General features: G+C 37.3%; 4 protein-coding genes and 1 non-coding gene across 15 annotated transcripts in view; 2 read left to right on the plus strand and 3 right to left on the minus strand.

The window, feature by feature from the left end:
• Nucleotides 1–7,026, plus strand: part of Usf3 (upstream transcription factor family member 3) — a 46,342-nt gene extending 39,316 nt beyond the window's left edge. Inside the window, exon 7 of the mRNA XM_015478505.2 lies at nucleotides 1–7,026. This exon is cut by the window's left edge and continues 4,864 nt beyond it. Coding sequence (XP_015333991.1) covers nucleotides 1–1,588 — 1,588 coding nt within the window. The 3' untranslated portion in view covers nucleotides 1,589–7,026.
• A 10,700-nt stretch (nucleotides 7,027–17,726) lies between these two features.
• LOC107136309 (60S ribosomal protein L29-like) lies at nucleotides 17,727–18,393 on the minus strand. Its single transcript, XM_048803293.1, is given in 2 exon segments — nucleotides 17,727–17,962; nucleotides 17,964–18,393. Coding segments are annotated over 2 exon segments (489 nt in total). The 5' UTR covers nucleotides 18,330–18,393; the 3' UTR covers nucleotides 17,727–17,839.
• Nucleotides 18,394–24,426: 6,033 nt separating this feature from the next.
• Sidt1 (SID1 transmembrane family member 1) lies at nucleotides 24,427–105,174 on the minus strand. Of its 3 annotated transcripts, XM_015478267.2 has the most exons (26): nucleotides 105,045–105,174; nucleotides 86,965–87,086; nucleotides 85,452–85,622; nucleotides 73,942–73,987; nucleotides 70,501–70,602; nucleotides 69,752–69,835; nucleotides 68,151–68,238; nucleotides 66,929–67,000; nucleotides 66,430–66,523; nucleotides 58,384–58,427; nucleotides 48,817–48,891; nucleotides 46,930–47,075; nucleotides 46,154–46,227; nucleotides 44,817–44,883; nucleotides 43,080–43,153; nucleotides 42,048–42,171; nucleotides 41,747–41,864; nucleotides 39,361–39,497; nucleotides 38,606–38,714; nucleotides 35,640–35,654; nucleotides 34,444–34,520; nucleotides 31,810–31,856; nucleotides 28,874–28,979; nucleotides 28,677–28,787; nucleotides 27,498–27,611; nucleotides 24,427–26,143 (listed from the first exon to the last, which is right to left on the minus strand). In XM_015478267.2, exons 3-26 carry the CDS (start codon nucleotides 85,511–85,513, stop codon nucleotides 26,081–26,083), a joined length of 2,049 nt encoding a protein of 682 aa, XP_015333753.2. In that variant the 5' UTR covers nucleotides 85,514–85,622; nucleotides 86,965–87,086; nucleotides 105,045–105,174; the 3' UTR covers nucleotides 24,427–26,080. The 3 variants fall into 3 exon arrangements, with proteins under 3 accessions (XP_015333753.2, XP_048659248.1, XP_048659249.1); XM_048803291.1 differs by lacking the exon at nucleotides 35,640–35,654; XM_048803292.1 differs by lacking the exons at nucleotides 69,752–69,835; nucleotides 85,452–85,622; nucleotides 86,965–87,086; nucleotides 105,045–105,174 and having other exon boundaries at nucleotides 68,151–68,305; nucleotides 73,942–73,982.
• On the minus strand, nucleotides 102,300–102,372 carry Trnaa-ugc. The gene has a single exon. It is a non-coding gene; the product is annotated as a tRNA-Ala (tRNA).
• A 12,245-nt stretch (nucleotides 105,175–117,419) lies between the features above and the next one.
• Spice1 (spindle and centriole associated protein 1) overlaps nucleotides 117,420–144,179 on the plus strand; it is a 58,955-nt gene continuing 32,195 nt past the window's right edge. For 2 of the 9 annotated variants that reach the window (XM_015478506.2, XM_048803296.1), the window contains exons 1-7: nucleotides 117,420–117,548; nucleotides 124,128–124,226; nucleotides 126,318–126,365; nucleotides 130,264–130,407; nucleotides 134,823–134,922; nucleotides 136,670–136,776; nucleotides 140,084–140,199. In XM_015478506.2, coding sequence (XP_015333992.1) covers nucleotides 124,128–124,226; nucleotides 126,318–126,365; nucleotides 130,264–130,407; nucleotides 134,823–134,922; nucleotides 136,670–136,776; nucleotides 140,084–140,199 — 614 coding nt within the window. In that variant the 5' untranslated portion in view covers nucleotides 117,420–117,548. Of the gene's footprint in view, nucleotides 117,662–117,732; nucleotides 117,860–124,127; nucleotides 124,237–126,317; nucleotides 126,366–130,263; nucleotides 130,408–134,822; nucleotides 134,923–136,669; nucleotides 136,777–140,083; nucleotides 140,200–144,179 lie in introns of those variants that run through there. The other 7 variants (XM_048803295.1, XM_015478510.2, XM_015478507.2 and 4 more) reach the window with 7 other exon arrangements.

Here is a 144,179-nt window from a genome sequence, read left to right on the forward strand (position 1 = left end):
GCAGGGTCGTGTAGACCATACTGTTGCCTCAGATATTCGCCTTTCTGATTGTCAGACATTTAAACCAAGTGGAGCCAGTCAACAGCCCCAGAATAATTTTGAAGTACAGTCTTCAAGAAATAATGAAATAGTTAACCCTGTATCTTCATTGAGGAGTATGCAGTCTCAGGCTTTTCGGATTAGTCAAAACACTGGCCCACCACCGATCGACCGGCAAAAGCGATTACCGTATCCACCAGTTCAGAGCATCCCAACAGGAAATGCTATCCCACCAAGGGACAGTGAAAATACATGTCACCAAAGTTTTATGCAGAGTTTGCTTGCCCCTCATCTTGGTGATCAGGTCATTGGGAGCCAGAGATCACTCCCAGAACATCAGAGGAATACACAGTGTGGTCCATCCTCTGCAATTGAATATAATTGTCCTCCAGCTCATGAAAGTGTCCATATTAGAAGAGAGAGTGAGAATCAGAATAGGGAAAGTTGTGACATGTCTTTAGGTGCAATTAACACAAGGAACAACGCCTTGAATATTCCTTTTTCAAGTTCCTCTTCCTCAGGAGATATTCAAGGTAGAAACACAAGTCCCAATGTTTCTGTACAGAAGTCCAACCCCATGAGGATTACTGACAGTCATGGGACCAAGGGCCACATGAACCCTCCTGTCACAACCAACATGCATGGGGTTGCAAGGCCAGCTTTGCCACACCCATCTGTGTCTCATGGAAATGCTGACCAAGGCCCTCCTGTACGTCAAGCTAATTCTTCAGTTCCCCAGAGATCAAGACATCCCTTGCAAGATAGCAGTGGTTCCAAAATTCGTCAACCTGAGAGGAATCGTTCTGGAAACCAAAGGCATAGTAATGTCTTTGATCCAAGTCTTCCCCATCTTCCTCTCTCTACTAGTGGCAGTATGATTCTTGGACGTCAACAGCCCACTACGGAGAAGAGAGGAAGTATTGTTCGTTTCATGCCTGATAGTCCACAAGTCCCTAATGATAATTCAGGTCCTGACCAGCATACGCTATCACAGAATTTTGGTTTTCCTTTTATTCCTGAGGGTGGTATGAATCCACCAATAAATGCTAATACTTCTTTCATTCCACAGGTTACGCAGCCCAGTGCCACTCGAACTCCAGCCCTCATTCCAGTAGATCCTCAAAATACTCTACCTTCATTCTATCCCCCATATTCTCCTGCTCATCCTACACTGTCCAATGATATTTCAATCCCTTATTTTTCTAATCAAATGTTCTCAAATCCTAGCACAGAGAAGGTTAACAGTGGAAGTTTGAATAACCGATTTGGATCAATTTTATCTCCTCCCAGACCTGTTGGCTTTGCTCAACCAAGTTTTCCTTTACTCCCTGATATGCCACCAATGCACATGACCAACTCTCACTTATCCAATTTTAATATGACATCTTTGTTTCCAGAAATAGCAACAGCTCTTCCTGATGGCTCAGCAATGTCTCCTTTGCTTACAATAGCAAACTCCTCTGCCTCTGACTCTTCCAAGCAGTCCTCGAACAGACCTGCCCACAACATAAGCCATATTTTAGGTCATGATTGCAGTTCAGCTGTTTAAATATAGATAAACTAAATGTGAAGATATTAAAGGTCTTGAGTGAGATTATAAAAGTGTGTGCATGCACACGTACATGTACGTGTACATGAAGAGAGGAATTTTGTGTGTGTTTGTATAATCAATTTTCAATTATCTTCTGAATGTAGGGATCCATGTCCATGTCTGAGATCATGCAAAATTTGTCAAAAACAAATTATGTTTTTTTTTAAGTGCATGGAGTGTTTTTTATGTTTCAAGCTTTCAAGCATATTGACATTTCCAAGTTTGATTTGTAATTTTATATTCCCTGAATATAAGTCAACTGAAAATTGGGGGACCTCACCTTGGAATGTGCTGAGTGGTAGGAAGGGACTGAGATTTTAAGCATCGTCACTGGTAATTTTTAAAATAGTTGAGTTGTTATTCAAAACATAAGCAACTTGATAAAGCCAATGGCTCATAACCAGATGATGGATGGTCAACATCTAAAAAAATTTCTCAGCTGAAACGGTGTTGAATTGATGTTAAATTAAATGTCCATACAGTCAAGCAGATAGCAGATAAATTAATTATCTAATAAGCCTTCATCCCAAAGTTTGGCTTAGGGAGAGTCTTCTTTCTTGATTCTAATTATTCATAAGTTATCTGTTCTTCAAAATAGGGAGCCACATTGTACTTTAATGTGCCAGGATCTTTAAAGCAAAAGTCTTCCCAGACAATTAGCCTTAAAAATAGAAAGGTAAAAAGTAAAGGACACAATTGTTCTCCATCACGTACTTGTATTTTGCATCAGGCCATAAGGATAAAAGCAGTTATATAGTGGAGTTTTTCATGGAGTCATTAACAATTGGTGTTTTGTCAATTGAGTTTTGATTTAGTGTTCTCTCTTCATTCATTTATTTGACTTTGAAATAAATTCTTTTCCATTAATTTAAATATTAGGACTGATCAGCAAGTCATGCATTTAGAATATTTACATTTATTTGTAAAGATACATTTGAGTCTTACTTTTAAAAAATATTTCTGAACAGAGTTTTAAGCTCTCTCAGCATTTTCATTTAGTAATATTTATATTTTAAATAAGGCATTGTATATTGCATTATTATCCTTTATACAGAATTATCATAATGAGAAGGTGTATTGGTTCAATATTTTCTCTTGATGGTAAATGTGAAATGGTGCTTCAAAAAAATACAGTCTTTATATATGTCCATGTGTGTATGTGAGAGTATATATGAAAACAGACAGATTTTAAAGTATAAACTGGTCCCTACTATTCCACAATGTATACATACTTAAAAATACCATGTTGTGCACAATAAATTCATACAATTTTATTTATCAAGTAAATAAATTTGAGAAAACAATAGGTTTGCCATCTGAAAATAGGAAATTAAGACCTGCTAAAGTATAGAAAAACTTGATGCAGGTGAGGTTTTTTAATAAAAACACCCAGGAATTTAATAATAAATTTTAAAACATGCGTTGAATTTTGAGAACTAAAACAAATGAGCAAAACCCTAAGAAAACAGTTGTAAATGATATGCTGATTTTTTTAACCCTGTTAAACTATGACTTTTTGTTGTTATATTCTGCCCAAAATGGAATGAGGTGGGGAAAATGCATATAAATTGTTCTGTCTGCTCTGTTAAAAAAAAGTAAAACCTGGGACCAGCATTTATTTCCATCCTAACAAAGCCTCCTGTGGCCTGGTCAGAGCAATTACCTCCTGCATCCCTCTTCTGCAGACTGAAATGGTCACTTATGCCTCTTCACTGTTCTCACCAAACCTTACCATCTGTTTCTGCTGCCTGCTAAAGCAGTCTCCAGGAGTAAAGAAACAGCATAAACCATAGAAACCTGTACTGCCTCCCTTCAAAATGGTCTTGGGGAGAAAATAGGAGAACTTCATGAATAAGTTACTTAAATAAAAATGTATAAACACAGCAATTACACTTTTTGGAGAAAAAACACAGCAAGATCTACAACTTGTTTTTTATTTCTCTGAATTTTAAGCTTTAATATTCAATTTTTTTTTAGTACTTGGAAGGTTCAATCTGCCAATTTTGGAGGGGGGAGTACTGGGGATTTAATGGTGTGCTTGACCACTGAGCCACATCCCCAGTCCTTTTCATTTTTTATTTTGAGACAGGGTCTCACTAAATTGCTTAGAGCCTCACTGAGTTGCTAAGGCTGGCTTTGAATTTGTGATCATCCTTACTTAGTCTCCCAAGTACCTGGGATTACAAGATTGTGCCACTTGCCTGGCTAATCTGCCAATTCAAGAAGGGCAGTTTTCTATATATTTATCTCTTCCTCCCCTCCTCCTTCTTCTCTGCCTGTCCCTCTCACACATGCCCCCACATAAAAGTGGCCATTGAGTTCTGTAGAACTAGAGGCTTCTGTATATAACTGGAGCAAAGGTAACAGGCCATGGTGAAGCTCAGTTCCCTTCCACCTCTAGATTGGGTCTTGTTACCCAGGCTAGTTCCAAATTACTGGGCTCAAGAGATCTTCCTGCCCCACCTTTGCAAGTAGCTTCTCTAGGGGCTCTCCACCACACCCAGATGAAGAGTTCAGTTTAAACGTTGCAGTTCAAAGGGCTCAAAAATCTGTTACTTTCAGTTATTTCTATTGCATTGATTGTATTTTATTGTTCATCTATATTCAGAAATAGCATTTTCATTCCTCAGAACTTTTATTCCAAGAATATAACACTGATATTGAATGAGTCTAAGAAAGGCTTGTTGTTTGACTATCTGCAAATATTTGGGCTCCAGCTTATATGTAACTTTAATTATCTTATGGACAAAAGCATATATATCTTAGAGATCATTTTATATATGGGATCAATTCTGAGTGTTCACACCAAAGTACTCTTATTTGATTTTAAAGCATGAGTACTTACCAGCAGTATTAAGTATTTGAATTGAGGTACATGGTTTTGAGCAGGAAATTTGTTATATAGGACTTAGTGATATCAGTATATAATCTTTTGGTACAGGAATGGCAGAAAATGCAGTCAATTTTGGCTATTGTAAATTGAAATGTTATTCTTGGCTTGCTCACATGATATACAAAGTTAAACTATTTCCACAAATAATTTTTCAACTTCTGAAAATACGCAGATGTCTGAATCATAAGTGAGAGTCATTGAATCATTTCTCTTTTAGCATTATTGATTACATAGAATCAGTTAAAGAAAATAGTTGATTCTTCTCAACATTTAATAAGTTCTATGAAGTGAAAAATTTTAGATTTTTCCTCATGTATAAACCTTGTCATTGCATTTGTTAAATATATAAATCATAGATGAAATAAATTAATTTTGGAAGTATTTATTTTTTGGAAAATACAGGTTGCTTTGGGATGTGTCATGTTTTATGCCACGTCAGGAAATTTAATTTTGTTTATTGTCAGATATTTTGGGACACAAGAATTTGCACTTTTTTTTAAGTAAGGATGAGAATTCCATAGTAATCATGATTTATAAAATTTAACATATCTAAACTGTGGGAAGGAAGGCCATATTGTTTCACAGCAACTTCTAGTCATAAGTCAAGGTTATGTTGAACTTTAAAAACTCAATGTTATTAAAGTACAAAATCATTTAAAAATTTTAAAGATAGTTCATTTATCTTGTTCTTGCCTTCTAACATCAGTCATTTCATTGAGAGGCTAAAACTTATACTACAAAAACTGTGGACATGCATTTTAATGGAAGTGATATTAAAATTTTGAGAAAGACTTATTAATGTGCATCATCTCAGCTTTCTCCTTTCTTTTCTACATAGGTACCTATGTTCTTATTATTTTATATCTGTTCCATATCAAATAGGGGACAAGGAGCCTGGTCATTTCCTTAGCAGGATAACTAACTATTCATTTGCCTTGAAACATTTATTGGTTCTATTAGATTAGTTTGTGGGAGTGAGTCATACTTCCAAATTAGTGATTCCCAATTTTTGGCTTTGGGAACCATATTCTTTCTTCCTATTCTCTTAAGTAGCAACAACAGTATTAGTTCAGAATTTGATCTAAAATATTTCAATATGTCATATGGCTCTTCCCTAGGTTTGGTGGACTTGTTTGTTTTTTTTTTTCCCACGGTGGAATGAAGAAAGGGCAAAGGTGATAACAAAATGAAATAGCTTTGGGTTGATTTCCTGAGGAGCCTAGAAGTCATTGCAATTCTGTTATCTAGATAAGTGCTGCCTTTGCCTTAGGTAATGCATCTATGGTTGTGTACATCTAAAGGGCAATAGTAATAACCAATGACCAGATAAACTGGTGTGGAGTTGATCTCAGTGGTGATTTTATGATACCAATATGCAAATTAAAGGCAGAAATTAGTTTCTTCCCGATATGCCTTTTTGGCTGAATGTTACAATTTTTCCTTCCCCAGAGTTCTACATAAAAGGGTCCTTTTTGGACTTAACTATACTCTCTGCATTTCACTCTTCCTGGGTTGTTTTATCTAAAAGAGTGAAACCTAGAGAGTGTTTCTATGAGTCTGTAGGCATCACCAAACTTAGATTGAGGCAATTCAGATATACTTGGCATAAATATTGAGGACCTTGTTGGATGCAGAGTTTCTATCTCTTTCCCAATGCCTCTCTGCTAATACTGCATTTTACCTAAAACTGTGCCTCTGGTCCTTAGACCAGATATTGGAATATATCATCACCCTCTCCATGATAGAAGGGACCAGCCAGGATGGTGCAAGGTGCGTAATCAAACACCTCCTAGAAGCAAGTACAATAGATTCTCACTGTTGCCTTATCATTCTCTGAGCCATCTTCAAAGTTGATCTTGTTAAAACAAAACAAAACAAAAACTAGTTAGTAGCAAAACTCCTTTGAAACACAGAGATTATATATGGTGGTCATTTAGCATCCTTATTTCTGGATTTGCACAAACTATCAACTGTAACCTTTTTCTGGCATATGGTGGTCAATTGCTTCATAAACATGAGTTAAGTTGAAGATGTTGGGCATCATATCCACAATGGTGTTACTTTGAATGACCACATAATCTCTCACTAGAGATGTCATGAGACATAGAAAGTAATTTGATTTGTAATGTAACATGTTTTTTAAAAAGATGATCTTTATTTTTTTTTTTTGCTTAGTTGTATGTACAGCTATACACCATACTATGCCATAGGAATTTAAAGTTTGATCTATTTAAATCCCTTCTTCACTTTTCTGAGAGCTCTCTGCCCTCCCACCCCTGAAGTCTTAAGATCACTTTCATCTGTGAGGTACCGAGGCACTGGGCTTGACTAGAGTGGTAACCTTGATGGGAAGTTAAACTGTTGATCTTCCAAGAAGAAAGGGACCAGACAGTGTTGCTTAAGATGCTGCAGTTGTGTTACTGTGAAGAAAAGATTTGCTTCCACTTTCAGCAGGTTATATAAATATCTATACATATATATATATATATATATTTTCATTTTGGAAAAAAAAAGTTTGAAAAATCTGAGAACATAATTCCTTCACAAATTATTTATAGATACACTGGGTGAGAAGCTTACTGTACGGCAGTCATCAGATAAAAGCTAAGTTTAGTGCTTCAATAGTGTAATATTTGTATCTATTATTATGCCAGCAGTGTCTGCTGTGCATTGTGTCCTATTTCTGTAAATCACCTGGTTTGTAATTCTAATAGAAATCAATTTGTTTTTTTAATGGAATCCAGAGCAGATATGTATAATAAGATCAGGATTGTCCTACAGTTGTAAATAAGAATGGGTCCTGTTTATTTTGACATCTTTTTACAAATGCATTGTATTAGGGTGTGAATATTCTGAACCATGCTCTTGTTTAAAGTTTTGAAATTTTTATTGTTAAATGTAACATTTTAATGGTTGTAATAATTATTTGTATAGATATGAATATAGTATTTTATTTAAGAAAATAAACTTTGCATTTTTTGCATTGTGAATTCAGTTGTTTCTGATCATTGCATGTGCCACTTCAAACCTATTGTCTTCCATACTGAAATATTCAAACAATCTTTAAAAATTTTCCATATGTCTGAAAATAATTCTGTGATACATTTCTATAGGGGTTGTGTTCCTAATCAATTGACCTCAAATAAATAATGAATAATAATTATGATAGAACCATGTTGTTAGAACAAACTATATATCCCTATACTTATAAAAAATTAAAATTAGAATTTCAGTTCTGGAAGAGTATTTAGAAACAATCCAGTTTTAACTCTCTTCTGTGGAGAAAACTGAAACACAGAACTTGGAGATAAAAGATCTATTGCTAAAGTTACCCACAAAAACTTAGTTAATACAACATGATTTTTGAGGGGAAAAATTGAGAGAAATTTGTATTAGATAAAATTATACAAAGTTAAAATGCCTATAAATCAACTTATTGCCTAGAAATAGCTGACAGGTATAGTAAAAATGATAAATTAAGGAAATGGTAAATGCAAAATTCAGGATAATGAATACATTTTAGGAAAGGCTAGGAGTCTGGTATGAAGGAATGCTTCAAAAGTGTTAGTATTCCATTGCCTGGGTAGGAGATACTCAGATGTTGGTCTCACTTATGCGTGGTCTTATGAATGGATAAAATATATCCTAACATATTAAAAAATGTAAAATAATAACATCAAAGTCATTTATTCCCACATGTACTCCAGGAAATTAAAATTCATGACATTTTCCTTGACTTCAGATTAAAACTAATCTTTCTGCTGCCAAATATTAAATGTTCATTCTACCATTGTACATTACCTCCCAGAGAGATAGCATAGAATAAAGTCTAATATGTCATAAAGGGTATCTAAACTGCAAAGATGTCACTACTTTGTTGAATTCTATCTCCCTAAAATTAATGTGTAAGTTATGGTAGTTGTATATTTTACAGTTTTGTTAATTTTCCAGGTTAGTTAGATGTTTGAGGAAAAAAAAATATTTAAATAACATATCTCTTTAAAAACATACCCAAGAGATTTTTACTTTTGGGTAGGAGATAGTAGTTGTGGCAGGTCATCAGTCTCACTATAACAAATGGAACAAAAGGATAAATTAAAACAATCTTATTTTAAAAGGCATTGAACACCATTAAGTATAAGAAGACTATCTAAACAAAATTTCAGAGAGGGAAAGGCCCTTTGTGGATAAGCTGAGATCTGTGGCATTTCTTTTTAACCCTGGGGACATTTGATGAGTATGGTTTGAAAAGGCAAGTGAAAACTCCCACAGTTTCCTGACAGTTAGGGGATAATTCCTGCAAGAAGGAGCAGTTCTTACCCTTGAGACATTGGAAACCAGATGTGAACTGAATTTAAGTAAAATTGCACCCCAGCTTTCACCCAGCTCAACATTCTGTCTGCCAAACAAAGGTGTGAACTTGCTCTGGTAGAAAATAACATTAAATTCAATCTTTACAGTTTCTTTATGTATGATGTCTATTAAACCATGACACAAAGAAAAGACCAAAGATTCCAATTTTAAATCAAATTAAAGCAAGCTTGTAATTCCAACCAGCCAGAACTGTCCCTCCCAAAATCCGTGGAGCGCAGTTTTATAGCACAAAAAGTTACAAAGGGGGGTGTCTTGAGAACATATAGATATAACAGGATTTTGACAAGCATAATTCAAAGTCAGGTAGTAGGTTAATGGTCTAAATGGTTCAGCACTTCGGGAGTAAATTTAGATCCCAACATCAGAATTTATGAGGTGCCATTAGGGTTTCAGAGAGGGTTGTTATCTGGTCAGGGAAAACCAGACAGGGGTGAGTTCAAGGCATGGGCAGGCATTTCAAGCAAGTTTAAAACATCAAAATAAGGCCAGGCCAAATAAAAATCCTAATATTTTACAGAAAACAGAAATGAATCTTTTATAATTTTTGACAAGATGGCTCCTGATCTTAAGAGGGAATTAGGCTGGGTTTACCAATGTCCAAAAAACATAGTATGTTCAGGAAAATGTGAGCAAGAAGCAGAAGAAAAAGCAGATAGTAGAAGTAGGTCCATCAATGATCCAGATGCACAGATGGGCTTTGAAAAAAGCTGATAAATATGTTAAAGAAAATAGAAGAAAAGCTGGAGAAGTTGAAAAAAATAAGATAAAAATGATTTTTTTTTTACAGAGGATTGCAATTTTTAAACCCTTGAACAAGTTTATAGCAAAGCACACATCAACCAACAGAAAATATCAAAACACAAAGAGACGAAACCACTAGAAAAGAGATATTATCAGAATACAAGAGATAATGTGTGTTTTAGTTAGCTTTTTCACTGCTGGGACCAAAAGACCCGACAAGAACGATTAGAGGAGGGAAAGTTTATTTCAGGGCACATGGTTTCAGAGGTCTCAGTCCATAGACAGCTGGCTCCATTCCTTGTAGCCTCAGGTGAGGTAGAACATCATGGTGGAAGTGTGTAGCAGAGGAAAGCAGCTGGGAACATGGCACCCAGTAAGCAGAGAGGTATGGTGGTGAGAGAGAGAGAGAGCGCTCTGATCAACCAGGAATATATATATCTCCCAAAGGTCTGCCCCCCATACCCACCTCCTCCTGCCACACTCTGCCTACTTTCAGTTACCACTCAGCAGGAGATTAGTTCACTGACTGAATTAAGGCTTTCATAAGCCAATTATTTCACCTCTAAACCTTCTTGCATTGTCCCAAATGTGAGTTTTTAGGGGACACCTCACATCTAAACCATAATAATTTGGAACCAGTCAAAATATCCAACATACATATCACTAAATCCCCAAGAGGAGAAAGAATGGGAAAGAAGAAATATTTAGAGAAATAATGACTGAAGATTTTTCAAAACTCATAAATGATATCAAGTATAGATTTCAGATATTCAGCAACCCCAAAGTAAGATGAATACAAAGAAAGCTACACCTACACTTCATATCATACTTCTGAATCCTAAAAATAAAGGGAAAATTGGAATGCAGTCAGACAATGGACACATTACCATCAAAGGAATAGTAAAACTTCTGACTTTACCACAAAAAAATGGTGAAGGCCAGAAGATAATGGAATGACTTTCTTTTTTGTTTTCTTTCTATCTTCTTCTTCCTCCTCCTCCTCCTTCTCTTCCTTCTTCTTCCTTCTTTTCCTCTTTCTCCTTCTTCTTCTCTTCCTTCTCCTTCTTCTACTGAGGACTGATGCCAGGGTGCTCTACCACTGAGATATATGCTCAGCCTTTGTCTTTTTAAATTTTGAGACAGGATCTCCTGAAGTTGCCCAAACTGGGCTTGAACTTGTGATCCTCCTACTTCAGCCTTTTGAGTCACTGGGATTACATGTGCATACCACCACATCCGGATGGAATGACATTTAAGTATTTATTAAAAAAAAAAAACTCTGCTGACCTATAATTTTATAAATTAAATGCCCTCAAAACTAAAATATATATTTAAATATATATATATANTATATATATATATATATATATATATATATAAAAATCTGAGCAATCTTGTCTTTTATCCATAGACCGATACTAGAAGAAATTTAAAGGGCATTATTCAGTTCAAGGGAAAATGATCCCTGATGAAAATGAAGAACAGTAATGGAGAGAAGCTGAAAGGATAAATTGAAGTTAAGTGTAAAAGAGTACGAGGGCTTAATAGGCTTATAAGGCTTACGGATATGTAGAAGTAAAATATGTGATAATAGCACAAAATAAGAGTAAAGAGTGGAGTGAAATTTGGTATTGGGATATTTCACTGCTGAAAAGCAAAAATGATAATTGAAGGTAAATGTTCTAATAAGTCAAGTCTGTTTATCATAATTTCTAGTGTTACTACTACTACTACTACTACTACTACTACTACTAATAATAATAATAATAATAATAATACAGGGAGGTAATACAAAAGGCTAATAGAAGATTAAAGGGAAAAACAAAAGTACTCGTTAATAAATGCATTGAATCTGACATGTATTTGAGTAACACACTTAAATAAATCAGGAAAAGATATATTAAGAACAAAACAGGGAAAATAGAAAACCAGGGCTGGGGTTGTGGCTCAGTGTCAGGGTGCTTGCCTCACACAGGTGAGGCACTGGGTTGCATCCTCAGCACCACATAAAAACAAATAAACAAAATAAAGATATTGTGTCTATGTATAACTAAAAAGAATATTTTTAAAAAAGAAAAAGAAAACCAATAGCAAGTTGGTCATGGTGGGATATGCCTGTAATCCCAGCAGCTCAGGAGGCTGAGGCAGAAGATTGAAAGTTCAAAGCCAGACTCAGCAACTGAGCAAGGCCCTAAGCAACTCAATTAAGACCCAGTCTTTAGATAAAATACGTTTTTTTTAAGAGCGAGAGAGAATTTTAATATTTATTTTTTAGTTTTCGGGGGACACAACATCTTTGTTTGTATGTGGTGCTGAGGATCGAACCCGGGCTGCACGTATGCCAGGTGAGCGCGCAACCGCTTGAGCCACATCCCCAGCCCCAAGATAAAATATTTTTAAAATGGCTGAGGATGTGGCTCAGTGGTAAACGGTCCCTAGGTTCAATACCTGGTACAAAAAAAAAAAAAAAAAAAAAAAAAAAGAAAAGAAAACCAATGGCAAAATGTTAGACTTAAAACTAGTATTTATGTTATTATAGATCAACAAATTTATTTAAAATTTAAAAAAAAATTAGTCTAAATTGAAAAAGTCACAATTAGCTTTGTGTTTGTTGTTTATAAGAGATAAAAAAAAAGAACACATTTTAATTATAAGAAAACAAAGATGAAGTAAAAGGATGGGGAAAAGGTACATAAGATATGTAAACACTAACGGAAATAAACACAGCTATATTAAAACCAAGGTGTTATGATCTAACTTTGCTGCTGGATCTGCTACTCCCTCCCATTCCTCCCCTTTAAAGCCATTGGATGTCACAGCACAGGAGAGCCATTGACCACAAGCAGTTCAAAGGCTTACTACTTATTCAGGAATATGCAACTTAAAAAGTGGGAGGAGCCCCTGGGGGTCCATCACATGAAAGAGGGCTCTCTAATGTCTTCGTAGAGGGAGGGAGGGGAAGGACAGAGAGACTTGGAGTATAAATATAATGAGGTTGATATGAAAACAATAAGGATAAGAATACCGCAGAAACTTGCTGATAAGATTTTTGAATCACGCCAGAAGACTGATTCTGGGTGGCTCCTCCTGGTAAAGGATGTAATGGTGGAAGATCAGAGGGGTGGAGCCTGTGAGGTAATCAGCATAGCAGAACTGAGTAGGGCTTAGGTGTCTGATTGGGTTCACCCGGGCATGTGTTAATGGTTTATTCAAATGTCATCTTGCTGTCAGTGATTTCTTGAATCAATACTACTTTTCCACATAGAAGAAAGACTTTAAGGCAAGAAGTATATTAGAAAAGAGACATTTTCTAATAAAATGCTCAATGCTATTAGAAGACTTTTAAAACCCTTAAGTTTGGGAGCTGTTCAAGATGGGAGGTGTTCGAGATGGCAGAATAGAGAGGGTTGCTTTCCTGGCTGCTCCATGGTGTGAAAACAAGAAAGCAGATAGGTAGCTTCTCACCAAGGTGAGTGAAAAAAAAAAAAAAAGGTTGGGTGGGGGGCTTTACTGGAATTTAATACTGGACATTCAGAGCAGATTGGGGACTCAGGAGGTTGGATATAAAAAAATAAGAAAGAAATCCCCAGCACCACCACCACTGCCATAGCCTTAGGCACCAGCCAGAGTGGTTTTTCTGTGAGCCAAGTGGAGGGATAAGGGAATTTTTTTTTTTTTAATTCCGTATTTTTGGAGGCATGAGGTGTGTCTGGTGTGGAGAGTTTAGAGATCAAAGACATTGCCTGAATAAACTGAAAGGCATTCTGCACAATATCCTTGTCCAGGGAAAAAAGCCTCATCTTTCTCAGCTGTGTGCACAGGACAGAGGAAGGAGCCATTTCTCAGCTGCAGCACAGGGGCTAACACCTGGAGGAGCTGATTCCTGGCAAACCCAAGTTTGGCCAGAAATAAAGGCCTGGCAAACCCACACTGCATGACATAGAGTGTGTCTGAGTGTCCAGAAGAAAATCAAATGTGTAGAGGGATTTACACAGGGAAATACTGGTCGTGGAAGCTTGCGGCTCTCCTGTCCCCCTTTAATCTGGCTGTTAGCAGTACCCTCTGCGAGAGATGTGCCTGACTGGGAATTTGAAAGGGCAGGGGAGGGAGATCTTGACTTTGGAGACTGAACCCAAGACCAGGAAATGCAAGGTCCGCAGGTGATGGAGTAGAATAAGAATTGGCTTTTTCCTCCACTGCAGAAGAGGAATCCAGGGGAGGTTCTTGGGGTGCAGTGTTCCAGCGTGGACTGGCAATTGCTGGGCTCTGGAGGTGTGCTGATTTAAAATCTCCAATTGGCACTCACCAAACAGACTGGAGCCTACCTAAGCCTAAACCCCACCTCCAGGAATTCCGCCTATGGATTACCACTCTCATTCCAGCAACCCCACCCTGAGGGTGAAGCAAGCATCACACTCTAGATGATCCCACCTGACATGGCTGAGAAGGGAAGCAGAGAATCTTTGAACTCCAAGGGAAACAACTCTTTAATTTTTCATGGAGATCTTTTTTTTTTCTCTCTGTATTTAATTGTAACCTTAATGGTTCATGAACATTTATACATATGCATACTTATTTTTTCCCCATTTACAGCATTTTTGAAGTCAGTTAATTTTCATGGATCAGTATTTTGAGGACTAGGATGTTACTGTTTTTACTGTAGGCAATAACTGATCATATAATTTCTATTTATTGTGACAATTAACATTGTAGGTGTCAGAGCAGGAACAATTTGGTTTAATGCTGTATATTGTTTGCATTTTTTGTTGTTATTATTTGTTTCTCCCTAAATGGTGAGGTACTGGAAACGTTCAGGGACACTATAAGTCCACGGGGTAGAAACTCTATTCATATCCTTACTGTTAAATGGGTAGACACACAAACAACAAGAAAAAGTAAGGGAACAAATCTCCCCAAAACTCTAAGTTTAAATGCATTTTTGACATTGCTTTTAAATATATAAAGGAAAATAGAACCAAAAGGATTATTAGACAAATTTAATTTGTTATTGTAAATTTTAACACATTTCTTTTAATAATTATGTAGCAAGCAGATGAATATGTGGATTATAGAGACATAAAATGTCTTAGTGTTTACCTAGAGTTAGAAGTTTTGGAGAAAAATGTGGACTAACTGCTAATGAGCATAAGGTTTCTTTTTGGGATCATGAAAATGTTCTAAAATTCATTGTTGTGATGGTTACACAACTCTGAATAAATGAAAAACTACTGAACTGTCTACTTTAAATAGATGAATCTCATAGTGTGTGAATTATATTCCAATAATGTTTCGTGTGTGTGTGTGTGTGTGTGTGTGTATGATTTGCTGGGAATTAAGCCCAAGGCTTCATGCATGCTAAGATTGTGCTTTACCATTGAGTAACACTGTTTGTTTATTTGTTTTAATCTTTCCACAAAGAAAACTTCAAGCCCAAGTGGTTTCAGTGGTATATTCGTCTAAACATCAACCCAAATTCATGAAAACATTAAGAATCCTGCTGAACTTGGTTTAAGAAGTTAATATAATTTTGATAGCCTTAACATCAAATTCTGGCATGATATGATAGTAAAAGAAGATTATAGACTGATGCCTCTAATAAACGTAAATAAGAAAATTCTAAACAAAATGTCAGCAAATTTAATCTAGTAACATTGGAAAAGTATAGTGTATCGTGACCAAATGATGATTATTTCAGGGACACAAAGTTATTTTTAATATTTTTCAAATTGATTTACACAGCTCATTATATTAACAGAATAAAGAGAAAAAGCTTTACGGTAACTCAAACAGTTGATAAAATTCAGCATTCATTCCTGGGGAAAGCTCTGAACAAAATAGGAAAAGAATATTCTCAATCTGATAAAGTGTATCTATAAAAACATAACCTACAGTTAATATCATACTTAATGACATTGCCCTGGGAATTGAGAACAAAACATGAATGCTCATCATTAGTCTATTTAACATTTGTTGTCATTTCCCTGCCAGTGCCTCACCAAGAAATAAAGTTTGCCACCAAAATCTATAAAATGTTGCTGAGAAAAATCAAAGGAGACTCAAAAGATGTCAAGGTGATATAATGTCATTAAGATGTTAATTCTGCTCAAATTTATCTACATATTCATGCAATTACAATTAAATCACGGCAGAAAAAATTATTTTTTTGGCTAGAAACTGTTATGGCTTAGATGTGAAGCCCCCCAAAATACTACATTAATGCAGGAATATTCAGAGGTAAAATGATTAGATTGTGAGAGTTATAATCAATCCATCTTAGTTTGAAGGGACTAACTGGGTGATAACTGTAGGCAGGTGGGTGTTGCTGGAGGAGGTGGGTCAGTAGGGGAGAGGCCTGGAAGGGTTCATCTTCTCTGAAGCCCCTTTTCCTTTCCCTGTCTGCTTCCTGGCTGCCATGAGGGGAGCAGTGCTCCTCTGCCATGATGTTCTGTCTCATCTTGGGCTCAGAGAATGGAGTCAGCCTACCGTGGACTAAACTACTACAACCATGAGCCAAAATAAACTTTTTTCTCCTCCTCTAAGTTGTTCTTGTCAGGTATTTTGATCACAGCAAAGAAATTAACACAGAAATTGGTAAATTGGTCCTAAAATTTATATAATATGTAATATAATAACCATATAACTGTAAATGTATAATCTAGACCATCTTAAAAAATAAAATTAGAAGAAGACTTAATCAGACAATAACAAAGTGGAAAGACTTAAATTACAGAACATTATTGTAAAGTTTTATTAACTAAAATAATGTGATATTGGTGATGGATACAGTAGGCAAAGGAAGGCAACAGAAATTTCAAAAATAGATGACTCACATACTCACTGGATTAATGACAAAGGTATCATTGTATTTCAGTGAGTAAAGAATAGTTTTTTTTTTAATAAATGGGGCTGGAATAACTAGATATCTGCATAGAGGGGGAAAAAGTCTAGACCCCAACTCCCTACCATATGCAAAAAATTAATTTGAGGTGGGTCATAAACCTAATAGTGATGGTAAAACATTAAAATTTCTAGAACAGTGGTTCTTAAATATGGTCTTCAGAATTTCTGGGGTTTTTAAAAAACCCTTTTAGGGTTCTTATGGAGCCAAAAATATTTTCATGATGGTACTATGATGTGATATGCCTATACGTTGTGTTGACAATCATTTGCACTAATGGTGCAAAAGCCACGATGGTTAAAACTTCTGGTACTTTGGCACAAATCAAGACCACTGTGAGGGACTGGGATTGTGGCTCAGTGGTAGAGCACTCACGTAGCACGTGAGAGGCCCTGGGTTCGATCCTCAGCACCACATAAAAATAAATAAATAAAATAAAGATATTGCGTCCAGTTACAACCAAAATATAAATATTAAAAAAGACCACTGTGAGATTGACAGGTTCCCACTAAGGCTTCTCAGATGAGGTCAATGGTGATATTAATACATAATACATATATTATGATTAACAACATATTATACACACATATTATGTATTAACAATCAAATAATAAAATGTGTAAATGTTTGGAGGGTTTGCAGTATTCAGTAAGCCAATATTTTCCAGAAGGCCTAGGTATACTATTACACAATCACACAGTAGTAAAAAGATGAGTTCAAGTGCAACATAGATCAATGGGTTTCAATGTAACAAAACATGAAAAGTTCACTGATATGGTTTCAAATTCCATATTGTTTTGGTGTAGTGCCAAAGAAGAATATCAATAGTTATCTGAAAAGTCCACTAAAATGCTCTTTTCTTTCCAATTATACATTTCTGTGAGATCAGACTTTATATACATAAGCAAAACACATATTGCAGCAGAACAAATGCAGAAACCCATGAGAATTCGGCTATCACTAAGCCAGATATTAAATAATTATAAAAATGTAGAACAATGCCACTATTCTCACAATTTTTTTTAGAAAATATAGTTATTCTTAGAAAAAATATATTTGTGTTATATGGTTGTTTATTAATTTAAACTAAGTTAATAGATATTTATAATTTTTCCATGTTTATTTCTTTTTTAATTTTTTTTAGTTATTGATGGCCCTTTATTTTATCTATCTATCTATCTATTTATTTATTTTTCCTGCCTCTGGATTTATGTGTACAAATAGCACAGGAGGATACCAGTTCCCATAGACAGGGGCTCAGGGGTCACACCAGTCCTTCTGTCCTCACACCCAGAGGCTTTTATTATGGAGCCTTTGCAGGGACCTGAGCACCCTTGGGGGCCTGGGCACCTTTGGGAACAGGAGCTGGAGCCGGAGCTGGAGCTGGAGCTGGAGTTGCAGCCTGGGTCTTGGTTTGGGGCTTTGGCCTTTGGCCGGCTAAGCCTGTGATCCCTGGCCATGTAGGCACGAGCACGCTTCCCGTGCTTGAGATGGGCTAGCAAGGCAAGGCGATCAAGCTTGCGGCTGTCACCCTTTGGCATCTTGGGCTTAAGTTCCTTTGGCTTTGCAAGGGCCTTGATAGCCTTGGCATGAGCACTCATGGCCTTGGCGTTGTTTGCCTGAATTCTTTTCAGGCCCTTCTTATTGTGCTTCTTGGCAAAATGCATATTTCTCAGAAACTTGAGGTCTACCCCCTTAAGAGATTCATATCTTTGTGATCCGGGTTTCTTGATACCATTTCCGTGCCATTTTCGGGACTGGTTGTGTGTGGTGTGGTTCTTGGACTTGGCCATGTCTGCACCTTGGGCCGCAGCTCCTGGAGAGGTTGAGACCGGAAGAGATATTTTTATTTACATATATGTGGTGCTGAGAATAGAACCCAGGGCCTCACACATGCTAGGCAAGTGCTCAACTACTGAGCTACAACCCCAGCCCTCTATGTTTATTTCTAATATGGTAAATGTTACTAGGTAAATTCACAAAAACTCTTTTGAGGTTCTTGATAATTTTTAAGGGTGTAAATTGGTCCTAAGATGAAACATTTTGAGAACTAAAATTTGAAAAAAAAACTAGAGAAAATATCTGACTATACCATAATAGAAAAAATTATTATCTTAGACTTCATTAAAATTAAGAATTTCTCTTCATCAAGACACAGACTGTGTTTTCTCTGATATAGAGAGGCTGACTTATAGTGGGGTAGGGAGGGGAAGCATGGGAGGAGTAGATGAACTCTAGATAGGGAAGGAGGTGGGAGGGAAAGGGAAGGGGCAGGGGAGTAGCAAGGATGGTGGAATGTGATAGACATCATCATCCAAAGTACATGTATGAAGATGCGAATTGGTGTCAACATACTTTAAATACAACCAAAGCTATGAAAAATTGTGCTGTGTATGTGTAATAAGAATTGTAATGCATTCCACTGTCATTTATTCTTTAAAAAATCAATTAAAAAACAAAAAAATAGAAAAAGTATATTGTTACAATCTAAAAAAAGAGAGAGACACAGATTATACATATCTAAAAGATTCCCAAACTGATTTTTTAAATTGGCAAAGAACTTGAATGAATCCCTCACACAGATACCCAAGAAGTCTATGAAAAGATGCTCAACATCATTAGTCATCAGATAAAGGCAAAGTAAAATATGATGAGGTACCACTTTGTTGTCACTTTGAGAGGCTGAATGACAAATGCTAGGAATTGGCAAAAATGTGGAAAAACTGGAGCTCTCACACAGTGCTGATGGGAATGCAAATGTGGTCAAACTACTTCGGAAGACTGTTGGTAGTATTCTTTACTAATAAAGACATCTGCCCTCTAACCCAGCAGTTCCATAGTGACCTGAGAATATATCCGTGGCAGAAGTTCACCAAAGTACATGTAAGAATGGTCAGAGCAACTTTCTTTACAATATCCCCCAAACTGGAAACTCCAATGCCCATCAGTAGGAGAATATATAATAAAATGTCACATGATCACAAAATGACACTACCGCTTCACGCAGACAGATCTTGCAGATGTCCTATTGAGTGAAGAAGCCAGACAAAGAGGAGTTTATCCTGCATGATCCCATTGATTTGAACTTCAAAAGAAGATTTTTAAAAAATCAATGTGATAAAGTCAGAATATTGATTATCTGTGGGACAGAGATGAACTTAGAACAGGTCTGAGGATGCCGAAAATGTCTTGCATCTGGGTAGCGGTTACATACGTAGGTATGTGTACATTTGTGTACATGGATATTTACATGTGTATGTAAAACCCATTGATCTATATCCACTTAAGATGAGTGTACATTTTGTACATTACTGAATATATCTTATACTCAATCCATTACTAAATATATTTTATACTTAAAAAAGTTAAGGGGGGCTCAGAATGTGGCTCAAGTGGTAGCGCACTCGCCTGGCATGCGTGAGGCACTGGGTTTGATCCTTAGCACAAAATAAAAATAAAATAAAGATATTGTGTCCAATAAATATTTTTTTTTAAAGTTAAGGAAAAACTATGGAAGTTTGAACTAACATTGGTGGTTTATCTTGATAAATTTCCTTTGATTCAGTAAAATCTAAAGTTATTTTTCTATCTTTTCTTTTTTCACTGCTGGGGTTCAAACCCAGGGACCTGCACATACTAGACAAGTGCTTTACCTCTGAACTACATCCCCAGCTTTACTGTCATTCTTTAGAAAAGACAAGATCTTGGCACTTTTTATATGAATCTCCCTTGTTACCTGGCTGAGACTTTAGGCAAGTGGCACAACTTCTTCATGTCTAGATTATTAGTGTCCTTAACTGTTTATTGTTGTTATTACCAGTCCTGCCTTTCTCACAGGGTGTTATAAAGGACAAATTAAGTGTTACATTTGAAAGTGTTTCTAAATCATTGCAAAGTAATACTTAATGCATCATGGAAATTACTTTCCACGGCTTTCCTCAGGCTACCCTCCCCACATGGGAGACTGAAATGAGGTATCTCCATTAGGATATATTTAGCTGGTCAGTGTCAACAGATGCTTAGACTATTTCTTCTTCCTGTGAGAAATTAAGGAGATGTTAGTCTGCTTGATAGATAGATTCAAAAGTCAGGTAGGGTGGCTAATTAGTGTCAGTGTGACACTTAATTTTTCACACATTCAGATAAGCTACAGAATTAAGGGAAGTTATGGAAATGCCGCTTTTAGCTAAGTTTGTGCAGTGTGGGTTTAGCTGTTTGTAGTGTTTTCTTATATTGCTTTATCACATTCAGCAATGGCTCACATGGCTGAGTGGATCACATTTCCAGGCTGTAGTCTGGAAAGAGGCTGCAGTCAAGATTATCATCATGGAGAATTTCTTGCTTCAGGGTGTTTTCTGAGAATTCAGGATTCAATTAGTTTAGGTCCCCCCCCTTTTTTTTTTTGTGGTGTTGGGAATTGAACCCAGGGCTTTGTGCATGTGAGGGAGCATTCTACCAACTGAGCTGTATCCTCAGCCCTTAGGTCCCATTCTTTTGAATGATGCTGTGGGGTAAATTTGAAAATTCATATTCAAAATAAAAAGTTCAACAGACATCTATCTCTGCACAGAAGAAAATTGGTTAGCGTGTTCTTGTTTCTAACCAACTTGTGTCACTTTCTTATTTTTGTTTTGTTTTTGAACAAACTTAGAAACATTTCTCACTATTCTCACTGTACTCCAAATGAAGAAATATGATTCCCTAGTTCAATGCAACTACTTTGTCTGCCTAAATGTGACTGTGATGAATCTACTCCTTCTAAGAGGAAAGTTCTGGGCCCAGGACCAAGAGCAAAGATTGTTGAACCACTGAAGCGAGTTGATGATTTGGCCCTCAGCTCAGGCCAGTAGAGGCCAATTTCAGAGGTAGATTTGGAGGACTTCTGGACTCTTGAAGATTTTTTGAGTCTCTGAATGTTTTTTAGAAACTGAAAAAGCCTACTACATTCCTTTGCCTTCTCTTTATTTAAATTTTTGATTTTGAACCAATGGGCTCCTAGTGGTAACCTGACACTTTACTGGGATGTGTATTTTAATTTAAAATGAATCTTTGGGTCTACTTTGCCAAGTGCAGGACTTTGGTTCTTAACAAGCCCAGAAAATGATGCAATAGCCCTCACAGGAATCCAGCTGTTCCAGTTTAGAGAGACTAACAGATCCAAAGCCGTGCTGTAGCTGTATTAGATGGCTTTCCAAAAGCACTGTAAATTTCATTGTTACGTGGAATTATATGATAATCACAGATCTTCTGAATTTTGGAAAAACATTCTCTTTTTGTTAATGTGTTGAATAGTTATATAATTCTAGGCTGTGTTTTGCCCCTATGTATCTGCACAGATAAACTGTTGAATGCTCACTACAGCACTGTCTATCTTCCTTTTCTCTGGTTGGAACCTGAACTACTCACTTTGATTACTTACCAGAGTTCTGCACCATTCACTTTACCTAGCAAACAGTGACTTCTCTAAATTTCAGTTTCTCCATTTAGGAAATGGGGATAATGTTAGAGTCCTAACTTCTTAGGGGGCTTTCATGATGAGATTTGCAATGTAGGTAAAAACCCTTGGCAGAGTGCATAATGATGAGTATTTGCTGTTTTAATAATCAATTCTGCTGACTTTCATATTCTAGGGGTTGGAGATGGGAACTGAGGGTAGTAGTGGCCAATGGTAAAATCACACTAAAAGTACAAATTGAGAACTTCAGTTCCATGATTGTCCTCCCATCAGGGAGGGGTTTTCTGAGAGTTTGGGAGACGAAGCTGTTTTATTTCTTCAAGGATGGATTAAAATGATCCCCACCCCAACCATCTTATCTTTCTCTTCAGATTTCTATTCTTTGCTGTGGTTAAAACTGGGACTTGTATTTTTCTTATGAAATGTTTGAGGTTTCCAGTTCCAAACATCTCTTATGTTTTTGCTTCTCTGCCTTTATCCAGACCGACAGCTTTTCTTCTCCCCATATAAGTCCAGAGGGGTGTCAGCTTGCCTGTTAGTCCAAGTATGATGTTTTAAAATACTTATTGTAGAGCTGGGGCTGTAGCTCAGTGGTAAAGTGCCTGCCTCACTGTGTGAGGCACTGGGTTCGATCCTCAGCACCACATAAAAATAAATAAATAAAGATATCATGTCCATCTATAACTGAAAGAATTTTTTTTTTCAAATAAAATACCTCTTGTAGTAGCTGCAGTTGTCTTTGTAGTCTCAGCTCAAGTGGACCCAAAGGTCTTTTTCTTTTTGCTATCAGTCTATCTGAAAACAAACAAAAATAAACCCCCCACATCAGAAGTTCGGCCCTCCCTCTTTGGTCCTGTCTTCCTTCCTTAACTCTTTTTCCAGAGTTCTCACTAAAATGATGCTCTGTAGGCTTCCATTCATCATGTGTCACCAACACTACCGCGCATGGATTTCCATGAAGTTAATCAATTTTCTTTCCCTTCTAGCTTACCTCTATTTTCATCACTCAAAAGCTATCTTTCCCTCTTTGTCACAAACCAGTCTGTTATGGTTAGATATGAGGTATCCCCCCAAAAACTCATGTGAGACAATGCAAGAAAGTTCAGAGGCAAAAGGATGGGGTTACAGAGCCTTAACTGAATCAGCACATTAATCCACTTCAATGGATTAGTTGGGTGGTAACTGGAGGCAGTTAAGGTGTGGCTGAAGTTATGAAGGTCACTGCGGGCATGCCATTGGGGTATATATTTTGTCTCTGGTGACAGGAATGCTCTCTCTGCTTTCTTGTTACCGTGTTCTGAGATGTTCTGAGGTGAGTGGCCCGGCTCTGTGAGCACGCAGGCTGTCTGCATGCTCACTCCCCTCTGCTTCTGTATGTGGAGCAGCCATGACTAGGTTTACACTTCCATTACACAACCAGAACACAGACAGAACCTATGTAGCTTGCACTGCCAAAACAGTGCAGTTCAGATAGATCAGCATCCAGAATGAGAAACGTGAGTGTTGATTTGCTGAGACTTGTATTTTGGGACCCTACAAGAACTTTCTGGTTGATGCTTGGAGGTTCAAAGTAAGCAGCTGCCACTGTTTGCCCCAAGTAGCTGGCTCAGGGATAACCTTCAGTCATGGAAAGTCCCTTCCCCAGTTAGTCTCTGGTTTTCCACTGGCTTGTCTTGCTGCTAAAATAAAACTAGGGTAATCCCTCAGCCATCCAGCATAACAGGTGGGGCTGTCTCTCCAGCCCCATTTGTCAGAGGTGTGAAGAGGTCATTTTTTACCCTCTGGCTGCCACAACTCTGACCTGCTCCAGCTAAACTGCTCTTATTCTTTCTGGGGTTGCTTTGCCAAGATCATCTTCACAGTTACTGCTTTCTCAGTTAACCTCCCGCTGAACTTGGCCTCCAGAATTAACCTTGCTTTTGGTTTTGAAAAGCTAAGTCTATGAGCATAGGCAGACGTTAGCATAGGCACTGTGCTACCTACCAAAGATATATCATGAAACTACTAAGTTCTGGCTGCTCCCTTCTACCCAGCACTCATATGAATCCCACAGATGCAGCTCCATGACTTTCTTATGTCCTCCAACCACAAGATTGGTGCTATAGAAAGAATTAGCAATACATACACTTAGAATTTATATTTATAAAAGCAGACTTAGTCTGGGTTTTTAGTCCTGCTGCAGAGAACAAAACTGACCACAGTGTGTGACTTGATTGCACAAGACAGACATTACCAGAACACAGCAAGGAACAGTCCACCCCTTTCTGCAGGGGCCCTCCCCATTTTCACTGATGTTTTTCCCAAACAAGCTTCTGGAGACATTTATTTACTTGGGTGGACTTTGTTGTTCATATCTTTAGTGTCTCCTTTGAGTGCCTTAAAAGAATTACGCCAAGTCAGTCATAGTGAAATAGGTTCAAAAATTTTTTTACATGTTAAATTGACCCAACCATTTAATTGGTGGCCTCTGTGTGACCTATGGAAGCCAATAATTTTTAAGGAATAAAGAATAACAGAAGATCAATTACAAATTTAGGAGATTTTTAGAAAAAGCACATAAAATATTTCACAGAAAGCACATTTGTGTTTTTAAAATTTAGGAAAAGCTTACTGTTCAAACTTGCAAAGTATCTTTTTTGAACAGTATGCAAATATTTGAGAGGAAAAACATTTTAAAGGAGAATGTCCAATCTACTTCTCTAATGAATGACTAGGAAAGTAGAGATGAGAAGTGATTTCAATTTCACAAGCAAACGCGTATGTGTGCATACATTTGTATGTCTATTTTCTGATTACATCATACTCCTGGCAACCAGATGTTCTGTCAAAATGGGACTTCTCAGAGGCACAGCTGCCAGACAGTGTGAGAAGGGAACCAGAATGCTAAGCTTTTCAACACCATGCTGGGGAGGGTCAGGTACAAAAAGACACAATGTTCCATTAGCTATACTCTTTGCAACCAGAGAGGCAGAGGAAAATGTGTTCATCCTGAGAACTTCAGGGAGAAAATCTGGAATTCTGATCATACAAGCTGAGGGGCTCAGTTGTGGAGGCCCATAGAGTGATGCCCCTGGTTAGAACAGTTATTTCTCTGCCAAAGGTCATGTGGGCACATCACTAATCTGTGTGAACTGGAGGCTGAGCAAATACTGTTGTTTCACTGGATTTTCTCCAGTAGCCCCAGTTCACAAGGCAAAGCCTGTCTGCTTGATATTTCCAGTCTCTTAGTTCTGTGAGTGATTTTTCCTGCTCCTCCTACTGCCAGAAGAAATTTTCCCATTTCTCTTCCCATTTTAAGATAAGTGGGTTTAAGGAGTAACAAGGTCTTTCCAAGAAGGTGGAGCCAGAGTAAAGGATCAACACAGCAGTGAGATTAAGACACTGAGAATAGATAAGCACCCAGGCATTGGTCCCAGTGATAGTTTCCTGTTCAGAAGAGTGTGTGACAGTGTTCAATCCTGAGTCCTCATGGTGTCAGGAGCCTGGGGGAACATTCAGTGTTCCTTCTGAGGAGATGACTAGCTGGGCTACCAGCTGGGTGGGGGCTTGGTCCACCTCTGCACCCTCTCCACAGTACAGTGAGAAATCACGATTTCACAGGACCTTGCAGAAATGAGATGCTGCTTTGGACCTCTAGAGCAGTGGGCATCACAGAGGTGCGAAGGCCACACCAAGGTTTCTGGGCAGGAAATCCAAGCTGCTGGTCTTTCTGGGCATTCCCGTGGCCCAGGGAAGTATGCAGCCATGTTCTGATAAATGTCAGGTGAGAGTGGGAGGATCCCAGACAATGAGTTGATTGTCATGCAGCTTTTGTCCACGTCTAACTTTCTGAGTTGACAATGCAGACACAGGTTGGGTGCTTCTGAGCTTCTCAGGGTTTGCCTCTGTCTGCAGCTGTGGCTTCTTTTCTGCCTCCCTTCTTACAGGGTATAGCTCTCCCCCAGCTCCTCTCCTTCCTGTGTGAATGAGAGTTGACTCCACAGAGACGAGTGGAGTGTTTGGCAGTGGGTTCGTTGCTGCAGTCATTGTGTTCTTCAAGAATCAGCACCAAGATGGATCATTTGTTGTACACTTCTTTATGCTGGAGGCTCAGAATACAGGGATCTGGTCTCTCCGAACCACATCCAGGTCATCATCCAGAGTTAACAAAACCTGAGATGAGAGCGACAGAGAAATGAAAAGAATGCTTAGTCACAGCCACACCACATCCCTATTTTGTGATTCCCACAGAGTAAAAACACTGTTTCCTGAATTGTCTTCCTTATCCTCTGTGGCTCCTGCAATGTCTTGCTCATAACAAGCACTTATTATAACTATATAGTTCATTTGTTAATTAATTCAAATAGTCATGAGAATTTATTAGGTGTTATTCTAGATGCTGAAGATATAGTTGGAGTAAAAGAGAAATATCCCACCCTCATGGAGTTTCCATCCAAGAGATGGCTTTCGACATGAAACAAATGCATGGGTAAAACACAGTATTTTAGAAAGCTATATGAGCTAAGAATGAAAATTAAACTAGGGAATATAGGACATGTGGGATTGGGTGTGGCAAATTTTTACAGGGTGGCCTGGGAAGTCACTTAGAAGGTAACATTTAGGTCAAGACTTAAAGAAAATGCAGTCTTTTGCACAGATTAATGCTATATAAAAAATGGAGCCTTATCCTCCAATTCTAGTTCCCTTGGCCACCACTTTCCCCATATAGAATCCTTAGCTCCATTTTTCGTTGTCGATCTCTCTCAAGAACAGGACTATCAAAAAGAAAAGTCCTACAGAGTATTCATACAGATTGGATGAACTTCCCAAAGGTGACACTAGGGGGTAGCCCTGCTCCACTCCTGAGGTAGTACGGCCAGCCTGAGACTGCTTCAAGTGGATGGCTTTGGGAGTCCAGTGGTGGTGTCAAGGGAACCTGTGTGCAGGCATGACAGACTTTTAATTCTGAAATGTGAAAAACAAGATTAGAGGATGCTGGGAGATATCATCCCAGGTTGACATAAATATGCATGGCTTCTGGGAAAGAATTTTGGGCAGAAAATAGAGGAATTACAGCAGAGATTTGGCACAGACGGTTAGAAGGCAACACAGGCCTGGCGGCTGCCCTGAACCACTCTAGGAATCTGTGAATCATTCATAAAATATTAAGTGAGAGCGGAGGAGTGGGAAGAGAAGGAATAACCCAATGTTATAGGAAATTTAGTGAATGCCAAAAGTGGTTCCTGGAGGGACTTCTAGGCATATGAGTCTAATAACCAAGTCAGTCCTGATGTGCTGTGTTAGTTAGGAAGATAATTTTGTCACTCTGTGTCTAAAATTATTGAAAAGTAAAAGCAAAATGAAAATTGAGATACAATATTTTTAAAAAAGAAAATAATATGCATGTTGAATTATAATGAGGAACTGGAAAGGGAAATTATAGAGGAATATAAAAGAGGATGTAAGGAAGAGTGGAAGAGACCAGAATGTAAAGAGAAAAAGCAATAAAAAGACATGATAAACTCACCAAGAATGAGAAAAACAGGGCAGTAGCAGAGAGAAAGTGCCAAATGTCGTGGTCATCAAAGAAATTCAGCAGGATACACTCACGATTCTTCTCTCGAGATTCTGCGGGGGTTCCCTGGAGGAAGGCGAGGCAAGATAGGAGCAAGATTCCCACAATTCAACTGTTTCAGGGTTTCATATCCAGGAAGCCATAAAGATGCTACTAGATAGCTCAAAAAATTAGCTTCCAAGAAAACAGACCTGCACACAAAACTTGTACACAAATTTTCACAAAATCATTCATAAGTCAAAAAGTAGAAACAGCTCAAATGTCCATCAGTGGGTGAATGCATAGATAATGTGGCGTATCCACACAGTGGAATATTATTAAGCAATAAAAGGATACAAAGTACTGGTACAGCTGTAGCTGGGTGAACCTAAAACATTATCCTGAGAGAAGAATCCTGACTGAAAGGCCATATGTTATTTGTTTCCATTTACATAAAATGTTCAGAGGTGGATTTATGTTGCTGATCAGGGAGAAATGGGAGTGACTGCTTATAGTTACAGAGTTTCTTTCTGGAATGAAAAAATGTTCCAAAATCAATTGTAGTGGTTGCCATGATGGAGAGCTGAGACTTCGTCCCTGCCATGTGCCTCAGATACAGTGCTGATTTCCAAGGCCTTAGTTTTCCTATCTTGGAGGGGATGTAGTAACAACCCCAACCCCTCCCAATCCCTTGGTTTTTGTTGATAGATGGAGGGTGATGGTGATGAGAAAGATGGAGAAGATACACTCATCAAACATTTACATACAGTAAAACTTTACTGGGAACAGAATCATCATACAACATATAATGAAGATTGAATTTGCAGTGTCTATAGGTTTACAAATTCATAAAGTATTACCCTGAAAATGATGAGCCCGTGTTATGGTTGAACGTTTATGTGTGGACAATAAAACCCATCCCTTGGGTTGGGGGTGAAGCTCAGTGGTAGAGTGCTTGCCTAGCATGCGTGAGGCCCTGAGTTCAGTCTCTAACACCACAAAAAAATAAAATAAATAAATAAAATAAAATAAAACCTATCCCTTCTGGAGGAAGCTTTCAATTTAGAAAATGTAAAAAATATTAAAAGCAGCAAGCACGATAAAGAGGGTGGTAGGAAAGTACAAAGGAAAGATGGAAAGAGAACTGCTCACCTCCCAGCTGCTGAGATTCTGGAAGAAAAAATACAGGGCAGCAGCCCATACCACAGCGGTGGCCAAAATGCAGAAGAGTGGCACTGGCAGGACCTTCTCAGAGCTGCGAAGCTGTTGGGGAAACACAGTGGCAATGAAGCTGAGGCCATAACCTCTGCCAGGCAGGGGCCCTCCCAGCTCCCCATACCTGCACTTACCTTCATGATGATGTAGAAGGCCAGGTACAGCAGCAGGTTGCAGATGAAGATGCCCAGCATGTAGGATGCAAAGTCTCTGGGCCGGTAGATCAATCCAAAGAGGGCACTGAGGACATGGGAAGAAATATTTGCAGTGGAGAAGGCAGCTTCTTACATCATTGCCTTTTCCCTGCCCTACTCTGTTTTGGAGTGGGAGGAGTTCATTAAAAAACCCACTTTAACACACTGTCACGCATCACTTAATGATGGGGACGTTTTGAGAGATGAATCTTTAGGCAATTTGGCCCCTGTCAAATTGGCAAGCATCCTGGAGTATACTCACACAACATAAGGACGGCTGCTACATCACTAGGCAATATCATCTTATGGGACCAGGGCTTATATGTGGTCTTCCACTGACTAAAATGTCACTGTGCAACACATGACTATATGCTGAACTTTTAAATAACTACATCTTCAAAACATTCATTTCTAATGACTATGTAAAGTTCACATAAGTGAATGTGCTGTACACAGTCATCTTCCCTCTCTGGTTGGTTTCTTCAGTATCCTTCAGTTTTTCATGATCATAAACATTTCTGCAATGAATAAAGGAATACCTTCACAATATTGTTCAACCTAATCTGCAATATCCCATGTAGTAGCATCATGTGGTTATTTAAATTTAAAGTTATTAATTAAAATTAAATAAGATTTTGAAAATCCAGTTCCTTAGTCACAGTAGACACGTTTCAAGTTCTCAGTAGTACTAATAGATCCTGCATTGGTCAATGAAGTGCAGAACACTTCTATCATTCCAGAAAGTTCTACTGGATAATGCAGAGGTGGTCACTATACTCTCTGTCCCTCCTTACTTCTGTTTATCTTACTTTTCAGGCTTTGAAATTTTCATCTAACTGGACAAATACATTTTAGAATAAAATCCCACTAATTTAATTCTAGCTCTAAATCCAAATTTATACATTAAATTGAAAACAGATGTCTTTACAATAGTTAACCTTCCCACCCAGATCCTGATACTTCTCTTCATTTAGTTACGTTTTCTTTTGTATCTCCTAATAAGGCAATCGAATTTTCTGAAAAGAGGTTCTACACATCTCTCAAAATTTATTCCTAAGCATGTCAACTGTAAAACTGTTATTAACAGACTCTCATTTGATTCCCTTTGAATCCCAACTGACTTATAATACAGAAAACTTCTGTCTTCCAGATTTTGAAATCTTCAATAAACTAAAAATTTCTTGCATAGACTTTAATCAGATCCACCAAATATTAGCATTTTGCATACTTGCTTTTTGATTCTTACTCTCTCTCTTTAATCAAACATATACACATATATATGTATGCATTTAATAGCCACAATTCTGTGTGCACATATATGTATATACACATCTGTACAAATGCATACACATACAAATGTATACTATATACCTCTCTATACACACACACACACACCATTATTATTCTTCATATCATAGGAAAGTGATTCTCTTTAAAACACCATTCATACCAACTCACAACGTATCTTTGCAGAGCTACTGAGAGGGAGAAGCTCTCTAGCAGGTAATCAGGGTGTTAGTGTGTTATAGCACCTTGTACGTGTGTAGGCCCTAGTATCTCACAGAGGTGTCTAAGAAGAGAGAGGCCATTTATCTTATCTTGTGAGCAGACTGTGGGTTTGGTTTTGATTGTGTGTGAGGCAGAGATGAGCCAGGTGATTCTGAATTCCTGGGGTCACAGTCATAGGTTGTTCATTATTAAGAGGTTGGTACAGGTGGAGCATGGCAGCACATGCCCACCATCCCAGCTAATTCTTTTGGGTTGATTCTGAAGGTCTGTCTCTTTCTTCATGCCTTCATATGTCTTAATGTGTGCCAGGAGCAGGCAGCCATTTTTCTATCAAAGGTCACTGACCCAGAGAAACATATCAGCTAAGAGCCATAAACAAAAGCAGCTAAAATTACTTGTTTATTTTCAAGTTATCAATAAAATATATCACATGGTCAAAGTGAGACTAGATTGCATAAAATATTTCAGCTATTTTGAATCTCTTTGAAGAAAAGGGCCAAGGGGATGACAAGAGACAAAAAGAGGAAGAAGAATGATAAAGGTGGAGGAGGAATAAGGAGACCCAGAGGGAAAGAAAGAAATAGGAAAAAGACTTGCTCTTGCTCTTATGCTCCGCCACTCCCCCATCTCTCTTTGACAGACAGTTGCATGCACATAACAAAAAATAGAAATTCTACCAAAAAGAATGCCTATGGGGGGGATGTGCTCAGCAGTAGCACACTTGCCTGCATGTGTGAGGCACTGGGTTCGATTCTCAGTACTCCATATAAATAAATAAACTAAAGGCCTATTAACAGCTTTAAAAAAAAAAAGAATGCCTATGGGGTAGCCTTTATAGAAAAGTTCTATGAAATAATTTAAAATTGTATTGCATCTTTGCACCTATGAGCAAGCATAATCTATCCATCCATCCCATCCATTCATCCATCCATATGATCTGATCTGTCCTCATAGATGTTTCTCTTCTTGAGCAAATGAACTCAATCACTGTATCAATGCTTTAGAAGAAGCCACTATTGTCACTTTAGTGTTTTCTTTTCAGGGAAAAGAAAACAAAACAAAAAAAATCTTTTAATCTTTTAATCAAGTCTCTAGGGCAAGCATATGCTTACCCTTTTCTTAATTTCAGATTTCTTTGTAAAAATGACAGTCAAGAGGGGCTGGGACTGTGGCTCAGTGGTAGAGCACTCGCCTATCATGTGTGAGGCACTGGGTTCGGGCCTCCACACCACATAAAGATAAATAAAGGTATTGTCCATCTATAACTAAACAATAAAGATATTAAAAAAATGACAGTCAAGAAAAGTTAAACCACAGTATTACAGACATTAATAAAGACAAAAACCTATTTTTCCAAGACTACTTACAAGGACCAGTTAACCAGATTGCCCACAATGAGCAACACCATTCTATCCTGGAAAAGAGGAAAGAAAACATTAAAAGAGAGGTCATACAGGCCGATTTTTTTTTTTAACCCTACTGTGGTGTAAGTATCAACCAAGGGAAAATGATTGCCTTGTTGACTACTGTGTTCTGTGGTTCTAAGAAAGCCTTACCTATCATCTGAAACTAAGCCTCTACAAGAACTAGAGGGCAAGCCCCCCCACTGAAAACAGACATGACCTTGTCCCCAGAAAAGAAAAGGAAATGCAGTCAGCAAAGTAGGATGCTGGCTGTTTCCCCCAAGGCTCAGTGGAGCTGGGCAGCTGGACCCACTTCTTAGTGTGAGGCTGGTGGTGAGTGCTGATTATCTAGTAGTTAGATTTCTGTCCCTGGTTCTATGTGATTGAGGACCCATTCTCTGATTTGTGTTTCTTGGTAACCTCCATTGCAACTGTCAGGACCACTGAGGGAGTTAGTTTTGTACTAATTACTCTGGCTCCAAGGAGGCCCTGCAACTCCCAGGCTTCTGGTCTCTACGACACACAGTCTGGACAATATAGCTACTGATTAGAGGATAAAATACAGAGGAACAGTCCATCTTAAAGGGTAATTGCTTTGATAGAGGTTTATTCATAATCTGTTCCTGCTTCTTTGCATACTACTTCAAATTTTAGATACTAAATAATTATATTTTAATTTCCATGGTCACTTATCTTCTATTTAAAACTAGCAGTTCTCTGTCTTTAAAGGGGATCCACCCAATTTGGAGGAAATGTCTTTATTTAAAAAACAAAACAAAACAAAAAAAACATTAATTCACTGATTAGAATGGCCCAATTCCCAAACTCTGACAACACCAAATGCTGAAAGGGTATGGAATGATAAAAACTTTCATTCATTGTTGATGGAAATGTAAAATGATACAGCCATTTTGGAAGACAGTTTGGCAGTTTCTTATAAAACTAAATACATGCTTACCATATGATTCAGCAATTGCTTTCCTTGGTATTTTCCCAAATGAGTTGAAAACTTATGTCCACAACAAAAGCCTGAACACATTTGTTATAGCAGCTTTATTCATAATTACCAAAACTTGGAAGCAACCAAGATGTCTTTCAGTAGGTGAATGAATAAATAAACCTTTAGATAATGGAATATTATTCAGCACTAAAAAGAAACTAGTTATCAAGCCATAGAAAGATATGGAGGAACCTTAAAAATGCATGATACTAAGTGAAAGAAGCCAATTGAAAAGGCCACACATTATGTGATTCTAATAACATGACATTTTGGAAAATGCAAAACTATGGGGACAATAAAAAGATTGGTGGTTAGCAGAGGTTAAGATGGAGGGATTGATGAACAGGCAGAGTACAGAGGACTTTTAGGGCAGTGCCACTGCTGTGTTTGGCATTACAGTTGTTAGTACATGCTATTATTATTTGTTAAAACTCATAGAAAGCACAACATAAGTGAACTCTGTGCGAACTATGGGTAGGGTGAAGATGTGTCAATGTTGGTTCATCGATTGTAACCCATGGACTGTTCTGTTGGGGATGATGACAGAGGGGGAGTATGTGCATATTCAGGAGCAGAGAGGATACAGAAAATCTCTGTACCTTTGCTTAATTTTGCTATGAACCTAAAACTGCTATAAGCACCACTTAATGTAAAACAACAACAAACAAAAAAAATATGAATTGCCCTTCCTGGTTCGCAGCTAAAACATACGTAACTCTCAAAATACACATAGGTCCTAATGGGCTTTTTAATTCACCACCTGAATAAACCCTCTACCCTCAATTTCCTCAATTTTTTAGTGCCTGTAGTTCCTACCCAAGCTATAGAGGGCTATAAGATTCCCATGTTCTTTTACGTAAAAATCAGTCTGATTATAAACTATTCGCAGGTATTTGTTGAACTCCTATGTGCCAGGCCCAAATGTATCACTAGATCTGACCAAAGGCTCAGGCAGTAAGCTCAGAGCAGGCAAGTAGCCTTCCCAAGATCATTAGCCAGTGTGCCAAGACAGCTGGCCAGGGCCCTGGTCTCTAGGATGAATATAGAAATGGACAATATGCTAAAAACTATAAGAGAGGACTTCTAAAGTTTATTTCAACCACAATTTTTGCTTATTGTAAAAACCAAACAATGCAGAAATATTTAATGTAAAATGTATTAAACTCCTAATGAATGTGACTGAGTGACTACATGTCCCAGTATGCTTGAGACAACTCTGGTTTTTACCTGCTGTCCTGGTTAACAGATTAATAGCCTACCTTGTTATTTCACCAGGGTACCTCTTTAGGTGATTATTTATAGGGATATTCTGTCTTGATCCTCTTCCACAACAATTAACACTACTTAAAAGTTTGAATTTATTAATTTTCTTTCCCATAGATTAGCAAACATTTCATTTACAAAAATGGGACCATCCTAGCTTGTCTTTTAGGAGTAAACAACATGCTTCCTCCACTAACTGGATCCCAGCCACTCTGAGCCATCTGGCCCTTTGGATTTTTGAAGCTTTGAGTGACTGCCCCAAGCCTGTCCCTCCTGCTGTTCCCCCCCACACACTTTTGGGGAGAAGTCCAAGGAACAAGGGAGCATGCACGTACCATGTACAGTGGCCGGCTACACTGATGGATACAGTCTGTGTATATCACCATGGCTGCCCGCCGGAAAATTCCCAAATCTGCTGATGACATAATCACACCATGATAGTCAGAGAAAACACAAACACTGGGAAACAGTTGAAGCTTTAGGGGCTGGAATGGTATAGTCTTCATTTATGAAAATGTACTAGAATGCTTTGCACCTAATAGGTGAGCAATCAATGTTTGCTTTAAAAGTTGGTGTTGTCATGGGGGGAATGCCATATCCATGCATCATAACCCAGAACAGCAAGCAAGATGGACATGAATAACAGGCACCTGCAAACGACATGAGTGGCTTGGTGTCCCTTATTCTATTTCCCTGAGCTGGATTCCATTTATTTACAGTTTGCTCTGCAGGTATTTCTTTCACTGCAGAGATGTCATGGGTCCCCTCAAATCAACCTTAAAATATTCCACTTTCCTTAGATAATGGGAAATCTTAGCTTGTGAAGGTTCCATCTCTATTTCTCAGTGTATGAGTTAGTAAGAACTGAACCAAGGGATCCTGGGCTGTACTGTGTTCAGAAAGCCTATCTGTATTGAAGCAATAGTCAAAAGACCCAAAAGAATGTAAGTTAAGTTGAGAAGAAAAAGACAGGGAAGTTTTTAAAAAAATGCAATCTATCAAAGGAAGATATGAAATGTAGTAAGTGTGTGTGTGTTATAATTGCTATTGAATAGGGTCAAGGTCAAAGGTGGGGCTATCTTTATGTAAGTCTGCCCACATTATAGACATCAAATGCAACACTGGATCTGTCTAGAATAATCATTTCAGTTCCCAGTTCTGTTGAGAATACTATTTTATGCCTATAATCCCAGCTATTTGGGATTGGGAGGCAGGGGGATTGCAAGTTCAAGACCAGCCTGGACAACATAGTGAGACCCCATTAGAAAACAAAGCAAAAAATATCTAGAGGAGAATGAGAATGCTACCCTTGTTAAGGATACCCCATACACTGAGTTTAACCAGGAGTGAGGGGTCTACCTATGTGACAACCCAGAAGAGGTTGGGTTGGAATTCAGCCTCGGCTCTGAGCCTCCCTCCACTCCACCACAACAATCTTGCCCGACCTGTCCACAGAGCAGAGCTGACAGCCTGATGGGCTTCTTTAATAAGGAAACAATCGAGAACATTGGGAAGGATGGCAGGACATTACCTGTGTCAGACACATCTGAATCAGTGGGAGGCAGAGAAGAAAAGAGAGAAAGAAATTATTTGTAAGAAGGAAACCAAACAGGTAGACTACTGGTCATTTTATTATTTTCTCAAAATGATGACTATAACTTTATTTTCTAATTATAAAGTAACATTTGCTCATCAGAAAGAACACAGAATCTTTCTGCCTATCTCAAACAATCAGAAAATTACTCTTCAAGAATGAATCAAGACTTTTCTCTCTTCCTATTTCCTTTTGTGCATGAATTACAATTTATACTCCATCCTCTCTCATGAACAATTCCTGAAGTCCTTTTCTAGAGCTCTGGGACTAAGGGACATGGTTGTGATCAGGTAGCTCTATGACTTTCTGTTCTATTTTTGAAATGTTCTGTTTCATCTCTGCTGTCTTTCCTATGTCTACGCTTATTTTCTTGAGTGACCTCAGGGACACTCCTATTTAAAAAGCAATGGTAGCGTGGGAAATGGATAGAGAGGTCAGAGTGGGTTCAACCACTGTCCACTAATCACCTCTGACTTTTGAACTAACTGTAAACATATTCATTGTCACCAGGAAATAGCAAGCTTTCCTTCTGACTCTGGTAAATCTATAACTGCCTGGGAAAGACTCCCTGGGCATAGAACTTGAAAATACTTAGTTCAACTCTATGCCAGCCATTGTCCTGTTGCCATTTGTCTCTTTGTCCTGTGCCTCCCTGGGGAGGCTGTATGACTACAGTGGGTTCACTCTCTGTCTTTGGATGAAGAAAATGGGGAGCACTGGCAAGACACAAGGGACAGAGGAAGGAGAAAGAGCTCAGAGAGGTTATTTCCCTGCAGTCCTCGAGAGAGGGGAGACCATGTCTGTCACTAGAGGTCACTGTTCCTTTCAGAGTGACTTCCTCTCTATGACACATTTTGGTAACCATTTCCTACCTTCCTTTGGGGTTTATGGATGGTAAAGGCCCAATGCCAGTGAGCCTTTCCATTCTCCTCTACTCCACCCATGTCTTGTGACTAGTCCCTTTGTGAATAAATTGTCATCAATTTTTGTGTGTGACATCATTTTCCTGTCAGGACTCTCATAAATTATTGCATGGTCATAGCATAACATTGTTTAAAAGGTAAATGAATTTAATATTGTGTTACCATTGGTCCTATTGGGACCATTAGGATAGCATGACCATGGTGGTAGTCATTACCATTACCTATGTCTGTTTTCAAGTTGTCGTTTTGTTTCCTTAACTCTAGAAGAAACCAGAATGACAACATTCTAATTTATTTTCCTTATCAAAGTCTGGTTTACGTGACTTCATTCACCTTTGTGCTGGAAGATGGGGCATGACCAGAGCAACTTATCAAATGTTCTATACCACTGGCTAGTGCCACTGGGGTATTTGAAGGTACACTGGCTATGTTAATGCTAAGGGTAGGTCAACTTACCATGCCCAAAGAAAATTAAACTGTGAGCATGAGAATGTATCTTATTTGATCTTCTGGACTTCAGGCCATTTGTTTATATTGAATTGCTCTTAGACCTGGGCCAAAGGGGTCCTTTATTTTAGAGGACATTCATTCCCCCATGAGTGAGAAGTCTGCAGGGTAAGGGGACTAACCCTTCCTTTTCTGGATCTCATTCTCAATTCCTGGAACTAAAAATTTCCTTCTTGGATAACCATGGCCTGCTCTCAGGATCTGCAGAGCCCCCTCCTTTGGTTTATATTCCCTGAGGGCAGATGACACCATTAGTGTACAACTCTGTCCAAGGAAAGCAAGCAGGGCCATTTGTGGGGAATGTGGATGGACACTGGATATTGGACAAGGATGTCTTTATGCAGATCTGAGAAACCCCTAAAAACAGAGAATAGAGAACAGAGCCAGAGGTAGGAAGAATAGCTATGTTCTATAGTTGTTCTTTTGAGGGTCCCAAAATTCTAAATCTGAACCTGGACCTTCTAGGTTGTAATGAAGATAAATTTACCAGTTTGTTATTTTCTTTCTTTCTTTTAAAAATTATTATTATTATTATTATTATTATTATTATTATTATTATTATTATTTTGGTGCTGGGGATCAAACCCAGGGCCTTTTATATGCTAAACACATGCTCTACCACTGAGCTATATTCCCAGTCCTTCTTTCTCTCCCTCCCTTCCTCCCTTCCTTCCTTCCTTCCTTCCTTCCTTCTTTTTCATACTTAATAACTTTGAGCCTGTTTTATAAATTTGACATTTTCACATATATGTAAGTTTGCATTCTTCCCCTGGGCTCTGTGAATATCAGGGGCAGGCCTAAGCTTATATGTAATGATCTGTCTTTAAATATACAAAATAATATTTAAATTTGACTTCATGCACCTTAAAATGATTTTTTTTTAATGTAAATGCTCTAAAACAACTTAAACTTCCTCCAGTGTATGACAACTGAACAGCAGATCACAAGCATGCAGAACCCTCAGTGCTCCCTGATCAGTTCACACTGTCCTTGGAAGTTAAGCATGTACCTACAATTGACAAACTTGTCTCAAAAAGTTCTTGCTCTAGAGCCTGGAAATGCTATCTAATCTATTCTTGACAACCATTTCGCATAGTTAGAGGAATGCTCCTTTTTGAAAACTGCAAATGGAAAAACGTTCCTCTAGGTGGGACTAGTGGTATGACGAACATACCATTCTTCAAATGTACTTTCAAAGTTGAGCGAATTATATGGTGTTTGCAACTAGGAGCTGGAGGTATGTCTAGGCTCTGAGGTGCAGTAAGTTTAGTTTCTTAGCTGAAAACAAAACTAGTGATAACAGCTAATTCAATCCTATAAGGGAGAGGAATCTCTTGGAGAGAAACACAGCACAGACTTCAGAGCATGCAGTCATGGTGACCTGTTGTATCAGTTAGGGTGACTGAGGGCAATATCCTGCTTTTTTAGGGGAAGTCAATTCAGGTGTTCACTATAGAATAATAGGTGACTCACCTATCTTGAAACGACCCATGTAGTAGATCTGGGTACTGAGGGCCAGAGAAGCCAGAATATGGATTGCAGACAAGATGACCCAGAACCACACATCATTTTTTCCAAACACCTAGGAATAAAAATGGAGGTTACCTTGATCTACAGCCTTCTGAGGACTCATTAAATAAAACCATTCTCTTAGGCATACTTAAGGAGTCAAAAACTGAGCTGTGTGTATGTTTTGTTTTCTCCCCCTTCTTGGAACTCACAGGGATCTTTCTGCACAATGGACAGGAAAAAGAGTCTATCTGGCCAAATGGAAATGGAAAAGAAAAAGAAAGGGGGGAAGGCAGCCGAATGGCCACAATAATGGGGCCATAGGTCTAATGTAGGGGCTAACGCTCTTCAAATAAATGAAGACCATCAACACTGTGGTCCAGGCACATTCAGAAAGTAGGTTCTGTTTTTTTCAGGTTGGTATCTCCAAAATCAGCTGGGATGTTTCTATTCCAATCTCAGATGAGTCAGGTCTCAGCTTAATATTAAAACTATCCAGTGGTAATTTTACAGGAGCATGTCACATTGTTAGAAATAACCAGCTGCATAAGTAAGAGTGCCTTGAGTGGACCCAGGATGAGAGTGAACCAAAGATTACTGTAAATCCAAACCTGTGCACTTGAGGTCCAACAAACAAACAAACAAACAATACAAAAAGCCCCTCAAGAGAGCACTTTTTGAGAGCCAGACAGAAGGCACATATATAGAAAGGAACGTACCACTCCAAGGACAGTGATCATGATGACCACGGCAAAGGAGGCATAGGCAGAGTAGGCGCTGGCATTGATGTCCGGGTGGCGGGTCTGATAGAGCTTCAGCATGCAGAGGCCAGCGATCATGTACATGAAGGAGGTGTCTGATGACCCAGAGGAGGATAGGAGACAAGAGGTTTAGTGGGTGACAGACAGATGACACACTCCTGTGTTTCCTACACACTCTGAGTACCCCCTCACTCAGTGCATGTAGTATTTGCTGCCTTCAGATGTGTGTAGACCTGCAGCAGTCAGCCTCTCTTGCTGCACTCTCTAGGCAGACCCAATGTACTCCATTCCTAACCCCTCTCCAAGGCCATGCTTGGCTCTTAAAAGAAAAACACATAATAGGATAACAATCAACTATCCCCACTTGCACAGTGTTTGCTTTTTAAAAGGCTGATGTTCAAGAGTGATAGCAAAAGAATCCCTAATGGTCACAGTTTAGGCAGTGTGATGGTAAGATGAATGTCAGGTGGGTGTAGGAGGTTGCTCTCAGCACCCTGAAATATGACCTCATTGATTACTGCGTGTGTGTGTGTGTGTGTGTGTGTATGTGTGTGGTTTTATAGCCTAGTGATGGAAAATAGCTAGTCATTAAATGTAGCTTAGCTGAATTAGAACTGGGAAATGGGAAAATGCAAAGCAGAATGACAATGCAGGGCCCTATATTACTCAAAACTTTGCAAATAAATTAAATGTCTGATAATAACAAAAGTTAATGGTGGTGTGGGGGAAATGGAAACTCACACAGCTAGTGGAAATACACATTAATACTCTGGAGAGAAATTTGTTAATTTTTGGCAAAATAAAAGATGCATATACAGGTGACTCACAAAATTCTAGGTCTCCCAGGAAACCTCTCTTACATCTGCACAAGGAGACATTTATAAGGATGTTCATTGTATGTAATAGCAAAATATCGGCATCTAAATGTTGTTCAATGGAGGAGTTAATGTGATATCTTTTATAATAGAATATGGTAATCCTTAAAAATGAATGAATTCCATGTTCTTGATTTGGTTTTGAAAAATCCTGAAAACACTGTTGAATGATTAAAGAAGGTAGAAAAATGATGTGATAAATTAACATTAATTTACTACATACGAACGTAATAAAATATAAAAATAAACTGGAAGGATAAATATCAAATTAATCTTAGTTGTTCCTCCAGGGAAAATATTGAAAAATGAATTTAGTTCAATTTTATCATGACACTTTGTTTCTTAAAATGTAAGTCTAAGGTAAATACTTGAAAGTGTTGACTTTTTTCATTCAGAGTGGTGAATGATATTGTTCTCTGTAGTTATTTCTACTAAAAAGGCTTTCTAATTTAAAATATTTAAATATAACAGAATTATGGTGGTGTTCTAACAGCAGGAGGCCAGAGAAGAAATATAAAAATGACTATTTTAAATATCCTTACCCTGGAATGTGGAGGACATTGCTAATTGGTTACCAGCTCAACTCCTCCCTTCCTCCTCTTGTAACAGCCTCAATACTGACTCAGTTTTTAGCCCTTTCAATTTAGAAATAAACATGCTTCCAGCCCCTTGGCTTCAGGAAAGCTAATCCTGCCCTTGGTTCCAGGGATGGGACTGATTAGTCTAAGGAAATCCCAACTCCTTTGCTGACTGGTGTAGCAACCCAGGCCTGAGCTAACCAGGATTTAGGGAATAATTCAGGAATGGGCTCTTGAGGTGTAAGAGAACATTCTCTGGGGGTTTCTTGAAGTTTCCTTGTTCTTCAATGATGGCCCCTAGAAGTCAGCTTGAAAGCCCCTCTGGACTTGGGGAATGGTGATGTGAAACCAGCACCTGCTCTAACTACTTTTGCCACCATGAGTGAAGTTAATCACGGTATAAAACCAACATATTGGCTGGGTACAACCAAAGGGATTCCATAGAAAAATGGAAACATAGTCAACAGATTCGTCAACCATAAACCCTTTCTATCTCTGTACTTTGAATGCGCTATTAGATGTCCTTATTACTCAACCCAATCTGAACTGGGTTTTCTATTATTTTTACTCCAGAGCAGTTTAACTGCTAAATTACACCAAGTTATTCCAGAAGTCTGTTGATGGATTCTCCATGACTTGCTGCCTAATGCTTAGCCCATTGTCTTCCTTTAGATCTCTCCATGGGATTATCATTCAGCATCAAGTGTTTTCTAGTCTAAAACATGGTGTAAAGGAAAAGTGGTAAAATGTGGAAATAACACTTTGTGTTAGGTGCTCTCAGATCACTTCACCTCACACAAAATGACTTTTAATTCCTGCAAGTTGAGTTGAGCATTTTTGGAAATGTCCCCTAGAACTCAAATCTTTGTAGTTGTTATAAATTCTAATTACCAAACTGGAAATTGGAGTAATTAGGACAGACATGGTAACAAGCACTAAGCACTCCTTCCATCATCAGTGCAATGCCCATAGCATAGAAGAGACCAAAGTGTTTGGGAATCCCGTACTCCTGAAAAAAGAAAAAGGTAGGTCAAAAGGAGGACACTGGTTAGTGATGTGCCCCAGAATGTGAAAGCCTAGGCTTTTGGCCTCAAGCAGCTCATCAAGCCAGATGTCCCTCCCCTTTGCAGATCCTGTCTGGAATCATGGTTATTCCCAGCTCCTACCTCTGATTTGCCCACCCTGTCCTCACCATAGCAAAGATGTCCTTGGCTTCCAGGGCTCTTCGATGGAGAATGTCCCGGCGCAAGACTATCAGCAGGAAGAGGAAGCCCAGAAGCACATGGCCCAGGTTACTCAGAATATTGTTGAAGGCACTAAGGGATGAGCGAGAAACCATGAGGGTGAAGGTTATCAAGAGAATTCAGAAAATGAATGAATGCACAAATGAGTGAGTGAGCTCGGCATTTTTACCACCAACCTGTCCTTAAGATTTCAGGATTGGAAAGTCATAGAAAATCCTCTTTAACCTAGCTCCTTCATTTTAAGATGCTTATTTAGCTTATGATAATATGTCTGTTCCCTTTCAGGAATGCCCGCTCAGCATCCCTAACACTGGCCCCATCTCTTCTTGTCTCCATGGCACAGCAAAGTATAAGTCCTAGGAAAGAAAGCTGACCCAAGTTTGTAGCAATATTCAAGTTATATAGCATATTCACTAACTGTGAACTTAAGGATAAATGTTGGCCAATCACAGCCAACAGCTTTATATCAGGAAACGAAAGCTGATTTAGCCAACCTCCAGAAAAGTGTTCTTTCCTTGTCATCAAGTTCTAGCTAGAGATCAGCCATGATGGCTGCAGGCCTGGGGTGAGGTCCTCACACACTAACAGCTGAGGGAGCTTCAGCAAGTTCCTACCTGGCTATGCCTAAGCATCTTCATCTAAAAAATGCTGGCAATGAGCATCTATCTCGTGAGTTTTTGGATAGACTGAATGAGACCACAGGCTGCCAGCTCACGTCCATGAGCTCATGCCATGACAACTAGGGACCTGACCTTTTCAAAAACACTGATGCCTGCTTCTCAGCAGGTGATTTTAGGAATGTGGCCAGAGGGCTCTCAGGAATGAGAAGCATACCTGCTGTTAACCACTGGGTTTAGTTCCTCTTTATCCTAATTGGAGTAGTTTTCCACAGTTGCTTTTAATGTTTTTGAAAACTAAAACCACATTAGACAGAAAGGAACCTCTACATGCCTCACGAGCAACCAGAGGACTGGGTTTACCTCAGGACGCCCAAGGGGTGAGCACAGAGGAAGTTGTAGTAGCAGATGTCCTGGTTGCCAGTGACATTTACCACCTGTAAAATCAAGTATGAGAAGAGGAAATGTGGTTTTTCTCCATCCTCCGAGCCCCACCTGAAGTCACAAAGAGCAGACGGGGCTCCCAGCCATGTCCTGTCAGTGGCTTACTGTGTATAAGGTGAGCTTTCCTTGTTAGGGTTGGATCATTCTTTACCACTGTTGCATATCACAGGCATGTTTCCCATAAATGTTAGCATTGTGCTTTTTTTTTTTTTTTGAATTGGGGGATGAATTCAAACATGCTTTACCACTGAGCCACATCCCAGTTCTTTTTAATTTTTGAGTCAGTGTCTCACTAAGTTGCCTAGGGCCTTGCTAATTTTCTGAGGCTATCCTCGAATTTGTAATCCTCCTTCCTCAGCCTCCTGAGTAACTGGGATTATAGGTGTGCCCTTCCAGGTCCAGTACCATTGTGCTTTGAATGCAGACATTCTATGTGCCTCACTAAGTGGCCTCAAGATGGAATTCAGCCAAGTGTAGGTCCTTTGTTATCATAATAAAAGGACTAAGAAAGAATACTATAATTGGCACCTGCTTTCTAGGTCTGCCTTGCTAGGCCCTATTTTCTTTATAAATGCTGGGGAATATGGAGTAGCCCCATTCTCTGGGTGGAAGTGATAACCGCCATTAGCAGGTAGACTTGTGTGCATTCTGCTGTCCATATTTATCGCCATCTATCAAGAACCTACCCAAGCCACAGCACGGCCACAGCTGTGTTTTCTCACAGGGGCCCCAAAGTATGCAGAGAATATTTACATTATAAACAGTGTTTTTTCAAACCTCATAAAGTCCTTGCCCTCATTATGTAACAAGTATGGAATGAACTAAATATTTTTAGACCATTAGCTCTCAAACATGGCTGTACTTTGGAATCAGTAGGGGTTTAAACAACATTGATACCTAGTACCACTGATACCCTGATCTTCCTGGGGCCTAGCCTAGACACTGGGATTTTTAAAAGTATCCCAAGCAATTTTAATGCACAGCAAAGTTTAAGAGCCACTGCAACAGAAATATCTTCAGCCCTGTGCTGTTCTACAGTGGCTTTCTCATGTGCCTCAAATTCTGGAGAATTCACACTTAAAGTTACCTGGACTCCAAATTAAATTCTCACATGTAAGTGATTTAGACCCTCGGGTTCTGTGAAGAAGCAGTGGGAATTCTCAAGCTGTTTTGACATTGTCTTTATTTGATGTTTAACTTTTTTTTGTTTACATTTTACATTTTCTTTTTGTTTTAATATTTTTCTAGCTTCATGAAGCTGTTTTTCATTGTACAAAACCTATTTAACCTCCATGAGAAGGCATGGGTTAAAATAGATATCAGATTTCTTTGTTATGGTTTGAAACTTTACTCCTTATTCCATGATGATCAGAGAGCTCAGACTGGAAAATAACAGAAGCAATTGGTAAATATTATAAGTGAATGAGTGCAAGGTAATAATTTCAAGTTGGTAGACAAAACAATATAAAAAGTCCAAGGTTCCTTTGTGATCAAACAGTTGGGAAAGAGATTGAAACCTGGTAAAAATCAGGCAATGGAGAAGTCCAACTGGAACCCAAATGGAAAAGTAATTCTTGAACTGATTCCAAGTTACACCTTTCTGGTAGGTCACAGTGAAGACTTTCCTGAGATTCTGGGGCTAGAGGCAGCACTTACTGTCTGGTAGGTGATGACCAACTGGATCACAGGCAGTGCATAAAACACAGCGATGGTGATGATGTTCCTAAGCAGGCAGAAAGAACCGCAGACAGACATTTCCAAGTTAAGAACAGAATCTTTGTTCAGTTAAAAAAAAAAAAAAAAAAAACTCTATAACTTGCAAAAACACCTAGAAGCTGATATGTGGCTCCTGTTTCTCTAGTTTTTCTCTTCTCTTCTTTTCCATTTGGTACACAATATCTTGACTAAAGGGGAGGTCTGTTTATCATTAGCTTGTGAAAATATTAACTTAAATGATATATTTAAAGGCTAATGATTGGCATCTAACAAATATTAGTCTTTTCCCTTTCCTCTTTATACAACCATTTGCAAAATAGTATAAAATTTGCTTCTGGTTCAACTGCATAAGAAAGCCTAAATTTTTAGGATGCTGTTATGGTTTAGATATGAGGTGTCCCCCAAAAGCTCATGTGCAAGACAATGCAAGAAAATTTAGAGGTGAAATGATTGGGTTATGAAAGCTTTAAGATAATCAGTGCATTAATTCTCTGATAGGGATTAACTGGATGGTGACTTTAGGCATGTAGGGTATGGCTGAAGAAGGGGGCTCCTGGGGGAATGCCTTTGGAGTATATATTTTGTGAGCTGAGCTTAGTTTCTCTCTCTGCTTCCTGGTGGCCGTGTCCTGAACTATTCTCCTCCACCAAACTCTTCTGCCATGATGTTCTGCCTCACCTCAGGCACAGAGTAATGGAGTTGGCTATCTTTGAACAGAGACTTCTAAAATTATAAGCCCCAAGTAAACTTTTTCTCCTCTAAAATTGTTCTTGTCAGGTCTTTTTGTCACAGCAGTGAAATGGCTGAAAATGGATGCCATTAGATTAAAAGTGATCAGAGTGCAAGTAATGGACTAGTGACTGCACGCCAAGGGTTTAGCTCTCTTAGATAACTCTTAGTTCCATAATGATGGTCCCTCTAGGAAATTCTATGTGGCCCCATTGTCCCTGTTTTCTCAGTAATGTCTGTGTTCAAGGACATAGGGCATTCTTCAGTAGAAAAGAATGGGAAGGGTTGCTTCACAAGAGGGCCTGGGCCTTTCTCAGGAGAGGAGGAGCCCTGGCCTGGTTGCTCAGCCTTTTGGCTGGGTGGGAGGCTGCATCCATGGGTATGACCACCACAGGTCTATTTATCATTAGCTGGTGGCATCATTGCCTATCCCTGTGCCTCATTAAACATTAACTTGTGACATAAGGGTTGCGGTTTTTACAAAGAACTTAAATTTAAGGAGTTTGATTTTATTTAGGGAACCATGGTCCTACGGGTCATCCACTTACCAAAAATAAATCTTATATTTTTTGCTGACAATTCTCCGGTCCTTCCTGGACAGATCTGACAGATAAAGGAACATCTGAGATACCAAAGAAAAAGAGAACACAAATCTGTACCTGGATTTCCTTGCATAAAACAGGGAGACAGACAAATTTCAATTAAATCCTTCCCTAAGAATTTAAATTATTCAACAAGACTTTTCTTTTAATTTTGATTTCCAAGGATACTTCAATAAAAATCCTTATATTTTCTTGAAATATTAAGAACTGGCTGATGGGAACCATGATTAGGTGTCTGGAGGCTTCTTATATGTTGAGTATTGATTTCCCAGCTTTTAGAGCTATACACCACATGGTTGTTGAATTATAAAAGGTTGAAACTGCATGATTATGTTCATATCTTTTACTGGTACAATATGATAAATATATGGCAGAAAGTAATAAACTTTACTCCTGAAAGACGCTATGTGTAGAAACTGGGAACTGTTGCAGGTCTGCCCCTCTAATGGATCTTTCCCTCTGGTTGAATCCCTTCATCCCTTCTTGTCCACAGTTAGCCACCTCAGATCCTGAGAGTGTTTAATGCTCTATCTTTAATTGCTCACATTTTCCCCTCAAAAAAGTGTTAATGAACAACGTATTGCCTTGATTATGTACTTATGTTTTAACTAAACTTTCTAGGAAATTTCATTTTCTTGAAGGAAACCGAGGTACTGGTGAAGTTTATTCTATAGTTGAACTTTCTTGCCCTCTTAAAAAACATGGCCAGACAGAAGAAGTACCTTTGTCCGGATGACGTTTTTGTCACTCTCAATATCTGGCATGGTGTCAAAGTCACTCTCTTCCACGGAGCTGTCTGTGTCTGAATGGCATGGCTGCCCACCATCAGAGGGGGACATCTGCCTTCCAGGGCTGGAGCTCGACTCATCTGAAACAGAAAACTCACTAGCCTTTAAGAGCCAAGGACCCCTATGAAGTCCATTTCTCTGCATAAAGCACAGTGCTGACTCATTCTAGAAAGTACCATATTGGTCAAAAATCACTCCTTGCCCATGAGGCATGCTCTTTCCCTCATACCTTCCCAATGGACATTTAGCTTTCTCTTCTATTTTTATATTTAGCTTGTCTATCTTCAGGGCTGAATATGTTTTAGAATATAAAGACATCCGCTCTATTAACAATTTGGATACAAAAATAACACTGTGCTTTTATTGCATGTCTCATATTTTAAAATGTGATAACAAATATATAAACATATATATGCTTATAGTTATGTGTAGCATCTACCATTAAGATGTGTAAACACACACGTACCCAGCAGCTATGTATTTCTCATGGATAAAGTATTTATACACAGAAATCCCCGACATGCCATATCTATGATTATATAAAGAGAACAACATTCTCAGGCAGAAGGATTCTTCTGTTCCCATGAATGTTTCCCAGAACAGATGGGATTTGTGCAGCTTGAGCACATGAGCAGAGCCTACCTTCCGTTTTATTTCTTCTGTCAGATGGCTTAAAAAAAAATCCTGTTCTTACAGAACTAAAAATAAACAGCCTACACTGAGCCCACATGCTCAAAGTTACAGAATAACAGGGTAGGAACACAGGACTCCCAGTTCCTGGACATGGACATTTTAAGGAGCATCTTTGACAGGCCCATGGGTATCCTAGAAGGGGCAGGGTGCTCAGTGGGCTCCAGCTCACAAGGCAGGAACTGTTGAGAGCCACAGCGGAAGGGGCCCCAGCAAACTTCCAGCTGCCAGCAAACTTCCAGCCGCCGGCTGATGATTGGCTCACAGCGGCCCCAGCAACATCTAGCTGATTGGCTCCTCTGCGGTGATGCTCATTGGGCTGTTTCCCTGCCCTTTCAGACCACGGAGCTGCTCATTGGGGGACTTTTTTGGCTCCGCCCACGTGACCCAGCCAATCGGCCTCAAGAGCAGGAGGATTGTGGGAGGTGGAGAGAAGCTTGTGTGGGAGGCTTGTGGAAAGCCGGTGGTGGCAGTTGGGCTCTGAGGGTTTTTCCTGAGAGGCTGTTTTGTTTGGTGTGTGTGGTTTTAAAAATAAAGTTAGTTTCTTTTGACAAGTGGCTTCTGATTGTGCCCAGCCAGACTGCGGCAAGGAACAGTGATTCTGTTCTTTTGAGGCAGCTTAATTAGTGCTGGGTTTGCCACAGGAATGACTGGGTGGCACTGAGCAGGCTCAGTTGTGAAGGTAGCCAAAATGGAGGGCTGTCAGGCTACCGCCATGGTTCACCTGCCAAGCTGCCTCAGTCTTCCCACTGCCCTTACTCCACTGAAACCTGAGAATGCAATGACTGATCAATTGATGTCAGGCTCACTGTGACACATCTTTCATGCCCTAAACTGGGGCTGAGTATGTAAAAGTCCCTAGTAGGCCTTGGGAGTTGATGGAAAACATTATAGGGAACAGATTCAGGTGTGTCTAGCAGAACCAAGAAATGGAACAAGAGAACTTCAGAAACTTAGAGCTGGAAGGAAGCTTCCAGATTATCTAACCGACTCCTGTTATAAATAAAAGACTATTTCATAGGAGACTGACTTGCCCATGATCATGGTTCTTAGTGGCTGGAATGCCATTTGTATGTTAATCTATGCAGGATCAGGAAACAGTTCCACCAATAGGCTCATCATAGGAAATACCTATTGTCCCATAATTGCTCCTCCCTTCAGGTGTGCTAGCAGCAATGGGATGTGACACCGCCATGTTTCCAGATCCTGTGAAAAAAAATCAAACAGGCAAACATTTTATGTCTAGCTGCTAACACAAAACAATGCAACTCTAAGTAGCTCTAATCCAGATCACAGTATTTTAGATATAATTTGCTTTTTACTCTGAAAGTCACCAAATTGTAGTCCTTAGGCCAAATCTAGCCTACTAGCTGCTTTTATATGGCTCTTAAACCAAGAATGGTTTTTACGTTTTTAAATGTTTGGGGGAAAGATCAAAATAAGAATAATATTTAATGGCAGATGAAAATTATATGAAATTCGAATTTCAGTATTCAATTCTAAAGTTCTAGTGAAACACAGCTACCCTTGTTTGAATATAAATATGGTTGCTCTTGTGCTACAATGGCTGGTTGAATAGTTGCAACTTAGAGTATATGACCTAGAAAGCTTGACATATTTATTATTTGACTCATTACAAAAAAAAAAAAAATTGATGACTCCTGCCTTACAGTATTGCAGAAGCATAGTATCCTGGGTCTGGAATCACTGGGAGGAAGGCTACCACCGAACAGAAATACCAGAGATAATCTAGTACTGTTAAGTCATAGTAGTTTGGAGGTTCATTGTTATACCATTTAGCAGTTCCCTAACTATAGTCAGGAAATCCAGGTAAGATGGAAGTTACTGCACTCACTGCAGCAGTAAGTGCTGACAACATGAACTCAGGACATGGAGACTGTGGCAGTGTGTCTATACTTCTACTGGCTGCTGTTTACTGGAAACTTACTGTACTAGAAACTTTTTTAAGTTCTCCCCAAGAATTTAGTCCTTTGACTTTTCTAGTTCTTTGAGGAATAGACTGGAGGCAAAATAGGTGTGTTTGTAGTCAACTGGTTTTGATAGTAAGAGAAAAATAGACTCAGATAATGCTCCTCAAAAATTTCCAGTGAAATAAAGACTCCTAGAGTCAGGGAGAGTGAACTCATTGCTCTGAGAATCTAGGGATTTTTCTGGAGCCACCCCATCATAAGCACCAGAGAAAAATATTTCCCAGACTTCTTCTTAATGGCTATTAGGCAAGATGCTATCCCTTTAAGTTTATGCCTTTCTGAGAATTAAACCAAACTGAACCGAGAGGATGAGATCTATGAACTAGCAGGCATCTAGGCAGGATCTCGGAATCTGACTTAGTGCCACAATGTTTGCAAGAGCCGCATCACCTATGGAATTTCATGAAAACGTATCTTCACTGCCTTCTGAACTCTGCCAGGGATCTGGATAATGTCAGGCTGATGGGGATGTCAACAAATTCCTTTCTGAGAGGTGAAATTGCTGGTGTCACATGACAGATAAAGAGAGTCTGTGAATCAATTAACCAGTTTGTCTATGTCTCTGACTCTCTTTTTCTCTCTCTCCAGTGCTGGAGATTAAACCCAGGGTCTTGCACATGCTATGCAAATGCTCTACTAGTGAGTAGAACCCCCAGCCCACTGGGCAGCGTCTTACATTTCTTCCAGGATATATGTTTTAAGTGAAGAAACTTAGTAGAGAATATTCTAAAATATCCTTACTATAAATACATTTCTGTGTCTTCAATGAAAATTTAATTTATTATAACTTCCAAGAAAGGTACAATGCACAACACATGTAAAAGAACCTAAAGCCTCAAATATTTCCTAGTTGTCAGTCAACTTTCTTCATCCAACTTTCAAATTTCATTTCCTTTGGTGGGTCGTAAAAATATTCAATACCCACTTTGTAGGTTTGATTTTTTTTAACTCTTTGTGTACCCGTTTGTTTCCTCCAGGAAGAAAAATAATTCAATGTTAAGGTTCCAAACTTTTAGCTAGGTGATGAGAAACAAATCTAATGTAGTTGGAGACCCGTTTTCCTTTGGTGTCTTAGCTAAGAGCTGGCTGAATTGCAAGGCTTTTTGCTAATGCAAGTGTTCTTGGCAGGCAAGGTTGTTCCCAGAGCTCGCAGAATGTAGACTTTGACCCTTAGAGTGCATGTTCCCTGGCGTTCTTAGTAAGCTTGATATGTTTATTATTTAGAGAAAGAAAGTTCTTGACCTTCCTTGGGCTAACCCATACATATGCAACACAGCATCAATACCACCAATGCTTTTCACCCAAGTTTGAGGCAAACAAACAAAAGTAGTTTACCTTCAGTCTCTTAAGTATGAGGGAGCAAATCTTTTGAGCACAATAAATGTTAAGTGAAGATGCTCTGTGCAATTTGTCTTCCTTTTTTTGATGGAGGGCAGATTTGGCCATAGTTATAGCACAGAGCTTTGTTGTGCTTCTGCTACTGCTACTATTGACAAGTACCACCACAATTACCACCCCCTAGTACTGCTGTAGCTCCTAATGCTTTTATTGCTATTATTGCTGCTACTACTTCTACTGGATGCTGTTTATTGGAAACTTAATGTACTAGACACTCTTTTAAGTTCTCCCCAAGAATTTAGTCCTTTGACTTTTCAACAACCTATAGATGTAGGTACTCTTATTATCATCATTTTAAATATGATAAAATGGAGGTACAGAAGGAACAGTTTGCCCGGTCACTTAGACAGAGGATGGTGAGTGCTAAAGTGTTAAAATTTACCTTCCTTTTAATTTAAATTTTTTTAATTGTTGATAGACCTTTATTTATTTATATGTGGTACTAAGTTTCGAACTCAGTGCCACACACGTGCCAGGCAAGTGCGCTACCACTGAGTCACAACCCCAGGCTTTATCTTCTTTTTTTTTGAGGTTCATTTTTATTGTATATATTTAAGATGTTTAACTTATTTTGATAGAAATATGCATAGTGAAATGGTTACTATAGGAAAGCAAATTAACATATCCATCACCTTTCATAGTTATTTCTTTTTTATTGTAAGAGCACCTAAAAACCACCCTCTTAGAAAAAAGTTTTAATATAGGATACAATACTATTAACTAGAGTCCTCCTGTACATTAGACTCATTCGTCCTACATAAATACAAGTCTGCAAGTCTACTCACTGTTTCTATGTCTTATTCAATGTGTTGTCTGTTCTAGATTTCACATATAAGTAAAATCATACAGTGTTTTCTTTGTGTCTAGATTATATAATTTAGCAGAAGATCCTCTTGGTTCATCCACAGAATCATGTAAAAAATGGTAGTATCTCCTTTTAAAAGGTGAATAATATCTCATCGTATATATATATCCCAAAACTTAGGCTCTTAATTGAAAAAGTACAGATATTTTCCTTCAAACTATGAATAACTGGCAACAAACATGTTACTTTCACATAGTGTCTGAGAATATTTTTTAAGGAGGCTGTGGTTCCTTTGTATCTCCACTTTAATAAACTCCTATTTTTTAAAAAGTAAGAACAACTTTTGCTGTTTAGATTGGCTGGTGTGTCTTGTCAATGATTCCCTGTAGGGTAAGGCCACAGTGCTCCTTTTTTTTCTGTCTAGTTTATTGCCAGAGTCTAAAGATAAACCCCTGCTGTGGTCTCATGCTTAGATGATGTTGTAGTCTTTTACATTTCCCTCAGTATTTTTATATTAGCCTTTAAAGTTTAAGCTTCCTGTTTTTAACCATTAACCTATATATTTTGTTTAAAAGATAATTTTGAAAAGTTATTACTTGTGCAAATAGTACATAAAGAATGACATGGGAAACCGTTAGACTTTCAGTGTTAGTGGGATATGGAACAAGTGGAAGTGTGCACAGAAAAATGCCTAAGTTCTTCTGTGGTAGGAGGTTGAAATGTTCCTGGGAAGGTTTCAACCTGTTCTGGGATGTGTAATCAAAAAAGAAACAGGGCTGGGTTATATTTGCCTCACATGTGTGAGGCACTGGGCTTGATCCTCAGCACTACATAAAAATAAATAAAGATATTGTGTGTCCATCTACAACTAAAAAATATTTTTAAAAAAGAAAGAAAAGCCAAAAACTAAAATCAAAGCAAGGGAACAAATAAGGATCACCAGTTTTGTCAGGTAACAACTACATTAAAATGAAAAAGTCAGCTGTATAGGTCTTTACAGACTTGGATGAACCACTGATGTCTGTGCTCTGCACTGGCTCCTAATTGAGCACGCTGATTTTGGTTTAGTTGCTGGCCCTGTTCACTTGGAGGCAACTGCAATATCATGGCTTCTGTCATGGATAGGAACACCAAGGTTGTTGTGTACAGTACAACTGCCAGATATAAAAATGAGTGACTCTATGGGTTTATCCATGCACAATTTTAAATATGAGATCAACCAAGGTGAATAACAAAATTCTGCTAATTTTCCTTATGTCTAAGGCCTTTTAAGAATGCAAAAAGTCAAAGCATATCCTTCTAAACTTCAAAGTGTAATCATGGTCATATTTATATTTTAAACTGTACAGCATTTAAAAAGCAGAATTAAACACAAGATAACAGTTTACAGGACAGATCAAAATGTTCTGGATGGGAATAGCAGACATAAGATTGTGAATGAACACATCTTAATGAAGACACTTGTTTGGGTATATTTTTTCTCTGAGCATGAGCCTCTTGCCATCTGTCTCCTTTTTATCCTAAATGCCCTATGTGAAAAGAAGAAATTCATTTCCAGTTGGGCATGTTTGGGTCTTTCAGGGACTTCATATTTATAGTTGTCCTGCCCCTTTCTTCTGTGAAGAGTCACGAGATTGGAAACTGAAGAGAGTCAGAAATGATGTGAACTAGCCATCAGGAAATGTTATCTTTATACCAATAGGCTACTACTCCAACTAGTCTCATGTTTTGTTTCAAAAGTTGAAGAAGACTTGAAGAGAACCATTAATCTTTACAGAGAGATATAAAATTAAAACTTCCATAGAGGAAAAAATGGGGGGGGGAGTCAAAGAAATTTTGAAAAAGAGTAGAGATCAGGACTAGAATTTGAAACCCATTTCCAGGCAGGCTGATGATGGTTTTGTTCCTTGAGTTCCCCAAACTCAAAATGCTCTTTGTCTTATCCCCATCGGACCCTGCTCTTTGATAAGTAGCTTATGAAATAATGACTCTATCCAAGACACAGTTTGGTCAGTGCCATGGTTTTGAATATGGCTTCAGTGTATCCTTCAAGGTTTATGTATTAGAAGTCTGGTCCCCAGTGTGGCAATGTTGAGAGATGGGCCCTTGTGCAAGGTAATTGGATCAGGGGATTAATAAAGTTCTTACAGGACCCTAGTTAGTTCCCAAGAGAGCAAATAAAAGAACAAGCCTGGGCTTCGAATCTCTTCAGGTTCCTGTGTTGTCATGTGACTCCTTTTGCACATGGTCTATCTACTTCCTCTGTCAAGCTGTGGTGCAGCCAAGGGGGCCCTCACCAGGGGCTGAACATATGGGGCTGCTTGATCTTATACTTTCAGCCTCTAAAACCATGAGTTAAATAACCTCTTTTGTTTACAAATTTTTAGCCTCAGATATTCTGTAATAGTGACCCTGTGGAGAGCAGGCTTTGCTCTGCTCTGAGTTGCTCCATGATTACAGAACAACAATTTTCAGGCTGTGCTTAAACTTGAGTTACTCCATGTTGAGTTTAAGTGCTAAGGTGGAATGATTCCATACCTTGTTTGTACAAGTAAACAACCACTATCTGCCTGGCACAACCATGAGACACAAACTGATAAATAAATTAATCACGGCAATAAAAAAATGACCACCTTTGAACTTATGAAAATAATCAGAAGCATATATGGATGCATGGGCATATCAAACTCATATTTGGAGACCCATATGTGAAGAGCCCCCTCAAGAGTGTATATGGCAGCATCCTGATCCCATCACCTGGTCGGTCACTCATCATAAGCCTTGCCCAGGAAAATCGCCACAGTGACAGACCTCTGAATCTCTGTCTTTGGGATTTAACAAATGGCCATTTCTATTGCCCGGGATGATCATGCATGGCCCACTGCAAGCTGACATCTCAAGCTGATATTGTGAAACTGCTGCCCATCTGGACCTTGGCCTAGAATAAGTTCCTGTGTTTTGACAGCTCTGCACCCTGAACAAATTCTTTGGTTCTTAAACTTATCTAACTACCTCTAGTGACTCTTTGACTCTGCATTCATCTCTCTCTCTGCTTGTGTTCTTGGCTCAGCATCCTGTAACCCTGTGGCTGCCTGAATCCTTTCTTAACTCTTTCTGTGACCTTTTACATATCATTGTGTGAAGTATGATGTGTGACGTGAGTGTTGTGGATATTAGAAATTAAGATTGGAATAGTAGAATTTGTATTTTCCTGGCTTATGACTATCAGGTGACTGTGAGTATTTGGAGAACCGCCACAAGGGGCATAATTTATTGTTATTCATTGTGGAAAGAGACAAACGTGTTTGGTCTACGTTAGTGACACAGCTTGTTCATACAGACATAAAATGGACTAACAGTTGACCACTGCTTCTTAAATCTACTATCTTGTTGGGCTTGTCATCTCTCTCACTTGAGAAAGTAACCTCCACTTAACATTGCCCCTGTGGTTCGTGGCTCAACCATAAGGAGTCCTGCAAGGAAGGCTTCATTCTCTCTCTTCTCCGTTGGCAACTGAGTTTCTGTAGAGGCTCTTTAATAAGTATTTGAAATTTGAGGTTTCTCCACTGATAGAGCCAGTGGAGGAAATGCTCCAAAGCACAGAGCCTTACCCAGTGTCCCTCAGATCAAAAACACAAAGCCCTTTCCTTTATGAAGTGAGGACTCAAGAATCCACTGTCCAGCTATTCCGACCATGACAAAAAAGTCTCTTCCCGGTCGGCTCTTTACCAGCTGTTTCCACCCCACCCAGGTTCCAGAGTCTCATCTTCTTCATTCCATGAAGTATGAAAGAAATCCATTTGCTTGTTTAGTAGAGTTGGAGCCAACATTTTGTGTTTTTCAAATAAAACTTAGTTAAACTACAAATTCAGAGTAGCCAGCAGATTTTCGGATGCAGCCCTTCTATCATTACCTAACAAGACAGAGCCACTGCCATTTGGCAGCTTATATAGCACCTGGCTGCATTTCCTTCACCTCAATCAAACCTAGGGCGGAAGCATTATACTAAAGTTCTCTTGATGTTTAGCTCCACGGAGGTGTGGGATGCCTGTGAGTCTTGAATCTCTGTGTGATACCATCCCAGTTCCCCTTTCAGAAGCTCTCCTAGCATTTTCTCTGGCCTCCATCCCTCAGAACATTTCCTGTAGCTCTGAGCTGCAGAGAACTTCTGTGCCCTATGTCACACTGATCCTGACCTCAGGAGAGAAAGACATTTCTGTTTCCTTGTGCTTCTCCAAAGGTCCCTCCCACGGCTGACTCACATTAACTTTCTGATCTTCCTGACTTGCCTTTAACTCTCTCTCCTGGCTGACTTCTCAAGCTCTGTCCCAGTCACTCACTGGCTCTTCCCTCCAGAAGAGCTTGTCTAAACAAATTGGTCTTGGCTTGCAAGTGGTCATGGGACACTGGAGGTGGTGCCAATTTTCCAAAAGCTTCCCTATATTACAAAGGCTCCTATTCTCTATGCCTCAAGCTGGCATTTCATCCAAGCATTCTCACCTGTGCCTGGCAGCGGATGTGTTAGGTTAGGGATTCTCAAGCAGGAGAAGGGGGTCACTATTGTCTCAAGAGAATATTTGGTAGGATCTGGAGACATTTTCAGTTGTAAAAAGGAGGAAATGTACTCTGGAATCTAACAGGAAGGCTGAAGGATGCTGTTAAACATCCTACCATGTATAGAAGAACCCCAATGACAAAGGCTTATCTGGCTCATCATGTCAATAATGTTGATTTTGAAAAACCCTAGTCTTAGAGGATCTCCTTCTAATTCCAAAAGTGAGTCTGCGTGATGTGTACGTAGACCTTTTCCTTGCAGTGACTAGTTTAACAGTATGTTTCCCTGAAGACCAGTGAAACATGAGAAAGTTGCTGGGGAGGGACTTCGGGAAAAATGCCCTCCCTCCTCAGTTGGCAGGTAGGGGTGTGAGCCTAGACGCTTCTTCCCCACCAGTCCTTGGAGCCAAACAGAGTTGAGGGAATGACAGGGAAGTGGACCAAAGCCACTGGACTCCTTCAATCCTGAACCCCATGGCTCTGCTCACCTTCCAGGTAAAGGAACCTCAAATTGTTTTAGTGTGTTTGAGGCATTATTTTGTTGTGGTTACAGTTTTTGTTCTTTGCAGTCAGGTAGATCTTAATGATGTAGCTTCATTATTTTTGGTCACTCATTTGTTTCTGCTTGTCCCTGAAGGTTGTCTGTACCTCTTAGCTAATTTTTAGAGCCTTCTTGATCTTGGACAATGATCTGGTTCAAATATCAATACTGCCTATTTATGCTTTATTGTTCAAGAAACTGGAACATGAATTCCTTTAATTATTATCACAATGAAAAAACAAAAAAAAAAAGGCACTTGTACAATAAAAAATGCCATCCATTCCCAATGAAATCCATCCAACTGGACTTAGTCCCAAGTTTGATTAGACCTAAACTAATAGCAAAACCTATCATTATAAGAAAAAGATAAGATTCAGAGGAAGATAAATTTACTGAAACATTTTGTAAATAAAAGAGAAAACAGCACTTGGCATTTAGAGCTATGAGAGTAGGTCTTCTTCTGCACAGTCTTTTATATTGGCAGTTGTTCATTAAAACAAAGTGCCTGCAAGGCTGGAAAAATAGACATGCTGACTTTAAGGAAGACGAAGATTAAAAAGAAAAGCAAGCCTTCCAGCAGAGGGAGAAATGGTCCTGCTGGGTGGTTGCAGGGCGAATTTGTATCTTTCTAAGATTCCTGTGGACTCATTAAGTGGGGCAGATACAGAACAAAACATCTATTATCTGTGACTTAAAAGTTCGCTTCCCACTTCATCATCTCTTCTTTCAGATTCTTACTCAGTACCAAATACTTTATCAGCACTGAGTAACTTATCCTGATTTAGGCTTTTCAAAAATGAATACTTTTAAACTTTTTAAACTTTTGATAAGATGATCAGGCAACTGAATTCCTTTGTTCAAATTCTTAGATTGGAGGAAAGTGCAGATAATGATGGTTCCATATTTAATCACTCTGGATTACCCCCAATTATCATATTCTTTATTATACTTGACTAATCTCAAACATTTTGGTTTTCTAGAAACCTAGTAAACAAACAAAAAAGCTTCTACCTCAATCTAGGAAATGTAAACTCTTTATTAGAGTTGACACAATAAATTCTTACTGTTGTTCCCAAATCAGTTTTGGGACAAGATAGATATGAACAATTATTTCTAGGAAAAGAAGAAATGCTTTTAAAAGATGAGGGCTGACAGAAGGTCTGTGAATACAAGTGACCCTCCAAGTTAAGGTTTTTAGTGTGAGCTCCATGTCTCAATAATTATCAGCTACAAAATCAATTCTCACTGGCTCTGCTTCTGCAGAAAGACTAAAGATTAGACTATGTGGGATAGGAATCAAGGGAGGGTTTGTAAATTGCAAAAGGCAGAGAGTCTAACATAGCACAAAAAGGATGTTATCACACTATTCAACATCATTCCGAATTAAAACTAGGGATTTTTTTTCTTACCATCATTGGAACCAAAGCTTCCATCAATGGATTTTCTCTGAAACCTGCAAACAAGCACATATATGCTTCTAAGACAGTGAAAACTTCAGCATTTTACATTTGTTTGCCACGCAATCTATTGCAGATTTGTCTGATAGGATCTCTTTAAAATAGGTCTTTGGGGGCTGGGGTTATAGTTCAGTAGTAGAGTGCTTGCCTAGCATGTGTGAAGCACTGGGTTTGATTCTCAGTACCATGTATAAATAAAATAAAAGTACATTAACAACTAAAAAACATTTTTTAAAAAACGGACCTTTGGATATAGGGAAATTGGAACCCTGATACATCACCAATAGGAATGTAAAATGGTACTGTAACTTTGGAAAACAATTTCACATCTCTCGAGAAGTTAGAGTTACCATATGAACCAGCGATTCCATTCCCAGGTACATGTACCATTCATTTAATAGCTCAATAATTTATTATTTTTCAAATATAATTCACATATTGTAAAATTCACCCTATAAAGCACACCTATTCAATGAGTTTTAATATGCTCACAAAGTTGTACAACTATCACCATTATCTGATTGCAGAACATTTTCATCACCCCCAAAGAAAGCCTGTTCCCATCAGCAGTAACTCCTCCTTCCCTCCTTTCCAGTCCATGGCAATCACTAATATACTTTCTGTTTCTATAAATTTGCCTATTATGGACCTTTTGTATAAATGAAATCATACTGCATATGAACTATTTTGACTACTTCTTTCACTTAGCATAATGTTTGCCAAGGCTTATCCATGTTATAGCATCCATCAGTCAGTATTCATTCAGTCTTTTATGGCTGAATAATATTCATTGTGTGTATATACTACTCTGAAGAGCAGTGGTTTAGACCATGGTCTTTGACTGCCTTAGAGCTGTGGCTACGCTTTGTTCTGTGAACTTTCTGTGCAAAGGTGTAGGACAAGATTGCCCAGGAGCTATGATGATGCCCTGAGGAAGTCCTGTGTAAAGACATGGAATTATAGTCTTGACCCTGAGTTCAGATACCAGCTGCCCAGAACAGAGTTCTGAGCATAACAAGATAACCACAATATCTTGCAAGTGCTGTGGTTTGCAAGCCTGTCTGCTTTGCAGAAACTTTCCCACAAATAACCTTTTAATGGTAAAACCTATATAAAAAATGTGCTGTGCTAGCTCTGGGACACTGTTCCTCCATCAGAGGTCAGTGTTCCACCTGGTCCCAGCTTTCTCTTTGTACATGTTTGTGTGTGTGTGTGTGTGTGTGTGTGTGTGTTTTCAATGCTGGGGATTGAGCCCATGGCCTTGTGCATGTGAGGCAAACACTCTACCAACTGAGCTATATCCCCAGTCCTCTTGTGTCTTTCTTAGTCTCCTATCACCTCTTGCCGATCTTTAGGGTTTAGCTGTGTAAGTGGCAGCATACTACATTTCATTTATTTATTTTCACTAGATGGATGTTTTTGTTGTTTCCACTTGCTAGCTAATGTGAATAACACTGCTACAAACATTGCTGTACACCATTTTTCTGTGGATATGTTTTCAGTTTGTTTGGGTGTATACCTAGGAGTGAATAGCTGTGTATGAGGTAACTCTGTATTTAACTCTTTTCCCAAACTGTTTGCCATAAAGGCTATGTAGTAAGAACTCTTTTGCATGGATGAGGGTTCTAATTTCTCTACATCCTTGCCAACTTTTCTTTTCCATTAAAAATTTTTATTATAGCCAGTCTTTTGGGTATGACATCTCTTTGTAGTTTTGATTTGCACTTCCCTAATGGGAAATGATGTTGTTGAGCATCTTTTTATATAATTATTGGCCATTTGTAAATCTTCTTTGGAGAAATACCAACTTAAATCCTTTGATGATTTTTTTCCCCTTTACCCTATTATCTTTTTACAATTGAGTTGTAGGAATTTTTTATATAGTCTAGATATTACACTCTTAGAAGATATGTGGTTTGCAAATATTTTTTCCTATTCTGTAGGATGTATTATCAATCCTTTGATAGTTTTTTAAGCATAAAATTTCTTGTTTTTATAAAGTTCAATTTATTTATTTTTTCTTATATTACTTGTGCTTTCGTGGTCTAAGAGACTATTGCCTAATACCAGGCCACAAAAATTTACACCAATATATTTTTTTTTTCCTAGAAGTTTTACAGTTTTGGCTCTTACATTTAGGTGCTTGGTCCTCTTTGAGTTAATTTTGTATATGGTATGAGGTAGGGGCACAATGTCATTCTTTTTCATGTGGATATCTGGTTGTCCGGGCACCATTTGTTGAAAACAATATTTTGTCCAGTGAATTATCTTGGTATTCTTGTCAAAAATTGACCATAAATATAAGAGTTTATTTTTGAACTCTCAATTTTATTCCATTGGTCTATATATCTTTCTTTATGTCAGTCTCAGAGTCTTGGCTAATATAGCTTCACAATAACTTTTGTTATCAGGAAATATGAGTCCTCTTTGTTCTTTTTCCTAGATCATTTTGGCTACTAAGGACCCTTGCATTTTCATATGAATTTTAGGATTCACTTGTCAATTTCTGTAAATAAGCCAGTTGGGGCTTTGATAAAGATCATATTGAATCTGTAGATCAGTTTGGAAGGTATTGCAGTGTATATTGGTTTTCTACCACTTCTGTAACTGATTATCACATATCTAGTGGCATTAAACAATAAAAATTGATTATCTTACAGTTCTGGATGTTGAAACAATAAAACATGTTTTATGTGGTTAAAATCAAGGTGTCAGCAGGGCAGGATTCCTTCTGGAGGCTGCAGGGGAGTCCATTTCTTTGCCATTTCAAACACCTAGAGGTGTTCTGCAATCCTTGACTCATGGCCCCTTCTCCATTGCTGCAGCCTCTGCTTCCTCCTTCATGTTTCCTCCTTCCACCTTTGGTCTTCTGGCTACCCTGTCATAAGGGCCTTTGTGATTATACTGGGCTCTCGTGGGTAATCCAAGAAAATCTCCATAACTTTATTACATATGCATGTAAAGTAAGAGATTCACAGGAATTCACTGGAGATTAAGACATGGACATCTTTGGGGACCATTTATTCTTTATACCACACCATCTCAACATTACAGTCTTCCAATCCATGAACACAGGATGTCTTTCCATTTATTTCATTTCTTTCAACAATGTTTTATAGTTTTCAATGTACAGATCTTATACTTAATTTGTTAAATTTTCTCCTAAATTATTATAATTTTTGGTGCTTTTGTAAATAGAATTATTTTCTTAACAGCATTTTTTGGTTGTTCATTGCTAGTATACAGAAATACAACTGATTTTTATATAGTAATCTGTACCCTGCAATCTTGTTGAACTCAGAGCTTCTTTTTTGGAATGAAAAAAAATGTTCTGAAGTTAGATTGTGGTGATGGTTGTGTAATTGTGAATATACAAAAATATATGAATTGCATACTTTAAAGGGGTGAATTTTATAGTACACAATTTAATATCAATAAAGCTATTATTAAGCTAGATCTATCATTTGGGACTATTTATAAAAAAAATTAGGATATGAGTGGCTTTCTTCTCCCAAAATGAGCCTCCTTTTTGGATGTGAGGTTGGAAGGACTGGGGAGACTCTCTAGGATCCAGAAGTACTCATGCACTTCCTGTAGAGAAGTATAGAGGTTGCACACCCTGATCCTAGTATGTTTGGTGGAATAACTTCCCCCTCAAATCTCTTTTGTTCTTAGGCCACACAAAACTCATCCCTGCCTCAGGGCCTTTACTCTTGTTCTCTGCTTCAGATCCTTACATGATTGGCCACTCTCCTCAGATCCTTACATGATTGGCTCCTCTTCACTATTTAGGCCTTGGCCCGTAGAGGTCTTCCCTATTGACCAAATAAAATCTAAAGTGGTGTCTCAGTCCAATCACTATCGCACCACTGTCACTAGCTGGAATTATTACTTTATTAATTGCTTACTTGCTTGTATGTTTCTTCCCTCTCATGTAAGCTGTAGTTGGGCAAGGATCTAGATTCTTTTGTTCTGTTACGTCTAGCCTGGAATATAAGAGATGCTAATTACATATGTGTTGATTGAACAAAGCATATCACTAAGAAAAATGGTTACAATTTGGCCTGAATGTTCTAGCTGGCAAATGAGGCTTTGGTGAAATTGCTTTTTAATAATTGTAGTGATATCAACTGGCCAGCATAGAAGACTATGTGTTTGTATTAATGGTCTTTATTCCACATTTGCACTAGCTTTTGGAACTGATAAGATTCTTTGTTAGAGTTAAATGATTTACAAAGCTAGAGGGAGGCAGGCAGTATCCAGTGAACAAATCACAACATGGCAAATGAGAACTGGTCTAGTTTGATTGCAAAAATGGCTGTTCTTTGTCAATCAAAAGGTAGTGTCTACATCTTCATTTCTGGAATCTGGGCTGGCTTCATGACTTATTCCCCTTCCAGTGGAATGAGGAGGAAGTACTTCTGAACCAACATGTTAAGGAGGCACTGCACTCTTCTGCTATCTCTCTTTGAGATAATAATCCCAGGCTAGCTTGCTGGGTGATGAGAGACCAAGAGCAGCTGAGGACAGTCTATAAGAACCAGATCCTAGCTGAACTTCCAGTGAATCACACTTTATGACTGCATCCCGCTGAGATCTCTGAACTCAGGCCAGATTAGCAGAGCCATCCAACTGACCCATGGATTTAAGAGCAAACTCAAATATTCATTGCCATATGCTGCTAGAATTTTGTGGTTGTTTTTTTAAAGAAGTATTATTGTAGAAATGGATAACTAATAAAAGAATCAAAGGGAAGGATGAGTACTCAGGATTAGGTGGTTTGGACTCAACATCTGGCAGGGTTTTGTGAAGAACAAGTAAGAGAACACACATGCAGTGCTTGGCCTGAGGCCTGAACATTCTTTATAGAATGCTGAATGGATTGGGGCTGGAAGATGGGCAGGAAATGGTGCTTACGTGCCAATACAGTATAAAGGTACTACAATCTTAGCTCCCTGAGGGCAGGGCTCTGACTCTTGTCAATATTTCTCATCATGATCTCATAGCACAAATTCCACTTGTACTAATAAATACTAAAGTTTAGGGGACCCATCAAGTAGATGGCATTATGCCGAGAAAACTGGTTTTGCAGAAAACTTTGTTTCACTTAGTTCAGTGAAGGAAGAGATCTCCCATTAGCATTTCCCCCAGTCTATTCCTCTGTTTAGAATGCCACATGGTTCTTATGTCTCCAGATTTCTATTTTCAGTTTGTCTATCTTTAGAAAGAATATATGCTTGTGCATTTGACTGTAGCAAAATAATTTGCAGCTAGAAGTTTCAACAGAGCCTTAAGCTACAAGTTTCGAAATCTGTGCTCACTTCAGTTGGTTGAATAACAACTTTAGAGAGATTTCTAATCGGCTATTTACTTAATTTTTTTTTGTCTCTGTGTTGATTATACATGCTAGCTAAGACTAAATCCTATTTTTTAAAATCAGAAGTGGAGATAGTCTAAGAGAGGCAGAAGAGAGCTCCAGGACATTGGAGCTCATCTGAAGCAAAATTGGAAACTTTGGGGACCATTTTAAAATTGTATCCTTGCTGGGGTGCCTAGGCTTTTGGTAAGGTCTCCCTCGCCAGGACTGTCTTCCTTCACATGCCCTGGCCACTCCAGACCCATCTTGATCAGTCTGCCTAAGATATCAGGAGAGGAACCAGCCTGCCTGAGTTCAAAACCTAGCTCTTTCATTTACTGGCTGTAATTTTTGGTCAAATTGCTTAATCTCTCTGTGCCTCAATTTCCTTAACTGTTACATGGTGATAATAGTGGTAAATACTGTTGGAAGCATGAGATGAGAAAAACTACTTAGAGGGCTCAGCACACTGCTTGGCACAGAACAGGTACTTGTTAAATGTTAGTGACTATGATCTGGTAAATTAATAAAGCTGATGATCAGTTAATATATATACTTTCCAGGTATAAAATTTGCCCTACCCTGAGGTTTTGGTTTTTAACTTTTTATTTGAAAATAATTTTAAGAATAGAATATAAAACATCCATATCCCATTACCTACATTCACTTATTATTAGCCTATTACTCCATTTGCTTCTATTGTTCTTTCTCTGTATGTGTATCTATCTAGCTAGCTAGCTATGTATTTCATGTATCTATCTAAATTTTCTTTCTGTACCATTTGACAAATTGCATATGTTGTAGAGTTTTATCCTTAAATATTTCCAAAGAGTAAAGGTATTATCTTACATAACCATTATACAAGTATCAAAATTTCTAGTACAAGATCCAATCTGAGATCAGGTATTATCTTTAGGTGTCAGATGTTTTTACTCACCTTTGATATGAAACAATTCCATATATCCTTTGTCTTCTTTAAAAATTTTTTTTTGTAGTTGTAGATGGACAGAATGCCTTTATTTTATTTGTATATGGTGCTAAGGATCGAACCCAGTGCCTCACACATGCTAGGCAAGCGCCCTGCCACTGAGCTATAGCCTCAGCCCTATCCTTTGTCTTCTATGAACATTTTGTGTCTAGTTTTTCCACATGATTAAATTCAACATATGTCTTTCTAAAACACCACCTATGTGATGTCGTGTCTTCTTCAGGGTGTCATGTTCAGAGGACCACCCTCTCCTTGGTGATATTAATTCTAATCAATGTGTTTGATTAATTCTGTATAGTTCTTATCTTTTCCCCTTACAACTAGAAAGCAATTAGTGAGAATATCCGTTAAGGTCACACAAATATCTTGATTCTCATAGGATTTCCCCTCTAAATTTAGCATCTGTTGAAAATGTCTAACCTGATCTAGTCTTTACTATGATGTTTCCAAAATGATAATTTTTCCAATTCCAGGATCCCCTTCCTATCTACTAGTCAGCTCTTGGTCTTCTGCTGTAGGCAAAAGCCCTCCCTTTTACTGTATTTGCTAGAGGCAACTTTCCCTAATGGGTATCTGTTTTAGTGAAGTTGTTGAATTCATTGGATATATATCCGCAGATATTTAAGTCTTTCCTTTATTTATGATATATGGGCTCATGGCTTTCCATTTTTCACCTAATGATTTGTAATTCATTGTTTTCAATTATTTTGGTGCTTAAATTCTCCCAGATTTGGCTAGTAATGGTACCAGGGTTTTTGAAGGCAGTATCTCAATTCAAAAGCTTCCTAAAGATCAGAAAGGACTTGGTTGAGTCAAAGATAGTTTTCAATCATTGAGACAGCTGTATCATTGAGATAGCAGAGAGATTTTCCTATAGACTGATTCATCTTGCTCAACAGTCCTAAAACTCCATGCTGGCTTTGTTTTCTTGACATATTCAAGGGGAGAGAGAATATTTGTTTATTGTAAACCTCCTGCCATTCTTTAGTACTTGTTTCCCAGAAAGCACAACAAAGAATGGAATTCTCAAGATAGTCCTGCTGAGAGTGAAAGAAATATTGGCTTTTTTTATGAGGGGCTCCAAATTCTTGGGAAGGGAAATTTCTTTGGTTAAATTATGGCACAATTATCTCCCTTCTTTTTCTCCAAAGGAACATTTTTACTGGAAAATTGATACTATAATAGTAGAAAAGCACCTGGTAATGTGGTATCAGAACATATTACTCTTGCTACTTATGGTACCTCAAGATTTATTTTAGGTATAAAATTTACTTTTTGATAGAATGTTTAAAGCGGTTTCATGTTAGTTCCATGTTAGGGACAACTGATCATTTCCTACAGTCTATAGGATTTCAGTTTAAAAAAATAAGCTGCCTTTCGGTTGAGTTTTCATTATGAAAATAGCTAACACCGTATCAGCACTCACCATGTGCATGACCCTGACATGAACTCTGCTAGTTACACTATTCTATGAGGTAAATTATTATCTTATTTTACATGAGAAACCTGAGGCCCAGGATGTTAAGTAGCCTACCCAAGGTCACAGTCAGTGGCTGAGGTAGCTTTGACCCCAGTCAATATGACTCTAAAATCTCTGCTGTCATTACATGGAGACAGGCAAAGGTGTGAACAGTCCTTGAAACTTTGGACCTACCTCACGTAATGAACAAACACCATGAGCAGGCATCCCACGTAGAAGGAAAAGAAGATGAAGACACTGAAAAGACTGGCTTTCACGTAAACGGATTCTGAGAAGAGAGAAATGACGTTGGTCAGGTTGTCCTCAGGAGGAGGAGGACTACGTCTGGGACAGGACAGTTTAATGGGCCCACCTCCATCATACCCCTTCTTAAGTCCCAAGAAATTTTCATCCAGAGCAGCAAAGGTGCAGGAGGTCATCCACACATCACCCCTTCTTATTATCCTCAGGCAGCTGGCTTCCTCAGGGAAGACTTGGGAAGGACTGCTGTATTCAGCTCTAGAACTGGGTTCCCTTTCTAATGAGGTGTCCTGATTCCCTCTTCTATCTCTAAGGCAAATGGACTTTAGTTTTTCTGTGATGATCTTCTCTGGGAGGATGACAGTGTTGAACCATGTGTGAGAAATGTCCTGACATAGGAGTCTCTCCACCACATCCCAGAGTCAACACTGACCTTTAATGGAAGGAACGATGGTCACTTTAAGTTTCTTTGTTCGTTGTAGATTCCAAGTCTGGTTCTCATTTTCTGATAAAAACAAAACAAAAAACAAACCAACCAAACAAAAACAAAAACAAAGCAGAAGGTGCAATAGATCAGATATGAAATTCTTGTCCTCTCTTCTGAGTAGTTGTACAAAAATGTCCAGAATTAACTCTGGCTGCTGAATTTCATGTTAACAAGAAAAGGAGGAAAACCTAACTTTCAAATCTTCAAACTATCTAATATTCCTTTTGGTTAAAAGTCTCAATTTGGCCTTTGCCTGAATACATTTTAGTTGCACCAACTGATGCAAAAGAGACTGCAGAGTCCTTCCTTCAGTGAAGAAGGATTTGGTCCTTCCCTTTATGTCCACAGAGTTCTGAAGAAAACAGTTGTAAAAAACAGAAAGCTATGTTTTCCTTTATTTTGCATTTTTCTTCTGGCCAGTAAAAAGTTGTTTTTTCCTTGAGCGGCTTATAGTTTACTAAGGAACACTGACACTGGTAAAACTCCACAGCTATGTAATTAAGAAATTAAAGAGCATGCTAGCAGAAATTTCACCCAAACACTGAATGAACCATGTTATACTCAACAGTAAATACTCTCTGTGTTGGTCATAAATTGTTCTTCAGCAGGGGATGGGAGATCTATATTGTCAATTAACAGCCTATTCCATTCCCAAGGTAGAACTGGGTAGTTACCCATAACTCTTTGTACTATGCCTGAGAGCTCACATAACCCCTTATCTTTGGGATAAAGCCATCATACTCAGCTTTCTTACTATCTTATGTGGTATAACTTTGGCAACCTGAATGGTAAACTCTAAATTTTTCTTGTACGTATTTATAGAAATGATTACTACTGATAAATATAAGGGTTCTATCTTAGGAAACTCAGGAAATAGACCTTGACCCACTGTGTAATATCTTTACTTCACAATTACAAATATTTGCTGAGTAAAGGGCCAACGGAGCGAGTTTACTTACATGGCCTGAGGGAGTATAAGACTTTAAAATGTTAGGATGTACTAAATGACATTTTGCAGCATCAATAATACCTTTAGTCTGTTATTTTCTTCCTCAAGTGTCTCTCAGACTGCCCTGCCAAGTCACTGCTGATGGACCCGTAATGGGAACTAGAGATAAACTTGTGGCTTCCTTTCATTCCCTTCCAGGTATTTCTCACTATCTCTTACCCTGGATGAAGAATGATCCTCCACACGCGTAGTCTTCAGGTTTTATCACAAACACCACGAAGAACTGCTCATCTGGAAAATCCTTCTTCTGTGTAAGACATAACAACCTTATGATAGGCCCATAAGGAAGACAGTGAGAAGAAGGGAGAAAGTCCATGGGGGTAGGGACACAAAGAAAGAGGAAAAGTAGAGTTCACCCCAGCCCTTTACCCACTTGGAAAGGACTCTCACATAACTGTAATTGATTCCAGATTATCTACAATAAGATAATTATTGCATCAAAGAAATTAAACAGATACACTACTATGGTTTGAGTCTATTTTGTGCCCACATGAGTGCTTAGAACTATGATAGGCACCATACAAATAATGTCAATAACCTACACTTAATAATTAATATCTGCATATTAAGTTTTTGTTTTAAAATCTAATGATAAATGACTTTTCTAAAAGTTATACACTCAGCAGTTAAATAAATAATTCAGGTGAGGGAGGTGAAGGACCCAAGTTGGGAGTCTTGATTTTGACTTTCTCTTTGAGCTTCTCTGTGTCCCAGTTTCCTCATCTATGAATGTACTATGGTTGATAAGATAACCTTTAAGGTATATTAGAGTTCTATAACCCTGAATTATTTTTTATCATCTTCAAATTTCTGGTATTATGTTTTGCCCACTGAGAAAATGGTCTAAGACTGAAGAGGGGACTCTAAAAGAAGTTTATTGACAAATACATCTAAGGCAGACATGAACTGATATGCCTTGCCCTTCATTAATGAAGTATTCTGGGTGAGGTAAAATCTGAAGTTCCCTATTATTTTTCTGTCATTTTTTAATTTTGGACCACGTGATGCTGAGATGCTAAGGAAGAAATACTAACAACAAGAGAAGATATTTGGGATATCAAGTTTGAGACCCTTGAAAATTAAAGTTAGACTGATAGAATTTGTGAGGCCTGATACCTCTTCATTCTATGCTTATTATTCAAGGAACAATATCACCTTTCCCTAGAGAACAGGTCAAGTCACAGGTTCTTTAAGTCAGTACCACTCCAAGGGCAAGGACAGAGTTTCTTTGAAAATATGCTGCTATGATGTATGAACCTTTTTGCATGGAAATAATAATTTAATTACAAATACCAAAGGAGTAAACTGCTGCACAAAACACTTCATATTGCTTCATATGAATCTGTCATTTTGTCCAGTCGTAGTCATATTTTGCTGTTATTGGTACAGACTATTAGAATATATTTAATTGCTTTAAGTGGATCTGATAAACTTCATTGTAAAAATTGGCAACTTCCAATGAGTAGAATTCTTTTGTCCTTATTTCTCTAGGCAGTGTGTCAGATATATGTCCCACTGCACCATGGGTTCCCAAGAATCCCCATGGATGGGGAGAAATCCCTACCTAGAAGAATAGCATCATTTGTGATCACTCAGCTTTGGTTTTACCAATAACAATCTTAGTTTTAAACCAATCAGAGAGGAAAGAAATCCAAGGTATACAGGGGATAGCCATCTCTTTTAAACACAAATCCAGTAGGTAAACTGACTACTGATTAATCATTGTCATGACAAGAGTGGACACAGAAGCAACGTCTCACCTGTAGTGTGATGGCAGCTTTCTTGGTCATGGACTGATAGACACCATTAAATTCCACATTGTGGTCAAGATCATACACTGGGCACTACAGTGTGCATAAGGATTAAAAGGAAAGAATCATTAATGTTACATAATGTCATGTCACATGTAGAACCTGTCCAGGCTTTTCCACCTGAATCACAGATCAGGGGAGTCCTTACTAAGCCAGAAACCATGAAAGGTTTCTCCCCAGCACAGTTATGAAATAGCCCACCTAAGATCTGGTGTCTTTGCCTCTCAAGTTAAAGTCACTTTACACTCAAGATAACTATGAAAAGATTGTCTTAAAGTATATAACATATTCCCCATTTCTTTTTGTTAACACCTGGTAACATTGAATATTACAGTAAAAATTTTAAAACAGAACAAATGGTAGGTTTCTATTCTACTTTTCTTGTGGAACCCACAACTTGGTCTTCCTTGTTCTTTATCAAGATCCATATTACCTCTTACCTTCCTCTCTCCTTCCCTCTCTTCTACTCTACTTTCTTTCTTTTGGTGAGAATCCAACTATTCTTTGTCTTTTATCTCTCTAAAAAATGTCTGCAAACATGAACATGCACTTAGGTGCATAAGATACTGTTCTTATTATTGATCAATTTTGGGGAGACACATAGTGTAAGAGGATGCTGTGGTCCTTGCTCTTCTCTTTCATTTATTCTAGATAATACAATACTCCCTATTAGAAGGCTGACAAATATCAGGACTCACCATGATGTTCTGGACTGAGACAACAGAACATGGATAAGCCATTTCCGATACCACTTTAATGATAACTGAGTCCACATCTTTGGGAAATTTGTATAGAAAATACTGAGAAAAAGAAAAGGAAAGACATGATTTGTTAATATTAGTAAATACTTACAGTGATGGACTCAAACTATTTTCACACGAATAGGACTGTATTCTCTACTATCAAGTACAAAGTTCAGATGCAAATCTCAATGAATTGTTATTATTTCAGATAGCACTCATCTCATACATATTGAGCAACTGACAGCTCTGCCAGATGTTAGAAAGATTTAGCAGGAAATATGACAAAGTCACCCAAAGATGCCATTTCATTTTATGGTGTGACCATTTCTTTTCAATTAAATTGTTCATTTCCTACTTAAGAAGTAACCGCCCAACACACACACAAACCCTTAGAATTAGAAATATGCGGATATAACATGAGGCAAGATTTATTTCTGTGTGGCCAATGTGAAATATGAAGCCTCACCTTGAAAAGCAGGTAAGCCTGTTCTTCAAGCATTTTGACCACTTTCTCATAGGCAAGAATTAGTACTACACCAATCTTTCCCTTGGACCTTCCACCAAAGAATCTTAAGAAGACATTTAGATTCCAAAATGAGATCCTATATCTAGCTCCTAAAATATGTTCACAATCTTGGGCAATCTCAGGCATATTTAAAGGTACTTGCCAAAAAAATCATCAGAATCAAAACACTTAAAAAATCATCAGAATTAGGAAACATTTCTAATAGAAAGAAGTTATACTATTTATATATATAGATTAATCCATAAGTATTGACTCTTAAGTTTTAAACATGTCACTAATGATGAAGAAAGGGAGAATCTGCTCAATAATGATAAGCTTGGGAAGTCAATGAGAAACTATGTCAAGCTTCTGATTAAGATTTTGAGGAAAATAATGCAAGTGAGCCCCACATCCTAGGACTCTAATAAATCCATCACTTTAAAAGACAAGCAAAACATGACACAATTTGTATTCCAATATCGTTTTTACCAATCTTGTTTTGAGAACCAGAGCAATAAAAATGGAATGTTTTTCAATAATCCAAAAGTTTCTGATGGGGAAAAATCATATTAAGATAATGCTGCTGTTTGAAGTTTATTCATACCTTGTAACAGTCAGTCATACCTCCAAGAACCCTCTTCATTTTTGAGTTTGATTCAAATACATATAATACAGGGCTCTTTAAAAGGTAGAGAGCCTGGAATTCCCAAAAGGAATTTTTGATGCTCAGGGGAATGGCATTTTGTAATTCAAGAGGATTATTATGATTACTATTGGCAATGTTGAGCATCATATATATTTCTCATGATGATTTGTGCAAGCAGTTGCTACTTATAGACACCGTATCGATATGTTCAAGTATTATCAATCTTGTTTTCTCTAAGTTACCATAAATCCCAAACAAATGTTTTTGACCCCTGCCCTGAAAATCTATTTCAACTAGAATAAGCAAATGACAAGTAGGCATAGCAATGGCTGGAATTTAGGCTAAAAATCACCATGTGGGTCCTGACTAGCCACCTAGTTTCTGCAACCAGTCAGTTCAGCAACCTGCTTCTACCTTATAGGAGGAGAAGCAGTGATTGACACAGGCTGTCTGGGAATGTACAGTTACATTCACTTTAGATGAGTTTACAGCATTAGAAAATCTCTTCTGTAAGCAAAGAGGATAATAAAATACAGGTCAGATGGGAATAGTTAAGAGTAAAGTAAGACATTTATAGGTATCAAAGACTTTTCATGTTTTATTTTATTAGTTTGTTCTAAGTATTTGTCACTCTATTGTGGGCTTATATACAAAGTATTTAGGTTTTTACATTTACATATTTTTAAAAATAAAAGGAGCCATAATATATAATTGTCATTGATTATTAGATTACAAGCTCTTCTATTATATTGTGTATACAATATTCATGGATCGTATTTGTCATAGTCTGTGCATGCTCATTAGACTGCACTCTTCCTGTAGTTAGTGCAAGTTGTTCTGTCTTTTACTAGGTATCCCCCCATTGTACCTAGTAATATTCCTTTTTTTTTTTTTTTTAATTAAATGGTCAATAAATGTTGAGGGCAACCGATTATGGTCTATGGCCCTCTCCTGCCACAGGGTGGCAGCATATATGCACAACACAACAGAGACTTTCACTGAAAGGGGCAACTTTTTTTTTTTTTTTTTTTTCTGGTACTGGGGATTGAACCCAGAGCCTTGCTCATATTAGGCAAGCACTTAACCTCTGAGCCCAAAATCTTTTAAAGGTTTTTTTTTTTTTTTTTTTAATTTTGAGATAGGGTCCTGTTAAGTTTCCCAGGCTAGCCTTCAACTTATGATCATCTTTGCAGTCAGCAGGGTCACATGGATGTGCCACCACACTTTTTAAAAGATGTGTAGGAGTCAGTTCATACAGACTTGGGAAAGCTCATTGCATGCATCTCTTCCCAACTCTATGATCTTGAAATCAGCCATGATAGAGGTATTTACACTGAAGGAATTGGCAGATGTTATAAAATAAATGAAGGCATTTTCTCTGAGAAAAGCTACTCAATATTTACCAGCACAACAGTAACTGTAATAGATTTACAACAGTTCAAAAATATTTTAATATCAGATTTACTATATCCAAAGCAAAAGCATTTAGGACCAAAGTTGTATTACAGCCTGCAGAAATTTTATAATAAATACTAAGACAATAAATAAACCTGTTTTAAATTTGCTATTGATACTCTTTAGAAAATGACCAAAAAAAAAAAAAAATAGCTAGAAATGTCACCAGAAAACAGCCTGAAGTAATCAGCATTTCATTGCATTTATTCTGTTTGTGATTATGACTTCATGAAGAACACCAAAAATAATTAATTCTCCTGTTACATTTTTGTCAGCATTCCTACTCTTTTTTTTATGCCAGGAGAAACTTACATATTCTAGCAATAATATTATAGAAATTAAAATGTGGCTTATTTCTGTTGTACTCTCGAATTAATTATTTGTGTATCTATTTGGTGTGAGCCTTCCACTCCCTATTCCTCCATCCCATCCCAAGTATCACATCCACAGTGATAGAATTTGTATCTCTCTCTTCTTTATCCTGTGCTCTCAGCACTTGATGCAATCTGCATTGTACTTGGGACATAGTAAACACACAATCTGCTCAATGAAGATTAAACCATGGTACACCAGGAAACAAATATCATGTCTTCCATTTCACATCAACTAAGGGGATAAAATTAAATGTTGTGTCCCAAATCCCAGTGACAGGAGGAACAATCTGGATTGCAAATACATCTCAAATTGTGAAAGGTCAAGAGCCACATCTCATGCAGATTCTACATTACCATGGTTTCTGAGGGTAATACCAATAGGTGGGCTCTTAATAACTCTTGGGGCCCTCACTTACCTGAGGTTGAGAAGGGCTGGCAGTGAAGTGAAAGCCAACATTTGTCCTGAGAAATGTAAGTGGGAGAAGGGAAAGAGGGAAAATTGAGAAAAAAGCATGAGTTAGCATGCAGAAATCATTTACTTAAAAGAAAGTCATCTTAACCTAGACGGAAGGAGGGCCTTACCCTTTGTGAAGGGAGTTTATACCCTCAAACTGATAAATTAAATGGGGAGTTGGTGGTTTCAACTCTTAAGAATGATCAAATTGGAGAAGATGATTTTTATATCTTTAAATATCCATGAAGACCTACCTATATAAGTCAGTGCTTTGATTGCTTTTAAGGACACTTTTGCCTTTGGACTCTTATTTTTACAATCAAGTACAGAGTTTAGGTATTAGAAGTGAGTTGAAAGAAAAGAAATGAAGACTTGGGGATAAGGTAAGGTAATTACATTTTGGATAATGTAGGTACCATTTCAAGATAATTTTGATGGATACATGACAGAAGATAATTTTAAAAAGAAAACATGATGACTAGGTAATCACTGTAGCATGGTTGCTGGTGATAAACACATGCTCTTTCTCTCTCCTGTTGCCTGACACACCTGCTCAAAATTCTCCAAGATTTTGACTTTCTTGGGTTAGGCATTGCCTTCTAAGGCCCAACTTTAAAATGTAAATACTACCCAAAGAAGCTATTTTCTCTCCAAATGGAAATTTACTGTGAATCATTTTATTAGATATTTATGACAACAATGATCCAGGCACTAAGGAATGGAGAACTCAAGGAGTATGAAGGATGCATGCTTTGAAGGCTGCCTGGAGGGAACATCTGAGAAACAGCTCAAGAGACAGGAAAACACAAAGGACAAACTGGTTCTTCTCTACACCTTGTGAGAGTTGCTCTTGGGCTGTTTTGCTTTTTCTGGCTCCTGCTTCATTGTTAGCCTTGGAGATCTCACATACAAGTCTACTGTTCTTGAAATTCTCCAAGCTGCTGAAACACCTCTTCTAGGGATGTCATACCCTAAACCTGTCTAATGTACACCCCTCTCTGCTTTTTTGGGAATTTGAACCGGAATTTTTGGAATCTGTCACCATCCTCATCTCCTGGAGCTCTGTGAAGATTCTTTCTTCCCACTCCTAATTTTCCTCTTTTAAAAATTAAATATCTTTTAAACTTAGAGCTTCCTTTATAAGGGGCATGTCAAGAAATTTAAGCAAGATATGTATAATTTGAGGTTTTATTTAGAAGCATAAGACTTGAACACTATTTAAATAAAGACAATGGCCATGATTTAGGCTTTTATTGAACTGGGCTCAGAATTTAGCTCACAACAAGGGATGAAATTCTTATATATTCCCTTTCAACAGAAATCGTCATTCATGTAGAAGATTGGTTCTGCTATAGCACTGTTGAAAACTCCTGGTCTTAAGTCACCTAAAGGAGCCCAAGTCCATGTGAAACCCCGTTGTGAGTCTCTACTAAGGATCCACAACCTGAGTCAGGATCTGTGGTTTTGTGTGTGGCCTGAGAGTCATCTGCTGTCATCAGGGCAACAGGGGCACAGAGCTCACTTTGTTGACAGGTCAGAATAGGAAGAGGACACTGATTTTCTTGGTTAGCAACAGACAGCATGAGATTTCCTGAAACAACTGTGTACTTAGGGCAGAAATTTTATTTTTATCTACCTCTTCATTTGAATTCCAATTATAACAGAATTTATGGACATCAATATGCACTTTGTTTTTTTTCTTGTTCGTTATATTTTATTTGCTAGTATAATGCATGAAAACTTTGAAAGTATATCATCATCATCACCATTATTATTATTTTTTTGGTACTGGAAATGGATCCCAGGGGTGCTTTACCAAAGCTACATCCCCAGCCCTTTTTAGTTTTTATTTTGACACAGGGTCTCACTAAATTTCTGAGACTGTCCTCGAACTTATGATCCTTGTCTCAGACTCCCAAATGTCTGGGCTTACAGGCATGTGCCACCATTCCTGGCTGAAAGTACAGTATTGAATTTAAGACTATTACATTTAACTCCTTTTTTTCTCTTGGAGTCAACAGTATTTGCATAATAAATGTTGTTTGTTGGGGATGAAATATTGTTTCTTCTTGTGTGGTTCCTAACAGAGGTGGAGATAGTTTTATCAAGGGTCATTAACCATAAGAGTAAAGCTAATAGAAATTCATATGTACTTTTAGTTTTAGAGAAAGAAGCATCAAATTTTCAACTTGTTTGTTGTAAAACTCAAGAACAGGAAACAATACTTATTCAACAAATACAAGAGATGAAAGTGCAATTTTTGTTTCTTTGTTTTGCAATTTCAAGGAAGGACAGAGGGAAAAGAAACAGATGGAATCAAGGGCAGGTGCAGATGAAGGAGAGGGGGTAAAGAAGAGGCAGACAGGAAACCATGGGGACAGAAAAAGAAACAATAAATCATTTTTAAAAAAAATTTTTTTGTGTGTGTTTCTGGGGATTGAACCCAGGGCTTTATGCATGTAAGGCAAACACTCTACCAACTGAGCTATATCCCCAGCCCTTTTGTGTATATTTTTCTGGGCAGGAGTACAGGGGATTGAACTCAGGGGCACTCAACCACTGAGCCACATCCCCAGCCCTATTTTGTATTTTATTTAGAGACAGGGTCTTACTGAGTTGCTTAGTGCCTCACCACTGCTGAGGCTGGCTTTGAACTCTCAATCCTCCTGTCTCAGCCTCCCGTGCTGCTGGGATATAGGCGTATGCCATTGTGCCTGGTGAAACAAGAAATCTTTACAGGAGGATAATAAAATAGATGAAAAAGGAAAGAGGGTTGGGAAGAAAGGGTAAGTGGAAGAAGAGGCAGGCACAAAAGTTCAGTAGTTTTTTTTTTTTTTTAATTGCATATTTTAAATACATGACAGCCAGAAAAAAGTTCAGTAGTTTTTGAGGTGAGTCCCAGAGAGGTCTCTCAGAATCACAGCATCATACTCATCAGCAAGCCCCTGACACAGAGAGCCATGGGTGTTCCAAACTTTTATTTGTTGAAGGAAATGATGCTGTATTATTGCCTTGGACTATGGACTTCATTCCCTATAATCTTCCAACTGACATCTGTGCAGGGTTCCCGTCACTGCCCAAACCTTTCTCCAGCCCTTCTGTCATCTCCAACCCTGTCTCTGCCCTTCATCCCTCTGGTCTAAGTATGAACTCTGTGCTTACATGCTAAATTCTATCCTTTCTATCCTTCTTCAGGACTTGGCTTTTACAAACCAACTTTTCTGTGAGTTTAATCTGGCTTTCAACCCCTTGGTTATAAATATATCCCAGTCTTGACCATTTTCAAAATAAATAACAAACCACCCCAACATTATTCTTCCCTTATCTCTGTTTCTCCCTTCTTTAATGTAATCCTATACCCTTCCTTTTCTTCACAAGCCAGCTTATTTATTTAAAGAGTTTCTATTCTCATTCATTTTTCCCTTTGCCTGCTCTTGTCGTGGTTCCTTTCCCATCATCCCCTTGAAACTGCCTGTGCTGATGGGAACAGTGCCCTCTTGTCTCAGTCCATTTGGGCAGCTGTAACAAAATACCATAAACTGGGTGCTTACGTTTTTGTTTGTTTGTTTGCTTTCTTGGCTGGGTGTGGAACCCAGGGCCTCATGCATGCTAGGCAAGTGCTCTATCACACTGAGCTACACCATCATCTGTCAATGGAGTACTTACAAAGGTTAGAAATTTATTCCTCACAGTTTTGAAAGTTGGGAAGTCCAAGATCAAGATGCCTGCAGACTTGGTGTCTGAAGAGGGCCTGCCTCTTTATTGATGGTACTGTCTCACTGTATCCTCATGTGGTGGAAAAATGTGAAGAGTCTCTTCTACAAGAATGCTGATCCCATTCATGAGGGCCCCACCCTCATAGCCTTTTCACTTCCCCAAGGTCCCACCTCCTAGAACCATCCCCTTGGTGGTTAGGATTTAAATGTATCAATTTGGGGGAACACAAACCTTTAGACCATAGCACCTTCTAATAACTACATCTAGAGACTTAACCCTCAACTATCTTTATCTCTCCATGAATCTGATATTGACAATCACTTTCTCTTTTTTTCCTTTCCACATTTTTTAATTGGTGTAATAGAGTTGTACATAGTGATGAAATTATTATTGCATATTTGTACATGAACACGACATAACAATATAATTTGGCCAATATCACTCCCCAGAACTCCCCGCTTCCTCCCACTTCTTCATCCATTTCTTCTACTGATCACCCTTTGATTTTTAGGAGATGTGCCCCCAACTTTGTTTTCCTTTTTCCTTTCTCGCTTCCTTATATGAGAAAACCATATGTCTCTTAATCTCTAAGTTTTGCTTAACATGATGGTCTCGAGTTCCACTGATTTTCCTGAAAATGCCATAATTATATTTTTCTTTATGGCTAAATAAATCTCTGATGTGTGTGTGTGTGTGTGTGTGTGTATCCAACATTATCTTTATCCATTCATCTGATGATGGACACCTGGGTTGGTTCCATAGTTTGGTTATTGTGAATTGTGCAGCTATAAACATCGATATGCATGTATCATTGTAGTAAGATGACTTTAATTCTACAGGATAAATACTGAGGAGTGTATGGTGGTTCCATGCCTAGTCTTTTGAGCAACCTCCATACTGATTCCTATAGTGATTGTACTAATTTATAGTCCCACCAACAGTATAAAAGTGTTTCTTTTTCTCCACAACCTCTCCAGCATTTATTATTACCTGTGTTCTTAATGATTGCCATTCTGACTGGTGTGATATGAGATCTTTGTGTAGTTTTGGTTTGTTTCTCTAATTGCTAATGACGTTGAATATTTTCTTTATTTGTATTTTGTATTTTGACTATTTGTATTTCTTTTTTGAGAAATATTTGATTAATTCATTTGCCCAGTTATTAATTGGGTTATTTGATCTTTTGGTGTAAAGTTTTTTGTGCTCTTTATATATTCTAGATATTAATCCTCTGTCAGAACAGCTGCTAACAAAGATTTTCTCCCATTCTGTAAGTTCTCTGTTCACATTCCTAATTGTTTATTTGTTATGAAGAAGCTTTTTAATTTGATGCCATCTAATTTATTAACTCTTGGCTTTATTTACTGAGCTTTAGGGGTTCTATTGAGAAAGTTGTTGCCCATGCCTACAAGCTTTCTGTGTCTTGAAACACTTCCCTCCCCAGGATTTATGATACCTGCTTTCCTGGGTTTTCTTTCACATATCTAACTGTATTTACTCAGCCTCTTTTGATAGCTCCTATTTCTCAAACCATTTTTTTTCTCAAGCCATTCTTTACGAGATATCAATCATAGTTCTGTTCTTGATCTTCCCATCTTTCTTAGCCACATGTATATATTCAGTTGCCATAAATACTTCAAAAGTAATGGTGAATCTCAAGTTTCTCTGTCCAGCCATCTCCTGGGCTCCAGTTATAGAACACAGATTACCTGTTAAGCTTCTGCCCTTGACCATTCTTCAAGCACCTCAAACTCCACTTGATTAAAATGGAATGTACTGTCCCTTCTCTGATTCCGACTCATCGTGTCTTTTTGACAATAAACCTCACCAGACTTCTAGCATCATCATAGGCTTCATCTCAGACTTCTCCCTACCACCTTCCATTTGAGTGATCCTCTCATTCTATTAGTGTGAAAGTTACGTGGATGTACTTGTTCCCCAACCAAAACATCATCTTTGCCCACTATAGCATCAATAACAAAAAGTAATATAAATGTTTTGAGTCTCTCTCAAAATACTAAGGGATGATTACATAGTATAACACATAGTAGAATCGTCCAAGTGCCTCTTAGCCATCCATTTCCTCAACCAAACAACAAAGAAAACTACTTTTGCAGCATGGTAGTTATATCTCATTTACACATTTTATCTGCTCAAAAAAAAAAAGATTCAAGATCTTTACTTAGAAGGCTACAGAGGGTCAAAGGCTATAAGTATTCACATAAGACTATAATTTTTATTATGTCTCTTATATCTGTTGAATTTGTGAATTTGCCCCCGGTGTATTACTTGACTCTTCTTCTTCCTTACAACTCTGTTACCTCTATAATATGTTCAGGTTCTAATTATTATGTATTTTTCTCTATTCAACTAACTTTTCATTTGTCCATTTGCTTGTACTCTTTCCTCCACTCTGATCCATCTTCCACACTGCCACTGAAGTCATCTCAAAGGTCAGATACATTCATGTTATTTTGTTGCTTAAAACCCTTCAGTGGTGTCCCAACCCTCTCATTCAGCCTCCAAAACCTTAAACATCAAGGCTGGGTACTGTGTGTTTCTCCAGACCTATCTCCCATAACTCTGCCTTAGGTGCGATGCAGAGCAGCCTTCCTGAAGGACTTTTACTTAGCGGGCCTTTCTTTTGGTACTAAGGATTGAACTCAGGTGCACTCAATCATTAAGCCACATTCCCAGCCCTATTTTGTATTTTATTTAGAGACAGGGTCTCACTGAGTTGCTTAGCGCCTCACCATTGCTGAGGCTGGCTTTGAACCCTCGATCCTCCCGTCTCAGCCTCCTGAGCTACTGGGATTACAGGCATGCGCCACCATGCCCAGCTCGTCTTCCTTCTACTAAAAGGACATTTTAAAATTTCTTTTAGTTATACATAAAAGTAGAATGTATTTTGACACATTATAAATATATAGAATATAACTTCCCATTTTTGTGGTTGTACATGATGTGGATAAGTTATGTTGGCCATGTATTCATGTATGACCAGTAAGAAAGTTATGTCTGATTCATTCTACTGTCTTTCCTATTCCCGTCCTCCCTCTTTCCCCATCATTCCCCTTTATCTAATCCAATGAACGAACATCTATTTTCCCCTCCCCATCCCCTTATTGTGTGTTAGTATCCACATATCAGAGAGAATTTTAGGCCTTTGGTATTTTTGGGACTGGCTTATTTCACTTAGCATGCTAGTCTCCAGTTCCACCTATTCACCGGCAAATGCTGTAATTTCATTCTCTATGGTTGAGTAATATGCCGTTGTGTGTAGATAGCACATTTTCTTTATCCATCATCTGTTGAAGGGCACCTAGGGTGGTTCCATAGCATGTGAATCGAGCTGCTATAAATATTGGGATTGGGCAAAGAGGAGGGAGGAAGGGAAGGGACATGGAAGTAGGAAAGATGATGGAAAGAGATGAACATCATTGTCCTAGGTACATGTGTGACTGCACATGTGATGGGAGTCTACATTGTGTACAACCAGAGAAATGAAAAGTTGTGCTCCATCTGTATACAATGAATCAAAATGCATTCTGCTATCATGTATAAACTAATTAGAACAAATCAAAAAAATTTTAAAAAGAATACAAGTAACAATAAATGTTGGCAATGATGTGGGGGGAAAGATACACTCATCCATTGCTGATGAGACCACAAAAGCAGTATGGAGAGTCCTCAGAAAACTTGGAATGGAACCACAATTTAACCCAGTTATCCCTGTCCTTGGCATTCACCCAAAGGACTTAAAATCAACACAGTATAGTGACATGTCCACTTAAGTTTTGTCAACTTCACTTCCTAAATTTTTTTTAAAGGAAAGGTTTATTTTATTTATTTATTTTGAGAGAGAGAGAGTGTGTTTTTATTAATTTTTTTTAGTTTTTTTTCTGCGGACACAACATCTTTGTTTGTATGTGGTGCTGAGGATCGAACCCGGGCCGCACGCATGCCAGGCAAGCGCGCTACCGCTTGAGCCACATCCCCAGCCCCACTTCCTAAATTTTTAAAGTCACCTTCTCTTTATTTATCTTGACCACTGACTGCATCAGCCTTCTAGGTCCTCTGCCTCCAGTCTTGTCCCTTTCAAATCCATTCCCTGTGTGACTATGTAATGTAGACAATTATCTAAATTTCTCAACACCCCTCTGAACCTCCTTCCACCCTGTGATCATGTGCCTGCTTGCTCCAGCAAGCCCCTGCTGCTTCCTGTCTACAACGTCACACTGAGCATGGGGGGGGCACTTTGGGAGTATGTGTAGTAGCAAAGTTGTATACGTGTGTGGTGTGTGGAGGGAGTGGGAGAGAACAGCAGTGAGTGAGTGCTTTAAGGCTGAATTGTTTTATTTAAAGTTGGATTTAAATAAATAAATGTTTTATGGAATTGAGAAATATATTTAGGGGAACATAAAAATTGGAAGGACAGTTTTAAGCACAAAGTAGAAATAGCACATGATGATAAGAACTCCAAACTGAGAGTTGGAAGCAAAGTTTAGCCCTGATTTTACACTTTCCTAGTTGTGTGATTTTGGAAAAGTCACTTAACATCTTTGAGCATCTGACTCATAGGTAGTTCATGCCTGTAGTTCCAGTTACTCAGAAGGTTGAGGCAGGAGGATCGCTTAAGCCCATGAGTCTGAGGTCAGTATGGGCAATATAGTGAGACCACCTCTCAAAACAACAACAACAACAACAAAAACAAAGGAACAAAAATATCCAAGTCATCTTTGAGCATCAGATAGCTCATCTGTATCAATGAAATGGGTACTTTAGACTTCCAAAATTCTTTCAGTTCTTAAAGTGTATGGTTCTAGCTGGGCACTGTGGTTCATGCCTGTAATCCCAATGACTCAGGAGGCTGAGACAGGAGGATTAGAAATTCAAGCAACTCAGTGAGACCCTGTCTCAAAATAAAAAATTAAAAGGGTTGGGGATGTAGCTTAGTGATAGTATAACCCTAGGTTCAGTTCCCAGTACCTACCTCCTGCCCATAAAAGTATGATTCAAGGGGTGGGGGGAACAACAACCCCAAAACATGCTTCATATATTTTCTTGTCTGCAAAAACTACAATGTCAGGAACTTCTGAGGTAATTCTTAAGTTTTTCTCTCAATAGCTGGAGCCCAATTCTTACAGCAGTCCTCAGTCATAGATTCTTAGCCCCTGGGGCTGGGGTTGTAGCTCAGTAGTTGAGCACTTGCCTCGCATGCGTGAGGAACTGGGTTCGATCCTCAGCACCACATAAAATAAATAAATGAATAAATAAAACAAAGCTATGTGTCCATCTACAACTAAAAAAAAAAAAAGATTCTTAGCCCCATTCTCTGGATTTCTGGGTTATCAGCGATGCTGATAGAGCCAGGGAGGCAGAAACACAAATATCTCAGCTACCATTTTGGACTTATCTTGATCTCATAAAACTTGGTAACACTGTGCATTTTAAAATGCTCTCCATTTCTGGTTGCAGAGGCTAAAAGAGGCTAAATTGTATCATAAGATGTGGAAACAGAAACAGATGTGACAGAATAGATTTGCAGTTTCACTGACATGGGAATCATTCATTAACACTTGCACAGAGTTGTGACTTTATGACTTCAGTTTCTCAGAATTCAGTTCTTCGGGGGGTCCAATTACCTCCCCCAAAACCCACATTATAATTCAAGTACACTGCCACCGGGTGACAGTGGGGTCAGAGACACTGATCAGCAAAGGCAAGTCTTCTCTGAAAGGTTAAACTGCACTCACTGTTCAGATAGTGTGCTGCCACCCCCACTTAATGTATAACCATGGATTCCCATATGGTTTAATATCAAACTGATTTTAAATTATTAAGTTAAACTGGATAACCACATTTGGAAGTTGTTTTAGGGTAATGGTTCTCTACTCTGGCTGCATGTTGGGATCATCTGGAAAACTTTAAAAACTGTTTCAGTGCACAAATCTCCTCACTAAAGACCCTGATTTTTTTTCCATTCTTTTTTGGGGGTGAACGGAGGGGATGTCTTTTGCTCTTAACATTATCACATCATCTTTTCAACACCAGAATTAATGCAAGGACTTAAAACAAACTGCTGTGTCTACTTCTCCAACCTTCTGACCATTCCTTCAGCCATTTATCCAATTGTTTTGATAGGTACAGTAGTATGTCCAGGATGCGGTGAAGACTAAGATAAATATTCAGTTCCTATTAGCAACTCCACTTGCTTAGACTTCTTTATAAATGGCCTTATTAAATGTAAAGAGGGGCTTTCTAATAGAACATTTTGTTCAGAAAAAAAAATGAGTTGCAAAATAAGGTAGCACATACTATTTTTTAAAATCCTGATTTTTAAACTAACTTTTTAATCAAAATAGAATAAACATACAGAAAAGCACAGAAATTGTAAGCATATTTCTTAGTGAGTTAATAGAACCACTATTACTATTTCCTTCTTTTTTTTAATAGATCAAATGATTTTATTCTCATGGTCTAAAGTAGCATATTATTACATAATATGAATGAAAAATTCTTATACTACATATTTAAAAGGATTTTAAAGAAAAATTATGTGACTTCCCTCTCCATTCAATATTTACACTTTTTTCCCTAATATTCACATTTTCCATCTTCTACAAGTTTTATTTATTTACTATTTCCTTCTTAAAGACATCACTATCTTGGCTTCTAATATTACAGAGCAGTTTCACCTGTTAGTAAACTTTATATAAATGAAACCAAACAGCATGTACTTTTGGGGGGTGCGGGTATTAGGGACTGAACTCAGGGGCACTCGACCACTGAGACACATCCCCAGCCCTAGTTTGTATTTTATTTAGAGACAAGGTCTCACTGAGTTCCTTAGCGCCTCGCTTTTGCTGAGGCTGGCTTTAAACTCTGTCCTCCTGCCTCAGCCTCACAAGCTGCTGGGATTACAAGCATAAACCACATGCCTGTTGCATGTGTTCTTTTGTTCAACATTGTGAGGTTTTCCCATGTCATTAGGTACAGCAATAGCTTGTCCACTTTTATTGTCATGGATATTCCACTGAATAAATATCACAATACCACAACCTCTAAATCCAAGAGTGGAGTATTTAGTTAGGACTGGCACTACATCATCAGGCCTTTCAAATGATAACATTTTGGTAGTTGTAGTGAAATTTTATTGTGGTTTAAATTTATATTTCTGACAGCTTATGAGATGGCTTTTTTTTTCTTTTGAGGGAGCTTCTTTGGTGAAATGTCAGTTTCATGCCTATTTTTTCCAATGGGCTTGCCTGTTTGTTTTGTTTTTTAAAAAACAGGGGGAAATATGCTAGTTACTCCAAAGAAGGACAAAGCCACATCCCAACCTCAATGAAGAAAACTAAAATAGCAATCAGGATAGGAAAATTAGTTGAATCTTCCTTAAAACAAAATCACAACTTCTTCCAGGAGTGTGGCAGTGGTTAGACATATAATGGTATCCAGACACCAATAATTTTTGACTGGATTATAGGCAGGACTGAGCCATCATGCAGTCTTCCAAAAATGGACATATCTATGAGACCAACAGCTCTTTCCCTCTGCACCAGTCTCCTACTACCTCCCTTGTGATTAGATTAAGGCTTTGCTGAGCAGGGCCGTTCAGAATGTGTTAAAATAACATACTAAGTGGATTATTTCCTTGCAGAGTGCTGATCAGTAGGGATGGAAGCCAAATTGAACATCTACAAGCACAGGAAGTACAGACAAGCAGAGAAAGGCCGCATGAGTCCTGCTTACCGGAGCTGGAAGTTCTTGATCTTGGTGACCAGCAGTTTGTAGTGGGCACCAAGTGGTGCCATGGATGCCACGTCTACAAATATCAGTTGTTCCAAAAGTCCTGTTTCATTGGTTGCTTTTGAGGGACATAAGGTGCGACTGACTTCCTGGTAGTTGTAGCTCCTCTGGTATCTGTAGCAGATAAAGGAGGGCAACATCAGCAAGAATAAGGAAGAGACTCCGTAAGCCAGCAGGGGGAAAAGATGATCTCATTCCACTTCTTTCCAAATTGCTTATTTTAAATTTTAGGCTGGATCTATTGATAGTGATTTTAGAACTGGTGTTGTTGGCCAGCCATGGTGGCACATGCCTGTAATCCCAGCAACTTAGTATCCCAAGTTCAAGGGCAGCTACAGCAATTTAGCAAGGCCCTAAGCAAGTTAGTGAGACCCTTGGCTCAAAAAACAAAAAGGCCTGGGATGTTGATCACTGGTTATGTGCCCCAGGTTCAATCCCTGGTACATAAAAACAAAAGTCAAAAAAACAAACTCAACTAGTGTTATTGTGGCCTAATAATGGGGACGTGAGAACTGCTCGGTGATGACCAGTTCACTTAAGCACTGTCTACATTAGGTCAAGCCGTCTTCCCATCTTCCTATTCAGTGAGGAAAAAACATCAGATATTGAGGGGGATGGACAACCTAATTTAAAAAAAAAACTGGTTGATTCCATTTTTCTACTCTTTTAACTGTTGTTAAAATAGAAGGTAAAGAAAATCCTAGATCTAATAGTCTAAGCTATCAGAGCCACTATTTCAATCTTCAAATTTCTGAACCTTTGAAAATGTCTAATACCATATTCTGTGTCTTTGGATTTTCCTTATTAGTGTGGTAATGCCTTACATAGTTCTTCCCTGAGAAAATTAAAACTCGGTGAGGACAAGGACTTTTTTTTTTTTAATAGTTGTATCCTCAGCACCTACCACTTAATAGTGATCTATAAATATTATTGAATGAAGAGTACACCAGCATGGGGGTGGGGGAGGTTACTGCTTATTTATATGCTCACTGCTAGGCCTAACTCACCGAATGGCTATTGGATGACCCATTTCCCAACCAGGAGAAAACTATGGTAGATTTAAAAACTGTAAAAGGGAGCTAGGCATGGTGGTACATGCCTGTAATCCCAGTTACTTGGGAGGCTGAGGATGGAGGATTGTAAGGTTGAGGCCACTCTGGGCAACTTAATAAGACCCTGTCTCACTATTTAAAAATAAATAAATGAAGGAACAATTTTTTTCCAGTTGCTGCAAATCTAAGAACAGTGCTTATGTGAAATTCAAAGCAGATGGAAATGGAACGGAGATGAACAGTTCAGGGTATGCACCACAAACATTATTTGCACTTTGCATTCATGACATCTCAATGTTCCCATGTCTGATTTCTCCTTTCACTAGAAAACCAACTGATCATTGGTTACAGGACATTGAAGAAAACAAAATGTAATGAAACCATCTGGGAAAAGAATCACTTACAGTCCTTGGAAGAGCAGCGGAACCTGCCAAGATAGCACCTCTTTTTGCTGACGAACCACAACAAGGACTGGATAGTTGAGGTTCTCAGAGGAACTGTTCACATAGACCCGCACGGCAGTCACCTGCATGGCAGGGCAGAGAGAAGAAATCCAAACCATGTGCATGCACACATACACATGTGCATACACACACCCACAGCACAGATGCTATCCCAAGCTGAGGCAAACTTTGATTTCTGCCATTTGTTTCTCACAATAATTCAAGTGACCCAGTTGTTTCCCTCATTTTATACTGTAACCGGAGAGAGTCTCAACCTTGATTGTATGTTGAAATTACCTGAGGAAATTAAAAATAAAATTGATGCTTTGGTCCATCCCCTTCCCACAAATTCTGATTCAATTGGTCTTGGATGGTGCCAAATTATAGAGCCTTCAAATAGCAGGCTGAGTTTGAACTGAACAGTCAACACAAGGTTTTAAGAATAAGCCCAGAATAGAAAAGGAAAAGATATTGATGTTTTTATTTTTATTTGAATATAAATACAAAAGATACAAATATCTTTTTAAAAAAACCTCACCTCCCCCCCCCACCACCAAATTATTACCCTATAAGACCCTCAGTTGCTGACAAACTTTAACTTTGATTTGGGGACTCATTTTGTGTTTCAAATCAAAATGTTATGGCCACATTTTATTAAAGCCTGATAGAGGGTTTGATATTCCCATGGACAAATCATGATGTGTCCCAGGACCAGAGACTACAGGGGCTGAGCGTTCATCTCCTTTCCCTGGTCCAAGGTATAAACCAACCCCTTACCCCACCCCACAAAAGTTTCCTTTATATCAGCAGTTCCATGGCTCCTTCCGAATACACATATCAATTCAAGGTCTTAATCCTGTCATGCCTGTTTTGAAGATAGAAAGTGATGTCGGATGGTTTTGTTGTTCTACTTCCAGTTTTACAATAGCATAAACAATGTCAAAGAGAACAAAAGAGAAGAAAGGCAAGTTAAGAAAGAAAGGTAAAATTTGATTTTCCACACTGCCTTAGTGTTCTCTTGAAAACTCCTTTATAAAATAAGAAAATCTTGCAATCAGACCTGAAGATCTATAACACATTCAAAATGGAAACTGAGAGGACACAAAGGTGTGTGCATTCTATATTGCAACTTAGCTCATAGTGCCCACTCACCTTGATCCAGTCACTGTTTTGCTTTTTAAATATTCACACAGTCTAAGAGTAATTTGTTAATTTGATCAGAAGCACTTGCTCATGAAGGGGAGTGTTTTCCTGTGCCTACACTCTACATGTTTCTATGGAAATTATGCTGCAGTTGGTAATTGTCAAAACTGTATCTCTAGTGCAGACTTCTCTCCTAAGTTCTGGATATTCCACAGGCACTTGAAAGTCAATGTGTCTGAAATGGAACTTATCACTGTCTTCAGCCCTCACTTTAATTTTATTGAATTCCTTTGCTTGATAAATAGTTTTACCATGCAGTTCATCTAAGCCAGAAACCAGAGTGGCATCCTTTATTCCTACTTCTCTAGCTCCTTCAATCAATAGTTCTACTGATTCTAAGTCCTTCATACTGTTCATTGCTAGGGCCTTCTTCCACCCCAAAGACATTCTCTTAACTCAGTCCATCACCAGTGTGACCTCCTTGACAGCCCAGTTAGGCTTTTTATGCCTGGTGCTATATCCCTTAGTTAAGCCAGATTTAAAGATAGGTAGTTAGTGGAGTTAGGTAAATCGGGTCTGATATAAACTCTTGTTTTAAGACCCTCTAAACAGTAATCTTTCTTTAGTTTTTCAGAGCCCAGGTCTTCTGATGGTCTTCAGATAACATGAAAGCATGATCTACAGATTTGCTAATCTTGTTCTTTAATTAAATCTGAAATAATGTTTAATTTTCAGGCAAACAACATTTATTGATTGTTATTTTAAGGATATTCAGGCAGAAAAAAACAAACACAAGGCTTGGATGATAAAGTCATATGGCTGTGACCCTGAGAGCTGAGGCTGGTAGGCAGCTCCTGCTGTGATTAGCAGTCAACACTGAAATGGGCTTTCTTGGTTGCAGAGGCCTGAAGTTTACATAGACCCCCCCCAACTCCCCCAATAAAGAGGAGAATCAAGTTTTGTCTCAAACTCTGATTTCATAATCTCATCAGATTAATCCATTTGATGGATTTATAATTTGAATGGTCTTCTGGATGGTAACTGGAGACAGAATGGGGTGTGAGGAAACAGGTCATTGGGGGCATGCCTTTGGGGATTATATCTTGTCCCTGGTTCCTTGCTCTCATTCTTGGCTTCCTGACTGACATGAGCTGAGGAGTTTTCCTCCACTATGATACTCTTCCTTACCTTAGGCCCACAGAAATGAAGTTGGCTGACCATGGATTGAATCTCTGAAACTGTGAGCCCAAAATAAACTTTTGCTCCTCTAAATTGTTCTTATCAGGTAATTTGGTCACAGGGATGAAGAACTGACTAACACAATGTTTTTAATACTTTGGGATATATACCCGTGAGTGGAATTGCTGGGAGACATGGTCACTCTAGTTGAAACCTTTTAATGAATGGCCAAAATGTTTTCCCAAAATGTACATCATTTTACATTCTAATTATTTGTATAATCAGTGATGTATAGGTTTCCATTTCCTCTACATCTTTTTCGACACTTGTTTATGTCTTTTATTATAACCATCCTAGTGGGTGTGAAGCTGTATCTCATTGTGGACCACACAATGTTTTAACTGTTAGTTTAGTTGTTTGGCTCTTGGAAACTGCGAACTTCATCTTTGGCATGCTAGAGACCAGCAGAATGATTTACCTTAGAATGCTTATTTTTGAGGTATAATACAAACACCAGCATTATAGAGCAGGTTTTAGTCTGGCTTAAATTCATAGCAGTCAGAACCAAGGTAATCCTAAGGAAAACTGTGAAATAGGTAAATTTCATTTTTAGCTGTCTTCTTTCCTTTTATTCACTTAGGAATCAACCTTATTTGCCTTTCTTAGGTACTTAGTACCAGAGGGGATTGCCTTCAATTTTTTTTCACACTTTTGAGATAAAGGCAAGGATTCTCAAATCTTAGCAATTCATATCTTTAAGCCAACCACCAAATTTCTGACTTAGAAGATTAGGAATAGAAATTTAAACAATGCATTTTTAACAAGCATGCTGGGGTATTCAGATGTACTTGGTTTGGGACCTAACTTTGGGAAGTACTGTTCCCAAGAAATGATCTAATGGATGACCCCATTTGTCAGCTGATCACCAACTGCCCATTATTATGAGATGCATATCTAGGAGCTCACCAATGTTATAACACATTTGGAAGCTGGTGTTTGCTGGGGCCAAAACTGGGCCTGCAGAACAACTGTAAGATTGCCATGTTTATCCTCACTCCACTGTTCATCTTCCCACCCTGGTGGATCTTGTAATCCACTTACTTTTTATTATTTAATAATGTTCTTACTAGTCATACTAAAACCAGGAGCTGACAATGCTGACATAATAAATTACAATGAAAATATTAGAGTAGGAGATAGAGGACACTGGGCAGTTTTTCAAGATGAATAGATAATATATTACCCTCAGGAAAGGATAAAGAGCTCTGTTCAAAATTTGTTTCCAGAAGCTAATGTGCAGCTGAGAAAATTGGATTACATTTGCAGCTGTGAAGTCAGCTGTGTAAAGGCAGAGCTAAATGAAGGATAGAGTACTGACCATACTTAATGGGTTCTGACACCTTGTAACAGACCATTTTTAAGGGCTAAGAGTTTTCCTCCTGTTGTTTCTTACTGTTGTCATGACAACTCAAGTATTTTTATTATGTAGATTTGTTTTCTCCTACATTTACTACAAGCAGGGAATTGCATTACAGCTAAAAGAGAATTTATTTAAGTATTTCTACCTCTGATATTATATAGATCATGATTATGAAAGGCCTCACAGCTTAGAGACTCCCTTTTTAATCTTTTAGAATACGTCGGTAGGGAAAAGTTCAAAATTGTAAGTAATAAATTTCTGTTGCACAAAAAGGACAAAAGTGAGTTTAATTCAAACTCTAATTTATTTTTGCTAAAATAATGACAATTCAGCCTTTTAGTTGGAACATCAGATTACAACTCAGAGAGTATTGGCTTCCATTATTAAGTACACCAGAATTTGCCTGTGTGATCTTCAAAAATAGACTCCACTTGTAAAACAGCTATAAAACTATTTGCTGATGGTCCTTTTGGTTGATGTGTAAATATTTTAACAACTCTCCTGTGTTCACTGGGTGAATATCTGCAGCTGTTTAAGACCTTCCATTCTCCCTCCTTTTCTTCCCATGGTCCTGTAATCATTCATTAAACATTCACTGAGGGTTGACCTAACTTGGGAATTACAGGGGATGCTGAGGATATGCTAAGGCAGCCCTGTCCTAAAGGGCTTGTGATCTACTCAGAGGCACAAATAGTACTCACACTGATAACAGCACAATGCCAGGAGAATTGTGACAGTAATATGAGCAGTTGCTGTGGACACAGTGAGGATAAGGTGACTACTCCATGGGGGCGTCAGGAGAAGTGACACAGAGGCTGTTCCTTCACGTTAGGGAAGTTGGGCTCTCCTGCCACTGCCTGTTTGTGCATAAGAGCATGACTCATAGTGTTAGAAAACCTACTGGGAAGGTGCTCAGGGAGATCATCTATCCAACTCTCCCATCTACAGATGAGGAGCCCAAGCCATGGGGGTAATGGAACTCCAGTGATGCTCAGTCATAGAAGAATCATGACTAGAACCCAAGCTTCTTCCTGTGTTCCAGTCTCTACAAAATGGTTGGTCAGAATATCCTGTCATCACTATTTTAGATCCTTGACTCCACTAAACAATACTATGAATCTTCTATTATTCCACTAGGAAATCTGGAAACTATATTAGCACCATAAATCATGAAAATGACAAGCCACAGACTAGGACATGTTATTCTTCCCTTCTTCCCTCGCTCTTTCCTGCCTGCCCCCATCTTCCTATTAAAGATTGAACCCAGGGGCACTTTTATCACAGAGCTACATCCCCAGCCTTTTTAATCTTTTATTTTGAGATAGGGTCTTCCTAAATTGCTGAGGCTGGCCTTGACCTTGAGATCCTCCTGCTTTAGCCTCCTCAGTCGGGATTACAGGTCTGTGCCCAGTTTATTTATACATTTATAATAGCCAGAATACCAGTAGCTTAAACATATAAACATACAAAGAACTCTTAAAACTCATCAGATAAAAACACAACCACTAATGGAAAAATGGGTTAAGGATATAACAGCAACTTAAGGAGACAAAAATGACCAAAGAACATGTAAAAGGACATTCACTACTGTATACTCATCAGACAGGTAAAACCTCAAAAGTGTGATGCTACCATATTTTCAAAGATGTAAAGTAAAAAAGGACTTTTGCATATTGCAAACCAAAATGCAATTTGGTACAACCATTCAGATGGAAGATGAAGATGAATTTGCATTACATTTTAGCATTTACACTCTTAAGTTTATACACAAAAAAATTCCTACATATGTACAAAGAATCATGAACAAAAAATTTCACTGCCAGCATTATTTGCAATAATAAGACTTGAAACACCTAAATGACACAAAAATAAACTACACAACAAAAGTATGAATGAATAAATTGTATAAATTTAATAAATTAAATGCTATACAATGGTTAAAAGTTAATGGACTGGGTAGATCCATTGATAAATCTCTAGAGGATAAATTGAGTGTATTTCAGGTTTCTGGAGGAAACATACTGCATGGTCCCATTTATGTAAACTTCGAGATCAAGTAAAACAATACTATATTTTTACATATTCATCTTTAGTAAAATATACATAATGAAAATAATAAGTGCTAAATGTAAAACTGTAGACTTCAAGAACTCTGGAGGATCTGAGACTTTACTCTATTTGCTAAAATTTCATCAATACTGGGAGAAGATAAAAGTCTCCTGGCTTGAAGACAAAGAACTTTATCACTACTGTCATGACAAGCGGTATTGGCATCACTTCTGCTTGCCCAGAACTGTAAAGGTATAAATGGGGGCACATACATGCAGTGAGTTGCACAACAGGGTTCCGAGGAACCCTGAGATTTTAGGGAATCAAAATCTTTTATAATGGGCAGTAAACCTATCTGCTATTTGCTCCAGAGGGAGACACTGTCTTTGTTTCCAGTCAACACTTTTTTGTAAGATGTGCAAAAATCAAGAGGGCTGTGAAGGATCATCTCCTAAAACTGGTTACTTTGGGAGATGAGGAAAAAGGATCAGGGTGAGGGTAAACAGATAACTATAATTGTTCTTTTCCTAAGATGGGTAATACGTCTTTTACATTATTTGCTATGCTTATTTACTTACCTAAAAAGTTTCATAATAACGATAAAAAAAAGCCATGATATGTTGGCCTTTGCATTTACTTACTGATGAGCAATAACTCTCATTTCCTAAGGCTTCTTCTTGCTCAAGGATGTGGCAAACAGGCAGTCAAGCAAAACTTTACTTGAGCTATTGCTTGTCAATTCCTACATTAAGGAAAAATGAAGCTAAAACTAACCAATCAGAAGCCACAGACTATTTTATATTACCTACCAATATAACCAACTTACAACCCAACAGGATATACCAAATATAGTAATTATAAAACTATAACCAATCAAATATTTTCTTTGCTTCATCTCTGTATTTACCTTTCAAAATGTTCTTTTTTTGTTCCTTTGGCTAAGTACCCAAACCATATCTGGTTTGGAGCTGCATGACTGATGAATTGTCATTTGTTCAAATAAACTCTTAAAAAATGTTATTGTGTCTCAGTTTACCTTTCAATACTGTGATACTTTTTTTTCCTAGTGTAGATAATTTTATTAGTAAGTAATTTCAAATTTTTGAGGGATGGATATATATATATATATATATATATATATCCATCCCTCAAAAATATATATATGTTATTCTAGACATAGAAATAAAACAACCAGAATAATTTATGAACCAGTTGTCATCAAGACAATCAAATACAAGAGAAATTTTTTAAAAATGAAAGCTATTTTTATATGTAATAGATATCAACACAAAATACTCAATAAACTTCTCTGAAGCCAAACTCAGTTCAACAGTTGAATTATCAAGAACTCAGAATGACCCTGGCCTAGGCCCAAAGGTGCTTTATAAGGAAACTTTTTTTCTTTTTCTTCCCCATGTTTTTTTATTGGTGCATTATAATTATACACAATAATGGGATTTGCTGTTACAATCAATATATGCACAAAATATAACAATATAGTTTGGCCAATATCACTGTCCATAGTTTGGCTATTGGGAACTATGCTGCTATAAGCCTATGTATGTATGTATCACTCACTATAGTATGAAGACTTCAATTCTTTAGGGTAAATACTGAGTGTGGTATCATTGGGGAGTGGTATCACTACTTCTTTTGAGAATTGTCTGTTTAATTCCTTTGGCCATTTGTTAATTGGGTTATTTGATTTGGGGGTGCTGTTTTTTGAGTTCTTTTTATATTCTTGATATTAATACTCTGTCAGAAGAGTAACTAATAAAGATTTTTTCCCATTTTATAAGTTTTCTCTTCACATTCCTAATTGTTTCCTTTGCTGCAGAAGCTTTTTCATTTGATGTGATTCCATTTGTTAACTCTTGGCCTTATTTCCTGAGCTTTAGGGGTCCTATTGAGAAAGTCATTGCCAATGTCTATATGCTGGAATGTTTGGACCCCGTGTTTTTTTCTAGGAGTTGCGTAGGTTCTGGTCTAATACCTGGGTCTTTGATCATTTTGAGTTGCTTTTTGTGCAGGGTGAGAGACAAGGGTCTATCAATTTTCATTTTCCCAGCAGCATTTCTTAAAAAGGATGTCTTTTCTCCAATGTATGTTTTTGGCAACTTTGTCAAGGATCAGATTATTGTAGATGAGTGGGTTTTTCTCTCGGTCTTCTATTCCATATCATTGATGTAAGTGTCCACTTTTATGCCAGTACCATGCGGATTTTTGTTATTATAGCTCTCTGGTATAATTTGAAGTCAGATATTGTAATGCCTCCAGGGTTACTTTTCTGGCTTAGAATTGCTTTGGCTATTCTGATTCTTTTATTCTTTCAGATGAATTTTAGGCCTTTTTTTTCTAGTTCTGTGAAGAATGTCATTGATATTTTGACACTGAATATGTACATTGCTTTTGGTAGTATGGCTATTTTAACAATATTAATTCTGCTTATCTATGAACATGGGAGGTCCTTCCATATCTTTGCGTCTTCTTTAATTTTTTTCTTCAATGTTCTACAGTTATCGTTGTAGCCTTCTTTCACCTAATTGGTTAGATTTAGTCCTAGGTATTTTTTTTTTAGACTATTGTGAATAAAGTTGTTTTCCTGATTTCTTTCTCAGCAGGTTCATTATTGGTATTTAGGAAAGCTTTTGATTTTTATATGCTGACTTTGTAATCTGCTACTTTGCAAAATTTGTTTTGTAAGCTTGCATGTCACTGTTGAGAGCAGGACTGGTAGGAGCACTCACATGTAACTGGTATATAAAAACAGCTAGCTGCTGGTCAGCAAAACAGCTGCTCAGTCCTGGATCCCTTTCTCATTGGAGGCCAGGACATCCTATAAATGAAAAATTTCATCCCAAGATTTTCCTAACTATACTACATTAAGCTTAGCAGCTTCAATCAAAAGTTATACTTTTTTAAAAAAAATTATAAACATGAAAACAATTCCTGACATTATTGATGTGACTGTTTTAATTCTCTCAGTCCGATTCAGCCTCAGAAAATTTTCGTATACTTATACCACAATGAAGAAAGATATATAGACGTGGTTTCTATTTCTGGCAGTAATATCTACAAACTTGGTGGCCTTTGATGAATCTGTTAAATTCTCTGGATCTCAGGTTCCTCAATTATAGAGTTAGAATGATGACACCCAGACTATTCACTTCTCTGGGCAGCATCCATTGTCAACCAAATGGCAGGTGATGTGGAATGGTGTTGTGACCTGCAAAACATCAGGCAGAAATGTCCCAACTGTGCTTTGGGTTGGGATAACACTTTGCCACTCCTATCCATTCATCAATCAATTAGTAACTGACTGCCTGTTGCCCTGGTATGGAGACAATCTTATAAGCCAAATCATCCCTGACACAGGAGAAGCTTTAGGTCCATATCCCATAGGGTATTAATTTCCTTTCACAGCCTGGCTTCTAGAAACAGTTCATTCATCTCATTGAAAAGAGCAGTTTATCCCTTGGGAACTATTTGCTTCCTATGCTTTCAGATTCTCAACATTTTGTATTCAGTGCATTTCTCTATGAAGAGTGCTTTATAGACCCCATCACACCAATTTCATTATGCCAACAATGATCTCAACATGAATATACTTATATAAGCCTTTACATTTTAGTTTATGATCTAAATTTTATATTAAAAATTTCAATTCCGGGGCTGAGGTTGCAGCTCAGTGGTGGAGCACTTGCCTCACATGTGCAAGGCACTGGGTTTGATCCTCAGCACTACATAAAAATAAATAAATAAAATAAAAGTATTGTGTCCATCTACAACTAAAAATATATTTTAAAAATTTCAATTTCACTAAAAACATGGGTAACCATTGAAGAGATGTATAATCATTGGTGGCCCAGGGATGCAGAACAATACACAGTCAGACTCTGGTTATTTTAAGATAAACTGTGTTTTTTCAATAAATATATGACTCCTTACCCTGTGTCGAGCATTACACTGAACACAGAGATATGTCAATCATCACCGTGAACTCCTTTCCTCATGAAGATCAGAGGTTTGCATGCTGGATAGCAATTAACCCGTTTTATCACCATTTAAGCTTCTGCAAGAGTGCATAACATAGATATTTGGGAGAATATTTTCCCTAAAAGATGAGTAGAAAAAGACCAGAAAAATGGGTTGGTGGGTTGGGGCAGAGCAAGAAAAGTTTACAAATAAAAGGAATAGTGTAGAAACATAAGGAAAGGGGAAATGAGAGAGAAGGTGAGAAACATGTTTAAAGAATTGAAGGAAAATCAATTTTCCTGAAGCATGGAAGGCCATTATTTTCCTGAAGAGTGTTATAAACCATGTTAGGTACGTAGGGGCTTTATTCTAAGGGCAACAGAAAGCCTTTGGAAGGTTTTAAGTGCTGCCACTGTTTCCACAGTCATCCCTGGACACACAATGTTGCTTCAATTGCTGCTGAATAACTTCTTCCTTGCATCATTGGCTCCCAAATCAAAATCTGAGGAAATCTGTTCTTATTGGCAGCACCTAGGCTATATGCCTATGCCTGAGTTGGACGGGTGTGGGGTTGTGAAAGCAGGAGGGAAGATGAGAAAGCAAGTACCTGGTGTTCAACTCTGACATGGAAGGGGAACCACCTCCAGCTGAGACCCATGAAGTGGGGAATTCCTCCAAACACATGGGAATGGGGTTCACATGCTGGACAGTCAAAACATGTCTTAGTTCTAAATGCAGTGTCAAGACTTGTCTTCTAAAACAATTATTCCATGAAGCACACTTTAGGCAATATTGTCCTAGATATTTTTCACAGGAGCTGATGTCAATACAGGTATGTCCAGAAGACTCTAACCTAACCGTGAGCTGCCTGTGCCTCATGCTTCAATACCTACCCGTCTTCTGTCTCAACAGGGTTTCTCTCCATTTTTGCATTGGTTTCTCAATTCCACTGGCTTATCTCTGAGAATCTCCAGGCTCAGTTCCTGGGACACAGCCAGCAACCTGTACTAGTTCACCATTCTTTTGGGTATGAGACTGTTCATTTGTATGTTGATTCCTTTTCTCCTCTTTAAATTTCCTGCCTCCTTCTATCTCTTGCTCAGTCTTTTCCTATAAGGAGACTTTCAAAAAATAATTATTTTATGGTTGAGCCAAACCCAAGGATCCACTCCCCAGATTTTATTTATATGCTGACTGATTGCACAGCAGGCAAGCTCCTCCTAGAGCTATTTTGAAGCCTACTTAATTAATGCTCTGAAGATGGAGAAGCATCAGAAAATTTTTGTGATGATTGTAAATTATCTGTGCTTATTAGCTATTTATTTCTGTATAAAATTTATCGCCCAATTGGTGCCATTTATAACTGTAAATAAGTGTTTATAGGATATAAGTGCTATCTAAAGGAACTGCTTTCTAAACAAGACAAAATTGATCATCTACAAACATGTTCCTTTTCAAAGTCTTCAAAGACAACTTCTCAAGATAGCAGAAGGGGCCTTAGGGGAGAATAAACCATGTCTAACTGTGGAGTGACAATATGGCAGAGGTGAAATATCCTCTTTGAATTCTTTTCTGAAGAATTCAGGTGAGATGCTCCTCTTTAAATGGGAATAGATAGAAGGTAGTGTGTGCATACCAGTGTTCTTCCTGCCAATGTCTGGGTCTACATTAACTATTCTCCAACAAATGCACTAGCTTCAGTGCACCCCATGAGGCACTTTTCTTTTTCTTTCTTTTTCTTTTCTTTTTTTTTTTTTGATACCAGGGATTGAACTCAGGGGCACTCAATCACTGAGCCACATTCCCAGCCCTATTTTATATTTTATTTAGAAACAGGACCTCACTGAGTTGCTTAGTGCCTTGCTTTTGCTGAGGCTGGCTATGAACTCCATCCTCCTGCCTCAGCCTCCCAAGCTGCTGGGATTACAGGTGTGTACCACCGGGCCTGGCCCATGAGAGCTTTTAGAAGGGTTTGTTTGTAGGCTGTACGGCATCCAAAACTGTTGCATGTTATGGAGGAAAATCCCCTATTCCATCCCACTGTGTGAACTTTATGGGGGATGGACAAGGCAGCCTATAGATCCCAAAGGCTCAGATGCATGACCTATGCATCCATTTGGCACTTTCAGTTGAGAGGAAATGACACAAAGATGAAAGGAAGTTTAGATTTCACTGGTGATGGAGACATCAATGGGGCACACGTGGAGGCTATATGCAATGGTAGTAGAGGCAGTGATGGCAGAGTGGGCCATTCCTGCTGAGCCATTCCTGCTGCATAACTATGGCTGTGGTTTCCTATGGCTTAGTCTCTTGGTCCTAAATGTTGTCTCAGGCTGGTAACTCACGTTTCTCTACTTATGTTAGCAGGTTGATTTCTGTTGTTTGTAGACAAGAAACTTGCCTGACTCTATGTCCTCTTCCCTTCCCTGTCCATTTCTCTTACACCTAATAGTCATTTGGGGGCTTCACTATTCATAATTTTCCCCGATCCCTCTTCACACCAAAACTTCACCACTGTTTGTCTCTCCTTATCCTTCTGTTTTGAAGATAATCATTGTCTCTCTTTCCTGGAAACATATAATTCTTCCTGGTGAGAGTGGTATGGAAAGGGAGGAAGACAAATACAGGAATCTTTTAGGAGGTAGATGGAAGAAATAAAACTGTGGGCATTCCTGTTTGGGGCTCACAACATATGCTTCCAGTTAGGAAGTTAATTATAATAGCTATGAGTCACTCTGTCCACAACAGGACAGAAACAGTCAGTTAGTCCTGTTTATTGTGGCTTATCTTCATGGCTGCTTAGTGAGGATCCAGAAATACCAGTTCTAAGGAATAACACTGCCCTGAAGTAACAGGTTAGTTGCATGGGCCTCCAAGCTGCCCTGCATCTTGATGAAAACAAAAACCCTAAAGGGATGAAGACAGGCCCTCTGGAATCCAGAGAGGTCACTGTAAGCTCATGTTTGGTGGTGGCTGTGGTTCTCTGAAATACTTAAGAAAATCTGCCAACTTCATAGCTTGACTTAGTTTCTGCCCTGCTTGCCTGATATACACAGACCAAAGAATGCTTGGATAATTCATGGGGGAAAAACAATGATAAAAATCTTGTTTCACTTTTCAGTAATTGTAAGGAAGCTAAACATGAGTCTTAAACCAAAAGGTGTGGCTGTGAGAATGAGACTATAGTATTTTAAGGTTATTGTTGTTGATAATCATTACAGGTATATGTGCTCTTGTGGGAAGGAGAGTGATTTAATAGAAATATCCTGAGAAAATATCTTCTGGAACTTAAGATACATTCTTAGATTTGCTTTAAACTAGATTTGTGATTTTTGGATAAGTAATTTATTTCACTGGCTTTCAGTTTTCCTCCTGTTAAGTGAGAAGAGATTGACTTAAAAGGTTCTTTAATCTTAAGTTTAAAACACAATTAGCCCTTTCTTTTGGTTTCAAAGAATATTTTATATAAGTTTCTTTTAGTGATAGAAAAAAGAACAGAAAGTCTCAAGGGAAGTCTCAAAAAAATTTCATTTCTGTAGCTAAGCAGACTTGAAAAAGACAACTATTTTGACTTGAGCAAAGGAAAGAGTGGCACATGAAGTCAACTCAAATATTGACTGTCTGCCCCAATAACATTTCCTTTTCATCCTCCACTGTTGGTACTGTTGAAACTCCATAGCAAAATCTTGGTCATCAGGAGACCAGCTTCTAGTAACTGAGTTATTCATCATGGCTCTGAACCAGGAGTAAGAAACAAAACTTACCTCCTGGAACAAATAAGACAGAGTATCTTTGCAGTTAGCAAAGCCTCAAGCAAGTAGAGGAGATCATGTCCAGAGAAGCAAGGAAAACTTGATGGAATGTCCATGTTCATAAGAGATTGGAAAGTTAAAAAAATGAGAGATTCATAGAAACATAAGATGCAGAGCAAAAAGGAGAGACAAGAGAATGTCAGGCATTAGAGGTGGTGGCAGCAGAAGGGAAGGTGGGGAATGATAATAAGAACACTAAGTACCAGGTGTGGAGTTGCTTTGTTCCAAAGCAGGGCAGTAAATGCAAACATACTAAGAATATAGGGAGGGTTTTTCAACATATGGTGCTGAACAAATGGACAGTATATGCAAAATAATAATAATAATGGCCTAAATAGAAACCTTAACCTTGAGATCTGTTAAATAAATTTGAGTTTGACTCTTAAAAACAAAACAAAACAAAACAAAACAAAAAAAAACTTTGCCTTTCACAAAAAGGAACCTCAAATGGATAATATACCTAAACACAAAATATGAAACTATAAAACTCCCAAATTTCTGGATATAAAACCATTGGTTGATATTAATAAAGCCAAAGATTGTTCTCTGGGTACAGAAATGCATAATACATGTCATTAAAAGACAAATGCTTCAGTTTAATAAACATAAGAGACATTTCCAGGGAAACATTTCAAATTCTATGACAAACATTCAGTTCTGTTATTTAAAGCCTCAGAAGAGATAACCTGTTGTGCAGTGGTTAGATTTTTATTTAAGGGCTTCTTATTACCATCTACCTTACACAGAAACATCTGGTAATTGCCTTGCCAGTCTCTACAAGGATATTCTCATTTCCCGGTACACTTCAGTTTATGCCCTCTGTCCCAAACAGATCCCTGGTGACTTTCCAACAAGGTGATTTCCTTGTAGTATGAATGAGCCCTGTGGTTACAGAACACCCTGTTTGCACAGTGTAACCCTATTCCTCTTAAAGAAAGTCTCCAGAAACTTCCTTTCCAGAGAGATGAAATGAACCTGATCTTGCCTAACCTGCACCTTCAGTCATTATCTCCATTATTTTTCTTCACACTAGTCACTCCACTGTTTTAGGTTTTTTTTTTTTTTCCCTAAATGGCAACTTCATATTTATATGACTCTATGGCTGGGAGGCATACAAGACTTTTCCTGGTGCTGAGTCCAGCTAACTTAGCATGACACGGCTGGGTAAACCCATCCTCTAGGACAGCATTTGGTATGGAAAATGCAGTGGCTGATGGAAAGTATTAGGAGCAAGGCACCCACAACTCCTTTCTTTCTTCACCAAAGCCTAAATTTATATTAGACATTCTCCTGAAAGGCAAAAGAAAAACAAAGGAAAACAACAATGGCTTGAAGAGGAAGGGGTGAAAGATTAAAACTCAAATATTTTTTTTCTAAACCTCAATTTTTGCTGATTGAAGAAAGGTGATGGGAAATAACCCTGCAGGGAAAGAGACCCTGACCAACTGAGACATTGGTCAGGTTAGTGGAAAACCAGTCTAGTCCAAGTTTCTGCTCTAGAGATTACAGATCTTTATTTAGCAGAGCTCCTTAGTGAGTTTGAAGTTGACAGTGGAGGGGAAAAAAAAGTTCAACATGAGAGAGTAATAAAAATTTAGAGTGTGGAGGCCAGCATTTGGAAAATGTTGGTAGTTCAGGGCCTGAAAGAAAGAGCTACCCTCTTGAGATCTCCCCTTAGATAGTGTTGCCTAAGTTTCTTTCTTTCTTTTTTTTTTTGGTGGTGGTGCTGGGGATTGAACCCAGGACCTTGTGCATGCAAGACAAACACTCTACCCACTGAGCTATATCCCCGATGTCTCACCTACCCTGTGCTGTGGTACAATTCCCTCGTGTTATTTCAAACCTTCAGTAAAATTCTGCTACCCCCACCACCAATGTTCATGACATTGTTCTTCAACTTGGGGCAAAGCAGATCAAGAAGAGAGGAGGCCATCAGTAGAAAATGAGAGTAATGGTTTGGACAGAAAGATCTGGAAATGGTCATCTCTGGAAAAATCAACAGGAACATGGCTGGAGAGAAGAGGGTAATTTCCTATGGTAAGTAGATTGGGGGTTCCACTCTTTCATTTACATATTGAAAATATGTCTCAGAAAACTGTAAGGTTTGACATCTGTTTTATATTAGTGCATACCGACATTAAAATAATTGAAATGATTCTCAAGTTTGTATTTCTCAGACTAGTAGTAACATTTTAGTGAAAATTCAAAGGACTGTAAGGTTGACAACTTTTTAAAAAACATTGTTTCATAAAATAAAGGTACTATCTTTTTTTTTTTTTTTAATGGTGTCTTATTATATTGCTGGTTGGCTTTGAAGCCAAAATCCTCCTGTCTCAGGCTCCCAAGTATCTGGGATTACAGAAATTGGTTTCAATAAAAGACATTTAAACACACATACAGGCAACATATAAAGGACACAATGGAATATTTTAAAATTTTTTGTTCCTCTTAAAAGTAAAATTTATTTTTGTTTTTATCTGAAATGATCTCACATATTCGAACCTATTAAATTGAAAGCAATGCATATTTTAACTTCAGCTTAAAGGTGTTGTAGACTTTTATTCACTTACTTGTTCATTTTTTAAAAAAATTATAAATCTATATGTGCCAGGCACTGCATTAGATACTAAGATACAGTAATGAACATGATTGTATCTTTGCCTTCAATAACTCAAGGTTTAGTAGGAAAATCAAGTAGGTGACCTCAACTGCATACACAGCAACTTGTGCTGTAGTAGAGAAATTTACACAGAACTAAGGAGGGAAAATCAAAATCAGCATTTAAAAAGCAGTCAATTTGGGCTAGGGTTGTGGCTCAGTGGCAGAGCACTTGCCTTGCATGCGTGAGATACTGGGTTTGATCCTTGGCACCACATAAAAATTAATAAATAAAATAAAGGTATTGTGTCCATCTACAACTAAAAGGATTTTTTTTTAAAAAAGCAGTTAGTTTATCTCAAAGCAGCACTGCAAGAAACATCAAAGTCTGATGCTAGGATTTACTTTGCATGTGTAAGCTGTTTCCTTACCAATGACTGAGGGAGAAGCTGATACTATACCGCAGAGATCATGGGGTTTTTCAGACTTATCCATTCCATGGGAATCACAGGGCTGGGAACATACCTCATGGGTAATATATCAACCAACCAACTTGTAGGGGACCTCATGCTAGATAGGAAGAAGTTGAGTGGGTTTGGGAAATAAAAACTGCCCCCTCCCTCTTGTCTGCAATGTAAGTTACTGCACATAGTCCCTCTGTCCATTACAGGACATACAACCTGAAGGTGACAGGAGGATGGAGCAGGGTAAGGGCTGTGCTGCCATGGACATAGTGCCACAGGGTTGTCTGACAGACTCAAGATGGGAAACTTAGGGCACTTCATCAGTACACAGAATTGGAAGATATCTGGGAGTAGCAAAAGGCACATTTGTCCCCCTCCCCGGCCCCACCACAATATAAGCCCTTTCTAGTTAAAGCAAGGAGGTTTTCCAGTTGTGAGCCTGAATGAGAATAAGAATCAGAGAAGGAGAAATATGGTGGTATCCCAATCATCTGGTTCTGGAATTTTCCAAAGGAGTTGGGAATGCTGGCACAGTAAGGTACAAATAAACGCATCAATATGGGAAGAAGATCCAGAGGCAGGTACACTGTAGATTCTCTCTCTCTTGTTCTGTGATCCAGAAGTTACCATATTGAAGGGACAAAAAAAGCGAACCACATACATTTTCTTAAAATTATGTAATCAGAGTATATATGTCAAAAGCACAGTTATTGAAACAATCCTCCGCCCTTGTCTCACCTCAACTTTCTCAGAAATAAGTCTAGAACTTTCACACAATTATTCATCCTTATTTAAGATAAAATCCTGGGCAGATCAGGTGATGGCTGCAGTTCCAATGTCTTTGACCAGGTCTTCTCGCTTCTCTGAAGCACATACTGTGACAATGGTACCGAAAGGCAGGACGTGACTATTGAATACACAGAGGTTCTGCAGCTTTCGTCCATTCTCACACGATTTCCATTTTAGAATCTTAGCAGCTCTCCCTCCCAGTGCGCAATGAAATAGAAGGGTCTTGGATCACACAAATGAAAGGAGATTCCTTTCCCGCACGGGTTTGGGAACAGAGGTTCGGTCTTTCCTGCCCTCCCGCAAACCTAGGAATTATGACTTTCCTGGAGAAAGGCCCAGCAGGGAGCAAGGACCCGCAGAAGGTGCAGGGAATTAGCGCCTCTGCAGAGCCCACAATTACCAGTGACCAGGCCGGCGTAGGCGCGACGTGAAGCGGAGTTGTCTGCGAGGCTGGCTGTGGCAGCTCTGGCAGGGCAGTGATTGCTTTTCTGGAGAAAGGAAATGACGGTTTCTAAGTCCCAAGGCCAATTCTCAGGGGAACCCAAAGCAAGCGACCCAGGCGTTGAAACCTGGCAAGTTCTAGGAGTCGAGCGAGAGGAGCAAGTGTCTTACCTGGCCAGGCTGGCTGGTGTAGTTGAAGGAGTAGATGTTCTCGGTGCTGAGGTTCACTACCCCGCTGTAGACGTGATTGAAATCTGCGCCCCTGGCGGGGTCGCTTGGGGCGCCGCGCAGCGCTGCGGACTGCGTGNTTCCCTTGTTTCTTTCCCTCCATCGGATCGTCACGTCTCACGCTCTCTCTCTCTCTCTCTCTCTCTCTCTCTCTCTCTCTCTCTCTCTCTCTCTCTCTCCCCCTATATGTGTCACGTATGTAAATATGAACAGTCATAAAAAAATAGATATGGTAAAGAGGACAATTTCAGCTCTGCCTGAAGTCTAGTCCCAGAATTTGTCAAAGAGGACTAGAGTAACTAGATTTATGCAGAAGGCATTTCTTCCCAGTGTCTTTCTTGCTTTACCTCTGCAGTGACTTCTTGCAGATTCCAGTAGAATTCCCAGTATCCTAAATTGCTTTTTAAGAAACAGAAATCACAGCCCATCACAAAAATGAAATACCCTTCCAGCAAAAATTGGGGCTGTAGATTTAGAGAGCAATACTACCAGGTAAGGAGTAGAGTAAGAGGATCCATGGTAAGTCCTTGGAAAACAGCCAAGTTAGGTGTGGGAGAAGACTGACTGTTTTATTTCAGCATTTTGTAAACTAGAAGAAAATAGAATTGTTAACCTGAAGGGACATTAAAAGAAAAAATCTACCAAGAAAAAAGACCTTGTTCAAAGATTTAAGATTAGAGATTTAAATCTTAGTACTTGCCATTCAAATGAAGGAGGATGTTTGTTTTCCTCATTGAATTCCTACAAATTATTAAAGTATCAGGAATAAATGCAGTATCTATACAGTTTTTAAACTGTAATCAGAAAACAATGCTGATGGAAGATTGACTTAGACTACTCCTTATTAGGACAATTTTCACTTAAAAAAAAATAAGCTCTTGAAAATGTATACACATGTAAGCAAAAAAAAAAATTTCCTTCAAAGAAGTGTCTAGGAGTAAAAATTTTAAGTAGAATTTACTATTTTTGAGAAACATAACAATTTCACCCACAATTTGAATGGCTTTAAACTGCTTTATTGATAATGTGTATTTCTCTTTTCAAAATCTAACAAAATTTCACTTTGAACTTGAAATTTATGAAGGTCTTTGAAATTAGCTGGGGTGGCCAGTCCAAAGCAGTCTCTAGAGATGTAGGATACTGGAGTCTTAAACATTATGAGACACTAGGAACTGGCTGTTTCACAAAGCAACACCTTCTTTTCTGGACAAGCATCTCTTAGTTGAAACCTACCTTTCTCCCAAATTCACTTATACTAGTCCAGCCCTCTGGAGCCACTGGAATAAACCTAATCCTTCTTCCACATGACAGCCTTGTAGATATTTGAAAGGATTCTTCCTTCAAAACTTTGTCCTAACTTTAAGCCATGAAATTAGGAACAATTGGAACAGATTCTTGGACACAGAATGAATATTTATTATGTAAGTATTATTCCTAAGCCATTGTAGGTGGTATCTATTTTCTACCAGAAAACTTGCCTTATGTACTACACATGATTCTGTGCTATGATCTAATCCTGATTCTGGAGACCAAATCCATTGAGTTATTTTCAATAATTAATCTCAGAATCACAAGATTGTTGTAAGGATAAAAGGAAGAAAAAAGTATTTAAAAGTATATTTAAAAGTTTATAATTGTTGTACAAACTAGCATTATTATTGTATGACTGCCAGTTCAATAACCAAAAAATAAAATATGGTTCATTGGTAGGTATTTTTAATATCTACAGCTCCAAAATTCCACTTTGAGAGACTGAATATCCAAATGGGCATTGGGAATAAAACTTTGGCCCATAACTTCTGCAGCTACTGACTCAGGAATCTGACCTATAAGCTTAGTGGCAACCAGTTCCTTGTACCAAACCACAACCTTGGCCTCAAGTGGTACAGAAAGTTAGGATTGGCCAGTGAGTCAGCTTACCTAGTTTTTGGCCCTGCTTTCAACACAAGATCTACTAGAGGAAGCCAAATATGCTCCTCAAATCATAAAGTGCCTTGCTTCTAGTTAGCCTTCCTTCAGCTTCTCCACACCACAAGCCAATCAGCACGTACCTGAAATGCTCTCTTGTTTTTTTTCACTACAAAGATTTCTCTCCCCTGCCTACCTTTGAGTCTATGCCAAGCACAAGTGATGGTGGCTCAATCTCTTGCTACATCATGCTCCGAATAACCTGTATTTGTTTTCATTTTATTTCCATAATTTTTCAGAAGATTCCACAGAGGTACTATCTGTATATCCTGTTACTGTGCATCCTAGTTATCTACCAGGTGTGATACTCACCCCTTGTGCACACAATATGCATTAACATGTCAGACCAGCACTGTGTCTGAACCCAGCTGTCTTAGCTTTTGCTTTGGCTATCTTGGCTCATTTTGGTACAGAATTTTGTTTTTGGTTCTCATTGTTGGCCACCATTTTTTAAAAAAAAAATATTTTGTTTATTTAGTTGTAGTTGGACCTTTTATTTTCTTTTTATGTGGTGCTGAGGATCAAACCCAGGCCTCGCATGTGCTAGGCAAGCGCTGTACCGCTGAGTCACACCCCGATCCCTGTTGGCCATCTTTGTATGAGTTGGGCCATTCTTTTTTAAATCCCCTTTTGCTCTCTTTTCTGCTTCTGTTTTGTGTTGTGCTGTCTAAAAGTGTCACAGAGTAGAACATAGGCATAAGCCCCATAACCTTTCAGTTTGAGTTGGCCTTTACCGATCAATGCGGTTCTTATTCATTCAGACAAACTTTGCAGTAGGTCACCAATAAAACCAGATAGAATCATCTTTCCACCTGAGAATTTGGTCCACAGAGTGTTCTCTCTGGTGTTCCACCTGCCTGTGAGCACAGATTGTCAGGTCTGCATTTGGAGGCAGCTAACAATAAGTTGGGGGCTCAAGATGCAAAAGTGCAAAGCTTCACTTTTGACCAACCATTGCTGGTTCTTATGAAGTCAACTCAATCTGATTTTTCTCTTCTTCCAGGAAAAACTCCATCTTATATATACACACACCACAATCCTAATTCTTGCATTTAACTCTCTGAATGGCACAACTTCACCAAAGATGATAACAGCTTTCAGTGACTATTCTGGGGAAACAGTAGATTTGAACAAAATTGTGAGATAGATCCTATCAAATTGTTAACACCCAAACTCCCCCAATATCCACTGAAACCAAAAGCAAAGAATGACTTCAAACTTACAGTTGAGGGCTTTATATCCAAAAGTGCACTAGCCCTTGTAACATTCCTATGCCACTAGGAAAGTAACCAAACGGACAAAGATATTGATTTGTTCAAGATCTCAGGAAGGAGTGGGGATGTAGCTCAGTGGGAGAGTACTTCATGAGGTCCTGGGTTTGATTCTCAGCACTGAAGACAAACAAACAAACAAACAAACCACAAAAATCCCAAAAAACTCAGGGCCACAAACAAATGGTTACTTCTCATTCCTCATTAGCATCGAACCTAAACACTATCCTGTAATTAGCTCCTCCTCAAATTCTTCCTCATAGAGGATTATTGCCTTGCTTTTTTCAATGTTTAACAACAGTTAATATCTTTTTGCTTTCATCTGAGAGGATGACACCATACCGGGATAGTAAGACCCCTGGGACTCAGTGAAATCCTTTCCCATTTTCCCTAGGCCCTTAATCAAGAACGAATAGATCCAATTTCCCTTGTTATTAAGGTTGGCTATATATGTACATGATCTCCTACCTTGTTCAGAGAAACCTAGAAAAAGCATTCAATTTACTTGCTGTAAGTATTAGTAGAAAAGGAACATAAAGTTTCAAGAAAGGTAAATTAGTATTTGCCAAAACATAGTTTTGGAGCATGGCCTATTTAAGCTAAAGACTGTCTAAATTTATTGGAAACCCTAACAAAACTCCACTGGCAATGACTTCCGTGTCTAACTGTATGCTTATGACGATTTTGGATGCCAAGTTTTTTGAGACTGTGACACCTCTATGAAATGGGTAAATCCCCAACTACAGCCCCTGTCTTCTGAGAGCCAGTGTATTGAATGAGTCTTCTATAATCTGAAGCAGGCTCTTCAATACCCTTTTCCCCCTGGCATCTTTAACTACAAAAAACCTTTTCATCTATTTCTGCATGAGTGTTCTGGACAAACCTCAGGGGTTTAACCCAACTTCATGAGAACCATCAAAACACATTACTTACTACAACCTCAGCCTCAACCCAATTGCAAAGCCTTTGCCTTTGGGTAATAGCACCACTCTAAAACCTGTTGAATTTGTCCCAGGCTCCATTATTGACCTTATGGTTCCTCATGCAGTACAGACTTTACAACTGACTGAGAACATGAACACTTTCCAGCCTATTAGCCTCTCTTTTCTAATGGACTATCATTTTACTGCCTATTTCTCTCTCCCTTAAGCTTCTTAATCTCTTCAAAGTTTCTGTTTTTCTTTCTCACATTACTATTCATTGCTGCAACACTCTGACTCCTGCCACTCTCCTGACCTTACCAAAAGAAGAGGAACCTCATGAATATCTTACCTTACTAGAGAATAGCCTTGCAACATCTTGCTCGGATTTATTAGAAAATTCCACCAAAAATATTCACAAATAATCTTATAGTATTTGTTGATGGGCCACACCTCAGAATTGGGATTACTGAGCTACCACAAATGCTATTCCTATCTGAGCTTTCCTCTAAAAGACAGTCTTCTATCTGAGGTAAACCCAGATGAGATTGCAGGACTTGTCACACTTATTAGGGCTTTTCAATTAGCCAAAGACCAAGGAGTAAACCTCTATTAGATGGAAGATATGCTTTTGGCATAGTAAATGATATTTTGGAAATAGAAGATTTTCCTGGAAATGTAAGGGTTTCTTACCTCTGAAGGAACCTTCATTAGATATGAACAACAAATGGAGGGGTTTTTAGACACATTCCTACTTCTAGTGAAATCATTCTTATAAAGATTGATGTCTAAAGGGACAATATGGAAGTTAAACTAAATGCTCTAGCATAAACAAACAGCTTTAATGAAGATTTTGATACTAACTAAATCCCCAAAGGATAGCTTTCTAGACTAACTGAAAGGTGCTTACATAAAATATAAGCATTTAGTGTCTGACTTGAAAAAAGAAGAATGGAAAAAAATTTGGTTTTTATCCTTCATTCAGATAATCTTGACACTCCTAAATTGGCTATTTGGTGGTGCCAGGTGATTTCAAATGAATAGTTGAATTTCTTTATGAAACTATTCATCACGGTAAAAACAGATTAATTACTATCTTAAATCACCATTGATGGGGAAACTTTAAAAAGACATCTGAGATTTGTTTTGGGGTAACAAGTTACTTGTAAACAAAACAGTATTGGAAAAATGATTAAGATGAAGAATGGCCCAAAACTGAATCCTCAAGGAATCTTTGAACATCTTTAGATGGGATATTTCCTACTTTTAGGATGGGTTGAATGTTTCCTTGCTGAAAATCTCCAGCCCTTATAGTCTCTAAAAAATTGTTTGACTTTGCACTTGCAACTTGGGTTATATCAACTTACTGAGGCACACAATTTACAGGAATTATTGCAAAATAATTTCACAATTATTACAAAAGAATTTTACCCCATTCTCAACTACTACACAACCCTTACCAACTACAAATTGCTATGCAGATTGAAAATACCAGTGGAATCCTTAAATTAAAATAAGCAAAACTTTCAAAACTTCTTGAGCCACCTTGGCTAAAGACATTCACACTAGCCCTTATGGACATATGATCTATTCTCTCAAGGACACATTGGTTACCCTATTAAGAACCATCAACAGAAAGGCCTCTGTTTTTAGAAATTTCATCCCTAGTACTAGACTCTGTTAGAGTCTGTAAACAAGTCAAGACGGCGCCTGGCATTTTGCAGAGGGAGTGGTTTGTGAAGTAACGCCAGTGAGCCATTAAGTGTGGAGATTCCTTATTGGTTGACTGCTGTATCTAGTTTATGTTAATTAAGATAAGTTGTGTGTAATGTATATATACCCCTCCAGTCCTACAATAAACGGCTCCCACTCCTGCTGCATCAATCTACACAAGTTGCTCATCACCCCCCAGTTATTTTGCTGCAGCCGGACTGCGGCAAGACTCTTCCCTGATGCATGTAGATTTGGTAAAATATTGCAAGGGACTCATGTACTGTACCTAGTCCTAAAAAGAACAAGTTAAGGCCTCCTTCCCACAACATCTTCCTAAATGAACTCCTCATGAACATCAATCAGGAAATTTCATTTATGGAGAGGGACATTGGATAACAAGTGTTGTCATTTGAAAGAACCTTAATCAGGTATTATACTTAACAGATACAGCAGTGACATTCCAGCAAGCCAATCTTGACTTTATGTTTCACCACTGTATTAGGAAGCTTCTCATTACTTTAATGAAACTGAAATAATTAACTTATAAAGATCAAAGGTGTATCTTGGCTCACAGTTTTAGAGGTTCTAGCCTAAGATCAGGTAGACTCACTGCTTTGGGCTTTTGTGGGTATGCTGGATGGCAGTGGAGGGGAGCGCATGGCAAAGCAAACCAGGAAGCAAAGGAGAAAGGCATCAGGGTCCAAAAATCAGAAAATTTCATTTAATGAGAGACAAATTGGAAGAAAACTGCTCTTGCACTTCATTGGAAGGAACCTTAATCAGGTACAGTTATTAACTAATATAGCAGTGATAGTAAACTAAGTGACCTCAGGACCTCCACCTGGGCCCTAGCTCCTAAAGGTTCTCCTCCAATAGCACTATCCGGAGGACCATCCCTTTAATTCATGAGTCTTTGGGGACATTCGAGGTCCAAACCCTAACAACAACTAGAGAAAGAACTCAGAATTCCATACTATTGGAAGGCTCCTCCAATAGGGGACCTCAAGCTGAAAATTCTCAAAGATCCTCAAGAAGCAATTTATCTCAGGAAATAGCCACTTGACTATCTTTGGAACAGAGAGATGACCTCTTAATAGATAGCTTCTACTCAAGACCTCAGACCAAGACCTCTGTTTAATTCCTGTTTTGTTTTTAACAGCTTATTGATAATCATTCTTCTCATTTACTATAGGCCACTGGTTACAGACAACTCCAAATAGCCCTTTTTCTGTTTTCACTTCCTCTTTATTGTAATTGTTAAATTAGAATATATTAATTCTAACACAATTCTTATATTATCCCAAACAGTAGCCACTGTCATCAATCTTACTATCTGCTGGATATGCCATCCATTACAGGACCATTATAATAAAAGTCTATCGGTGATTCCAGCCTGATCAAATGAGATCATAGGGCCTTACAGCCCATGTCATTTCCACCTACACTTACATGACAAACAGCATACACATTAAAATGTGAATTGGCTAGTTTCTCTTCTTCTAAAAAGAGAACCAATTATTAAAATCTTTTTATCAGATAAGTAATTCTAAGATTGAATTCAACAAACTATGAAGGTTGGTCCCAAATACTTGCCATGTGGAAAAGACTAATAGATATCTAAATACATAACCCAACTAATGTAAGGCCTTGGTTATGACTTCATGTTATGAATACTTTTTTTCTTTTTTGGATTATGGGCCACTACCCCTTTTGGAAGCAGGACACATGGTCTCTTTGCCTCAGACTAACACTTCATGAACTGTAATAATTGTATGCCAAGTCTTGTCTGCACACAGTCTTTTGTCATGATGCATTGTGTTAGATATATGTCTTTTGTAGATGTATTTAATCAGGTTGAGGAGGTTTGTTTCTTGCTCTTTCTGGTTAACTGAGAGTTTTTTATTAAGAATCAGTACTGGGGCTGGGGATGTGGCTCAAGCGGTAGCGCGCTCACCAGCATGCGCGGGGCGCTGGGTTCGATCCTCAGCACCACATAAAATAAAAAATAAAGATGTTGTGTCCACCGAAAAAAACTAAAAATAAATATTAAAAAAATTCTCTCTCTCTCTCTCTCTTAAAAGAAAAAAGAATCAGTACTGGATTTGTTCAAATGCTTTTTCTGTGTCTACTGAGATGAATATCTATATGTCTAAATCTATCTATTACCTATTTTTTAATGTGTTGAATTACATTGACTGACTTTCAAACAAGTCCCATTTGTTCACAATGGATTCTTTCAGTATATTTTTAAATTCAATTTGGAAAATTTTGCTAAGATTTTTTTTTTGCAGTTATCTTCATGGAAGAATATTGGCTTGTAGTTCTCTTTTCTCATAATATTTCCTTCTGTTTTAGACCATGGGGTAGTACCAGCCTCATTGAAGCACTTAGGAAATATCCCCTTCTTCTTAGTTTTTCATTATATAAAATTGTTAATATTTCTTCCCTAAATGTTTGGTAGAATTTGCCAGTGAAGGCTTTGGGGACTATAGCTTGCTTTGAGGGAGGGTTCTTAACTACAATTTCAATTTAAAAAATATGTACATTTTTTAGTTGTTGGTGAACTTTTATTTTATTCATTTACTTGTAGTGCTGAGAAGTGAACCCAGTACTTCACAGGTACTAGGCAAATGCCCTACCACTGAGCTACAATCCCAGCCCTGGCAACTTAATTTTTAAAATAGATTTAAGGGTTATTCAAATGATCTACTTGTTTCTTGAGGCTTTGGCAATTCGTGTCTTTCAAGGAACTTGTCTATTTTTATCTGTGTTGCCACAAATTCAAAATATTATATAATTCTTAATTTTTTTATCACAAATGGGTTTCATTTTATTATTCTTTAGGATCTATGAAGTCAGTAATATTATTACCTTTTTCATTACTGATATTAGTAATTTATGGCTAATTTTACCCTGATGAGTTTGGATAGAGGTTTATCAATTTGATTGATCTTCCCAAAGACCTATCTGTTGATTTTGTCCCTTGGTTTTGTATTTCTGTTTCATTGATTTAGCTTTGATTCTAAATATTTCTTTTCTTCTGCTTTTTTGATTTTAACTTGTTCTTTTTTTCTAATTTCTAATGGTAGACTCAGATCTTTCTTATTTTCTAACACAGGTGTTTAGTTCTGATATATTGCATTTTCATTTTCATGTACTTTAAAATATATTCTATTTTCTGTTTTTATTTCTTGCTTAATTAGTGGCTGTTTTAGTCCATCTGCACTACTAAAACAATACAATTTAGACTGGGTAATTTATAAGTAAAAGAAGTTTATTTCTTATAGTTCTGGAGCCTGGAAGGCCTATAATCAAAGCACCAGCAGATTCAGTGTCTATCCACCATCTTCATAAGGTGGATGGGGCAACTATCACATTTTTACATAGCAGAAGGGGTAGAACGGCTAAAGGTCCAAATAAGCTCCCCCAAACCTTTTTATAAGGGCACCTCATAAAAGTCTCACCCCTTAATACTATTCCATTGGTGAATAAGTTTTAAACTTATGAATTTGGGGGGACACATTCAGACTATAACAATGGCTTGTTTAGAAATATTATTTTTTCCTTCCAAATTGTGGTGGCTTTTCCAAGAATAATTTGGTTATTGATTTCTAATTTAATTACATTGTGGTCAGAGAACACAGCTAGTGTGATTTGAGTCTTTTTGAATTTATTGAAACTTGTTTTGTCCAGATTATTGCCTATCTCCTAAACATTCTGTATACAATAAAGAACCTGTGTATTCTGCTGATTGTTGGAGGAATGTTCTATAAATATTAATCTGCTCAAGATGGTTGGTGTTGTTCAAGTCTTTTATAAACTTGACAGTTTTCTCTTTAACTTGTATTATAAATTAATCAGAGAAGGACGCTGGTTATAATTGTGAATTTTTCATTTCACAGTGGGGTACTATCTTTTTTGCTTCATGTATTTTGAAGCTCTGTTATTAGGTGTGTGAATGTTTGGGATTATTACATCCTTTTGATTAAATGGTTCCTTTGCCATTATGAAATGAGCTTCTTTGTCTCTGGCAATATTCTTTGTTCTAAAATATACTTTGTCTATCATCAATAAAACCAGCTTTTTTGGACATATCTTTTTCTATTTTTGTCCTGTATACTTACTTTTGTCTTTATCTTTAAGGTATTTTTTCCCTTACAGGCAGGAATTTGTAAAATCTGATCTGATAACCTTTGCCTTTGAATTATGGTGTTTAGACCATTTATGTTTAATATGATTATTAAATGCATCATCTCGAGGTTTCTTTCCATTTTCTCATCTTTGTTTATTTTTTGCTCTTTTCTGCCTGCTTTTAGAGTAATCAAGTGTTTGTTTTATTATTCATTATATCTTTTACTATACATTTTATTATTTCAACAATACATCAGGAATGGTATAATATTCCTAAAATGCATAATTCTATTTCCCTTCTCTGATCTTTATGCCATTGTTCCCCAGCTTTGTACTTTTACATATATCATATAACTCATAATACATTTTTATTATATTTTTAAACAGTCAGTAATGTTTAAAGAGATTTAAATAATAAGAAAAATAATCATATATATTTATCATAGTAGTTATCCTTTCCATTGCTCTTTATTCTTTTATAAAGTACAAATTTCCATCCGGTATCATTTTCCTAATGTTTGAAGTACCTCTCCCTTTAACATTTCTCATAATGAGAATCTACTAGTAATAAATTCTACCAATTTCTATATGTGTGGAAACATTTTATTTCATTGTTTTTTTAAAATACGTTTTTGCCAAAAAAGACATATATAAGTTGAAAGTTTGTGTTTAAGCTATATTGTCTTCTTGCTTGCTTTGTTCTAATAAGAAACTGATATTATCCTTAGTTTTGTTCTTTTATACATGTCTTTTTTACCTTTAGCTGCTTTTAAGTTTTTTTTTTCTTATCACTGGTTCTGAGCAATTTGATTATGATGAACCTTAATGTAGTTTTCATTATGTTTCCCGGGCTCATGTTTCATTGAACTTCTGAAGATGAAAGTAAAGATGAAGTCTGTGAGTAAAGATGCTGATAGGAGGATTAAAGTAGTGATGAGAGCTTATTGAAATTCTGATTAATTCAGTGTTACTAATGAAATAGGTCATTGGCTGAGATTCAGGATAGAAGAAAAGATGTTGAATATGAGAGAAAGTATAAAATTGTCATCAAGGAGGGTAGAAGAATGGAGGAACAGGGAACTTGAATAAGATTTTCAAGCATCTTTAAAGACCCACTTAAAGTTAGTGATCTTGAATTTAAAACCAGCATTGGTTTTTCTTCTATCAGGTTCAGCTGCAAGAGTGCAACACTTAGTAAGTACAAAGTTGGGATGACCAGTATTGGAGAGTTGCCCAAATGATTACAGCATCTCAGAGATGGGCAGACATTGAGAATATAAGCAAGGGCATGATTATATTGATTGGCCATAAAAGAGATCTACATCAAACTTCCTTAATCAGAGTGGAAACTATTAGAAGACAGTTCCTTACATTGAATATACATTGGTTGATCCAGTGTTTATTGGATGTATAAACGTTTCTTAATAGTAGAAAGGGGGCTAAAGGAAGTTGTATCGGAGCCAATTAACAGTTTTTGAATGACGTGTTATGTGTACAGTTCTGCCTGTCCTGGCTCCTGGGCAGCCTCACCTTAATACCAACCACTCACTGTGCTCTCAACTCTAGACACACTGGACTTCTTCCTAACCCTTGCCATACACCTTTGCATATTTAGTTGCCTCTGCAGAAATGCTCTTCCATTACCTGGTAACTATTCATTTTTGCATCTAGGCTTTCCTGAGATATTCAACTATTCCTATAATAAACTCAGTATTTAGTTAGTATACTTCATTCTTAGCACTCATCACCGTTTTACTCTTACATTCGTGTCTTTGCTAGCTTTCTGCTACTATGCTTAAGCTTCCTGAGGACAGAGACTTGTCTATTTTCAGTTCCCATTGAACCTAGCATACTCTCTGGTAGATAGGTAAGTGGTAATAAACATTTTAAAATAGAGGGGAAAGCAAATAAGTGCCATATGCGAAGACTAATGTCTCTCTTTTTCTTTTGTACCGGGGATTGAACTCAGAAGCACTCGATCCTAGCCCTATTTTGTATCTTATTTAGAGACAGGGTCTCACTGACTTGTTTAGCGCCTCATTTTTGCTGAGGCTGGTTTCGAACTGGCGATCTTCCACAACCTCAGCCTCCCAACCCGCCGGGATTACAGACGCACGCCACCGCGCTCGGCATGTCTGTCCTTCTTTTGGAGAATTCTGAAGGCCCTGACTAACACTACTTGCCTATCTTTCAATGCTTTGCCGTGAATGCCACAGAGAGCTCACTGGCTGAAAAGAGACACTAAGAACCTGGTCCCAGAGCGGAGTCAGATTCTGGGAAGCGCCAGCGCACTGAGCTCGCCGGATATGCGCAGAGGCGTGGGGCGGGGCTCTGGTAACCCAGGCAACAGTCCGGAAGCCGCGGGCTGCATTGACCTGTGGCGCGCTCCGCGGTTCCTGAGCCTGAAGTTTTAGTCGCGGTGGAGGCAGTCGGAAAACAGTAAGGCAGGTTGAGATGCGGGGCGTAGGTCTGCAGCCCCCAGGCCCTTCAAGCCGCAGGGACCCGGACTACGGACAGGGTGGGGAGAACCGAAGTGGTGTCTCTTTCTGTCCCCCAGGTCCGGGATCCTTACTACAGTAGGCCCGACGACACTCTGTGTGGTTTGACTGTGTGTGTTTCTGTGTTTCTGTTTAGCGTTTAATGCGCTCTCGGCGCACCTGAGTGTGCGCATGCACACTGTTTTGGGGCACGTTTGCAGCGAGCTGAAAATTGAGGGTACTCGATTGTGTCTTTCAAAGGGTTTACGTACCAGCAGGTGAGGAGACGAGCTACCTTGGGGTACTTTGGGATAAGGAGGATCGTTTCGATTGATGGGTGTTCAGAGGGATTTCTGAGAAGGGCCCTCGAATGTTTTGAGGAGGGAGGAGGAGAAAACCCGGTAGGGAATGGAGTGAGCTTCTCAGGGGTGTGTCAGGCACAGAAAAAAGAATGGAACTATGTGTAAAGATGAGAGCTTGGTTTGGGGATGTGTGGGAGATGTGAGGAAAAAACTGAAAGGTCAGTCGGGTCACATGGAGGGGGAGATCTGAAGCTGGGTTCACAACAGTGGGGCACCCTTAAACTATTTTAAGGAAGTGAGTAAAGGACTGAGATCTATACTCTATTCATGTATCTAGGTAGGGTTAATGAAAGGGTTTGGAAAGAAACCTTATTTCCCATGTAAGTCGAAGTGTATTTGCTAAAATTCTGTTCTAACTCCCTGCTTAAAGTTCTTCAGTGGTTTTCTGTGTGTTCAAATTGCCCTGTCTCCAAGGCCATGATCTGCCCCTCTGCCTTTCTTTTTAGGCTCTTCAGCCTATCACCCTCTCAAATCTTTGTTAAATGAAACTCAACAAGCTTTTGAAGTGCCTTCTCCTCTGCCTAGAGCATCCCCTTCACCCCTTCTAACTTCTATTCATGCTTTAGCTCTCAGATTAAACTTTTTGGGTGAATAGAGAGAGGAAGCAGCCTTTTCTCATTGTGTAGAGTAAGTTGGGTATTTCCATGGCACATGGAATTTACTTCCCACGTTGCTTTTTATTGTAATGACTTGTTTAATTGTGGTCCTCTGAAAAATTCTTGTGAGGGCACAGATGATTCTCCTTTCTTGCTGTATCAGGTGCCTGGCTCTTAGCAAGCTCTTTTAAAATATTTGTTGAACTATTAGGTGGATAATGAAGTGAATGAATGATTGAGTGAAAGGAAAACAAAAGAAATGATGAGAACCTGGAAAAAATGTTCCTAAGAAATAGAAAAGAATGGATAGGTGGGAGACATATCTTAGGTAAAGAATTAATAGGCTCTGGTATCTGAGTGACTTAAGAGACAAGAAGGAATAGGCTGTGATGCTAACTAAGGTTTTAAACTGGAACAACTAGAAGGATTACAATTCTGTAAGTTCAGATTAATTCAGCAGGCATTTACTGAGCACCCAATTATATATCAAGAACTAGAGGTTGAAGGGAATATGGATGATGAGCTGCATTTTGTATACTGTCTTTGAGATATTTGGGAGATATTGTACAGTGGCAGTTAGAAATAAACATTTAGTATTTTTAGGAAAGGTATGAATTTTTGATTTGGTACTCAGTTCAGCAGTTTGTGTGCCCACGGTATTCACAACTTTGTTTAAGGGATTTGGTGAGATCACTGAGGGAAGATGTGAATATCCCTTGGTGATCTAAAAAGTAAGCTCTATAAGAACTGACATCATATTAGAAATTTTAGTATTTTATCTCCAATGCCCAGCCAGTACATGATATATAATCTACTTCCCCAAACAATTTTTGGATTTAATGGAAAGGTAATAGGGCTGGGGAAGAACTGGGTAGAGTCCTTGCTTAAGATGTATGTGAGGAGGAGTCAGAATATTCTGTGAGGGAGAAAAAAAAAAAAAAAAAAAACAGGAGAAAGAATGTCATGGAACCCAATGGAGGAAAGGGTTTCTAAGAGTTGAGAGTCTGCACTGAAGGAAAGTGTCTGAGAAATAAGAAGGAACCAGTAATTTTAGTAATTGGAAAGTTGGTAGTATTTCAGATTTTCCAAAGATAGGCCTGGATTTTCTGGGCTGTACTAATTTTATTTGATTTCTTAGCACAGTAAACCATCAGAATACCTCTGTCCTCACATATTAGCAATAAATAATGCATTATTTTTTTTAATATTTATTTTTTAGTTTTAGGTGGACACAATATCTTTTTTTATTTTATTTTATTTTTTATGAGGTGCTAAGAATCGAACCCAGTGCCTCATGCATACTAGGCAAGCATGCTAACACTTGAGCCACATCCCCAGCTCAATAATGCATTCTTATGATCTCTGGTTTCTATAAATGGCACAAAATTTCTTTGTTAAACCACAAAGTCTGATCCTTTCTTGAGAAAAATGTCATCACTACTATTGGTGATATTCAAGAGAACATTTTTCAGTGCAAAGATGGGATCAGAGTTCTTATGTTAGCAGAAACTTGAGGTATAATTATGTTAGTAAATAAGTGTTAAAATTTGCCTCTTTAGGAAGTTTGTTGGCAAAGGGAAGGCCAGAGATAGGTTAGCTGCATAATTACTTAATCTTAGTTATCTTACAGGGCTTATTTAGAGTCAGCTGGTTGCTAGTTTACTATTTAACAAATTACCACAATTTAGTGATATAAAACAATTACATATTATTGTGTAATTTATTATTATTATTGTGTAATATTGGGCAATTTATTAAGAAAAGTTTTATTTAGCTCATAGTTCTGGAGTCTGAGAAATCCAAGATCAGGTAGCTACATCTGGTATAGATCTCATGTTGTTTCATAACATGGTCAGAAGAGGCAAAACAAGAGGGCAGCCTCTTTTTATAAAAAACAGCCCACTCTCTGGATACCCAATCCAGTTCCAAGAGAATTAAGCCAGTCCTCAGAAAGGCATCAATCTCTTTAATGACCCAATCATCTCTTAAAAGCCCAACTTCGCAACACTGCCACAAAGGCAATCCAATTTTAACATGAGTTTCAGAAGGGACGAACCATATTCAAACTTTGACATTGTCTCAATTTCCATAGGTTATGACTTTAGACAAGCTTAGCTGAATTCTGTGCTTAGGGTCTCACAAAGCTGTAAGAAAGATGTTGGCCAATCAGCATTGGCATCTGGAGGCTCAACTTGGTAAACTCCACTTCCAGACTCACTGAGGTTGTTGGAAGAATTAATTTCCTTTAGATGTCTGTATCACCCTCCCCTATGCTGCCCTCAGCTTCTTACTGAGTACTGCCCTCAGATCCTCAAAGCTGCTTGAGTTCTGTGCCATGGGCCTTTTCCACAGACATAATGTGGCATTTTGCTTCTTCAAGGCCTATAGGAGAGCATCTTTTGCTATGGTCATATCTATGACTATGTTGTGTAACATAATGCAATCACAAGTCATAGTTCCTGCCCAAACATAAGGGAGAGTTATACAAGGGTGGGACTCATTAGAGGTCATTCACAACTAGCTTTACTAGGTTGAATTACCAAGTGAAAATATGAAAACAGATGCATACCTTTGTTTTATCACTGTGTCACATGAATATGGTTTCATTGAATAACATTTTCTTGTGTTAAAATTGGCAACTTTTCACATTCATGCTAATACTTAGGTATTTGATCATGTCCTTATATTAATTTTCATATATTTTGCTTAAATTTTTTTGTTTGGGTGCATTGTATTTTCTATCACAAGTCATTATTAGTGTACAAATAGCATGATAAAAGACTTCTTAAATTTTTGTTGTTATATCAGGGCTTCTTCTATGAAAAGAAGCAAATATATGGGCCTTTTGACAACTGGTTTTGGCTATTCAGAAGCCCTTGTGTCCTTCAGATTCAGACTGTTTTTTAGAATTGAGGCTGGTGGAATTTTACTATCTAAATAAGAGTAATATTTTAAACATTAAAACTTCAAATAAAAATTCCCCCTATTTTAAAGAGTAACATAGATTCATTGTAGAAAATTTGGCAAATATGAACTCAAACACAGTTAATCCAGTTTTATCAGTTTTCTAGTTTATACTTTACAGTCAGTAAGACCTGATTTTGAGTGTCAGTTTTCTGCTCTTCTTATTATTTTTGTGACTTTGAGCAATTAACTTATACTCTCTAAATCTTGTTTTTCTCATTTGGGAAAGGAATTAATGATTGTTTTTACTGACATCATTATTGACAGCTAAGCAGGACTTAGTGTCTACCAGGCAGGGATTCTAAACACTTTGCATATTGAATTAGTTCCATTTTAGAGTTAGTGGCAAAACCAAGTGTGTACCCAGTCTGTATCCAGATTGTTCTCTTCCATATTTTTTCTCAAGACAATACATGCCTCCTAGAGTTGTGGGATTAAATGTGATGCTTTTTAGCACACAGAATTGTTTTATTAATAATGCATATAAGCATCATTGAGGATGTATTATACACAAACTTCTATATTCTATTCATATAGATTTATTGACATTACAATTCCCCTTTGCTTCTACAGACTAAATTAGAAATCTAAGTGGTTAAAGATCTAGGTGGTTAAAATACACTAGGTTCCTTTTATCCAGCAACTATTATATTTTCCTATATTTTTTTTAGATAACACCTTTATTTAGAGATAATTAGCAATCACAAAATTTGTCCTTTTAAAGAATACAATTTAGAAGGTTTTAATATATTCACAGAGTTGTACAAGCATCATCACTATTCCAGAACATTTTAGTCATCCCACAAAGAGACCCTTTGCTCATTAGCAGTAGCTTTCTTTTCTCTCCTCCCTCCAGACCTAAGCAACTACTTATCTACTTTATATGTCAGTGGATTTGCCCATTCTGGACATAGATAAATGTTCTTATACAATATGTGGTCTTTGTGTTCAGCTGTTCTTATAGTGTAGTTTTCAAGTTGTATCCATGTTGTAGGATATATCAGTACTTAAATTCCTTATTATTGCCAAATAATATTCCATTTTATGGATATATCACATTTATTTATACATTTATCAATTGGTAATTATTTAGGATGTTTCCACTTTTTGTCTATTAAAAATAATACAGCTATGAACATTCATGTATAAGTTTTTGTGTGACCATATGCTTTTAAATCTCTTGGGTATATACCTAGGAATAGAATTGCTGGGTCATGTGGTAGCTGCTTGTTCAACTGTTTGATGCATTGCCAAACTGTTTTCCTGAGTGCCTATATCATTTTACATTCCCATCAGTAAACATATGAGGATTCCAAATTCTCCACATCTGTCACTGCTTATTGTTTTTTATTATAGCAATCCTAATGGTATGAGATGATATCTCATTGTGATTTTCGTTGGTACTTCCCTAGGGATTGCTTAAATTGAGCCGCTTTTCAGGTGCTTATTGGCCTTCTGTAGTATCTTTTTTGGAGAAATGTCTATTCAAGTCTTATGCCCATTTTAAATTATTTAAAAAAAATTTTTTTTGTAATGGAGTTATAAGAATTCTTGATATATTTTGAATATACATCCTTTATCAGTGTTATAGTTTGGATCTTAAATGTCCTGCAAAGGCCCATTTGCTAAAGGCTTTGTTACCAGCCAGTGGTGCTATTGGGAGGTGGTGGAACCTTTAGAGAATATTACTTAGTAGAAGGAAGTTAGGTAGTTGTTGGGGAGAGGGTGTTTTTCACAGCAGCAGAAAGCTAACACAATCAGATACAGTAATTTGCAAATATTTTCTCCATTCTGTCGTTTGTCTTTTTACTTTACTTTCTTAAAGGATTGTGCCTCTGTGCATAAAATTTTTAAATTTTGATGCTGTCTAGTTTGGTTTTTTTAGTTGCTTATACTTTTAGTGCCATAGCTAAGAAACCATTGCTTAACTGGAGTTCCACAAATATTTATGCTTATGATTTCTTTTTTTTAATATTTATTTTTTAGTTTTAGGTGGACACATATCTTTATTTTATTTTTATGTGGTGCTGAGAATCGAACCCAGTGCCTCACGCATGCTAGGCAAGCGCACTACCACTTGAGCCACATCCCCAACCGCTTATGATTTCTAAGAGTTTTGTAGTTTTAGCTTTTACATTTAAATGTGATTCATTTTAAACTAAATTTTTATATGATATGAAGTAGTGGGATAGCTTATTCTTTTTTTATATGAATATTCAGTTGTCCCGACACCATTTATTGAACTGATTATTCATTCCCCATTGAATTGTCCTGGCACTCTTATTGGAAAATAAACTGACAATGAATGTAAGTTTGTTTTGGACTTTTAGTTCTATTCTATATCTTTTAAAGTGATATTTATGTCTCTGCTACTTACTGTGAACTTTACAGTTGGATAACTCTGTTCCTTAGTTTTCTCTCTATAAAATAAGTAATAAACAGTTAAGTACTTCATGGAGTTACTGTGAGGATTAAAAAAGATACTATGTGTAAGATACTATACTTAGCATAGTATCTGGCTTATAAGAAATAATCTGTGATAGCTGATGCCAATATTACTACTGTTACAATTATCATCATCATCACCATCATCATGCATTTAAAAAATTTGATATTATTCCTAGATGTCATTGGTCAGAGTGAACCGTTACTGTCCCCGGGGAAGTGGAAGAAAAACACTGAAAGTGAAGAAGAAGAAAACTTCAGTGAAGCAAGAATGGGATGTAAGTCTAGGTGGAATAATAAATAATATAATGTTACTCTGGAGGAATAGACACGATGACAAGGGTCTAGCCTCTCAGAACCATGTTTTGAATGGGGCTCAGTAATTAATATGGTAGAAGAAGTTTCTAGGCATGTTGTATCCTTGATTTTAGAGGAAAAAGCAAAATTCTTTGGGATACTCATGTCCAAGCTCTTTTAAAGAATTATAATTTTCATGAGGCATAAAGTATTTTTTAAAAAAGTCCCTTCTCCTCCACTTTGAGAACTCATTGCTCTAAGGCAACTCTGATTAACCTGTGTCACTGAAGTCTATGAATTTTTTAAATTTTGGTACTTTTTTTAGATTAGCCTTTAATAACCAGTGATACCATAATTATGTGGGTGGCACTTTGGACTGAAAACGTGGGTGAACCTGGCTCTCTTACCCCTTGATTTATTTGTTGCATACCCAGAGGGTAGTCAGATTCAGTACAAGATTCTCTTAAGTACCTGGAACATATGAATCCTGGCTTCTAACCTGAGTATTACCTGGTATTATCTTTTGCAGCTTGATACTTAGGTATGGACATTAGACTTTAGGTGCCTTTACTTTCCATTGTGGAGAGTAACTAGTCAGAGACTAGTTTGGATCTCAGGGATTTTATTTTGGATTTGGAATATTCTGGATAACACTGACTGCCTTAGTCAGATATTTTGGGCAGATCTGATTGGCTAAATAGTTATAAGTGTTGTCTCCTTCAGAGTAGTTACTTTGGGAGGTTCAGGATTTATTCATTATGTAACTATTGGTCAAAAATTGAATCAAAACCTATCATTTGAAATTGTGTCAAGAACCTTCCTTGTTTATGCTTTTGTTATCTCCAGTGCTGGAAAAATTTTATTTTTTGGAGGTAGACTGCACTTGGAAAATAGTGATAGATCTTTTGGAGTGAATGGGGAGAGATCAAACTAATTAATAGAATTTTGATAAGAATAGCAAAACATTTTCTGAAATGGCTTATAATTAGATTTAAAGCAATTTCAAAAGAAAATAGTTCTAAGCAATAGTAGTACTGGTAAAATGATATTTTCCCCCATGAAAGCTAATTCTAAGCATGTCACTTTTTTGTATGCCTGAATTTTACTAGGATTATTAAAAATAGTTGTATCTCTCTGCATCAATGTGTAAGGAATAACAGTTTTTGCCTTAAAAAATCCTTGATCTAAATACAAATCATGGTCAAAAAATTTAGTTTTGAATATATTGGAAATTATTTTGGTTCAGTTTTCTTAGTATATCCCACCATTTAGAAGTGAAACTCAGCCAGTGATAGTGGTACACTCCCATAATCCCAGGACCTCTGGAGGCTGAAGCAGAATGATTACAAGTTCAAGGCCAATCAAGGTCAATTTAGCAAGATCCTGTCTCCAAATAAAAGATAAGAAGGGGTAGGGATGGAGCCTAGTGGTAGAGGGCCCATGGATTCAATCCCCAGTACTGGGAGAAAAAAAAAAAGTAAAATTTTAAATTGTTTTTGTTTTCTGCCTTGTTAAATCTGTGACAAAATGACTGATGTCATTTTGGAAAGTGCCAAATTTCAGGACTGCTATTTAGAGCTGTGCATCACATCATTCAAGGGGTTGCTATTAACATGGAATAGGATATTCATGATACTTCCTGGAGTTGTGCAGTGAGATAACCCTGCCATGTTGGTTTAATGCCTTTTATATAGGTCACTGTTTTCATATTTTATAAGGTTATGCAATGCCTATACATTTCATCTCTTATTGTAATAATTTCTATATTTAAGGTATTTGAAGATTACAATTTTAGTTAAATTTACTCATTTTGAATATATATTATCCTTGTTTATTCCTTGTTTTAATGTAACTGAGTACTTATCTTCTGTAAGACATCTAAAATTGGCCTGTTACTTTCTATAACACTGTAAATAATGTGTTAATTTTATATTGAGAATACTGGTTTCTAGAAAGAAAGAATTTTTGGTATTAGCGTTTTGAATCAATTTTCAGCCATCAGAACCTAGTAAATGTTAATATTTTATAAGAAAACTTTTTTTTTAAAGTGTCTTTTTTTTTTTTTTTGGCAGAATACTGTGAATGATCTAACAGTTCATCGGGCAACTCCTGAAGATCTGGTAAGTTTAATATCAAAAACAAAGTCAGTTGTCATTGTTTCATTTGGTATTTGATTTCTGACCTTCAAACTGGAAACCATAGTGACTTCTTAGGTGTTGTTCAGTTATATTTAATTTTTCTTATGCCTGTATAAAATAAAAAACATATCTTCTGGACTCTTGATTTTACCTAGTTAAGTCAATTAATCTTAGAATTTCATTAGATAGATTTGTTTTGCACTTCAAATATCTCTAGTCTAAAATTGCCCTGTGTACATCTCTTTTCCTATATGTCGATATCGTCAGCATTATTTATTACTATTTCATTATACAAAAATATTGATCTATCAGTATAATAATTCATCCCTTGAATATGCCATGCTCATATTTCTACATTTGAGCTATAATTCATGCTATTGTCCTTACTTTAACAGTTTCCCCATTTTCTTTTCCACCTGTCTAAATCTTGCTTTGCTTCTTTATCCTAGTTCAAATCCTACCATTTTCTTTTTTGTGAAATTTCTATTATAGGTGTTTTTGTCATTTCAGAATGAATTTTTTTAAAAAAATATTTTTTTAGTTGTGGATGGACACAATACCTTTATTTTATTTATTTATTTTTTTAATGTCCTCAGGATTGAACCCAGTGCCTCACACATGCTAGGCAAGTGCTCTATCACTGAGCGACAACTCTAGCCCCTAAAAAATTAATTATTTTTAATTGACATAACAGTTGTACATATTTGTAGGGTTGTTTGACTTGATACACATATGTAAATTAGGGTAAACATCTATCTCTTCCAGCATTTATCATTTCTTTGTGGTGAATATATTCAAATTTCTTCTTTAGATTTTTTGAAATATACATTTTCTTTATCTGTAGTCCCCTTAATGTGCAATATACTGTAGGTTTTTAAAAATGGATTTATTGAGATAAAATTTACATAGCAAAAAATTTACTCTTTGAAAGTGTAAAATTCAGTGATTTTTAGTATATTCACAGAATTGTGCATCCATCATCACTATCTAATTTCAGAATGTTATCATCATTCCCCAAGAAAACCATATGCCCATTAAGTCATTCCCTATGCCTGTCTCCTTCCATTCTGTGTCAATGACTCATCTACTCTCTGTGAATTTGCCTATTGTGGAGTTTTCTTATAAGTGGAATACCATATATGACTTTTTGTGTTTAGTTTCTTTTTCTCAGCATATTTTTTTTTCCTCAAGATTGATACATGTTGTAGCATGTATATGTACTCCATTCCTTATTATTACTGAATAATATTTTATTGTATGGATATACCATATTTTATTCATTCATCAGTTGGTAAACATTTGCATTGTTTTTTGTTTTTGGCCATTTTGCTGCTGTTAACATTTGCATACAAATTTTTGTGTGAACTAGGCTGTCAGTTCTTTTGTATACATACCTAGGAATAAAATTTCTGGGTCAGATAATATCTTCATATTTAACTTTCTGAATAACAGCTGAACTGTTTTCCAAAGACACTGTATTATGTTTATTCCACTAGTATGTATGGGGTGTTCAGTTTCTCCACATTATTGTTATTGTCATCTTTTTAATTTTAGTTCTCCTTGGGTATAAAATGCTAGCTCTTTGTGATTTTGATTTACATTTTCCTAGTGAGGAATGATGTTGAAAAGATGATGAATATCCTTTAAAGTGTGTATTGGCCATTTTTAGTTTATTCTTTGGAGAAATATCTGTTCATATCCTTTAGTCAATTTTAAAAGAATTATTTGTGTTTTTATTGTTGAATCATACAATTTCTTTACATATTCTGGATACAAACTCCTTATCCAGATATATGATTTACAGATTTTTTTTTACTTGTCTTTTTACTTTCTTTTTTTTTAATTTTATTTTTTAGTTGTAGTTGGACACAATATCTTTATTTTATATATTTATTTTTATGTGGTGCTGAGGATCGAACCCAGGGCCTTGCATGTGTTAGGTAGGTGTTCTACCACTGAGTCACAGCCCCAGCCCTTTTTTTACTTTCTTGATGGTGTCCATTAAGCATGAAAGTTTTTAATTTTTATAAAGTCAAATCTATCTATTTTTCCTTTTGCCACTTGTACTTTTAGTGTTATATCCAAGAAAACTAACCCATGGTTCATAAAGATTTATCTTTCATTCCAAGAGTTTTATAGTTTTAGCTTTTATAGTTAGGTTTATGATTAATTTTAAGTTTTATATTTTTGTATATGGTGTGAAGGAGGGGTTCAACTTCTTTTTTTTTTTTACAAGTGATATCCAGTTGCCCAACCACCATTTGTTGAGAAGTCTCTTCTTTTTCCCATTGAATTACCTTGGCAGTCTTGTTGAAAAATCAGTTGTCCATTAGTGGGAGGGTTTATTCTACACTTTCAATTCTATTCCATTAATCTATATGGCTTTCTTTATGCAATATCACAGTTTTGATTACTATAGCATTGTAGTAAATTTGAAGTCTTGGTGTTTGAAATTGCCCAACATTTTTTCTTCTCTGAACTGTGGCTTCATTTATTATCTAAATAAAACAGTGAGTATATGACATCTGTTGCATATCATTTAACCTTATATGGATATATCCAGTCTCTCTAGGCAGATTATTAATGCTTTGGGAGATAGAACGTAATTGTACCTATCTTTGTAGACCTTGTAGTCTTAATCCTATTAGGTACTCCTTAAGTATTTATTGAGAATAATAATGATACCCAATTGACTAAACATTTTTAAAAAAATATTTTTCTAGTTGTACATGGTCACAATAACTTTATTTATTTTTATGTGGTGCTAAGGATTGAACCCAGTGCCTCACATATGCGAGGCAAGCACTCTACCGCTGAGCTACAGCCTCTCCCCCTTAACTTTTTTTTTTAATGAAAAATCGCAAACTCAAGTCAAAGTGGAGACAGAAATATAAAGAACTCCTTTGAAACATCAGTTATTAAATTTTTACTATAGTTGTTTTATTTATCACATTTTCTTCCTTCGCTGAAATATTTTAAAGCAAACTCCAGAGAAAATGTCATTTTATGTCTACATATTGAGCTTGCATTTTAAAAATACAGACTTAAAACATACCAACAGTGCCATTATCATATTCAACAAAAGTAAAAACAATTTTGGAGAAATATTTAGTACATGTTAAAGTTTCTGTAATTGTCTCAAAAAATATTATCTTTGGGTTTGTGTGTGTATATGTGTGTGTGTGTGTGTGAATCAGAATCCTTGCATATTTGTTTGTTAACCTTTTAGTGGACAGATTTCTTATTTACATGGTGAAAACTCAACAATACCTTTTGTTAGATGACATGAAGTTTATTTACGTTCATAGTCCTGAATGCTAGAGTATTGGTAACATCAGTTATCTGCTTTTATTCTTTAGCCACCTCAGTGAATTCCTCCCTTTTAATTCTTAAGACTTGTGGCTGCATATCTCTTCTTCTGCCTGAGGAAATCCAGTTCCCTGGATTTCTGTATTTGCTGTTACTCACTTCCACATGAAACCTTCAGGGCTATAAAAACACTGTTTTACATTGTTCTGGGTCAGTGTGTGTATAAAATATTAGTTTTGACACACTAATTGATATTACCAGCCATTAAATGAGTTCTATTATTTGAAAAACTAGTTTAATGGATAGTCTTATACAAAGGAAGTAGAAATCAGTATTATTTTCACTGTCTTTTTAACTAGGTCTCCTAGTTATAGAGAGCTCCTTTTTTTTAAGATCATTTTTGAAAATTTAGAGGCCTATGAAAATTTGCTGTGAAATATATATAAACATGCGTATGTTGGACTAGAAAGGATTTAAAAGTGATTGAACAAGACTATGTTGTCCCACTATCCGAATAAGCAAACTCTTTGTTACTGAAAACATTCCTTCATAAATTTTTTCCTCTATATAGGTACGTCGTCATGAAATACATAAATCGAAGAATAGAGCTTTAGTGCACTGGGAACTCCAAGAAAAAGCTTTGAAGAGAAAATGGAGGAAGCAGAAACTAGAATCTTCAAGTCTTGAGAAAAGAAGATTGTCTATCATGAGAGAGGTAATGCTAAAATGCATTACCTTTAGAATTAGAGGAAAGAGATAAATAGGTTTCTTTTTCCCTCAACTTGATTGATATTATAGAGACTAGTTATTACTATATCTATATGATCTACATGTAGATTTTTAAAGTAGCAGCAAATGATGATTTGGCAGTTTGAATTCTTGCTCCACAACTTACTAGCTGTGTAACTTTAAGCAATTTATTTACTTTCTTAGCCTGAATTTTCTCATCTATAAAATGCCTTCTTTTGAGATTTTAATGATATAATACTTATATAGTGATCAGCACAGTCCTTGGTAAATAATTAGTTCCTTTTATATGTAAACTGCTATAGTTATTTTTCTCAGTTCAACAGCAGTGCTGTTAAGTTACTTAGCAAAACAACAGAAAATGAATGCTGTGTCCTTTATGGTTAGTAAACTATAAACCTGTGTGATTCCACACAGGTATTTGGCTTAACCTTTTGCCCAATATAGGGTTTTTGGACAAGTAATCAGATAATATATGGATAAACAATGTGGGAAATAAGAGGAGACTATAACCATAATTTTTTTCTTTTAAATTTGAGCTGAAATCATTGTAAAGAAATGTATATTGTGCTTCTTGTTCAGATTAGAGTCTCTGACACTTAGCTGTCTGGGTAATCTTTCATTGCAGGTGTAAATCACACTGTTTTTTTCAGAAATTTATTAGGGTTTTTAATGAAAAAAGGAAGTCTTCATTTTATACATCATCAGGAAAAATTATACCTACCAAATAAATGTTTCTTGTCCTTGAGAAAAGAACAGTGAATTGAAAAGAGAATGCTCCTTTCCAGATAAATATATTTTGGTGATTTTGGACAAGTTCACACACATTTAAATGTGATATGCTAATTCTCTTCAAAAGTCCTAAAAATACACATCTGACCAGGAAAGAAACCCAGTCCCCCTGAAATGTATCAGACTCTGAGCTTTTGTTTTCCTTCTCCAGTGGCTCCTGCTCATGTCCTGAATTTCTCATATAAGTAATAGATGTGGTAGAAGTAAGGTATTGGAAGTTGAGTGGTGAGAGGATGAATAAGGTTGCTCTGCCTTCTTTTGGTAGTGCAGCTTCCTTCAGTTCTAGTGTAGTGGTTCTGCACATTAGAATTACCGCGGTTGAGAAGCTCCATTAAAAAATTATTGCTGTATCTAGAGGCTGAAGTTGTAGTTTAGTGGAAGAGTGCTTGCTTAGAATGTGTGAGGCAGTGGGTTCGATTCTTAGCATTATATATAAATAAATAAAATAAAGATCCATCAACAACTAAAAAATGTTTAAAAAAAATTATTACTGTATCTGGACCTTTTACCCAGAGTGTCTGATTTAGTTGACTTGGAGTGTGATTCCACACAGGTATTTTCTAGACAGTTTCCTGTGTGATTTTAATGCGCTGGAGGGGTTGAAAACCTTTGCTCTGAATGGGATTCACTTGTTTCTCTTCTCTTTAACAATGTATTTTGGAATTTATTTCATGTTAATACTTAGAAATCAACCTTTTCTGTGTGTGTGTGTGTGTGTGTGTGTGTGTGTTGCTGAGGATTAAATCTAGGGCCTTGTGCATGCTAGGTAAGCACTCTTCCATGGAGCTACAAAGAGAGCCCTCTAATTTTTCTTTTTAACTCCCAGTAGTGTATAAATATACTAAAGCTTATTTATCATGCTTTTTTGGTGGACACTTAGGTTTTATATTATAATGCAGTGTAAATTTCTGGAACAAAAATCCTCAAAACATAGTCATTTAAACCAAATAAAGATTTATTTCTCTTTTATAAAATAGTTCATTTGTAAATGGTATTTGGTGGGAGACCTGTAGTCCTTCATTACATGACTTCTGTCTTGAGTATAGAATGACTGTTGCAGCTTTCTTCAGTTGTATGCAAGCCAGCAAAGAGAGGAAAAGACAATGTACTCCTTTTACATACCATCCAGAAATGTTAGTATCTGTCCTGGTGGCCAGAAAGTCATTGCATGACCATTCTCACTTGCAAAGATGGTTGGAAATCTACCTATATACTTGCTAAAACTTGGGAGTCCTGCTGTTAAAGCACAAAGCAGAAGAAAGGGTATTAGTGGATAAGTAGCAATGTATGCCACCCACAGATTGCTTCCTACCTTGCTACTATAAATAATGTAATGAATATTCTTAAGTATGTTTTTGGAGATATATATTTGTAAGATAAATTATTAAGAATTGCTGAGTCAAAGGATAAGTGTATCTTTTATTTCAGTGTTACTAAATTTGGAATGTCTATGTTTAAGGGATGTCATAATATTAAAAAAATTCTCAATAAGAATATTCATGTAGGCTTAATCATTATACACTGAAGCTCTCAGGACTCATCCCCCTGAAACTGGACTCCTAGATTAATATAAATCAAGAGGAAAGCTCTTTGGCCAGTATAATCTTAGATTTCATTTACTGTATGATATAATAGGCCATAGGAATCAAGCACAATTAAGGTTCAAATTTAAGAGGAAGGGAGCCTTTCATAAAGCCTTTTATAAATTCCGAAAGTGTAATAAATTCCTAAGTATCTTTGTAATTTCTCAATTTCATCTGGTTTCTGTTACCATGCAATAAAAGGGCTAGGATGAGGAGTTTCCGATAATGTTTTTTCTGGGCTCCTGACTGATCCTTTGAAAATCTAAGATGTACACCACTACTTATAAGTTTAATTTTTTGCTCTGCAAATCCATCTGGAGTATAAATATATACAGATGGGTTTACAGAGATCAGTTTACCTATCAAGAGAATTGTTTTGTGAGAGGAGTGATAAATCTCCAAAGAGCAAAGAAAATCCAGCACATAGATCTTTGGTCATTCAAACCATGTACCCAAGGAGCTTGGTCAGAGGCTAGAAGAAGGGGGTAGAGCAGTAGCTTTACTTGAGACCTCAATTATAACTAGTATCAGTTGCATCTCTGTAATTTCCTTCTGTTTCTTGGTTTTGTTAGATCAGTACTCTCTTTTTAAAAAAATATAGTGAACTCTTAAAAACTTCCATTAGGATTTGATTCCTATCACCACAAAAATAAATAAACAACAACAATAACAAAAAATCTCTTGTCATTAAGAGGTAAATTTTTATAATTTTTTCTAGTGTAGTGATAGATTAATAGATCACATTATTTCCTAAGCTTTTAATTGCATGCACTTGTAAGAGGACTCATCAGTGATAGAAATTTGGTTTATAGGATAATATAATTTACATCATAACAGTAGCTAAAGCTTCTCTAGAGTGCTGCATAAGTTTCCAGTGTGTCTACATCCTTGTAGCATCTCTGTAGGATTGAGGAGGTGTTTGAAACTTGGGAAATTAAGTTTAAAGAGGTTGGATTTTGCTTAGCATTTTTTTGTCTGGGCCTAGAACTCCAGTCTTCCAGCTCCAAATGTGCTCTTGATCTTACCCTTCCAAAGCTTACTCTTTGTGGAAGGAATAAATTCAGGACTTCATTCTTATCAACTGAGCTAGCTGACCTGCTTGGCCACAGCAAGTGAAGAAGGGGAAAAGTAACTTATTTTTCTTTCTGTATCATAAAACTACAACTGAGGTTATATTGTGTAATTATTTCCATGATACAGAAAAATTCTGGTAGGAATATTTGTTACCAGATGTTTTGACTTGAGTCAGTGTTGGAAACTAGGTAGCTTCTTAATTTTGAGACTCCTTTCAATTTAAGAATGCCATCTGGTGGTGGTAGATGGGAGTTGACTCATTTTTGGCCTGTGGCTTTGCTTGTAATTATGAAAGTTCTGTCCTGGAAAAGCGTGTAATCAGAAGCAGGAATGTAATGTGATTTTTTTTTTTTTTTTAGTTTCCAAATCTTTGGGATTAAAAAAACAACTTTTTTAAAACACAGAGACATCACCTTTTTGTTTAATTCTAACACTCATTTTTTTTTTTATGTAACTCATGACCCAGTGTAGATTATGAAATCATTTTGAAACACCTCTGAGTTTATGGCTCAAAGATTTTTATATTTGATCTTTTTTTTTCAAATTGTGGATGATAATTTGTTAATGGATTATGAAGTTGAGTTAGTATCTTGTCACCATCATTAAAAAATAGAAGTGAAAAAGAAAATATAATAGTACTTTTAATGCAGAAAGTTTGTTAAAAAACTTTTGTTTCATATACATTTACATGTATGTGAGTGTTCTGGGTTACAATTTTAATATGTATTACTTTGGATTGCAGCCAACCATTTGCAAACTACTAATTATTGTGATAGCCCCATCTACTGGTACTAAAGGATATTGTAACTGAAGGATTTTAGGTGGTGGTTTATGGTTTATGCTCTGTGCCTTTGTATAGTCTTTTCCTTTGTGATTTGAAGAGTATATATATATTTTTTTTTCTGAGTAATATTTGTTATTAACACATGTCTAGATTCTTTCTGATCAATACCAGATGCAGGATGTTTTGGAGAAATCTGATCATTTGTTGGCTGCAGCAAAAAATCTGTTTGATGTTCCTCGTAAACGCACAGGTAAATAGTTAATTAAAGTAAAGCTTCTTTTTCTTATTAACTATAGCCCACAAGTGGGTGTTTAGAAGAAATTTAAATTCATTTCTCAGGCATTATATTATTTGCATTACAAATATTCAAGGTAGGTAGTATATAAGGTTGTTAGGGCTAAACTTTATGTAATTTTTTTGCTTTTTACTAAGATTATTAACTTATAAATTATTCAGCAAAGGAAGATAAATCATTATATACTAAAATATGGTGTAATACCAGAAAAAACAAGTAACCCAATTAATAAATGGGCCAAGGAACTGAACAGATACTTCTCAGATGATATACAATCAATCAACAAATATATGAAAAAATGTTCAACATCTCTAGCAATTAGAGAAATGCAAATCAAAACTATTCTAAGATTTCATCTCATTCTAGTGAGTATGGCAGCTATTAAGAATACAGACCAATACATGTTGTCAAGGATGTAGGGGGAAAAGGCACTTACATTGCTGGTGGAACTGCAAATTGGTGCAACAACTATGGAAGGAAGTGTGGAGATTCCTTGGAAAACTTGGAATGGAACCACCATTTGACCCAGTTATCCCTCTCCTTGGTCTATACTCAAAGGATTTAAAAACAGCATACTACAGGGACACAGCCACATCAATGTTTATAGCAGCACAATTCACAATAGATAAACTGTGGAACCAAACTAGATGCCCATCAGTTGATGAATGAATAAAGAAAATGTGGTATATATACGCAGTGGAATACTATTCAAGATTAAAAGAGAATAACATCATGGCATTTGCAGGTAAATGGATGGAGTTGGAGAATATAATGCTAAGTGAAGTTAGCCAATCCCCAAAACCAAATGCCGAATGTTTTCTCTGATATAAGAATGTTGATTCATAATGGGGTTGTGGGGGAGCATGGGAGGAATAGACAAACTCTATATAGAGCAAAGGGGAGGGAGGAAAAGGGAGGGGGCATGAGGGTAGGAAAGACGGTGGAATGAGATGGACATCATTACCCTAAGTACATGTATGAAGATAGGAATAGTGTGATTCTACTTTGTGTACAACCAGAGATAAGAAAAATTGTGCTGTATATGCATAATATGAATTGTAATGCATTCTGCTGTCATATATAACAAATTAGAATGAAAAATTTTAAAAAGATCTTTTATCCTTTATATGGATAAACATAAATCAAATTTTTTCACTTTGTTAAGAAAAAATCTATTATTGTCTGATAATAACAAAGTAGCTTGTGTTGGATCAGTTCTCCCACAGATAACAAATATAAACAATATGAAATATTATCTTGCTTTAAATTTTTAAAAAATATATGCTTATTCAAGGAAAAATATGGTGTAATATACAGGATTTCATAATTTAAAATGAGGCTTGCTTTTCAGCTTATTAATATGTTACCATATAATTAAAATACTTGTATTTATATATAATCTGCGTAAAACAATTTGAAACTAAAGCAAATTTATTTTCTTGCTAAAAGAAACTTTGAATTTTAGTTTACTGATCTGTAAAATAATCATAGTACCTACCTCATACAATTTTGTGAGGGTCAAAATGAGTTAATATACATATAAGCATTTGGAACAGTGGCTGATATATAGTAAGCAATATATAAGTTTAAGCTGTTTTTATTATTTTAGATTTTCATATAATGATGCATATATATGGCATAGTAGAACTTGAGAACTCAATTTAGTTAAACAAAATCATCATGACTTATTTTCTGTCCTCAGGGTTTCCAAATGTAACAATGGCTCCTGATTCCTCTCAGAGTCCCATAATGGTAAATCAAGATCCTATTGCCCAATCTATCCTTAATGAGTCTGTCATAGACCCTCAGGTAATGTGATCTACTCACGACTATAATGCTCATGCTGAAATGAAGTTTAAGTTGATGTAGGCATTTTGGTAAACATTTTAAAAGCTTAAATATCAATAACTTCTAGTTGTGGTTGCTAGTTACTCAAGCACATTGCATTTTATATGAGTACCATTTGCCTAAATAAGATTGGAGACTGGATAGTAATAGCCAACGTTTATTGAGTGTTTACATAGGATCTAGGTACTGTTGTTATTCTCATTTAATAGAAAAAGAGACTGAGGTTCGAAAAAACTAAGTGAGTTGTTCAAGATCATGTAGTTTGCAGCAGAGACAAAATTCTAATTTAGGTCCTGTGGCTCCATAACACTGTCAGTACCTCTTAAGATATCTGATTTTCACAGAGTGCTTTTTGTTCATTTTTATTAAATTGGAATAAAATATACCTGACAACCTTGTTGTATGGATCTTGAGATAGATTACATAAAGTATTTAGCATGATACCAGGAACATAGTACTTCATTAAATGTCAGTCTCTTTTAATGTATTAGTATATTTAAAAGATATCTGCCCAGGAAACTTGGAATTTATGGGAAAATAATACTACATGAGGAAATGATACTATACTAATAAAATATTAATTAGCCCAAATCTAACAATTGAAATTTTTAGTCAAAATGTTAAGAATTTTGAAATAGTACATTTTTTAAAAGCTCATGAAGAAATAAAGCAGCTTTTTAAGATTGACTAGGACTTGCCTAGTCACCTGTTTATCCTAAACTATACCTTCCATGAAATAAAGGAAGAATCTTAAGTTGGAGGGATGATTCTTGGGAATGCAGGTCCAGAATCATAAAAGACAAGTTAATTATATTGTTTTCTACTTAAAGGAAATTAAGTAAAATGTTAAACATATGTAAAGTAACCAAATCCATTAGCTAAGCAAAAAAACATTTATGCTTTGGCACTTGTTGAAAAATCAACTCTCAGATATTCAGAAATTTAATCATCTTAGAACATCCTACTGTTGGAATATATTTGATGGAAGCTTTTTCATTTACTTAAATAAATTGTATAATGTAGTGTTCTATTTATTTGGCAATCATACTTTCAGTCATTTGGAGCTGGGAAACAAGTGTACGATGTATCCTAGCATCAAAGAATAAAGCAGTTAGATTTCATTCTGGTGAAGAGAAGAGTCCATCCTCATACGCGAGCCAGTTATGTTATTAGTAATTTCAAAATAATTTTCTTGATATAATTAGTTTTCCTAGCTGGCTTAATTTCTTTCTGAATTTACAACTGACAGATTAAGATCAGTGAGGTAAGCTTCTGAACATAAACCTGAGATAGCAGAGGAAAATGGCAGTGAGGGAGGAGAAAAAAGACACTTTTATAGGTAAGGAGAGAACCACTATACATCAGAAAAGAAACTGATGTTGCAGTAGATATCCTGGAGCCTCCAAGAAAAGATGCATTTATAACTGCATTACTTAAATTCTCTGGACCTTACTTTAGAACAGGAATGAGTGAGACTAAGTTTATATACTTGTTCATAGTGTAGTATATTAGGCCCTTCACTAGAGGTTGGGATACATGGATGAATAACGTATGTCTTCATTGGGATGGAGAAGTGGCAAGATCTGAGGTTAGAGAAATAGGCAGGAGTAGGTCCTGAAGGGCTAAGGACCTGGAAATTAAGAATAGAGCCACTAAAGGAGTTTAAGAAGCATGTAGTCATGATGAGATTGAGTGGTGTGGAAGATGAATTGGAGAGAGGCTAAGACTGAGAGAGGGTCTCTGTCCTAGCCTGTTTTTTTTTTTTTTTTTTTTTTTTTGCTGCTAATAACAAAGTACCACAGACTGGATTAGTTATAAAAATAAAAGTGGTTTATTTTGGCTCATGGTTCTTGTCCAAAATTGAGGGGTCTTATCTATAGATGACCTTGCTTCCAGAGTTTTGATGTGACACAAAACATCACTTGGTAAGAGAGAGATAACAAGAGAGACCTAGGCATGCTGGCTTTTAAAAGCAGAACCACTCTTGAGATAATCCATTAGCCTATTAATTCATTAATAGCATGAATGGATTTATGTACTCATGAGGGCAGGACTGTCAGTACTCATGAGGGTCCCACCTGGACCTACCTCTTAATATCTCATAATTGGGATTTAAATTTCAACATGAGTTTCAGAAGGCATAAATCATTTAAGCCATAGCAGCCTGGTTAGAAGACTTAGTTTGGAATTGTGTTGAGAAATGGTAAGGGCCTGGCTCAAAGTAGTGCAAGAGGAAGTAAAGGATAATGATACATTTGAGAGAGGTTAAAATGAGATAGAGTTGACAGGATTGGGTGGCTGATTAATTGTGATGGGTGAGAAAGAAGGATAAATTTCTTTTTTGCCAGCTTGGGCATCTGACTAGATGGTGGCAGTGTTCATGGTTTTAGGTAGTATTGGCAGAAAAAGATTTCTGTAAGATTGCTGGGAAAGACTTAGCAAGATGTTCAGTTTCAGACATATTGAGTAGGAATATCTTTTAGGCATTTGAATATAAATGTCTATGGCTCAAGAGAGTTCTGGTTGGAGAAAGAGATTTGGAAATTAACAGCATATGACTTGTAATTGCAACTTTGGACTTGGATAAAATCATTGAGAAAGTAGATCAAATGAGAGGAGAAAAGGCCCAAAGGGAGGACCTTGAGTCCCACCAGATACTAGGGAAGAGTAGAAAAGGAAAACCAATAAGGTAGATTTGGAAGGAGCAGCCAGAGAAAAAGAAGAAAATTTTTAAAAAATACAGTATCATGGAAGTTAAAGAACAAGTTTATCAAGAAAAATTTTAAAAGAAAGAAATGAATCATCATCAGAATCTAAGGTGTCATAGAATTGAGGGAAAACAAAGACAGAAATATTCATTTGATTTAAGAATAAACATGTTGATACTGAGTTTGCAGTGAATCATTTAGAGCAGTAGGGCAGAAACAAAATTGAAGGGTATAAATGGCATTTGAGAAATAGGAATAAATCTTTAAAGAAGTTTGGTGGTGAAAGAGAAAAGATAGTCAAGGTAGCTATGAGATCAGAGTAAGATGGGAGAGGCTTGCTTGCATTTAAGTCTTTGATGAACTTAAGCCAACAGAGAGATTAAGGGTGAGTGCTGGAGAGAGAAACTCCAATGGAGTGGAAGCAGGTAAGAGGGTTTGGGTTCCAGAATGTGTATGGAGTGATTAGCCTTAGGGAAGTCTCTTTCTGTTATGATAGAAAGAAAGGATGAGAGTATATATAGTCAGCTTGTGTTGTTATTTTTATTATTGTTTTGAGATAGCCTCTTAATGAAATAGATGATGAAGGAGAAGAAGGAATTGTTAATAGCCAGTCAGAAGAAAGTGAGAATGAATTGGTTAACTCTCTGAACTCTGAATCTAATACGAACACAGACAGGTATGTAAATATGGCATAAATAGCTACAGCTTTTACCTTTTTTTCAAGCCTATTTCAAATGTTTATTGCATCTTTTTTTTTATTAACAAAGGGTATATTTTTATTAAAAGTTTTTGTATTTTGATATAATTTCTGAAAAGTTTCAAAAATAGTAGAAATACCTCCTCTGTACTTTTCACCCAGATTTACCAGTTATTAACATTTCCCATTTTTGTTTTATCATTTTTCTCTTTTTTGTGAATTTATACACATACACACACATGCATATGTACACATACACATTTTTTAAAACATTTTTTTTGTAGTTGTCGATACACAACATGCTTTTATTTATTTGTTTATTTTTATGTGGTGGTAAGGATCCAACCCAATGACTCACACGTGCTAGGCAGGTGCTTTGCCACTGAGCTATAGCACCAGCCCCTACATACACATTTTTTGAGAACCACTTGGGAGTAAGCTACATAATACATGTTCCTTTATCTCCAAATACTTCAGTGTGGACTTTCTAAGAGCAAGAATATTCATTCACAGAACCACAATACACTTATCACAATCAGGAAATTAAGTTAATACCATACTACTATCAATTAGAGTTCTCTAATTGCCCCATTCATATTAATTATGGTCCTTTTTTATTGTTTGGAGAACCAATCATGATAGTTTATTGTATTTATTTTTCACATTTCTTTGACTTTAAAGATCTGGAACCTTTTAAAATCTGATTATAGTGTTTGTCTGTCATAATATCTTTGTGATTTCCAAGAAGTACACGAGCAGTTACTTTATAGAATTTCCTCTGATTTGGTGTTCTCTGATATTTCTTTGTTATTAGACTCAGGTTCTACATTTGGGGCAGGAATATCTCTGAAGTGATGCTAAGTCCTTCTCAGTGTATCATATAATTACACAGTGATGTCATGAGTGAGAAAGAAGGATAAGTATTGATGCTGTTAATTTTCATCACTTGGTTAGTGATGCCTGCCTGGTTCCTTTATTAGTTAATTATGTCTTCTATTTTTATGTTCATTTGTCACAGATTTGGCCAATGGGAGCATCTTCAAGTCATTCCTGTGTACTTTTTACAAATTATCCCCCTGTTCCCAATTTAATTTCTGGTACAACAGTCATGCCCTTGGCCTGGAATCAGCCATTTTTTTGAGAAGTCCTTATTTGTTTTATTGAAGAAGGGTGTTTAGAAATCAAGATCTAAGTATTAGGTGTGCTTATTGCACCTGACCATCCTGGTTTTTAGTACCTTTCAGCAGGTACAAACACAGATACACATATGCACCTATGGTCATATGCATATGCACATATCCATATTAATATTTTTTTAGTTATAAATTATGAGCTTATACTGATACTTTCAAGGCCAGTTTAACACTATTGGATTTTGATTAGTCTTTCTAATCAATTCTATATTTGTATCTCTCTTCTTTCACACTGAGATGCTTGTTTCTATGCATAGTATATTTTCTTCTATTCAAGCCTACAATGCATAGAAAGTAGTTTTGGAATTGTTGCTCCCATACTACCACAGAAATAAACCTACTAAGCAGAGTTCAAGGTTGTTAGAGGATTTTTTTTAAAGGTTATTCTATTCATTTGAAATATAATTAGGTACATTTTTCTATTTATATTCATTTTTAAGTTTTTCACAAAACCATACAAAAAGCTGTTTTCAGGGTAGTGTTATCCATGCCCTATCCCTTCTAATGATTTGCCATCTGTCCTTACTCTGTACATAACTAGTTTAATTAGTTTTGGTTTTATTCTTCCTGAGTTTCTTTTTATAAATATAAGCAGATGCACATATCTTTTTTTACTATACTTATGTAGCTTACTATATTTGCCTTTATCCTGGAAATCACCTCACAGCTATTTAAAAATTTATAGGCTCTCTTTTTTCCCCCCACTTTTTTATTGCAAATGAAACAGGTGCATACTTCTGAACTGTGTGAATGTATTATGGTTTGACCACTCTGGCCATTTAGATTTTTTGCAGTTTTATAATTCCAGAAATACTGCAGTGAATAACTTTGAAGATATGTATTTTTTTATTATGGGGGAGTCCATATTTAGGGAAAATTGTTAGACATAGGATTTAGGGCTTAACAGGTAAATGCTAAGCATTTTGTGAAGGCCATAATATTTTAATATTTTGCATTCTTACGGACTATATGTATGTGTCTGATCAACAGAGTGTATTGTCAGGATTTTTAAAAAAATTTTGCAATAATCTCATAGGTGGCAGTGATATCTTAGTATAGGTTTACTTTTCATTTCTTTTATGAGGTAAATTGAAATACTTTTCATATGTTTAAGGGACCTTATAGTGAATTCTCTATTTGTGTCATTTGTCTATTTTTCTAGGATTTGATCTTTTCTTCCTTAATTTGCAAATATCTTTGCACATTAAAATATTAGTCTTTTATCTGTGTAATCTAATGTGCTATAAATATTTTTCCTAGTTTATCTTTTACATTTGTGGTGGCATTTTTTTTCTTGCCAGCAAAATATAGTTTGAACTTAACTTTTTTTTTTTTGCATGTGGATCCTGAATCATACTCTGAAATAATTTCCCAAAACCCATATTATTGAGGAATTCAATCATGTTTTCTTTTAATACTTGTGTGGTTTATTTTTTAACATTTAGTTCTCTGATCACCTAGCTAAGATTACTTAACATTTTGGGGGGGTATATAATATGAGGTCTGTGTCCAATTTTTCTTTTGTTAGATGACTATCCAGTTATCCCAATACTATTTATTAAAAAGACAAATCATTCTTGCCCCACTTATTTGAAATGCTACCTTTGTCACATTGCTGCAGTCTGGCTGGGCACAAATCACGAGCCACTCAAGCAGGAACAAACTTTATTTCCAAACTCCACCAGCACACACCCCGGGGAACTCTCCTGAACGCAACCCAAGCAGCTCCTCCAGGAACACACCACACACCAACCGGAACCTCTCCCTCCCTCCCCTGCGTGTGCACTCACTCTTGGAACCTCCCGAACTCCAAAGTAGCAGGCGCCCATTGCAGCAAGAGCCATCATCCTATTACCAGACAGTAAAGGTCTAATATACAATTGAATCAATCCAGCATCATCTTAATGGCTCGCCTCTCAACCATTACTTCTGGCAAAATGCCAGGGGCCATTCCGACTGGGCTGTGGCTCTCAACATCACATATTAAATTACCATAGGTACTTGGATTCATTTCAGGATTTTGTACTCTAATTTGCAGGCCTTGTTTATCCAGTCATGCTTCAGTACCACACTGTTTTACTTAGAGACAAATTGTAATGTTTTAATAGACTCACTCATAGCTTTTTTTTTTTTTTCCCCCAGAGTTTTCTTGGGGATTCTTACGTATTTTCCATTTGAACTTTAGTATTAGCTTGCTTAACTTTGTATAAAAGCTTTTTGATATTTTCTTTTAGGACATGCTATATCATTAATTAGTGAGAATTGATGTCTTTTTGATGTTGAATTTTACTAAGAATAAATTTATTTTTCCATTTATTTCAAGTATACTTTTCTAAAAGGTGTTTTAATCTTTTTCTCCTATAGATTTTACATTTTCTTGTTTATTCTTAAATATTTCATGACTTTTTTGTTATTTTTTAAATGGCTTTATTATATGTTCTAGTTAGTTATCATTTGTGCTTGTGAAGGCTTTTGTATCTATTTTATCTCGATATTCTGTTACTTTATTGAATCTTGAGAGTTTTAGCATTGATTTTTCTAGGATTTCTAGGTTTACTATCTTGTTATCTGCAAATCAATAGCATTTTTACTTTTTTTCTTAGATTATTATTCTAAATAGTTTCTTTTGTGTATTATTTATAGGAGAGTATTAAATAATTGTGGATATAGTGGCATCCTTGCTCTGTTACTGATCTTATGAAAATGTTTGTTTTTTCTTCTTAAGGTGCTAGCTTCTTTATTGAAGCCTTTAAAAAAATGCTAGCA

The sequence above is a fragment of the Marmota marmota genome, unplaced genomic scaffold (assembly GCF_001458135.2).
Source record: "Marmota marmota marmota unplaced genomic scaffold, marMar, whole genome shotgun sequence".
NCBI lineage: Eukaryota > Metazoa > Chordata > Mammalia > Rodentia > Sciuridae > Marmota > Marmota marmota.

What these genes read in the sequence shown, in the direction of transcription:
- Sidt1 (XM_015478267.2), bottom strand. Translation starts at nt 85,513, where the DNA reads ATGGCACCACTTGGTGCCCACTACAAACTGCTGGTCACCAAGATCAAG. An exon ending in CCAGCCCTTCTCAACCTCAG is followed by an intron (nt 70,603 to 73,941) that starts GTAAGTGAGGGC and finishes TCTTTTTCTCAG; the next exon opens with TATTTTCTATACAAATTTCC. An exon ending in TGATCACTGTCCTTGGAGTG is followed by an intron (nt 38,715 to 39,360) that starts GTACGTTCCTTT and finishes TTTTATTCCTAG; the next exon opens with GTGTTTGGAAAAAATGATGT.